This window comes from Triticum urartu, chromosome 7A (assembly GCF_056163025.1).
Source record: "Triticum urartu cultivar PI428250 chromosome 7A, HENAU_Tu73, whole genome shotgun sequence".
Taxonomy (NCBI): domain Eukaryota; kingdom Viridiplantae; phylum Streptophyta; class Magnoliopsida; order Poales; family Poaceae; genus Triticum; species Triticum urartu.
The window spans coordinates 88,467,837-88,612,015 of record NC_141879.1 but is presented as its reverse complement, the minus strand read 5'-3'; the positions used below and the strand labels follow the sequence as shown (position 1 = coordinate 88,612,015).

At 44.6% G+C, this 144,179-nt stretch overlaps 9 protein-coding genes across 9 annotated transcripts; 7 read left to right on the top strand and 2 right to left on the bottom strand.

The window, feature by feature from the left end:
* Positions 1–36,346: 36,346 nt before the first annotated feature.
* On the top strand, positions 36,347–38,022 carry LOC147958118 (uncharacterized). Its single transcript, XM_087534763.1, has 3 exons — positions 36,347–36,865; positions 37,168–37,444; positions 37,985–38,022. The coding sequence occupies exons 1-3, from the start codon at positions 36,347–36,349 to the stop codon at positions 38,020–38,022; spliced, it is 834 nt and encodes a 277-aa protein (XP_087390889.1).
* Positions 38,023–51,813: 13,791 nt separating this feature from the next.
* On the bottom strand, positions 51,814–53,287 carry LOC147958117 (uncharacterized). Its single transcript, XM_087531963.1, has 2 exons — positions 52,679–53,287; positions 51,814–52,605 (listed from the first exon to the last, which is right to left on the bottom strand). Exons 1-2 carry the CDS (start codon positions 53,285–53,287, stop codon positions 51,814–51,816), a joined length of 1,401 nt encoding a protein of 466 aa, XP_087388089.1.
* A 5,423-nt stretch (positions 53,288–58,710) lies between these two features.
* Positions 58,711–60,731, top strand: LOC147958116 (uncharacterized). Its single transcript, XM_087537262.1, has 3 exons — positions 58,711–59,205; positions 59,329–59,614; positions 60,522–60,731. Exons 1-3 carry the CDS (start codon positions 58,711–58,713, stop codon positions 60,557–60,559), a joined length of 819 nt encoding a protein of 272 aa, XP_087393388.1. The 3' UTR covers positions 60,560–60,731.
* Positions 60,732–66,601: 5,870 nt separating this feature from the next.
* LOC147958115 (uncharacterized) lies at positions 66,602–68,151 on the top strand. The gene is made up of 3 exons (XM_087536546.1): positions 66,602–67,182; positions 67,307–67,565; positions 68,111–68,151. The coding sequence occupies exons 1-3, from the start codon at positions 66,694–66,696 to the stop codon at positions 68,149–68,151; spliced, it is 789 nt and encodes a 262-aa protein (XP_087392672.1). The 5' UTR covers positions 66,602–66,693.
* Positions 68,152–76,346: 8,195 nt separating this feature from the next.
* LOC147958114 (uncharacterized) lies at positions 76,347–78,123 on the top strand. The gene is made up of 3 exons (XM_087531962.1): positions 76,347–76,949; positions 77,195–77,492; positions 78,083–78,123. Exons 1-3 carry the CDS (start codon positions 76,446–76,448, stop codon positions 78,121–78,123), a joined length of 843 nt encoding a protein of 280 aa, XP_087388088.1. The 5' UTR covers positions 76,347–76,445.
* A 2,913-nt stretch (positions 78,124–81,036) lies between these two features.
* Positions 81,037–115,708, top strand: LOC147958112 (uncharacterized). Its single transcript, XM_087531961.1, has 5 exons — positions 81,037–81,423; positions 96,504–96,509; positions 114,121–114,228; positions 114,505–114,766; positions 115,282–115,708. The coding sequence occupies exons 1-5, from the start codon at positions 81,037–81,039 to the stop codon at positions 115,320–115,322; spliced, it is 804 nt and encodes a 267-aa protein (XP_087388087.1). The 3' UTR covers positions 115,323–115,708.
* Positions 81,785–83,207, top strand: LOC147958113 (uncharacterized). The gene is made up of 3 exons (XM_087536760.1): positions 81,785–81,847; positions 81,967–82,113; positions 82,683–83,207. The coding sequence occupies exons 1-3, from the start codon at positions 81,785–81,787 to the stop codon at positions 83,205–83,207; spliced, it is 735 nt and encodes a 244-aa protein (XP_087392886.1).
* A 6,177-nt stretch (positions 115,709–121,885) lies between the features above and the next one.
* Positions 121,886–122,768, top strand: LOC147958111 (putative F-box/LRR-repeat protein 22). Its single transcript, XM_087531959.1, has 2 exons — positions 121,886–122,356; positions 122,469–122,768. The coding sequence occupies exons 1-2, from the start codon at positions 121,886–121,888 to the stop codon at positions 122,766–122,768; spliced, it is 771 nt and encodes a 256-aa protein (XP_087388085.1).
* An 18,793-nt stretch (positions 122,769–141,561) lies between these two features.
* Positions 141,562–143,956, bottom strand: LOC147958110 (uncharacterized). Its single transcript, XM_087531958.1, has 4 exons — positions 143,398–143,956; positions 142,508–143,112; positions 141,959–142,220; positions 141,562–141,602 (listed from the first exon to the last, which is right to left on the bottom strand). The coding sequence occupies exons 1-4, from the start codon at positions 143,954–143,956 to the stop codon at positions 141,562–141,564; spliced, it is 1,467 nt and encodes a 488-aa protein (XP_087388084.1).
* Between the last annotated feature and the right edge of the window lie 223 nt (positions 143,957–144,179).

Sequence of the window (144,179 nt, the reverse complement as noted above, 5' to 3'; positions counted from 1 at the left end):
GAGTGCCATGATTTCAGATCCGAACCTATTATGTTTTCATCAATATATGAGAGTTCTTGATCCTATCTTGCAAGTCTATAGTCACCTATTATGTTTTATGATCCGTTAACCCCAAAGTGACAATAATCGGGATACTTACCGGTGATGACCGTAGTTTGAGGAATTCATGTGTTCACTATGTGTAAATGCTTTGGTCCGGTACTCTATTAAAAGGAGGCCTTAATATCCCTTAGTTTCCGCTAGGACCCCGCTACCACGGGAGGGTAGGACAAAAGATGTCATGCAAGTTCTTTTCCATAAGCATGTATGACTATATTCGGAATACATGCCTACATTACATTGATGAATTGGAGCTAGTTCTGTGTCACCCTAGGTTATGACTGTTACAGGATGAACCACATCCGGCATAATTCTCTATCACCGATCCATTGCCTACGATCTTTCCATATATTGTTCTTCGCTTATTTACTTTTCCGTTGTTATTGCTATCATCACTACAAAATACCAAAAACATTACTTTTGCTATCATTACCTATTGCTACTGTTACCACTACTATCATATTACTTTGCTACTAAATACTTTGTTGCAGATACTAAGTTTCCAGGTGTGGTTGAATTGACAACTCAGCTGCTAATACTTGAGAATATTCTTTGGCTCCCCTTGTGTTGAATCAATAAATTTGGGTTGAATACTCTACCCTCGAAAACTGTTGCGATCCCCTATACTTGTGGGTCATCAAAACTATTTTCTGGCGCCGTTGCCGGGGAGCATAGCTCTATTATTTGAGTCACTTGGGATTTATATCTGCTTATCATTATGAAGAACTTGAAAGAACCAAGATTTATCCCCCAACTACGAGGGGAGGTAAGGAACTACCATCTAGCTCTGCACTTGATTCACCTTCTGTTTTGAGTAAGCTTGCGACACCTAAACCTGCTTCTGCTATTCGATCTGATATGTCGCATGTTATTGATGATGCCACTTCTGCTATGCATGACACTTATGATGAAACTACTTCTATGCTTGATAATACTGTGCCACTTAGTGAATTTCTTGATGAACAACTTTCTAGGGTTAGAGAGAATGAAAATATTGAAACTGATAATACTGATGAAAGTGATGATGAAGACTCTCCCCTTAATGAAAATGAATCACCTGTTATTCCTGAGGGTTATGTTTTTGAAAAATAAGCTGCTTTAGCTATTTTAGCTTGCAAGGATAGATACGAGCTCAAGAGGTTATTAGCTAAATGGAAGCAGCAATCTCTTAATGCTAGAATGAAACCTGACCCTGCTTTTGCTACTTCACCTATCTTTGTTACTGATAAGGATTATGAATTAAATGTTGATCCTGATATAATTACTTTGGTTGAATCTGATCCTTTTCATGGCTATGAATCTGAAACTTTTGTGGCACATCTTACTAAATTAAATGATATAGCCACCCTGTTCACTAATGATGAGAGAACTCGCTACTTTTATATCCTTAAAATATTTCCGTTCTCATTAAAGGATGATGCTAAGATATGGTTTAATTCTCTTGATCATGGTTGTGTGTGTAGTCCCCAGGATATGATTTATTACTTCTCTGCTAAATATTTCCCTGCTCATAAGAAACAAGCTGCTTTAAGGGATATATACAATTTTGTGCAAATTGAAGAAGAGAGTCTCCCACAAGCTTGGGGGAGGCTTCTCCAATTACTTAATGATTTGCCTGATCATCCTCTTAAGAAAAATGAAATACTTGATATCTTTTATAATGGAATAACCGATGCTTCCAGAGATTACCTGGATAGTTGTGATGGTTCTGTTTTCAAGGAAAGAACACCGGATGAAGCTGAAATCCTATTGCATAATATGTTGACAAATGAAAATAATTGGACAATTTTGGAGCCAGCTCCTGAGCCTATTCCTAAACCAACTCCAAAGAAAAGAGGTGTTCTATTTCTCAGTCCTGAAGATATGCAAGAGGCAAAGAAATCTATGAAAGAAAAAGGTATTAAAGCTGAATATGTTAAGAATTTACCTCCTATTGAAGAAATACATGGTCTTAATTTACCGCCTGATGAAGAAATACATGATCTTGATCCATTACCTATTGAAGAAATACATGGTCTTGATAACCCGACACAGGTAGTAAAGGTAAACTCTCTCTATAGATATGATAAAGCTGAGATCCCGTTTACTAAATTTGCTAGCCCATGCTTAGATGAGTTTGATAAATGTATGGCTAAGCAAGAAGACTTCAATGCTTATTTTGGCAGAGAATTAAAACGCAGTGCTGGTATGCTTGAACACTTGGGTGATTATATGGCTAATGTCAAAGGTGAACTTAAACTTATTAGTAAACATGCTTCTATGGTTACCACTCAAGTAGAACAAGTACTTAAAGCTCAAAATGATTTGCTCAATGAATTGAATAGTAAGAATAATGATTATGATGTTAGAGTGGCTACTAGAACTGGTAGAATGACTCAAGAACCTTTGTATCCCGAAGGCCACCCTAAGAGAATTGAGCAAGATTCTTATAGAAATAATATAGATGCACCTAGTCCTTCTAAAAGGAAGAAAAAGAAAAATGATAGGACTTTGCATGCTTCTAGTGAACCTATTGCTGAAACACCTGAGAATCCAAATGATATTTCTATTTCTGATGCTAAAACACAATCTGGTAATGAACCTGAAACTCATGAAAATGTTAATGATAATGTTCATGATGATGCTCAACCTAGTAATGATAATGATGTAGAGATTGAACCTGCTGTTGATCTTGATAACCCACAATCAAAGAATCAATGTTATGATAAGAGAGACTTTATTGCTAGGAAGCACGGTAAAGAGAGAGAACCATGGGTTCAGAAACCCATGCCTTTTCCTCCCAAACCATCCAATAAAAAGGATGGTGAGGATTTTGAGCACTTTGCTGAAATCATTAGACCTATCTTTTTGCGTATGCGATTAACTGATATGCTTAAAATGAATCCTTATGCTAAGTATATGAAAGAAATTGTTACTAATAAGAGAAAGATACCGGAAGCTGAAATTTCCACCATGCTTGCTAATTATACTTTTAAGGGTGGAATACCAAAGAAACTTGGAGATCCAGGAGTACCCACTATACCATGCTCCATTAAAAGAAACTATGTTAAAACTACTTTATGTGATCTTGGAGCCGGTGTTAGTGTTATGTCTATCTCTTTATATCATAGACTTGTTTTTAATAAGTTGACACCTACTGAAATATCTTTGCAAATGGCTGATAAATCAACTGCTATACCTGTCGGTATTTGTGAGGATGTGCCTGTTGTAGTTGCAAACGTTACTATTTTAATGGACTTTGTTATTCTTGATATTCCCGAGGACGATAGTATGTCTATTATTCTTGGAAGACCCTTTTTGAATACTGCAGGGGTTGTTATTGATTGCACTAAAAGCAATGTCACTTTTCATGTTAATGGTAATGAGCATACGGTACACTTTCCGAGGAAACAACCTCAAGTTCATAGTATCAACTCTATTGGAAAAAATTCATCGATTATATTTGGAGGTTTTGAATTTCCTATTCCTACTGTCAAGAAGAAATATGATATTCTTATTATTGGGGATGTTCATATCGCCGTTGAGGTAACATAGTGTTATTCGAAATTTCTCCAGTTTCATGTTATTCGAAATGAGTTCGTTAACAAGACTTGATCAACCTTGTTAGTGGATTCCTTTTGATGAGCATGAGATGGATGAAACTAGAATGCTACAACTCTCTGTACCCTCCTTTTACTTTCTGTTATTTATATTAAATAAAATAAAAATAAGTATTTTTCTGTCTGTTATCTGATTATCCGTGCAATATAAAAATACCCCGAAATAAAAGTTCTCCAAATGCCCTGAAATTTAAATATGATTTTTTTCTAGAATATTTGAGAATATTTGGCACTAAGAACATAGCAGGGGGGTCATCCACCTGGCCACGAGGGTGGAGGGCGCGCCCCCTGCCTCCTGGGCCCACGGTGGACCTCCTCCACTTATTCCTGCACCCACACACTCCTTCTTCCTCCCACAAACACGAATATCCAGCTCAAGCACGAGTTCTAGCTCATTTTGCTGCCATTTTCGATCTCCTTGCTCAAAGCAGCTCTCAAAAACTGCTTGGTGGATTGTTCCTTGGTATGTGACTCCTCCATTGGTCCAATTAGTTTTTGTTCTAGTGCTTTATTCATTGCAAATTTTCGCTGCTTAGGTGACCCTGTTCTTGAGCTTGCATGTCAAATTTATATGGTCAAAAGTAGTTTTGATGCATGATATAGGCTCTAGGCACTTGTAGGAGTAGTTGCTATCAATATTATTGAGTTTGGTTCACTTTTATTTGAAGTTACTAAAAATTTCAGAATTTTTCAAAAAATAATGAAGAGATTTTTGAGGGGCTCATCGAGCCGAAGCTCAAAGGAAAAGCAGAATGAAGAGGCACAGAAGCCCAAATATAATTTGCCTCGCACCGCGGAGGTTCGGCCATGTGAATGGCCCTCCGATGATTTCTTGAGAGCAACTGGGATTTATGAGGATTTTTATGATTTGGCTAAGAATGCAGGCCTCACCGACTTCCTCTGCGACCGACGCGAATAGTATCTCTTACTCACCAATACTTTTGTGCAAAACTTCTACTATTATCCTAAGGAATCACCTCCTTCAGTGGAGTTTCATTTATATGATGTGGTTAAGAAGACGTCACTTTATGAATTTTGCGGGGTTTGCAAAATACCTTTCGAGGGTAGTTTAGAGGAACCACATCGTAAGGATGTGGATGGGTTTATTGACACTATCACTATAGGGGAAACTAGGAAGGTTTCTGATGCAAGAATCACTAGCATGCATTTTTCCTGTTTTACGCTACTTTGCAATATTTGCTTGTCGTTGCTTAATTGGTCGCGAAAACTGTGGAAACCTTAGTGTTCCTGATATTTTTATTTTGTACCATGGTTTATTCCGTGATGACTCTGTTAGTATGGGCGGTATTATTGCTAAACGGTTAAGTCTGAACCGTACAAAAGGACCCATCTTTGGTGGTATCTATGCTTCACGCCTTGCTACACACTATAACATACCTATTAGGCACTATGAAAAAGAAGAAAAATTGCTGCCTACTGTTTATCTAGATTATAAGAGTATGGTAGTGCATGATTTTATTATAAAGAATAGGGAAGGGGAGCTGAAATACAAATTGTTCTTTGATAAATGTCATCCTGAGACTATCACCTTGCCTGCTCCTTCCTTGTTTGATTTATCTACAGGCCAGTACCTCGTCTCGCCGGAGGACATTCATGCTTACCGGAACCCTACATCAGCCACAGAGCCAGAACCGGAACCACAATTTGATCCTCCACGACAGTCTAATTACCTGTGGGATCCGGAGATGATTGCCAACCAGTGGCAATCAGAGTCTTCTTCATCTCAATACAACCCCAACTATTATAATGGATATCCGCCAGGCCAACCGTGGCCATAGACCAACTTAGGCCAAAAGCCTAAGCTTGGGGGAGTATGTATTTCTCACCGACATTACATTCATGTTCACACACTCATCGCTAGATGTCGGTGCTCATACTTTTTCATTGTATCATCCATGCTAGTTTATTTTCCCTTTTATGCCTTCTTCTTGTAGCGACCAGACCTCAAACAGTCTGATCTCTGTGCTTCAGTGTCATCCCTGGATTACTAATGCTGACACACACAGTACTTGAAGGATTTATAACAGAGTAGCAATCACACACTTATTACATCGAATGTCTCCAAAGAGAACTTATTGCAAATAATATGGCTTAAGGCCATCTAATAAAGATAACAGCGGAAGGCTTGGAAGATAAGTGAGTCCATCAACTCCAACGGCAACACTGAGTATAGAACCATGACCTAAGGCACCTTACTCGTCGTCTGAAAAATCTGTAACATGAACGTTGCAGCCCGAAACGGGTCAGCACATGGAATATGCTGGCAATGTAACACATAGAGAGTAATGAACAGAAATAGGCTATACTACATGCATATATGGCTGGTGGAAAGCTCTATGGTTACAGTTTTGTGTAAATCCAATTTTTCCCTACTGCAAAGGAATAAATTTTATTTAACTAACATGGTGGTTGTTAAACATTGAGAGTGTAGACACCCTCTCAATCCCAATTAAGCATCATCATTAAAACCCAACAAAATTATTTAAAGTCACATGATGAGATTCACATGATAGTCCAAGTACTAGATACTCAAAACGTCCATAACCGGGTACACAGCTAATCATGATTAGTTTATACACTCTGCAGAGGTTTGCGCAATTTTCCCCACAAGACTCGATCTCCTCCGCTGGGATTCTCGTACTACATGGTGTTTGAGAAACGGATGACCGAGATATATTCTATTAGAAGCGCTAGCACCTTACGATCTAGTAGACCGTTACACCTACTTTCCCCTACATATGCTAGTCTACCACTTTAAGAGTTCGCACGACTTAATCAACTATGCTAGAGCCCATAGTAGCTTGTGGCTGCACACGGAAGTTTCTAGCATGAATAATCTCATGATCCCTTTGAGCCTAGGTGGCGGTCCATAAAGAAAAACAGGCAATCACTGGAATACCCAGGTGCCTCAATCCACCCAGATGTGTGTTAAAGTTGCCACCTTAAGTAAACCATTAAATAACAATCACACATCTGTCATGGATACACTCACCCAATCCCCGTCTACTAGCATAGCATGGCATAAGCAAACGTAGAAGTAACTCCCAAAGGTTTGATAATAAAACAGGTAATAGGTACTACCTCATCTACTTCCCAAAACCCACATATTAATCAGATCCTATTCATGCAATTGTTTGAGGATTGATCTAATGCAATAAAACTGGGTAGTAAAGAGGTATGATCAAAGTGTTACTTGCCTTGCTGATGATCCGTGAAACCGAGGGATTCGATGAAGCAAGCGGCGCACTCCGGGTACTCTATCGCAAACAAACAAGCATATGATAAGCACTCATCTAATGCACAAGTAAAACTCAAATAAGAGATCTACCCAGAAAGTTCAACTTAAGAACTCCGGTTTGCAAAAAGAAACAAATCGAACGGAACAACGAAAGTCAAACGGCGAATGAAACAAGCTTCGTTTACTAAACGGCGAATGAAAAATTCTAGAAAATAAAATAAAATTCTAAAAATGCCAAAATAAATTTTCACCACCTAAATAAAATATCTAGAACGAGATGAACATTTTCTTGGCCCTAAAATGCAGTTTTGAAAAACGTGCAATTTTTCCTAAATTCAAAAAGAACTAGCCAAAAACTCCGAAATAAAATATTATTTGATTTTTTTTATTAAATCCTCAATATTTATTTATTTTGGGAAATTCATTTTATTCCCTCTCTCATATTTTTATAATAGAAATAATTGAAGATAAAATAAATAAAATCAAATGATCCTATTTTCAAAATTTGAGAAAAGTCAAATATGAAAATAACGAAATCCCCAACTCTCTCCATGGGTCCTTGAGTGGCGTAGAATTTCTGGATCAGGTCAAAAGCATTAAAATATGATATGCAGTGATGATCTAATGTATAACATTCCAAATTGAAAATTTGGGATGTTACAAACCTACCCCTCTTAAGATGAATCTCGCCCTCAAGATTCGGGTTGGCTAGAAAATAGGTGAGGGTGGTCCTTCAGCAGATCTTCCTCTCGCTCCCAGGTGGCTTCATCCTCGGTGTGGTGGCTCCACTGAACTTGCAAAACTTGATAACCTTGCTGCGGTGACTCGGCTGGCATACTCGAGAATCTTGACTGGTTTCTTCTCATAGGTCAAATCACTATCCAACTGAATCGCTTCCAGCGGCACTGTATCTCTCAGCGGTACATCCTCCATCTCTGTGTGGCACTTCTTCAACTGGGAAACGTGGAACAGATTGTGAACTCCTGACAATCCCTCAGGCAATTCCAATTTATAAGCAACTTCTCCCATGCGTTCCAAAACTTTGTATGGTCCCACAAAACATGGCACTAACTTTCCCTTAACTCCAAAGCGCTTAACTCCTCGAAGTGGGGATACACGAAGATAAACTCTATCTCCGGCTTCGTAAACTGTCTCCTTGCGTTTAGAATCTGCATAGCTCTTCTACCTGGACTGGGCTACCTTGAGCCTATCGCGAATCAACTTCACCTTCTGTTCAGACTCCTTAATCAAATCTGGTCCAAACAACTGGCGGTCTCCAACTTCATCCCACGACAATGGTGTTCTGCACCTTCTTCCGTACAAGGCTTCAAAAGGGGCCATCTTCAAACTGGATTGATAAATGTTGTTGTAAGAGAACTTCGCATATGGCAAGTTCTCATCCCAACTAGATCCATAATCTAGCGCACAAGCTCTCAGCATATCCTCTAAAATATGATTGAGTCTCTCAGTCTGTCCATCTGTCTGCGGATGAAAAGCTTTACTGAACTCTAATCTGGTACCCAAAGTTTCGTGCAACTGATTCCAGAACTTTGAGGTAAACTGGGTTCCTCTATCTGATACAATGCTCCTCGGAACTCCATGCAGACATACGATCCTGGTCATGTATATCTTTGCCAACTTAGCACTGGTGTAAGTGGTCTTCACTGGGATGAAATGAGCTACCTTCTCAAGCGATCGACTACAACCCATATCGAGTCATAGCCTGAACGGGTCCTGGGTAATACCGTGATAAAATCCATGCCTAGCTTATCCCACTTCCATTCGGGTATCAGCAATGGCTGTAGCAATCCTGCTGGATTTTGATGCTCTGCCTTCACTCTCTGACATACATCACAAACTGCTACATACTCCGCAATATCCTTCTTCATTCCGGTCCACCAGAAAGTGTCTTTCAAATCCAAATACATCTTGGTATTTCCTGGGTGAATCGAGTACGGCGAATCATGGGCCTCTTGCAAAATCAACTTCCTGATCTTCGGATCATTAGGCACATAAACGCGGTCCTCAAACCATAAGGTATCGTGTTCATCCTCACGAAATCCTTTAACTTTTCCCTTGCTCACCTTCTCCTTTATAGTGGTAATCTCCTTGTCAGTCTTCTGAGCTTCTCTGATCTTATCCATCAAAGTAGACTGAATCTCCAATGCTGCTACATAGCCTCTCGGAACTATCTCCAAACATAGCTCACGAAGATCCTCGGCTAACTCCTTTGGTAACTCTCCGGTCATTAGTGTGTTGACATGGCTCTTGCGACTCAATGCGTCAGCTACTACGTTAGCCTTTCCGGGATGATAATGCAATCTCATATCATAATCCTTGATGAGCTCCAACCATCTCCTTTGCCTGAGATTCAACTCCTTCTGCGTGAAGATGTATTTCAAACTCTTGTGATCCGTGTACACCTCAAAATGGTTTCCGATGAGAAAATTTCTCCACGTCTTCAATGCATGCACTACGGTTGCTAACTCCAAGTCGTGTGTAGCATAATTCAACTCATGGGGCTTAAGCTCTCGTGAGGCATATGAAACAATTCTTCCCTCCTACATAAGCACTGCTCCAAGTCCTCAACGTGAAGCGTCGCAATATACCTCATAATCCTTACGCTGATCTGGCAGAATCAACACTGGCGATGTAACCAAATGTTTCTTCAACTCCTAGAAACTGGCCTCACATTCTTCAGTCCATTTGAACTTGGTATCCTTCTTCAACAACTTCGTCATAGGTTTTGCAATCTTCGAGAAATTTTCAATGAATCTCCGATAGTATCCTGCGAGTCCAAGAAAACTCCGGATCTCTCCAACTGTTGTTGGGGCTTCCCAATTTGTCACAGTGACAACCTTGGTGGGATCTACTGCTATTCCTTCTCTGGATATAACATGTCCGAGGAATCCAACTTCCTTCAACCAAAACTCACATTTGCTGAACTTGGCGTACAACTGATGTTCTCTGAGCTTCTCCAGTACCAAACGCAAATGCTCCTTATGTTCTTCTTCATTCTTTGAGTATACCAAAATATCGTCAATGAACACCACGACGAACTTATCCAGAAACTCCATAAATACCTTGTTCATCATGTTCATGAAATAGGCAGGTGTGTTAGTCAGACCAAATGACATAACGGTATACTCATACAGCCCGTACCTGGTGGTAAAAGCCGTCTTAGGTATATCCTGCTCTCTAATCTTCAACTGATGGTATCCTGATCGCAAATCGATCTTGGAAAATACCTTAGCTCCTTGCAATTGGTCAAACAGATCATTGATCATCGGCAGTGGGCACTTGTTCTTAATTGTTACTTCATTTAATCCTCGATAATCAACAACCATCCTGAATGATCCATCCTTCTTCTCCACTAGAAGTACTGGTGATCCCCAAGGTGAAGAACTTGGGAGAATATAGCCTTTATCCAATAACTCCTTAATCTGCTTCTTAATTTCCTCCAAATCTTGTGCGGGCATCCGGTACGGTCTCTTAGCTATCGGGCCTGTGCCTGGCAAAAGCTCAATCAAAACCTCAATGTCTCTATCCGGTGGCATGCCTGGCAACTCCTCTGGAAATACATCAGGGAAATCCTTCACCATTGGTACTTCCTCCTGCACAACTCCTGATAAGGTATTTACTTGTGTCCTCTTCGGCTCATGTCTTGATACATACTTGATCCTTCTCCCTTCCGGGGTGGTAAGCAAAATGGACTTACTCGCGCAATCGATGTTTCCTCCATACATCGATACCCAATCCATACCTAGAATTACATCCAGACCTTGCGATTCCAAAATGATTAAATCCGAGGGGAACACATGCCTACCTATACTTAATGGCACTTGAAAACATCCTCGACTGGCCATATACTCCGCTCCTGGTGAGCTTACTAACATAGGTGTTCTAAGAACCTTGGTGGGCAGTTTATAATTATCCACAAATCCCCTTGAGATGTATGAATGCGATGTACCAGTATCAAAAAGAACAATTGTAGTAAATGACTTAACCAAAAACTTACCTATTACTGCATCTGGCTGGGTGATGTCTACTACACAACCTTCCTCTTGTAGACGTTGTTGGGCCTCCAAGTGCAGAGGTTTGTAGGACAGTAGCAAATTTCCCTCAAGTGGATGACCTAAGGTTTATCAATCCGTAGGAGGCGTAGGATGAAGATGGTCTCTCTCAAGCAACCCTGCAACCAAATAACAAGGAGTCTCTTGTGTCCCCAACACACCCAATACAATGGTAAATTGTATAGGTGCACTAGTTTGGCGAAGAGATGGTGATACAAGTGGTATATGGATGGTAGATAATAGTTTTTGTAATCTGAAATAATAAAAACAGCAAGGTAGCAAGTGATAAAAGTGAGCGTAAACGGTATTGCAATGCTAGGAAACAAGGCCTATGGTTCATACTTTCGCTAGTGTAAGTTCCCTCAACAATACTAACATAATTGGATCACATAACTATCCCTCAACATGCAACAAAGAGTCACTCCAAAGTCACCAATAGTGGAGAACGAACGAAGAGATTATGGTAGGGTACGAAACCACCTCAAAGTTATTCTTTCCAATCAATCCGTTGGGCTATTCCTATAAGTTTCACAAACAGCCCTAGAGTTCGTACTAGAATAACACCTTAAGACACAAATCAACCAAAACCCTAATGTCACCTAGATACTCCATTGTCACCTCAAGTATCCGTGGGCATGATTATACGATATGCATCACACAATCTCAGATTCATCTATTCAACCAACACATAGAACCTCAAAGAGTGCCCCAAAGTTTCTACCGGAGAATCACGACGAAAACGTGTGCCAACCCCTATGCATAGGTTCCCAATGTCACGAAACCCGCAAGTTGATCACCAAAACATACATCAAGTGGCACGTGATATCCCAATGTCACCACAGATACGCACGGCAAGACATACATCAAGTGTTCTCAAGTCTTTAAAGACTCAATCCGATAAGATTACTTTAAAGGGGAAACTCAATTCATTACAAGAGAGAAGAGGGGGAGGAGAAACATAAGATCCAACTATGATAGCAAAGCTCGCGATACATCAAGATCGTGCCAAATCAAGAACACCAGAGAGAGAGAGAGAGATCAAACACATAGCTACTGGTACATACCCTCAGCCCCGAGGGAGAACTACTCCCTCCTCATCATGGAGAGCGCCGGGATGATGAAGATGGGCACCGGAGAAGGATTGCTCCCTCCGGCAGGGTGCCGGAACGGGTCTAGATTGGCTTTCGGTGGCTACGGAGGCTTCTGGCGGCGGAACTCCTGATCTATTCTCTGTTCTGGAAGTTTTAGGGTACGACGGTATATATGGGTGCAGGAAGTACGTCGGAGGAGCCATGGGGGCCCCACGAGGCAGGGGGCACGCCCTAGGGGGGTGGGCGCGCCCCCCACCCTCGTGGGCAGCCTGTGTCTCCCCTGACGTGCACTCCAAGTTCCCTGGGTTGCTTTCCTTCCAAAAATAACTTCTCCAGTTGATTTCGTTCTGTTTCGACTCCATTTGATATTCCTTTTCCTCAAAACACTAAAATAGGCATGAAACAGCAAATCTGGGATGGGCCTCTGGTTAATAGGTTAGTCCCAAAAATAATATAAAAGTGGAAAATAAAGCCCAATATTGCCCAAAACAGTAGATAATATAGCATGGAGCAATCAAAAATTATAGATACGTTGGAGACGTATCACTGGGCTTCAACCTCCTCCACGTTAACGTGGTTCACCTGTCCCCTGTTGAAAGGGTTTGGCTTCTTCCCAGAGCTTCCATTGTCATTTCCATTCTGGGATTCAGGACATTCATTGGCATAATGTCCAGTCTTCTGACACTTATAACAAGTGACTTGGCTCAGGTCTCTCTTGGCTGGGGTTGATGGGTTGGTACGGTTCTGACCGTTGCTTCCCCCATTCCCATTACCGTTCTTGGGGCCATTATGATTATGCGAATTCCCTCCTCCATGGGTATGCTGAAAATGTCCTCCCGATTTCGGGGTAAAATGTGGCTTCTGCTGAGCTCCTGAATTGTACTTCCCTTGTCCATACTTCCTCTTGCGGTTCTCAATCTGCTGTTGCTTCCCTTCAATCATAAGAGCAAGATCTACCAACTCCTGGTAGTTGTTGAAAGTTGCTACCATCAACTGCATGCTTAGCTCATCATTCAGTCCTTCCAGAAACTTCTCCTGCTTAGCTGCATCCGTAGCAACGGCATCCGGGGCATAACGTGCTAACTTACTGAAGTCATCCACATATTGGCCAACTGTCCGTCCTCCTTGGCGCAAGTTGCGAAACTCACGCTTCTTCATGGCCATAGCTCCTGCTAAAACATGGGCAGTACGGAAAGCCTGCTGAAATTTATCCCATGTCACCGTGTCTATAGGGTAGGTGATAGTGTAATTCTCCCACCATGATGCTGCTAGTCCATCCAACTGATGTGCGGCAAAACACACCTTCTCAGTGTCAGTACATCCTGTAGTGGTTAACTCCCTTCCAATCTTGCGGAGCCAATCATCTGCTACTATAGGCTCGGTGCTACTGGAGAACACCGGCGGATTCAGTCTAAGGAAACGGGTTAAGTGATTAACAGGTGGTGGTGGTGGTGGGTTGTTGTTGTTGTTGCCTTGGTTCTGAACTAACAACTGCATCAGGGTATTCTACTACTGAATCAACTGAGTGAGCTCCGGTGGGAATGCAAATCCGGGGTCACGTCTCGGAGGCATCTGAGGGTTTAGAAAAGATGAGAGTATAGAATAGATTGAGGTCTAGAGAGAAAACACTACCCATATGCACATGAGACAAACACAAACATTTCACTCAATCAATCAATCAAGTCATACAATCGGTCTAACTATCGCAAAAGTGCTCGGACTACTCTATTTACATGGTGGAACACTACTACTGATATGGTGGTCTACTAAAAATATTCCTCGGTTGCAGACTCCATGATATCTGCTCCAGCTTCGTGTTCAAAGTCATCATCGCTCAGGTCAGAGTCGGTGTCGTCGATGATGATGTAGTCTTCCGGGCGAATCTCCTTGGGTTCTTCGTCTTCTTCTACTGGTGTGGGGTCTCCCATGAATATTCCGATCTTCTTAATCAAGTCGTCATTCTTCTCCATTAGTACGACGATTTCCTCCTCATAATCTTCACGTGTAGCCTTGAGTTCTTCCTCCAGTTCTGCAATCCTAGTCATTGCCTTCTTTAGATCTATCATGCCTGTGCACATCTGATTTTCCTAGCGTCGAATGTGTTGGTTTAGTTCCTGGATGAAAGCTGCAATTGATCTATCCTTCCTAGTGTTGATCATCTCCCATTGCTCATCTCGGCGCCCACAAATCTGGTAGATAGTATCCTTGAGATCATTGTGGTAAACTTCTCCAATACGTCCCATGGTGATGTGGGCTGCCATGCTCTTTCCTAGACTCCAGGTTGGTGCATCAAAGGAAAACTCTATAGGCTCAGTGACTGGCGCAAATGTCCTTCCTGGAACTTGAACTTGGATCATCCAGCGCTCCTCCTTGGGTAAAGTGGCGTTGTAGGTCCGGGTGAAGCTTGGTACTCCGATGTTCAGGTACTTAGTGACTTCCTTCAGGTGGCGTCCAAAGGGTGTATCTTCATCCGGTTGCGTGAACTCGTTCCTTGCATCCGCCATCCTAAAAGAGTAGAAAATATGAGGAGTCGGAAATGAGAAGAGAGTATTGATCTAGGGCTTTATCTAAGTGGTCGTGTCCTACATTCAGCATGTGCTCTGATACCATCTTGTAGCGACCAGACCTCAAACAATTTGATCTCTGTGCTTCAGTGTCATCCCTAGATCGGTAATGCTGACACGCATAGTACTTGAAGGATTTATAACAGAGTAGCAATCACACACTTATTACATCGAATGTGTCCGCAGAGAACTTATTGCAAATAATATGGCTTAAGGCCATCTAATAAAGATAACAGTGGAAGGTTTGGAAGATAAGTGAGTCCATCAACTCCAACGGCAACACTGAGTATAGAACCACGACCTAAGGCACCTTACTCGTCGTCTGAAAAATCTGCAACATGAACGTTGCAGCCCGAAACGGGTCAGCACATGGAATATGCTGGCAATGTAACACATAGAGAGTAATGAACAGAAATAGGCTATACTACATGCATATATGGCTGGTGGAAAGCTCTATGGTTACAGTTTTGCATAAAGCCAATTTTTCCCTACTGCAAAGGAATAAATTTTATTTAACTAACATGGTGGTTGTTAAACATTGAGAGTGTAGACACCCTCTCAATCCCAATTAAGCATCATCATTAAAACCCAATAAAATTAATTAAAGTCACATGATGAGATTCACATGATAGTCCAAGTACTAGATACTCAAAATGTCCATAACCGGGGACATGGCTGTCACATCCCTAGTTCTGGTAAGCTCTAGGCTAGCTGGTCATGTGAGCATCATGTTTAATTTTCAAATGAACTTGAAATGGGGATTGGTCAAACCCCTAGAACCAAAACAATGCAAATAGGTCCAACTTAAAATTATTTTCAATGAACCCAAATTGGTCTGCAAAAATGTTCATGATTTATGGAAAAAGGTGAAAACCATATCCAGAGATGATGCATATTTTTCCAGGAAAATTTTGGTATATGAATTAACACAATACCTATTTGAGTTGGAGCAAATAAATCCTATAAATATATTTATTGCTCTAAAATTCTGAAAACTTGAGGTGGGGCTCTGTAATAATATAGTTTGCACCCACAAATATTTTTCAGAAGCAACCAACTTGAATTGGTTTAAAAACCAAATTCAAAACACATATGAAAAATAGAAAAACAGAAACAAATAAGAAAAGGAACCTACCCAGGCCACTTACCTGGCGGCCCACTGGCCGGCCCAGCCCACCTGGCGGCTTGCCAGTCATCTTCAACCTCTGCCAGTAGGCAGAGGGAGAGACCTCGCACGCGGCCGAGCGTGCCACCTCCTGCTTCACGCTGGCTATCCTCCCCCGAGTCCACCTGCATGCCCAGGAGATGAGGACGACCCCCTCTCACTTTCCCCTCCTTCCTCTGCCTCGTCCCCTTCCTCTGGCCTCTCTCCCGAGCACCACCGAGCGGAGCTCATCGCCACTGCTCACCGTTGCCGCACCCAGAGCCTCCCCCTCGACCCCTCGACGTGCCCAGTAGCTCGCTACCTCGTCCTCGACCTCCTTGCCAAGCCAAGCGACGCCGGACGCCGGCGGACGCCCTCGCCGCCGTCTTCTTCAACCTCGGGCCACCGAGATCGTCGGCGACCATGCGCCCGCTCCGACGCTTCTCCGAGCTCGCTGAGGCCACCGAACGAACCGCTGTGAGCTCCTGCGTGGATCCCCTCTTTCCTCCCCTTCGATTTCGAGCCGTAGATGTCGCCCCCTTGACGACCGTAGCCGCCGCCGCTTGAGCTCGTCGTCGGCGCAGCTCTGGTGACCAAATGGTCACCCCGGCGAGTCCAACTTGCTCCCTGCAACGCGTAGTGCCCCGCTAGACCTTCGCCTCGCTCGTTAGCACACCGCAACGCTAACCCGCACCAGCCCCGAACTCCGGCAGCCGCCGCGGGTTCCACTCCGGCGAACTCCAGCCACCCCCGCACCTCCCGTTGGTCTCCCTAGATGCGCACGGGCACGGGCTATCCTCTGGTACCCCTGGCGCGTTGATCCGTCGCCTCTGGTGAGTTCCGAGCAAACTCCGCCGTGGTTCGAGGTCACCGCCGGCGAGACTCCGGCGACTGTTGACGTGGCCACTTAGCTAGCACTAATCACTCACTAATTGACCTCCTGACCCACTTACATGTGGGCCCAGTGCCTAAACTAATTAGTTTAACTCTCTGTTAGATTAGCACTAATTTCAGTGGGCCCCACTTGTCAACTTTGACTTGGCCACGTCAGCTTTGACCGGGTCCCACATGTCAGCCTCTGTAGCTGACTATGTGTCACTGACTAGTGGGCCACACCTGTCAGGTTTGACCTGGACGGTCCTGTAGACCAGCTGACATCAGCATGACCTAATGCTGACGCAATATTTCCTTTCTAGAATTTAAATAAATCTTAAATGATTTATTATTTTCAGAAAATGCCCAAAACTTCTAAAAATCATAGAAATTCAACCGTAACTCCAAATGAAATAAATTATATATGAAAAATTATCAGAAAAATTCAAGGAATCCATCTGTACCTTTTTCATGCATGTTAGAACAACTTAAGGCCACTGTTTAGGACAAATCAAATGAATGGTATTTAAATAACCACATGTGGAGTTTGAATTTGAACTTTGAGTTCAAACCAACTTCATTTAATTGTGTTGCTAGTTGCATTAGCTCAATCAACAACATATTGCCATGTCACTATCATGCATCATGTTGTGCATTGCATTGATTGTGTTCCTTCTCTGTTGCCGGTGGTTGTCCCCTCTCGATAGACGTTGTACCGACGATGTGATCGTTGACACTGATGAAGACCCAATGATATCTTCAGAAGTGACAGGCAAGCAAAACCCCCTTGTTCATTCCGATACAATCCCACTCTCTCGCTCCTGCTCTCTTTTACTGCATTAGGACAACAGCGATTCAACTGTTACATGTTGCGGTAGTTGAACCCCTTTCCTCTTCATGACCTGTCATTGCCACAATAAATAGATGAAACCCACTAGCATGAGTAGGATATGTTTGAGCCCTGATGTGCCTACTCATTCATGCTTGTTTGTCATGCCTGCTACTGCTTAGAGTTGAGTCAGGTCCGATTCATCGGGGATGAATTGGAATGTGGTGAACATGTCCTACTGTGTGTGAGCTAAGTGTGTGAACACTATTTGATAAAGGTAGCGGTGAGAGGCCATGTAGGAGTACATGGTGGGTTGTCTCATTGCAGCCGTCCTCAGGAACTGAGTTATGTGTTTGTGATCCATGAACAGTTACTACCACACATTGGGCTCCGGGCGCTCCAAGCTCTCTCGACTTATTAATCAACTCGATCTCTGTCCAGGAGTTGCAACTAATTTCTGGTGTTTGTAGGTAGTGTTAGTAGTCTACCAAGTGGCACCCGGTACAGGTGGGCTTGGGACAGACTAGGCACAGTGGCCCGGTGTACCAAGTGGCACCCGGATGGTGGGCTTGGGAACCCTGTACACATCGTTTGGGGCCGTGAGCGACACCCCGGCCGGATCTCCTTGCGGATGGAACCCGAATAGGCGATAAACCTGGACTAGAGACTTGTGTGGTTAGTCAGGTCGTGGCTGACTCCCTCACCAGGCTTCCGCTTTAAGGTTGCCGAGATACACGACGTGTACATGGTGGTAAGTGGCGAGAGCGTGTGTGAAGAAGTACACCCCTGCAGGGTTATCATTACCTATTCGAATAGCCGGATTCCTCAGATATGGAAACTTGGACCCCTTGCATAGTTCATAGACAAGTGAAAGTGGATACTCTAAAATGCGCAAGATAAGCGTGAGTGCTATGGATGGCGTTCTCGTAGGGAGACGGGAGCGGATCCATAGTGGTGTGTTGGTATGGTGAATATGTGGACTCGTGTGTGCCACCTCAAAAGAGTTACTTGCAGTCATAGTTTAGGTTAGCCACTGAGTCAAAGCTGGCTTGCTGCAGTCAAACTCCACCACCCCCCCTTTGTTGATACCGATGCATATGTAGATAGTTCTGATGTAAGTCTTGCTGGGTACATTTGTACTCACGTTTGCTTATTTTATGTTTTGCAGAGAGATTTCAGTCTTGCTAGTGGTTCCACGTGGACTTCGACGTTTAGCTTGTTACCTCAGCTATGATCTTGTACCCTTGGGAGGGTCTTGTAGATAGTCAGGCTTCTCAGCCTTCTTCATTTGTAGTTTGCTGTACTCAGACAAGTTAAGCTTCCGCATGTGCTTGTTGCTTGTATGCTCTGTATGTTGGGTCATGAAGCCCATGTTTGTAATATCTCGCTCCTCGGAGCCTAATGAATAAATACTCTAAGTCGTAGAGTCTTGTTATGATGCCATGTTGTATTGCACATATTGAGCATATTGTGTGTATGATTGAAATACTTGGTATGTGTGGGATCCGACAACCTAGTTGTTTGTCCTTAGTAGCCTCTCTTATGGGGAAATGTAGTCTTGTGCTTCCATGAGCCATAGTAGTCCGCTACAGCCCGGTTCACCGGAGTCCTGCTAGCCCAGCACTACTGCTCCGGAACACTTGACTGGCCGGCATGTGATTCACTTCGTTACTGTGTTTGTCCCTTCGGGGAAATGTCACGCGGTGACATCCGGAGTCCTGCCTAGCCTGCTACAGCCCGGTTCACCGGAGTCCTGTTAGCCCAGTGCTATAGCCCGGATTCGCACGCTGCTGACCGACATGCTCGATGTTGATTCATGTATGCCTGTCCCCATAAGTTAGTGCCACTTTGGGTTCACGACTAGTCATGTCGGCCCGGGTTCTTTGACATATGGATGCTAGCGACACTATCATATATGTGAGCCAAAAGGCGCAAATGGTCTCGGTCCATGGTAAGGCGACACCCGTGGGAATACCGTGCGTGAGGCCGCAAAGTGATATGAGGTGTTACCGGCTAGATCGATGTGACTTGGAATCAGAGTCCTGAAAACGGCTAATCATGATTAGTTTATACACTCTGCAGAGGTTTACGCACTATTCCCCACAAGACTCGATCTCCTCCATTGGGATTCTCGCACTACATGGTGTTTGAGAAACGGATGACCGAGACATAGTCTTTCAGAAGCACTAGCACCTTATGATCGGGTAGACCGTTACACCTACTTTCCCCTACATCTGCTAGTCTACCACTGTAAAAGTTCGCATGACTTAATAAACTATGCTAGAGCCCATACTAGCTTGTGGCTGCACACGGAAGTTTCTAGCATGAATAATCTCATGATCCCTTTGAGCCTAGGTGGCGGTCCATAAAGAAAAACAGGCAATGACTGGAATACCCAGGTGCCTCAATCCACCCAGATGTGTGTTAAAGTTGCCACCTTAAGTAAACCATTAAATAACAATCACACATCTATCATGGATACACTCACCCAATCCCCGTCTACTAGCATAGCATGGCATAAGCAAACGTAGAAGTAACTCCCAAAGGTTTGATAATAAAACAGGTAATAGGTACTACCTCATCTACTTCCCAAAACCCACATATTAATCAGATCCTATTCATGCAATTGTTTGAGGATTGATCTAATGCAATAAAACTGGGTAGTAAAGAGGTATGATCAAAGTGTTACTTGCCTTGCTGATGATCCGTGAAACCTAGGGATTCGAAGTAGCAAGCGGCGCACTCCGGGTACTCTATCGCAAACAAACAAGCATACGATAAGCACTCATCTAATGCACAGGTAAAACTCAAATAAGAGATCTACCCAGAAAGTTCAACTTAAGAACTCCGGTTTGCAAAAAGAAACAAATCGAACAGAACAACGAAAGTCAAACGGCGAAAGAAACAAGCTTCATTTACTAATCTGGACTTAAGTCAAATTTTACAGAAGCAAAAACTTGTTTGAGTTGGTTAAACGGAAAGAGGGTTTCGAGACGAAACTCTAGGCGCTTGAATCGCCTGATTCCGATGAACGAGCGAAAAGTTATACTAAAACAAAAATCGGATCAGAAATCGCGATCAGAAATAATCGCGGAAAATCCGAGAAAAAGAAAACTGACGAACAGATTAACGAACGAACGTTTGTTAACTGAAACTAAACGGTGAACTCGTCCGTTAAAATGAACGAATGGGCGAACGCTCGCTAAATAAGTGAACCGAGAAAAACAAAAAAATCGATCTAAATAAAAAACCTAGGGTTTTCAAAAAAACCGAATCGGTTTTCTTCAGAAAACCGGCGGCGGACGGCGGACGGCGCACAACGGCGGGCGGCGCGGCTGCTGCGGGAGGCGAGGCGGGTCGGGGTGGCGGGATGAGGCGGCGGCGGCGGGCGATATTTAAGAGGGGGGGCGTCGGCTTGGGGAAGGTGGCGCCGGGTCGGGGTCTGCCTCGGGTGGCGTGCCCCGGCCGGACTCGGCGGCGGCGGCGGGTCGGACTCCCGCGGGGGAAGGCGGCGGCGGCACGGGCCTGGTCTGGCTCGGCTGGGCTTTCGGCCCAGTCGGGCGCGCGATACTTTAAAAAAAATTCCGCCTAAACTAAGAAAAGTTCTAGAAAATAAAATAAAATTCTAAAAATGCCAAAATAAATTTTCACCACCTAAATAAAATATTTAGAATGAGATGAACATTTTCTGGGCCCTAAAATGCAGTTTTGAAAAACGTGTAATTTTTCCTAAATTCAAAAAGAACTAGCCAAAAACTCCGAAATAAAATCTTATTTGATTTTTTATTAAATCCTCAATATTTATTTATTTTGGGAAAGTCATTTTATTCCCTCTCTCATATTTTTATAATAGAAATAATTGAAGATAAAATAAATAAAATCAAATGATATTATTTTCAAAATTTGAGAAAACTCAAATATGAAAATAACGAAATCCCCAACTCTCTTCGTGGGTCCTTGAGTGGCGTAGAATTTCTGGATCAGGTCAAAAGCAATAAAATATGATATGCAGTGATGATCTAATGTATAACATTCCAAATTGAAAATTTGGGATGTTACACTTCTTGTGTGTTTAATAAACCTTAAGAAAAACCAAAAAAATAGTTGTAGCTTTTGGCTAGTTTTAATTTCCATGCTTGTAGTAGTAACTAAAAAGAAAACCCAAAAAGATTTCCTGTTCTTCTTTTGCTTGTTGGGAGCTTTCCCATGTAAATAGTTTTATTTCTTTTCTTTTCTTTGGGGGTCAATAGGAGAAGATCATTGCCATGTCTTCTCCTGTTTATTGAATGCTTGCAGATTCCAGCTTAGTCCAATGCACGTGCACTATTATTATTATCCACATCGTTCGGTCATGCAAGTGAAAGACAATTATGACGATATATGATAGACTGGCTGAGATGAGAAAAGTTGGTATGAACTTGACCTCTCTTGTTTTTGTAAATATGATTAGTTCATCGTTCCTGATTCAGCCTATTATGAATAAACATGTTTGCAATGACAACTAGAGATCATAGTTCTTGTGCCATACTTGATTAGCTAGGAGCTTATAATGGTTTACCTTGCGTGCCAACATGCTATTAAAATGGTTGTGATGTGGTATGATAGGGTGGTATTCTCCTCTAAATGATTTAAGTGACTTGACTTGGCACATGTTCACGCATGTAGTTGAAACAAAATCAACATAGCCTTCACGATATTTATGTTCATGGTGGATTATATCCTACTCATGCTTGCATTCAGTGTTGATTAATTTTAATGCATGTTCATGACTGTTGTCGCTGTCTAGCTGCTCGCTTCCCAGTCGTTCGCTAGCCATCACCTGTACTAAGCGGGAATACTGCTTGTGCATCCAACTCCATAAACCCCAAAGTTATTCCATATGAGTCCACCATACCTACCTATATGCGGTATCTACCTGCGGTTCCAAGTAAATTTGTATGTGCCAAACTCTAAACCTTCAAATAAATATCCTGTTTTGTATGCTCGAATAGCTCATGTATCAACTAGGGTTGTCCGTATCTTCCATGTTAGGCAGGTTATTCTCAAGAGGAGTGGACTCCGCTCCTCACTCACGAGAAAATGGCTGGTCACCGGGATGCCTAGTCCCATGCTTTATGCAAATCAAATCAAAATAATTGCAAACAAAACTCCCCCTGGGACTCTTGTTAGTTGGAGGCACTCGTTGTTTCGAGCAAGCCATGGATTGATGCTTGTTGGTGGACGAGGGAGTATAAACTTTACCATTCTATTTGGGAACCGCCTATAATGTGTGTAGCATGGAACATATAGCCATCTCTTGGTTGTTATGTTGACAATGAAAGTATACTGCTCAAAATATTATTCACCTCTATTTTAAAATCGAGCTCTGGCACCTCTACAAATCCCTGCTTCCCTCTGCGAAGAGCCTATCTATTTACTTTTATGTTGAGTCATCATCCTCTTATTAAAAAGCACCAATTGGAGAGCACCGCTATCATTCGCATTCATTTCTGTTACTTTACATTGAGTATGACTTGACTGGATCTCTTTTACCATGAATTACAATGTCTAGTCAGTCCTTAATCTTTAAAGGTGCTTTGCATTTATGTTTTGCGGTCTCAGAAAGGGCTAGCGATATACCATCTTGTTATATCATAGTATGATTGTTTTGAGAAAGTGTTGTCATTTGAGATTTATTATTATTGCTCGCTAGTTGATTATGCCATTGATATGAGTAAACATGAGACCTATGCGTTATTGTGAATATGGTTAGTTCATAGTCTTTGTTGAAAACTTGAATGTTGGCTTTACATATTTACAACAACAAGAGCAAACAGAGTTTGTAAAAAAATTTCTTTATCACTTTCAGTTTGTCAACTGAATTGCTTGAGGACAAGCAAAGGTTTAAGCTTGGGGAAGTTGATACGTCTCTATCGTATCTACTTTTCCAAACACTTTTGCCCTTGTTTTGGACTCTAACTTGCATGATTTGAATGGAACTAACCCGGACTAACGCTGTTTTCAGCAAAATTACCATGGTGTTATTTATGTGCAGAAACAAAAGTTCTATGAATGACCTGAAACTTCACAAAACATCTTTTCAGAAATAAAAAAATCCTTGCAAAAGATGAAGACCAGGGGGCCCACACCCTGTCCACGAGGGTGGGGGCGTGCCCCCTACCTTGTGGGCCCCCTGGAGCTCCTTTGACCTCAACTCCAACTCTACATATTTGGTTTCGGAGAGAGAAAAATCAAGGAGAAAGATTCATCGCGTTTTACGATACGGAGCCGCCGCCAAGCCCTAAAACCTCTCAGGAGGGCTGATCTGGAGTCCGTTCAGGGCTCCGGAGAGGGGAATCTATCGCCATTGTCATCATCAACCATCCTCCATCACTAATTTCATGATGCTCACCGCCGTGCGTGAGTAATTCCATCATAGGCTTGCTGGACGGTGATGGGTTGGATGAGATTTATCATGTAATCGAGTTAGTTTTGTTAGGGTTTGATCCCTAGTATCCACTATGTTCTGAGATTGATGTTGCTATGACTTTGCTATGCTTAATGCTTGTCACTAGGGCCTGAGTGCCATGATTTCAGATCTGAACCTATTATGTTTTCATCAATATATGAGAGTTCTTGATCCTATCTTGCAAGTCTATAGTCACCTATTATGTGTTATGATCCGTTAACCCTGAAGTGACAATAATCGGGATACTTACCGGTGATGACCGTAGTTTGAGGAGTTCATGTATTCACTATGTGTTAATGCTTTGGTCCGGTACTCTATTAAAAGGAGGCCTTAATATCCCTTAGTTTCCGCTAGGACCCCGCTGCCACGGGAGGGTAGGACAAAAGATGTCATGCAAGTTCTTTTCCATAAGCACATATGACTATATTTGGAATACATGCCTACATTACATTGATGAATTGGAGCTAGTTCTGTGTCACCCTAGGTTATGACTGTTACATGATGAACCACATCCGGCATAATTCTCTATCACCGATCCATTGCCTACGAGCTTTCCATATATTGTTCTTCGCTTATTTACTTTTCCGTTGCCATTGCTATCATCACTACAAAATACCAAAAACATTACTTTTGCTATCATTACCTATTGCTACCGTTACCACTACTATCATATTACTTTGCTACTAAATACTTTGCTGCAGATACTAAGTTTCCAGGTGTGGTTGAATTGACAACTCAGCTACTAATACTTGAGAATATTTTTTGGCTCCCCTTGTGTCTAATCAATAAATTTGGGTTGAATACTCTACCCTCGAAAACTGTTGCGATCCCCTATACTTGTGGGTTATCAATAATGACTTTGTAAACAAATCGGCAAGGTTGTCACATGATTTCGTTTGCAAAATATTTATCTCCCCAGTTTCCTGTAACTCATGGGGATAAAATAATTTAGGAGAAATATGCTTTGTAATATTGCTCTTTATATAACCTGTCTGCATCTGTGTAATACATGCAACATTATCTTCATAGATAATAGTGGGTGATTCCAATGATCCAATCCCACTTGAACATTCAATAAAGTTAATCATTCCGTGAAGCCATGCACATTCACATGATGCTTCAAACAAAGCAATTATTTTAGAATGATTCGTGGACGTAGCCACCGGATTTTTTTTGTCCACTTCCAAGAAAAGTCCGTACCTCCACTCAAGAAAACAAAACCAGTTTGAGATCTGGCATTATGGGGATCCGATAGGTATCCAGCATCACAATATCCCACCATGGTGTTATCTTGATTTTTCCGATAGAACAAACCAAGATCTTTGGTGCCTTGAAGATATCTGAAAATGTTCTTCACACCAACCCAATGCCTCTTTGTTGGTGATGCACTGAATCTAGCCAATAAATTTACTGCAAATGATATATCAGGCCCGGTGCAGTTTGCTAGATACATTAGTGCTCCAATAGCACTGAGGTAAGGAAACTCAGGTCCTAATACCTCTTCATCATCATCCTTAGGTCTAAATGGGTCTTTATCTCTATCAAGAGATCTAACAACCACTACTAGGGGAAAGCTTATAGGCAGACGCTTACTAGTAGCGAGGGTTTATACCCCTCGCTACTGCTACTTACTAGTAGCGTGGGTTTTAACCCCTCGCTACTACTAAGTTGATAGTTGTAGCGCAGGTTTTTAACCCTCGCTACTACTAAGCGGTTTCTATTGTGCCCCCCGAGACATGCCATAGTAGTAGCGAGGGTATAAACCCACGCTACTACTAAGTTGATAGTAGTAGCGCGGTTTTATACCCCTCGCTACTACAAAGTATGAGGTAGGTGAAGTCGCCATATCCTCGGACGAATCCCCATCTCCTCCCCAAATCCCTCCTCTCTTCCGCCACTCTCTCCTCTCACTTTCCATACAATCTCACATGGACCTCTTGCCCATGCGCCCCTCCTCCTCCGTGGCGCCGAAAGAGGCCGCCGCCTCGCGCCACTGGCGTCTAGGAACTCGCCGGTCTTCCACCGACGTCTAGGAGGCCGCCGCCCCGCGCCACCACACCGGAGCACCTCACCACCGGTGGCTAGCTCCGCTGCTCCCTCCATCACCTTCCTCTCTCCCTCGGTTTTCCTTTTCTCTCTTTCCCTCTGATTTGACTCACCCTCCCATGTCCATGCCCATGCAGGTCGTCGCCATGGACAACCCGGAGCTGTCTGGCATGGTCGGGAAGAGGAGCCCAACGCCGCGGCCTGGCTGTTCCATAGAAACGGGCCCTCTCCAACAGCCACCGCCCGATCTGGTCTGCCGTTGTCCGTTCATGCCTCCGGCGACGCCAACCGTCGCTAGATCAAACGAATGCTGCCATTGACAACACACACGGGATCGAGATTTTTTTTGTTTTTAAAAGTAATAGTGGTACCGTGGGGTATAAGACCCGCTACAGATAATTAGCAGTAGCGTTGTCTACAACGCACGCTACAGCTAACCATGTATAGCAGTAGCGTGTGTCAACACGCACTACTGCTACAAGTTAGTTGTGGCGCTGTATCAGTAGCGCGGGCACCCGCGCTACTAATACATCCAAAACCCGCGCTGCTGCTAGGCTTTTCCCTAGTAGTGAACCATTGGTGTTTTTGATGGATATGCTTTATCCATATTAAATTTCTCAAGAATCTTTTGGATATAAGCAGACTGGTGAACAAGTATTCCTGAAAGAAGATGTTAAAGTTGTAAGCTCAAACAAAATTTAGTCTTACCCAGATCTTTCATCTCAAACTCTGTCTTAAGATGATTACTTGCCTCATGTATTTCTTGTGTAGTCCCAATGATAATCAGATCATCCACATACACATAAATAATGCAAAATCCATTCTTAGATTTCTTAATAAACACACATGGGCAATCACTGTTGTTTGAGTTACCCTTCCGAAGAAGGAATATACTAAGTCGGTTATACCACATTCTTCCCGACTGCCTCAAGCCATACAATGACTTCTGAAGCTTTATGCAATACATGTTGCGATTAGCCTTTGGATTCGGAAGCTTCATTCCCTCAGGAACTATCATATAAATATCTGAATCCAGTGACCCATATAAATATCCAGTCACAACATCCATCAGTTGGGTAGACAAATTCATTTTCACTGCCAGTGATATTAAATATCGGAACGATGTTCCACTCATAACAGGGGAATATGTTTCATCATAATCGATGTCGGGTCTATGCGTGAACCCATGTACTACAAGCCTCGCCTTATATCTCACCACCTCATTGTTTTCATTCCTCTTATGAACGAAAACACATTTTTCTCCCACGGGGAAAACATGCTGAGGAGTGGGTATTATTGTAGTAAATACCCCTCTTTTTATGAGCGAGCGCAATTCATCCTCAATTGCCGCCTTCCATTTGGACCAGTCTAAGCGCTTCATGCACTCTGTCATGGACTTAGGTTCGCAATCCAAATCAAGGCCTTCTGCAATTCTAGAGGCGATATAAATGTCGACAACTGTAGTCTTTCTATTGTATGATTCTCCTGAATCAATATAATTAATGGATATCTCCTCAATACCTTTTGATCCTTCATGATTTCCCTCAGCAATTGAATCAAGGTCTTCCGATGTCCCAACACCAAAATTTGTGTGCACACTCGTGCTGGGTTCTGGATGTCCAACATCCTTCAAGTGTCCTTCAACCCTAGGTTGAATATCAACATCTTGTTGACTTGCATTTACTTTTTGAGGATTCCTCATTCCCCTTGGACGCTTCTGCAAAGCCTTGTCCTTTGTGTCCAGATTCCTCCCCCACTTAGGTAGCTGACTAGATCTATGGGTCACATCCACTCTCCCTGGCACATTCATAGTGGGAAATTTTGATTTTATGACACCTTTATAATCAGTAAATGCATCTGGCAGATTATTTGCAATATTTTACAAATTTATAATCTTCTGAACCTCCAGTTCAGACTCATTCATACGTGGATCTAAGGAATGGATGCCTTTCACATCCCAATCTATTTCTCGGCATTTTTTGTGGTTATTCTCTCCCCTAATGCTGGGAAATTGTCCTCATAAAAAATGCAATCGGCGTACCGGGCTGTAAACAAATCCCTTGTCAGGGGTTCCAAGTACTTAATGATTGACGGAGAATTGTACCCCACATAGATCCCCATTCGTCTACGAGGGCCCATTGATGTACGCTACGGTGGTGAGTTCTGTACATATGATATGCAGTTGGTCGAATTGCCGCAGATGGGAAATACTTGTCTGGTTTCCACGTACTAACTGCAACGGGGAGACCGTATGATATGCAGTTGGTCAAATTTGTATCAATTTTGCAGCATGTAAAACTGCATGACCCCAATATGAAGCTGGAAGATTACTATTCTGTAGGAATGGTCTTGCTATCAACTTGATCCTCTTGATAAGTGATTCCGCAAGACCATTCCGGGTATGGACATAAGGTATTGAGTGCTCCACGGAAATGCCCAAAGCTAAGTAGTAATCATTAAATGCTCGTGAACTAAATTCGGCAGCATTATCCATTCTGATGGTTTTTATCCTATGCTCAGGATGATTTTCTCTCAATTTAATGATATGAGCAATTATCTTTGCAAAAGCATGGTTCCTTGTTGACAGCAGACACACATTTGACCATCTCATTGATGCATCAATTAGGACCATGAAATATCTGAATGGTCCAGATAATGGTTGTATTGGACCACAAATATCTCCTTGAATGCATTCAAGGAAATTAAGCAGCTCATCCTTTAATTTCACATAAGATGGCCTTGTGATTAATTTCCCAGTTGCACATGTTGTGCATACAAAATTCGATTATTTTGGGAACTTTCTATCCGTTATGTTGTGTCCAACATAACCATCAATAATTTTTCTCATCATCCCAATACTAGGATGACCCAGGAGACCATGCCAAATATTGAACTTAACAAGATTCTGAAAAACTATCTTGTACACCATATGCGTCTCTAGTTTAATGTATGTATAATACAACCCAGAAGATAGAGAAGGCAAATTCTCAAGGACTTCCTTTCGAAATCCCTTTTGCTGAGTTATGAATAGGCATTCAGCCCCACTCTCTTCATTAGTTTCCACATGGAAACCATTTTTGCGGATATCCTTAAAACTCAGCAAGGTACGAGTAGAATCTGGATACAGTAGAGCATCTGGGATTATTAATTTAGTACCCATAGGGAGTGTAATTGTGGCTTGACTAGAACCAACAATTACTGTGTCTCGGCCAACAATTGTCATGACACTTCCATTACTCTTCTTGAGTGTATGGAAACACTTCATATCCCTAAGTATCGTGTTAGTAGATCCACTATCCACTAAACACATTTCCTCCTCCATTGTATTATTTCTTGAAGTTCTATAGAGTAAAAGAGCAAAGTTCAGTATATAATCAAACTCATATAGAATCAGTACATACATTACAAATTATATATGTCGTGTACTTATTACAAGCCCTATGTCACCCGACATAGCTAGCACATTATGTCTAAGGACATAACTTATTTTGCAACACATGTAATATGTCTAATAACATTATTACAATACTTAGACAAATCAGACTAAACCTGGTCTCCATATATGTCAGTACAACCGAATTCCATTAGCATGTCATCGACATCTAGTATTGGATCTTCCACTTTCTGATTCTGCTCCTGGTTGTCCATGTTCGGAGAATCATCTCGAGAAACATCAACCATAGGGGTACCATCTTCATTTCCAGTTAAGTGTGCTTCATACTAGTTCCCCTGAGCCTTCTTGCCCTTTCCAAGTGACTGCTGGTACAATTCCACCAAATGCTTCGAAGTGTCACACTTCTTTGCAATGTGTTCCTTACAACCACACCTGAAGCAACCAGTGTTGCTAGCCCTTTCATTCTTCTTGAAAGGACCTTTGCCCTTTTGGACTCCATACTTATTCTGCTTCTCATTACGCTTCCACTTTCCATTGAATTTCCTACGGTTCTTTTTGGAGCCATTGATCTTTTGAGTATTCTTAGAGTTGAAGTGTGATTCAGGCAGAGGCATCGTTCCTGTTGGACGAGCCAAATTGTTCTTCTCAAGAAGCTTATTGTGCTTCTCTACCTGAAGCAGCGAGTAAATCAACTGAGAATACTTCTTATACTTTTGCTGACGATACTGTTCAGCAAGTATCCTTATAGAACGATGGAAAGTAGAAAGCGTCTTTTTAATAAGATCAGCTTCAGAAACTGCACTATTATAGAATCTCAACTTGGAGTTGATCTTATGAACAACATAATTGTATGTAGCTACAGACTTAAAGTCTTGGAATAGGACTAGCGCCCATTCCCGTTGCGCTTCAGGCAACATCACCGCCCTTTGTTGATCATACCTCTCCTTTAAGGAGTTCCAGAATGTCAGAGGGCTCTCCTCCATCAAATACTCTGTCTTTAGGTCAGGGTGAAGATGATGTCGAATGAAGTGCAACGCTGAATACCTTATTATGTCTGTTATGGATGCAGTCCCTTGGGCAGGTGTGGTTATAGAGGAATTGAGTCCCTTGGCCGTCAAATTGATTTTGACATCCATTGCCCATGTCAAATAGTTAGAACCATCAACGGCAAGTTCATCAAACTCTTTTTTAGATATGTCAGCCATATCCTACATGCAATCATAATGCTTATTAATTTACTCTCATAGCAAATTAATTGTGTTGTAAATAAAACAATGCATGTATATAGATCAACATATAGCAATTGCCAAATTGCCGGAACATATATGTTGACATACATTGTATGTGTACAATACAGTAATATTCACTAATTACTGAACAATTAAATATATTAATTTACACAAATTACTAAATAACTAGTCACAACTTCAAACTGCTAGTTAAAGAACTAAACAGAAAAAGAAAATCGAAAAAATGGTCCTGGGTCGCATACAAGGAGACCCAAACCAGTAGCACAGCCCATTGCTACAGTAATTTTTCTTCATTTTCCCTTCTCAGAACGAGGCATGGGTCGAAGCCCATTTGGCCTTTCGGCCCAACTGGCCCGCCGCCGCTTTATTCACTGAGAACAAAAGGGGATCGACAAGTAGGGTTTCCCTACCGCCCCCAATCCTCATCCCAGGCGGCGCCACCCACACCTGTTCCTGTTACCGCGCCGGACACGAGCTCACTGGCAAGCCGCCGGTGGTGAAGGGATGATGTCCTACCTCCTCGTCCGGCGATGGGGTGTAATGAGGGGTGGCAAATCCATTCGGGAGTCCATTGGCGAGTTCGAGTGACACCGGATCCCACGCTCCTGGACGGCATCCAGGACGACGGTCGACGGCAGCAATGGAGCGGCCGAAGAGGAGATGGTGGCTCACCCCAGTGTCGAGTGGACCCGCGCTGCCACTTGTGTCGGTGACGTCTGTGGAAGCCGTCCCACCAGTGCCGAAGAGGAAGGGGCCCTGTTCGCCGCGAGGAGCAGGGGAGCGGCCAAACGCCCATGGGGCACTGCTTGTCCCCGTGGTGGCCATCTCAGGCCCTGGACCGGCACTGCCACTTGCTCCGGCAGTGGTGACCGCACCCGCAGTGGTCATGGCGCGTCCTAGAGTCAGGATGAAGACGAGGCCGTCGCCCCCGGCACTGGCGACGCGCGTCGGAGCCGGGTTGTAGCCGCGTGCAGGTACGTCATTGACGATCTCCCACTCCTCCTCCTCTGCCGGCGTTAGTGATGGTAGACGTGTGCCACTGGAGCGAGCGGGGCACGGGCCATATCCGTGCACACGGCTCCACCGGGGGCACTGGCGACGCGCGTCGGAACCGGGTTGTAGCCGCGTGCAGGTACGTCATTGACGATCTCCCACTCCTCCTCCTCTGCCGGCGTTAGTGATGGCAGACGTGTGCCACTGGAGCGAGCGGGGCACGGGCCATATCCGTGCACACGGCTCCACCGTGGTGCGGATGGAGCGGCAACTTCAGGCTCTGGCACGCCCATCCCGGCGTTCTACGGCAGTGGAGCACTTGGTCCGGCGACTAGCCCTGGGTCCAGACCATGACGGTTGTCCACCGACGTGGCCAGGCATCGGTTCACCGACGTGGCGTGACGGCGTCGTCCAGCGGCTGCGTGATGGCGGCGTCCTCCAGCGAAGTTCTGGCGGCGGTTAATGCCGAGGCCAAACACTTGTGGTGGTGCGCCCCATCGATGGCGGATGAACCGACGACGTTGCTCGGGAAGGAAGTGGAGACGACCTTCTTCCCAGAGAAGACCAAGGAGAAGGGAGGCGAGGGACGACATCCTCACCATTCTGAGTCCTTCTCCGACGAGATTCCGTGTGGCCTATCGCTCTCGCTGAGAGACGTGTGTGATAACGTGTAAAGAATGAACAGTAATCGCTGATCTCTATTGATTGCGATTATGTACAAATATATACCCCTGGAAGGGGCGCGTTGCACAGACGCGACGTTTATGAGAGATGGGATCGACGGGCGTGTCTGTTACAATAGGACGTGACCCATCGGGAAAGATAACCGCATGTCGGTTTGCTAAACAGAGATTTCCATTAATTAAACTAATTAATTAGTTCTAACAGGTACTCCCTCCGTATGAAAATACTTGTCGTCTGATACGTCTCCAACGTATTTATAATTTTTTATTGCTCCATGCTATATTATCTACTGTTTTGGACATTATTGGGCTTTATTATCCACTTTTATATTATTTTTGGGAATAACCTATTAACCGAAGGCCTAGCCCAGAATTGATGTTTTTTGCCTATTTTAGGGTTTCGAAGAAAAGGAATATCAAACGGAGTCCAAACGGAATGAAACCTTCGGGAACGTGATTTTCTCAATGAACAAGACCTGGGAGACTTGGACCCTACGTCAAGACACAAAAGAGGAGGCCACGAGGTAGGGGGCACGCCTACCCCCCCCCCCCAAGCGCGCCCTCCACCATCGTGGGCCCCCTGTTGCTCCATCAACGTACTCCTTCCTCCTATATATACCTACGTACCCCCAAACGATCAGATACGGAGCCAAAAAACTAATTCCACCGCCGCAACTTTCTATATCCATGAGATCCCATCTTGGGGCCTGTTACATAGCTCCGCCGGAGGGGGCATCGATCACGGAGGGCTTCTACATCAACACCATAGCCTCTCTGATGAAGTGTGAGTAGTTTACCTCAGACCTATGGGTCCATAGTTATTGGCTAGATGGCTTCTTCTCTCTTTTTGGATCTCAATACAATGTTCTCCCCCTCTCTTGTGGAGAACTATTCGATGTAATCTTCTTTTTGCGGTGTGTTTGTTGAGATCGATGAATTGTGGGTTTATGATCAAATCTATCTATGAATAATATTTGAATCTTCTCTGAATTATTTTATGTATGATCGGTTATCTTTGCAAGTCTCTTCGAATTATCAGTTTGGTTTGGCCTAGTAGATTGATCTTTCTTGCAATGGGAGAAGTGCTTAGCTTTGGGTTCAATCTTGCGGTGTCCTTTCCCAGTGACAGTAGGGGCAGCAAGGCACATATTGTATTGTTGCCATCGAGGATAACAAGATGGGGTTTTCATCATATTGCATGAGTCTATCCCTCTACATCATGTCATCTTGCTTAAGGCATTACTTTGTTTTTAACTTAATACTCTAGATGCATGCTGGATAGCGGTCGATGAGTGGAGTAATAGTAGTAGATGCAGGCAGGAGTCGGTCTACTTGTCTCGGACGTGATGCCTATATACATGATCATACCTAGATATTCTTATAACTATGCTCAAATATGTCAATTGCTCAACAGTAATTTGTTCACCCACCGTAGAATACTTATGCTCTCGAGAGAAGCCACTAGTGAAACCTATGGCCCCCGGGTCTATCTTCATCATATTAATCTCCTACTACTTAGTTATTTCCTTTTCTTTTTACTTTGCCTTTATTTTACTTTGCATATTTATCACAAAAATACCAAAAATATTATCTTATCATATCTATCATATCTCACTCTCATAAGTGGCCGTGTAGGGATTGACAACCCCTATTCGCGTTGGTTGCGAGGATTTATTTGTTTTGTGCAGGTACGAGGGACTCGCGCGTAGCCTCCTACTGGATTGATACCTTGGTTCTCAAAAACTGAGGGAAATACTTACGCTACTTTGCTGCATCATCTCTTCCTCTTCGGGGAAAACCAACGCAGTGCTCAAGAGGTAGCATCGTCAAAATGGATAAAAGGAGATGTATCTAGATGTATTTTAGTTCTAGATACATCCCCTTTTATCCATTTTGATGACAAGTATTTCCGGACGGAGGGAGTATGATGATGCACCAAAAGTATTGTGATTTCCGAGTGCGAAGAGGTGTGCCACGGGGTTTGCAGGGACCGGTGTACTCTCTCCTAGGACTACCCTGCGGGAAGCCAGTGATGCGGTAGGAGGGCCATGATTTAGACAGAGTTTATCGAACTTTTAGTTCATGGCGTGGGTAAAGTGTACAACCTATCCAGAGTCTTAGAATCCATTCGAATAGCCGCATTCTCAATATTGGACACAGTTCGTATTTAGTCACATAGATTGGCTCTGTCAATTTGAAGGCATAAACACGACACATTAAAGCTCACCAAGATTGAAACCGGGCAAGATGAGAATTGTGAGATCAATGGTACAAGCAGCCGGGCATAGGAGTGTGCCAGGAGCTTGGGGTTTAGCCAGTGGATGGCTATGAGGATTATGATGGCTTTGATAGTATTTTTAATTGTTGGTTATGCTTTTCGTTGTCTTAAGGCAGTTTACTTCGGTTGTTTATCTAGTTCAGTAACGATATCTTTGTTGGACTGACGTTAGTATTAGCAATGGTATCTTTGGTGGACAGGCTTTAGTAGTAGACATGGTCATATTTGAGGAATGACTTTAGCTTAGTACTATAATGATGAACGATCATATTATTTGAGGAATGTCTTTACTTAAGGTTATGAGTATGCTATGATAAAGTTAGTAGGCTTCGTGCCGTTTGTACTACCGTTATTTGTCCTGATAGATGTTCAGGATAATGTAGTTCATACTGCTTTTACTTCAGTACTTCCCCGCAAGAGGTTTATGCCATGGTATTTACCTTACTCGAAGTTTATGATATGGTTTGATGACCAGTATGGTTGAGATAGTTGATACAAGCTTGAATGCCATGGAATGTTTACTTGGGTGGGATATGATTGATTTTCTTGCGAATACATTCAAAGTACTAAATTGGATATTAATGAGGCCAGGTGTAAGGCTGGCCACCAGTTAGGAGTCGGAGCAGTCGCACACTAGGAGGGTGACACAGTTAGATCCTTGTGGATTGAACCCGCGTTAGGGTCGTGCTACCATTGATAGAGTTTTCGTTGCAGTCATCTCTGAAGTAGTCACCAAGACTACTACAGATAGCTCCGACCTCAATGCATCTTTGAGACTTGGAGCTTTGTAAGTTGACGATGTAAAGTTATGGTATCAAATAAAGCATATGTTTTTTTCGAAAGGTTTGTATCTTGTTACCCAGAGATTGTTAAAGCATACGCCAGTGCTGGTGAGTGCGGCGATCCTTCCGAATACAGTGGTAATCTACTGTACTCAAATGGGGTGCCACAAATGCAACTATCTAATGGACAACCTTTTTTTTAAGATAGGGGTTTCCCTCCTGCCCCAACTTTTATTAAAAAGCAAAGGCGAATGGACAACCTCTTCTAAGCGTAAACAACAAAGAAGGCCCATACTATGTCAAATTATTTATATTTTGATGGAAATGTACAAAGGAAGAGAGACAAATCATAGATGATCTAGCATGTACTGCAATCCCTCCCCGTTAAGACTAGGCTTATCCTTCTCCGTGATCAAGGACAAATGCTCCATGAAAACAAAGAGACACAGATCCATGTATTTTGTTTTAATGTATATATACAACATGTATACCTGATACACATTCCTTTTTAATATATAAAACGTGATACAAGTGCGAGCTTTTTTCTCGAGTGTCTTTTTTAGGAACAGAGCAGTGTTTTGTATTTATTTTTTGACCAAAGAAAGCGAGCAGCGTTGGGTTTTTTTTTCTGAGAAATGCGAGCAGCGTTGTTTTGTTTTTTTTTTGAGAATCGCGAGCAGTGTTGTTGTTTTTTTTTGAGGAAAGAAGATGTTGCGGAGGACGTATTTCCTAGGATACGGCCCATAAGCCCACAAGCCTAGGCGACGGCTTCTCAGGCACCTTGAAATACTCCGGCTTGGCGCCCGAAGATAACCGTCTCAACCAACAGCTTTCGCTTCTCATCTTCTTCCCGTCGCCGGAGCCCCAAGAAACCAAGAACCCCCGCCTCCCTCACTCTCCACCCCGCAGCGACCCCCGCCTCTCCCCGTCGCCGGCGACAGATGGAGCAGTTCCATCACGGCCACCACGTGCGGCTGCGCAGCCGCGTGCACGGCTTGTACCTGCATGCCGACGAGGACGGCCATGGCGTCTCCCTCCGCCACCGCCGGGATTCGACGAACGTTGTGTGGGCGGTGCACGTGTACGATCCCTACGTCGAGGAGGGGCGCGTACTCCTCCAAAGCGCCGCCTACGGCCGCTACCTCGCCGCCACGGCCACGGTCGCGCCGGCGCCCCGCAGCCACCGCATCATTCAGCGCAACCACTACCATCCGGGGTTAGTGGAGATTATTTGGGAGGTCCACAGGTCCGGGTTCGAGGGCGACGTCGAACTCCGCCTCCGCCACGCCGGCGCCGGCGCCGGCTACCTCTGCGCCGCCAACGGGAGGTACCTCCGCTGGAAGGCCAATGGCGTCAGCGTCGACAGCATCGACAACCTCAGCGTGATGATGCACTGGGTCGTGGAGCCCATCTCTGCCGCTTCCGAGGGGAGCATTCCTCGCCTTCCACGTCAGACTGGGGTGAGTCCGCCATGGCCATGCCCGCTTCTTGATATATTTTCACGAATTAGTTTCCGCCTCGCCTTCCGATTCTTGATGACTGGGCGAATTGAGTTCTTCGATTTCGTTAATTTGCTTACGAATTCAACCGCAGGGATTGCAGTTGTAGACCTTGTTAATTTCATTCTTTCTTGGCTCTGTTCCTGGCATCTTGCGTTTCTCGGGGACAGTTCATGGTTAAATCCTTTGTTTCTTGGTTGCCGCACTTCCGATTCATGATCTACTGGCTGGCATCATGATGGTTCTTTGCGACTCACTTGCAGCTCCCCCTCCCCGGAAGCCTGACTAGACTGTTGCGATCGCGGGCGATCGAATGCCCGGAGGTGAGCGCCGACGGGACCCGCATCAGCCACGGCGCGTTCGAATTCAGGGGGAGGTCCGTATTCCGCCTGAGGAAGAAGCTGGTCAGGCGGCTGCGTGTCGCCAACCTCGTCATGTGCTTCCCCACACGTGATGGTCGGCTTTTTCCACTCCTCGTCGACCTCCTGCCCACCAGCGGCCCGCTCTTCCACATCGTCGTCGTCACGCCCGGGACTCCTGGTAAGATCGAGGCCCCCAACTTCCTACTCTTCTCCTCATATTTGCAGTTGCTCGGAAAACAGTGTTCGAAACTACTAGTCTGAACTCTGAAGAACAGTTTGCTGAAACTTTCGCTAAATAACTTTCAGTTAGGACTTGGAAATAGTCTAAACTATTGTAGGATTATTATAAAGATCATCAGTAAGAGTTGTTGTACATATCAGTCTCTGCACAGATGCTAGAAGGTTTTCCTGAACCTAGTTGTTTTTTGGGGGAAAATCATTTCATAAGTAAAAAAATCCACACTGAACCTTGACATGGAAAGTATTGCTTTTGATGCTGCTGTTCTTCAGTTTAATGCTATGTGTCGCTAGTGGTAAAATTTGGAACCTCAAAACCAAAATCAGTTCACCTTAACAGAGAATACATTTTTTTTCCTATTTCTTAGCCTACTGTAATTGTTTCGAATACACTGTTTTGAACCTCTTCTCATTAACCCGTTTCTGTTTCTGTCTGTGACACATGATGCCTAACTGCTTAACTATTTTTGTGCTAATTCAGCCCACGCGGCGCTGCGGTACCCGGATGTCGATGCCTAGTACAGAGATGCCAGAGACAGGACCCCTACAAGTCATCTTGCTGTTCACATCTTCAGAAGTGTCGCCGCCTCAGACACAACGACAAGAGATATGGGTTCAGGAAAACCCAGCAGTTATTGTGTTTCTGCTAGTTAAACTTGGATTGTTCTCCTGACAGTAGGAAACCTATTTGCTTTGCCATCACGGTTCTAAAATTCTGAAACTGTTTGAACAATGGTGCAGTGACATTGGTCTGTAATACGTTGGCAATGGCCACTACTTCAACGTTGTTAGCCGCATTTCTCTTAGATCGAGCATCTGGTGTCAACACAGATGTGGTGGTTCTTTCTGTGAGTTGAACATGGTTCCTGCTGTGTTTGTTGTTCTTGCTGCATTTCTCTTAGTCTGTAATGAGTTTAGTTATTCCGATTAATGTTTCAGTCCATCAGCAGAAAAATGAATTTGTGTTTTCTGTGAGATCAAAGTTCTGAACAAGGTGTGGTTAATGTGTCGGGACACGACTTGCTGCATTTTGCTGCCCGCGTGGTACATTAGATTATTTTTTTACTGGCACCTTGTTAGCCTATGGTAGTTTTCGAGTGATTTACAAAAAACTACCAGTTTAGGGGTTTGCGTCCCACAGAACTACCACTTTTTTAAAAGTGGCCGAAAACTACCAAAAAACGTAAAAACGTGATTAAAAACTATCAGGTTGACTGAATGGTGGTTTTGACCATTTTAACCGCGATTCTGACGTGAGTGGCCCACATGCCAGGCTGGCGGCCCGCCTAACGGCTAACGGCGCGCGCTCGGGGCCGTTAGAGCCGCTCGTCGGTCGCACCTGGTCGGGACCAGGTCATAACCTGGCCGACCGGGCCGCTCGTCGCCACCAGCTCTCTCACTCTCCCCCGAGCTCACTCAACTCCTCTCTGCTTTCCTCTGCTTCTGTTTCCTCTTCTCGCGCTCCGGCGACGCCGCGACCATGCCGTCGTGGCCGAACAGCAACGAGACGTCGAACGATGATGACGAGTACATGAGCGAGTTCAGCAGCATGCAGATGGAGTACTTTGTAAGTCATCTCAGTCTATCCTCTCCCTCTCCTTTCTGTTCTGTTCTAGGGTTAGGGTAGGGTTAGGGTTTGAAGATATTTGAGATTTTTCCATTTAAGTTGATATATGTGAATTGTTCTTGATATAGATATGCTTTTGCTTTTGCAGCAAACTCCTGACACTGTGATAGACCCTAGTTTCTGTGGGCTTGTGACTGAATTTGACAGAAGGTGCATCCTGCACAGGCAGAGGGCGGGCAAGTTTGTGGCATTTGAAGGCACTGACACTGGCAGGAGATTCATAGGATGTGCTACTGAGGTAATGGACCAAGTTGGTGTGGATTTGATGAAGGAAATATGCCCTAGAGGCAATAATAAAGTTATTATTTATTTCCTTATATCATGATAAATGTTTATTATTCATGCTAGAATTGTATTAACTGGAAACATAATACATGTGTGAATACATAGACAAACAAAGTGTCACTAGTATGCCTCTACTTGACTAGCTCGTTAATCAAAGATGGTTGTGTTTCCTAACCATAGACAAAGAGTTGTTATTTGATTAACGGGATCACATCATTAGTTGAATGATCTGATTGACATGACATATTCCATTAGCTTAGCACCCGATCGTTTAGTATGTTGCTATTGCTTTCTTCATGACTTATACATGTTCCTATGACTATGAGATTATGCAACTCCCGTTTACCGGAGGAACACTTTGTGTGCTACCAAACGTCACAACGTAACTGGGTGATTATAAAGGAGCTCTACAGGTGTCTCCAAAGGTACATGTTGGGTTGGCGTATTTCGAGATTAGGATTTGTCACTCCGTTTGACGGAGAGGTATCTCTGGGCCCTCTCGGTAATACACATCACATAAGCCTTGCAAGCATTGCAACTAATGTGTTAGTTGTGAGATGATGTATTACGGAATGAGTAAAGAGACTTGCCGGTAACGAGATTGAACTAGGTATTGGATACCGACGATCGAATCTCGGGCAAGTAACATACCGATGACAAAGGGAACAACGTATGTAGTTATGCGGTCTGACCGATAAAGATCTTTGTAGAATATGTAGGAGCCAATATGGGCATCCAGGTCCCGCTATTGGTTATTGACCAGAGACGTGTCTCGGTCATGTCTACATTGTTCTCGAACCGTAGGGTCCGCACGCTTAAAGTTACGATGACAGTTTCATTATGAGTTTATGTATTTTGATGTACCGAAGGTTGTTCGGAGTCCCGGATGTGATCACGGACATGACGAGGAGTCTCGAAATGGTCGAGACATAAAGATCGATATATTGGAAGCCTATATTTGGACATCGGAATCGTTCCGGGTGAAATCGGCATTTTACCGGAGTACCGGGGGGTTACCGGAACCCCCCGGGGGGTTATTGGGCCTACATGGGCCTTGAGGGAGAAGAGAGAAGGAGGCAGGAGGTGGCCGCGCGCCCCTCCCCTTTCTAGTCCGAATAGGACAAGGGAAGGGGGGCGGCGCCCCCCCCTTTCCTTCCCCTCTTCCTCCTCTTTCCCCGCTTCTCCTTCTCCAACTAGGAAAGAAGGGAGTCCTACTCCCGGTGGGAGTAGGACTCCCCCCTGGCGCGCCCCTCCTTGGCCGGCCGCCCCCTCCCCTTGGCTCCTTTATATACGGGGGCAGGGGGCACCCTAGGACACACAAGTTGATCTTTGTGATCGTTCCATAGCCGTGTGTGGTGCCCCCCTCCACCATATTCCACCTCGGTCATATTGTAGCAGTGCTTAGGCGAAGCCCTGCGGCGGTTGAACATCAATATCGTCACCACACCATCGTGCTGACGGAACTCCTCCCCGAAACTTTGCTGGATCGGAGCCCGGGGTGTGTCATCGAGCTGTACGTTTGTCAAGAACTCGGAGGTGCCGGAGTAACGGTGCTTGGATCGGTTGGACCGGGAAGACGTACGACTACTTCCTCTACGTTGCGTCAACGCTTCCGCTTCGGTCTACGAGGGTACGTAGACAACACTCTCCACTCTCGTTGCTATGCATCACCATGATCTTGCGTGTGCGTAGGAAAAATTTTGAAATTACTACGTTCCCCAACAATGGCATCCGAGCCTAGGTTTAATGGTTTGATGTTATATGCACGAGTAGAACACAAGTGAGTTGTGGGCGATATAAGTCATACTGCCTACCAGCATGTCATACTTTGGTTCGGCGGTATTGTTGGATGAAGCGGCCCGGACCGACATTACGCGTACGCTTACGCGAGACTGGTTCTACCGCCGTGCTTTGCACACAGGTGGCTGGCGGGTGTCAGTTTCTCCAACTTTAGTTGAACCGAGTGTGGCTACGCCCGGTCCTTGCGAAGGTTAAAACAGCATCAACTTGACAAACTATCGTTGTGGTTTTGATGCGTAGGTAAGATTGGTTCTTGCTTAAGCCCGTAGCAGCCACGTAAAACTTGCAACAAACAAAGTAGAGGACGTCTAACTTGTTTTTGCAGGGCATGTTGTGATGTGATATGGTCAAGACATGATGCTAAATTTTATTGTATGAGATGATCATGTTTTGTAACTGAGTTATCGGCAACTGGCAGGAGCCATATGGTTGTCGCTTTATTGTATGCAATGCAATCGCCCTGTAATGCTTTACTTTATCACTAAGCGGTACCGATAGTCATAGAAGCATAAGATTGGCGAGACGACAACGATGCTACGATGGAGATCAAGGTGTCGCGCCGGTGACGATGGTGATCATGACGGTGCTTCGGAGATGGAGATCACAAGCACAAGATGATGATGGCCATATCATATCACTTATATTGATTGCATGTGATGTTTATCTTTTATGCATCTTATCTTGCTTTGATTGACAGTAGCATTATAAGATGATCTCTCACTAAATTATCAAGAAGTGTTCTCCCGTAGTATGCACCGTTGCCAAAGTTCGTCGTGCCCAGACACCACGTGATGATCGGGTGTGATAGGCTCTACGTCCATCTACAACGGGTGCAAGCCAGTTTTGCACACGCAGAATACTCAGGTTAAACTTGACGAGCCTAGCATATGCAGATATGGCCTCGGAACACGGAGACCGAAAGGTCGAGCGTGAATCATATAGTAGATATGATCAACATAATGATGTTCACCATTGAAAACTAATCCATTTCACGTGATGATCGGTTATGGTTTAGTTGATTTGGATCACGTGATCACTTAGAGGATTAGAGGGATGTCTATCTAAGTGGGAGTTCTTAAGTAATATGATTAATTGAACTTTAATTTATCATGAACTTAGTCCTGGTAGTATTAGCATATCTATGTTGTAGATCAATAGCTCGCGTTGTTGCTTTCATATGTTTATTTTGATATGTTCCTAGAGAAAAATTGTGTTGAAAGATGTTAGTAGCAATGATGCGGATTGGATCCGTGATCTGAGGTTTATCCTCATTGCTGCACAGAAGAATTATGTCCTTGATGCACCGCTAGGTGACAGACCTATTGCAGGAGCAGATGCAGACGTTATGAACGTTTGGCTAGCTCAATATGATGACTACTTGATAGTTTAGTGCACCATGCTTAATGGCTTAGAATCGGGACTTCAAAGACGTTTTGAACGTCATGGACCATATAAGATGTTCCAGGAGTTGAAGTTAATATTTCAAGCAAATACCCGAGTTGAGAAATATGAAGTCTCCAACAAGTTCTATAGCTAAAAGATGGAGGAGAATAGCTCAAGCAGTGAGCATGTCCTCAGATTGTCTGGGTACTACAATCACTTGAATCAAGTGGGAGTTAATCTTCCAGATAAAATAGTGATTGACAGAATTCTCTAGTCACCATCACCAAGTTAGTAGAACTTCGTGATGAACTATAATATGCAAGGGATAACGGAAACAATTCCCAAGCTCTTTGTGATGCTGAAATCGACGAAGGTAGAAATCAAGAAAAACATCAAGTGTTGATGGTTAACAAGACCACTAGTTTCAAGAAAAGGGCAAAGGGAAGAAGGGGAACTTCAAGAAGAACAGCAAGCAAGTTGCTGCTCAAGTGAAGAAGCCCAGGTCTGGTCCTAAGCCTGAGACTAAGTGCTTCTACTGTAAAGGGACTGGTCACTGGAAGCAGAACTGCCCCAAGTATTTGGTGGATAAGAAGGATGGCAAAGTGAACAAAAGTATATTTGATATACATGTTATTGATGTGTACTTTACTAGTGTTTATAGCAACCCTCAGTATTTGATACTGGATCAGTTGCTAAGAGTAGTAACTCGAAACAGGAGTTGCAGAATAAACAGAGACTAGTTAAGGGTGAAGTGATGATGTGTGTTGGAAGTAGTTCCAAGATTGATATGATCATCATCGCACACTCCCCTATACTTTCGGGATTAGTGTTGAACCTAAATAAGTGTTATTTGGTTTTTGCGTTGAGCATGAATATGATTTGATCATGTTTATTGCAATACGGTTATTCATTAAAGTCAGAGAATAATTGTTGTTCTGTTTACATGAATAAAACCTTTGATGGTCATACACCCAATGAAACAAGTTTGTTGGATCTCGATCGTAGTGATACACATATTCATAATATTGAAACCAAAAGATGCAAAGTTAATAATGATAGTGCAACTTATTTGTGGCACTGCCGTTTAAGTCATATTGGTGTAAAGCGCATGAAGAAACTCCATGCTGATGGGCTTTTGGATTCACTTGATTATGAATCACTTGATGCTTGCGAACCATGCCTTATGGGCAAGATGACTAAAACGCCGTTCTCCGGAACAATGAAGCAAGCAACAGATTTGTTGGAAATCATACATACTGATGTATGTGGTCCGATGAATATTAAGGCTTGCAGCAGGTATCATTATTTTCTGACCTTCACAGATGATTTGAGCAGATGTGGGGATATCTACTTGATGAAACATAAGTCTAAAACATTTGAATAGTTCAAAGAATTTCAGAGTGAAGTGGAAAATCATCGTGACAAGAAAATAAAAGTTTCTACGATATGATCGCAGAGGTAAAATATTTGAGTTACAAGTTTGGCCTTCAATTAAAACAATGTGAAATAGTTTCACTACTCACGCCACCTGGAACACCATAGTGTAATGGTGTGTCCGAACGTCATAACCGTACTTTATTAGATATAGTGCGATCTATGATGTCTCTTACCGATCTACCACTATCGTTTTGGGGTTATGCATTAGAGACAGCTGCATTCACGTTAAATAGGGCACCATCTAAATCCATTGAGACGACACCGTGTGAACTATGGTTTGGCAAAAAACCTAAGCTGTCGTTTCTTAAAGTTTGGAGTTGCGATGCTTATGTGAAAAAGTTTCATCTCGATAAGCTCAAACTCAAATCGGAGAAATATGTCTTCATAGGATACCCAAAGGAGACAGTTGGGTACACCTTCTATCACAGATCCGAAGGCAAGACATTCGTTGCTAAGAATGGATCCTTTCTAGAGAAGGAGTTTCTCTCGAAAGAAGTGAGTGGGAGGAAAGTAGAAAACTTGATAAGGTAATTGTACCTTCTCCCTTATTGGAAAATAGTTCATCACAGAAATCTGTTCCTGTGACTACTACACCAATTAGTGAGGAAGCTAATGATGATGATCATGTAACTTCAGATCAAGTTACTACCGAATCTCGTAGGTAAACCAGAGTGAGATCCGCACCAGAGTGGTACGGTAATCCTATTCTGGAGGTCATGTTACTTGACCATGACGAACCTACGAACTATGAGGAAGCGATGATGAGCCCAGATTCCGATAAATGGCTTGAGGCCATGAAATCTGAGATAGGATCCATGTATGAGAACAAAGTGTGGACTTTGGTGGACTTGCCCGAGGATCGGCAAGCCATTGATAATAAATGGATCTTCAAGAGGAAGACGGACACGGATAGTAGTGTTACTATCTACAAAGCTAGAATTGTCGCAAAAGGTTTTTGACAAGTTCAAGGTGTTGACTACGATGAGAGTTTCTCACTCGTATCTATGCTTACGTCTGTCCGAATCATGTTAGCAATTGCCGCATTTTATGAAATCTGGCAAATGGATAAACAAAACTGCATTCCTTAATGGATTTATTAAAGAAGAGTTGTATGTGATGCAACAAGATGGTTTTGTCAATCCTAAAGGTGCTAACAAAATATGCAAGCTCCAGCGATCCATTTATGGACTGGTGCAAGCATCTCGGAGTTGGAATATACGCTTTGATAAGTTGATCAAAGCACATAGTTTTATACAGACTTGCGGTGAAGCCTGTATTTACAAGAAAGTGAGTGGGAGCACTACAACATTTCTGATAAGTATATGTGAATGACATATTGTTGATCGGAAATAATGTAGAATTATTCTGCAAAGCATAAAGGAGTGTTTGAAAGGAGTTTTTCAAAGAAAGACCTCGGTGAAGCTGCTTACATATTGAGTATCAAGATCTATAGAGATAGATCAAGACGCTTGATAAGTTTTTTCAATGAGTACATACCTTGACAAGATTTTGAAGTAGTTCAAAATGGAACAGTCAAAGAAAAAGTTTCTTGCCTGTGTTACAAGGTGTGAAGTTGAGTAAGACTCAAAGCCCGACCACGGCAGAAGATAGAAAGAGAATGAAAGTCATTCCCTATGCCTCAGTCATAGGTTCTATAAAGTATGCCATGCTGTGTACCAGATCTATTGTATACCATACACTGTGTTAAGAGAGGGAGTACAATAGTGATCTAGGAGTAGATCAATGGACATCGGTCAAAATTATCCTTACTGGAATAAGGATATGTTTCTCGATTACGGAGGTGACAAAAGGTTCGTCGTAAAGGGTTACGTCAATGCAAGTTTTGACACTGATCTAGATGACTCTAAGTCTCAATCTGGATACATATTGAAAGTGGGAGCAATTAGCTAGAGTAGCTCCATGCAGAGCATTGTTGACATAGAAATTTGCAAAATACATGCGGATCTGAATGTGGCAGACCCGTTGACTAAACTTCTCTCGCAAGCAAAACATGATCACTTTTTGGGTCTTAATCACATAGCGATGTGAACTACTCCCTCCATTCCTAAATACTTGTCTTTCTAGGCATTTCAACAAGTGACTACATACGGAGCAAAATGAGTGAATCTACACTCTAAAATATGTCTACATACATCCGTATGTAGTAGTCATTTGAAATGTCTAGAAAGACAAATATTTAGGAACGAAGGGAGTAGATTATTGAATCTAGTAAACCCTTTGGGTGTTAGTCACATGGAGATGTGAACCAATCACATAAAGATGTGAACTATTGATGTTAAATCACATGGCGATGAGATCTAGATTATTGACTCTAGTGCAAGTGGGAGACTGAAGGAAATATGCCCTAGAGGCAATAATAAAGTTATTATTTATTTCCTTATATCATGATAAATGTTTATTATTCATGCTAGAATTGTATTAACCGGAAACATAATACATGTGTGAATACATAGACAAACAAAGTGTCACTAGTATGCCTCTACTTGACTAGCTCATTAATCAAAGATGGTTGTGTTTCCTAACCATAGACAAAGAGTTGTTATTTGATTAACGGGATCACATCATTAGTTGAATGATCTGATTGACATGACCCATTCCATTAGCTTAGCACCCGATCGTTTAGTATGTTGCTATTGCTTTCTTCATGACTTATACATGTTCCTATGGCTATGAGATTATGCAACTCCCGTTTACCGGAGGAACACTTTGTGTGCTACCAAACGTCACAACATAACTGGGTGATTATAAAGGAGCTCTACAGGTGTCTCCAAAGGTACATGTTGGGTTGGCGTATTTCGAGATTAGGATTTGTCACTCCGTTTGACGGAGAGGTATCTCTGGGCCCTCTCGGTAATACACATCACATAAGCCTTGCAAGCATTGCAACTAATGTGTTAGTTGTGAGATGATGTATTACGGAACGAGTAAAGAGACTTGCCGGTAACGAGATTGAACTAGGTATTGGATACCGACGATCGAATCTCGGGCAAGTAACATACCGATGACAAAGGGAACAACGTATGTAGTTATGCGGTCTGGCCGATAAAGATCTTCGTAGAATATGTAGGAGCCAATATGGGCATCCAGGTCCCGCTATTTTTTATTGACCGGAGACGTGTCTCGGTCATGTCTACATTGTTCTCGAACCGTAGGGTCCGCACGCTTAAAGTTACGATGATAGTTTCATTATGAGTTTATGTATTTTGATGTACCGAAGGTTGTTCGGAGTCCCGGATGTGATCACGGACATGATGAGGAGTCTCGAAATGGTCGTGGCATAAAGATCTATATATTGGAAGCCTATATTTGGACATCGGAATCGTTCCGGGTGAAATCGGCATTTTACCGGAGTACCTGGGGGTTACCGGAACCCCCAGGGGGTTATTGGGCCTACATGGGCCTTGAGGGAGAAGAGAGAAGGAGGCAGGAGGTGGCCGCGCGCCCCTCCCCTTCCTAGTCCGAATAGGACAAGGGAAGGGGGGCGACGCCCCCCCCCCTTTCCTTCCCCTCTTCCTCCTCTTTCCCCCCTTCTCCTTCTCCAACTAGGAAAGAAGGGAGTCCTACTCCCGGTGGGAGTAGGACTCCCCCCTGGCGCGCCCCTCCTTGGCCGGCCTCCCCCTCCCCTTGGCTCCTTTATATACGGGGGCAGGGGGGCACCCTAGGACACACAAGTTGATCTTCGTGATCGTTCCTTAGCCGTGTGCGGTGCCCCTCTCCGCCATATTCCACCTCGGTCATATTGTAGCAGTGCTTAAGCGAAGCCCTGCGACGGTTGAACATCAAGATCGTCACCACGCCGTCGTGCTAACGGAACTCCTCCCCGAAGCTTTGCTGGATCGGAGCCCGGGGTGCGTCATCGAGCTGTAGGTGTGTCAAGAACTCGGAGGTGCCGGAGTAACGGTGCTTGGATCAGTTGGACCGGGAAGACGTACGACTACTTCCTCTATGTTGCGTCAACGCTTCCGCTTTGGTCTACGAGGGTACGTAGACAACACTCTCCCCTCTCGTTGCTATGCATCACCATGATCTTGCGTGTGCGTAGGAAAAATTTTGAAATTACTACGTTCCCCAACATTTGATTAGTTTGAATTTCTGCTATGTAGTGGAAACAGAGTGTTTAGTTGCTGTTATTCTGAATTTTCCTTAAGTCTGAAAACATTGGTATGTCTGAATACTTTACTTGTAGTAAAGAGCACTGGAAACATGTCTGAATACTGTACTTGTAGCATAGAACTAACTAGCTAGTGTAGCTTATATCATTATTGTTTATGATTTGTTATTCTGAATTTGCTTGTTCACTATAAAATTAAATTGATTTTCAGGATGGTGTGAACTGTGGTGTTCTGGAGTGGGTAGATGCTCCCTGGCTTGTAGTTCTGCAAAGGTGCTTAAGCAAGCTCTGGGATATGTATCATGAGCAGAACCTTGGTAGAGCCCAGGATAATGAGGCTCATGGGATAGAGGTTGCAAAACTGCAGAAGGAGCTTGGTTCTCTGGCCAATCAGTATAGCCAGCTGGTGGATGATGTGTCCAAGTTGTTTGATTATCAGGATGGAATCAAATCTCATGACATGGATTGCACAAGCTAGGCAATCAATGAACTGAAGGAGAAGAAGAAGCAACTTGAGGAGCAGGCAAAGATTGAGCTTCAAATGGAGAAGCTTAAGCTCAAGAAAGAACAAAGGTGCATTCTTCAGAGTCAAGATGATATAATCCAAAACACAAGGAAGGCCATGAAGGAGCTAGAGGTGGAGAAAGATCTCCTTAAAGAAGAGAAGAAGAAGCTGTAGAATGTCATTGCTGAGCTCCTTAAGGTTGGTCATGGGTGCAAGGAAAAGCTGGACAAGATAAAGGAAGTTGTGATGGAGGAGTGAAGTGGCAGCTCTCTGGATGGTAAGTATATATGAGGCCTATATATATAATTGGCCTAGGAATGATCAGTCTGATGCAAATATGCCCTGATCTACTTATGAACTACCTTTGAACTACCTAAGAACTGTAATGGGTTCAGATCATTTTGGTTGGTGTGGGGGTGGTGTTTGCCCTGATCTGTACTGCCCAAATATTATCCTGATGCTGAGAACTGGTGCTAAGTTAAGTTAAGAACTAAATTATCTAAGTCTGATGTAGTTTATTTGTGTGTGTTGTATCATAAGTTCTTGCTAAGATCTGTTTACTTCATAAACTGCTTCATCACAGGTTCAGACAAATTCAGAGAAGTTTGGAAGACATCTAGTCTCCCATAGATAGCATTTAGTCTTACATAGATAGGACATGGACACTGAAATTGTTCAAAGACACTTAAACTGACAGAACTAAATCTCACTGAGATTGCAAACACCCTGATAAAACTGACAGAACTAAACTGACATAACTGAATCTCACATAGATCTGGCGATAACTGAATCTGAAACTTACTGTTTCAGATAGTTAGGCCCCTGCCCTGCTATGCGACCTGACCGTCGCACCTCTTGCTTGATTTGAGTGGTAGGTGGCAGCTCTGGCACCTCCTATTCATCTCCATCGATGACGATGATGGGAGGAGGACGTCGGCGAGCCAGCAGTGCTGGTGGGGCAATGATCTGCAGGTCCTCGTCGACGTTGCCCATAGTAGTTGGAGTTGTAGCTTGTGTTGGAGGGATATAGCGGTGGGCTGCCCACCGTTCCCTCTACCCAGCATCGCCGGAGTCCGCCTCCTTCATTGCCCACAGCAACATGTCGATGGGCATGATACCCTTACCTGGGGTTGCATAGCGCTGGTCCATGCGTTGCTTCTCCTCAGTCGCCGCCTTCTTCCTCACCTCTTCTGATGCATCCACGAGCCCTTGTGCGCTGCTGTATCTCATGGCAATCTTCATGTAGTCGAGGAAGAGGTCTTCGTCGCCGCGAGCCGACCCAAAAAGCATGGCAACCCAGCCCTTGCCGGTGGGGAAGGGGTTCAGCCATGGGTCTGGCGTAGAGGAAGAACCAGCCATGGATGTAGGTGGAGTGAGGTTTTCGAGAGAGAGGTAGAGTGAGCAGAGATAGAGTGAGTTGTTGGGCTACTTAAATGTTGGAGTGGAGGAAGTGCGGTGGAGTGTGAAAGTGAGGTTTTCAAGATTGAGTGATGAGAAATGGTGGTAGTTGTGTTGCAATTAAAGTCTTTGTTGAAACCCAGCAACTTGGAACTTGTGTGCTCAAACAGTGGAGTAGTTGATGGTCAAACAGTGGAGTATTTCAAAAATTAGAGTGACCAAAAAATCACATTTCAGAAAAGCCCAAGTATAGAAACATTCAGATAAATGCAGATAGATGGATTCAGGCATAAGTTCAGACTTAAAAATACTGTGCCATGGATACATTTCTTAGAAAATAAGCATAGTCTTTATCATAGATTTTCCAACAACCCAAACATAGATAGTTCAGAAAATAAGCATAGTCTTTAACATGAGTACTCTCTTTAACATAGATTCAGGCAGCCACATTGCATCGTCTTCATCACGGTTGGTGCATCTCCTGAACTGCATCCTTCACTGCAATCATAAAGTTCAGAAAGTTCAGAAGAAGACAAGATTCAAAGCAAGACTAAGAACAAGATTCAGGGAAATATTGAGCACAAGACAAGCAGATTCAGAAACACCACAATTTAGTCAGAAACTACCGCGTAGAACTAATCCCAATCCTGTCTTCCTTCTGCTGCAGCCAGGATCTGAGTCCATCTCTTCCTTGTTGCTTGGAATCGATGGAAAGAAGCCCTGTCTCTGGCCCACCAGATGATTAGTTCATCTGTGATGTTGGTTCCTTCTGGGAACACCTCCTTGAACTACTTCACGTCATTCTGATTGCGTTCCGCCATAATCATGGCAGCAATCCTCTGGCGTCGCTCCTGTGCCTGTGCTCGACGGTTGGCCCTCCTTTCAGCCCTCCTTTCAGCCCTAGCAACCTCGTCTTGTTCATCAACTACCTCTCCTAACTGTGGATCCATCAGTGGCGGCTAGGTTTTGGTCAAGGGGAATGAGGCGCAGGGATCCAGTGGTTTCTGGTGGCCTCTCTTATGTACACAGTGTGGCAGGCTTGGTGGGTTAGTTAGGTCCAACACGGAAGCCCACCATCAGGCCCATGGTACACCACAAATTTGATACAAGTACAGTGAGGTTCGGTCAAGTTCACCCAAATTCAGATATACTCATGCAGAAAAGTACAGACAGGTTCAAAACAAAGAGAAACAGGTTCTAAACTAATTCAAACAGGTTCAAAGAGAGAAGTTCTACCTTTTTATAGTGTCAGTTACCACTGGCATAGAAATAACCCCTCAATCTGCTTCTTGCAAACCTCTTCCTTTTGTTACCAGCCAAAACCTCTGAAGTTGCAGCAACAGATCTTGGTGCACTGAATTCCTTGCCTCTCCCTCCACCTGTAGGCCTACCCCTTTTGCAGCAGGAGCTGGTGCTGATGCAGCAGCAGCTGGTGCTCTTGCACTAGGGGCTGGTGCTCTTGGAGTTTATATTGGAGCAGATGGAGCAGGTGCATAGACTCTCCTATTTTCCTACATTAAAGGTCCAACTTAACTTAGATTAGACTATGTAAAAGGAAACATTGCTCTAATGCTTGATAATTACCTGGTGTTTGTTTTTCCTCATTTGCAGTTTAGGCCTAAGAGTCTTATTGCAACTTGTATACTTGTGTCCTTCCAACCCATAATTTCCACAGGTAATTGTTCCCATCCTACTGGTGTCTCTTGGGGCAGGAACTTCAAACTCTCCTTTCCTCCTTGCAGTCTATTTTCTGCCTGCCTTTTCTTTGAACACAGGAGGTTCAATGTCTGGAGTGTTTGTGTGAGGCCAGAAATCTGGACCAGGAACAGGGTATATAATTTCTTTGTATGTCTCCAAATAAAGTGGCTTCTTGAAAAAGTCATTGACATAGTCCTCAGGATGCAGCTTTTGCTTTGTCAGTACAGATATGCCATGACTGCAAGGTACACCAGTCATGTTCCATCTCTTGCAGTCACATGTATACCCTTCCATGTCCACACAATACTGTTTTTCTTTGCTAGTAACTTGCCAAATTGTTGGACCTGCTCTGTCAGCCTGACAATACTTGGCATACTGCTTGTTCTCTTCTAAAATCTCTGAGTAGGTTGGTGTGATTGTCCACCTGCTAATCTGTAACTTCTCCCTAATTTGTTGTCTCTTGATCATTTGCTTGGTCCTAATCCCTTCAAACATTGTCCTTATTGGTTTGGCCCTGACATCCAGTATCATCTTGTTGAAGACTTCACTTAGATTGTTCACAACTAAATCTGTTTTGCAAGTATGATCCATAGAAAACCTAGCCCAAGTAGAGACCTCAATTTTTTTGAGCCATTTCCAAGCATCCTCAGACTGTGCTTTCAGCTCTGCCATGCCTAGTTCATGCTCATGTTTAGTGTAGGAGTAGCTAACCTTGTCAATACACTTCTTTAGTTCCTGGCCTCTAAATCCAACAGATTGAAAATTTGCATATATGTGCCTAAGGCAATACCTTTGAGGTGAATCGGGGAATACCTCATTTATTGCCTTAAGCAAGCCCTGCACATTCACAAATTATTAATACAATTGAAAAAAGTAATAACATAAATTGCTCAATGAAATTCTTCCCAACCTTTTGCCTGTCAGGCATGATAGTGTATGTTCCAAATTTGTTGCCACTGCCAATGCAACATCTCAATTGAGTTAAAAACCAATTCCAACTTTCACCATCTTCCTTGTCAACCACACCAAAAGCTATAGGATAAATATTGTTGTTTCCATCCCTTCCTGTGGCTGCAAGAATTTGTTGTCTAGTGGTTAACTTGATGAAGCATCCATCAAGACCTATAAATGGTCTGCAACCATTAAGGAAACCTTCCTTTGAAGCTGCTAAACAATAGAACATATACTTGAATCTAGGAGTAGGTGCTGGGTTCTCTGGATCTTCAAATGTTGTTACTATACACCTGCTACCTGGGTTTGTGTCAAGAACTGCTTGAAGATAATCCCTGAGCCTCAAGTACTGCTGCTTGTGGTCACATTGAACTACATCAACAGCCTTCCTCCTTGCCCTATATGCCACACTTCTTGATACATCCACTGAAAACTTACTCTTGGTCTTCTTAATTAATGCATCCATAGGAGATCTAATGTCTTCTCTCAATGCTGCCTCCACTGACCTTGACATCCACTTAGTAGTAACCTTTGTGGACTCTGCACATGCTCCACAAGTGTGCAACATATCACACTTCTTGATGCAGAATGTTTTTTCATGAGCTAACTTAGAGGCACATATATAAAAATCACATCCCTGGGTGGCTCTCTCTGAGCACCAAACAATAATCCTATCTGGGGCATTTCTGTGGTATTGAAAATTTCTCAAAGTCCTAATGTGAAAATTCCTAAGTGCATCTCTGAACTCATACACAGTGGTGAAGCACAAGCCCTTACAAAACTGTTCTACTGGTCCTTGAAGTTTGTGATCATACCATATCATGTCTTTCAACTTCTTATTCCTTCTCTTCCTACCACTTGGTAGTTTATAGGATCCTTCAGGCTCATCTTCTTCATCACTGATGCCATAGTCACCAGGGAAACATTTTTCATCTGCTTCAGGGAACCAATCTACTTTCTCCATTTTCTCAATCTCATGGTGGGATCTACTAGTTGGACCAGGTTTTCTCACTACCTTCAGTTTTTGTACCACTGTTGTATCTTGTTTTGCAGCTTCATCTTCAGAGGAATACTCTGACTGAAAATCCACATTGTTCCCATCTGAACCTGAATTTGCAGCTTCATCATCAGAAACAAATTCAGACACATCAGTATCACCTTCAAAATGGTTAAGGTCAGCCTCTCTCTGCACCATGCTTTTCTTTAGCTCTTCCTTTCTGTCCATGCTTATATCCACCACCTTAGTGCAACTTTGTTGAGTGTTAATGCAATGTTCAGCAAAATAACTATCTCTGTTCTCATCTGCATTACATTCCTCAAGAGCTCCCACTACTCTTATGTTCAGAAACTTTTCATTATGAGAGTGTGCCAACATCTGCTGCACATCATCTTCACAGCATATTTTATCTAAACCTTCTAATCCTTTCTCCTCATCAAATACATAGTACATATAATCATCAGCCACAAAGCCCTCACTCCCAATAAGAGAAAGCATTGTCAAATATGATATGTCTGACTGGTATAAATTTCGAACCACAGATTCTCTGGCATTGAAATGGAACCAAATTGACCACTTTGGGTCATCAATTCTGAAAATTATAAAATGAAATACCTTTATTAACTGAATACAGGATTACTGAACCTAAGTAGGCACAATATTGAGTTTTTGTCAAACTGCTTTTTTCAGTTTCTTACACAACAAAGTATGCACAATACTAACAATTTCCAAGATGACCATAACTGAATCTAACCATGCAAAAAACTAGCCTAAATTACCGATTCTTTGAATCTCTGAATCTCTGAATCTCACAACCATGCAAAAAACTAGGCCGTACCTGCCGCCGCCAGCAGAACGAGGAAGCTTCCGCCGACCTTGAGCTCTGCTTCTTGTCGTCGACGGTGGTCGCGCCGGCGCCGACCAATCCAACCTCTGCTGCGCGCCGCCAGCGGAAGGATTAGATTCGGACTGAGAAGGCTGCTGCGCCGCGCTGCCGCCAGGAGGTATGCCTGAATCGCTGCCAGAGTTTGCATCCACAGACGCCATGGCTGTCGACGGCTAGGGCTAGGAGCTCGGGGGAGAGTGAGAGAGCTGGTGGGGACGAGCGGCCCGGTCGGCCAGGTTATGACCTGGTCCCGACCAGGTGCGACCGACGAGCGGCTCTAACGGCCCCGCGCGCGCCGTTAGGCGGGCCGCCAGCCTGGCACGTGGGCCACTCACGTCAGAATCGCGGTTAAAACGGTCTAAACCACCATTCAGTCAACCTGGTAGTTTTTTAGTCACGTTTTTACGTTTTTTGGTAGTTTTCGGTCACTTTTAAAAAAGTGGTAGTTCTGTGGGACGCGAACCCCTAAAGTGGTACTCCCTCCGTTCCGAATTACTTGTCTTGAATTTGTCTAGATACGGATGTATCTAGACTCATTTTAGTGCTAGATACCTCCGTATCTAGACAAATATAAGACAAGTAATTCGGAACGGAGGGAGTAGTTTTTTGTCAATCACTCGTAGTTTTCTTAACAAAAATTCAGGTGGTAATGTTTTATTGTTTCAGTATGGACGAATACTGAAAACGTTTCAAGGTCATTAAAATGTATGTTTTGCTTTTTCTTTCTTTCTTTATTGATAGATTGTACTCCCTCCGTTTCTAAATATTTGTCTTTCTATAGATTACAAATGGACTACCACATACGGATGTATATAGACATATTTTAGAGTGTAGATTCACTCATTTTGCTCCGTATATAGTCACAAGTCACTTGTTGAAATCTCTAGAAAGACAAATATTTAGGAACGGAGGAAGTAGTAGGTAGAGTACGATGATTCCAGTCTTGTGGCCTGGGCTACTCATGGCATGTAAAATTGTCCCAAATACTTCAACTCCGTATTTTAGGTAGAGTGCAATAAGGCTCTGTCATCTTACTGGAGTAGATAATAAAACTCTTTAACTGCTAGATTCACATAATCTTCTATGTCGTCCATATATCCACCCAATCTTGTAGTTCATGTGAATTCACGGATCAATATCACTAAACTACTCACTTCTGTTCGACAATTTCTTCTGGTCGAACACTATCTCAGAATGTGTGAAGCGGAGGACAACAAAATCATTATCAAGAAGGAAAAATAAAGAAAATGAAATCATAAAAGGGTACTTTAGATGGAACAGTTATCAGCATCAAAATGTCTGAAGAACAGTTTACTAAGACTTTCGCTAGATCATTTCCAGTTAGGACTTGGAAATAGTCTGAGCTATTTTCAGTTATCAGTAAGAGCGGCTGTATATATCAGTCTCTGAACGCATGCAAGAAGGTTTTCCACACTTGCCTAAGTTAAAAAATCATTCCATAACTTAAAAAATCCACAAGGAACCTTGATACAGAAATTATTAGTTTTGATGCTGTTGTGCTTTGATTCAGATCATTCAGTTCTTCAGGTTAATGCTATATGCCGCTAGTGGTAAATTCTGGAACCTCAAAACCCAAATCAGTTCTGAACTTCTGGTAACAGTTAAAAAATTCGGGCAGTATTACAGTGTTTTGAGGTTTTCTACATCAACTTTCTTCTTGATCTTCTCATTAACCGCAATATCTGTGCATGACACATGATGCCTAACTGCTTAATTATTTTTCTGCTAATTCAGCCCATGCGGAGCTGTGGTACCCCGGATGTCGATGCATAGTAGAGAGATGCCAGAGCCAGGAGTACTGCTCACCTTTTCAGAAGTATCGCCGCCTCGGACAGGACGACATTAAAACCTGGCTCCTTTCGTTTAGATATGGGTTCCTGCTAGCTAAGCTTGGTTTGTTCTCCTTACAGTAGAACACCTATTTGCTTAGACATCATAGTTCTAAAATGCTGAAGCTGTTTGAACAATGGTGCGGTGACATTAGTCTGTAATGCGTTGACAATGGCCAGTACTTCAACGTTGCTAGCTAGCTGCATTTTTCTTAGATGAAGCATCTGGTGTCAGCACAATTGTGGTGGTTCTTGCAGTGAGTAGGGCATTTGAGTTTTGTTATTATGCTTATAGTTTCAGTCCATCAGCAGAAAATGGAATTTGTGTTTTCACTGAGATCGAACTCTGAACGTGGCGATGCTAATGTGCCTGGACACCAGATGTCGGTGAATTGCTGCATTTTGCTGTGTGCGTGGTGTTCCGTGCATTGTACTCCCTCCATTCCCAAATATAAATCTTTCTAGAGATTTCAATAAATGACTACGTACGGAGTAAAATGAATGAATCTACATTTCAAAATATGTCTACATACATCCGTATGTTGTTGTCCATTTGAAATGTTTAAAAAGACTTATATTTAGAAACGAAGGGAGTATATAAATATATTTGGCCTAGCCTACTGCAAATCTTCTGAATAAATGGTGAATAAAATTCAGGTTTTATCCCATAACACTATAAGAATACTAGTTTCTGCAAATTACATTGATCTGACTTTTGTTTAACAAAATTATGAGATTTTTTATCTGCTGCAATAATTGTATAACAACTTCTGGTAAGAACTTGGGGAGCATCTTTTGCTTGGTCTTGTTTTCCCTCGCATGTTTTGCTTTGCATGGAACATATTGACTACAGTTTGGTAGAAGTTAATTAGGGCATCTTCATCGCGAACCCTTAAACCACCCACAACCATCCAGACCGAGCGCCTGGATGCAATTGGCATCCAACGCGATACCCTATCGATACACATGTCCGACAACCCTATCCCACCCAAAAACCCCCTTGCTCGAAAAACGCATGCCACACGAAATGATCGCCACGCTTTCATGCCGGTCAACGCTGCTCTAGAGCGGACGTGACTCCACGGCTTTAATTTCAGCCAAAGCGACGTGGCCAGACGAATAGGCATCGCCGCTACAATGCCGACGCGACAACCGATAAGCCTATTCCGGTTGTTGCGCCGCATTGAAACCGGCTTCTCGTTCGTTCATCTAGCCACGCCTATTTAAGCAGGCCGCTAGCGTCGTCCACATCGCACCTCGCCTCTTCCCTCTCCACTCCTAAACTCTCCCACCCTCTCCGTGTTGGCGTCGTCCAGACCACCGTGTCCACACCATGCCGAAGTCATGGTTCTCGCATCCGAAAGTCAATGGAGCTCACACGCTTGCCAAGCATAGATAACTACTAGTGGCGTCTGGCCACTGCAGGGACGCTGCCAATAGTTTGATCATTAGTGGCGTGAGGTATATCGCAAGCAACACTAGTATTTTCTATAAGAGATTCGTGCACTAGTGTGTGTAAGAGCAATGCTATGACTAATATTGTTTGGCTTTCTCAAGAGGGTGTGTTTATGCAAAACAAAAAAAAAATTGATCGATGCGCTCGAAAGGGGACAATCTTGATCCATAGTACTTCCTCTGTCTGGAAATACTTGTCGTTAAAATGGATAAAATGAGATGTATTTAGATGTATTTTAGTTCTAAATATATCTCGTTTTATCCATTTTAATGACAAGTATTTTTGAACGGAGGTAGTATTCGGCAACCACAGCAATACCCCCCTATTGGATACGTCACTTTTTGGCATGGTCTCGTCACCTTAAGAAGAAAGCTTCAGCAAGCAACGCTGGTCAATGAACGCAAAAAAAACGCTGGTCAAAGTGCGTGCGAGCCTTGGAAAGGAGATACTCGTGGGTGTTCGTGAGTTACTTTAGCTACCTACCTTCGACTTAAATGGGTTTTTTTTTTAACTACAGTGTTGTTTTTTTAGAATCTACATTGTTGTTTTCTGGACGACTAGACGTGCGGACCTCACTTGCCACGGCCCACAAGCCCACCTAGTGACGGAAGTTGAGCACGGCGACGGCCTCTCAGCCGAACTTGAAATACTCTGCCTTGGCGCCCCAACATAACCGCCTCAACCAACAGCTTTCGCTTCTCCTCTTCTCCGCCTCGCCGGAGCGCCAAGAAACCAAGAACTCGTCCTCCCCGGCGCCCCCTGCACCCCTCTCCACCGCGCAGAACCCCCGCCTCTGCTGTCGATGGACCAGTTCCATCACGGCCACCACGTGCGGCTGCGCAGCCGCGTGCACGGCATGTACCTGCACGCCGACGACGACGGCCGTGGCGTCTCCCTCCACCACCGCCGGGATTCGGTGAACGTGGCGTGGGCGGTGCACGTGTACAACGTCCAGGCGCGTTACGTGCTCCTCCAGAACGCCGCCTACGGCCGCTACCTCGCCGCCTCGGTCGCGCCGGCGCCCCGTGGCCACCGCGGGCTCCGCGTCGTTCAGCGCAACCACTACCATCCAGAGGTCGGGGAGATGGCCTGGCAAGCCTACAGGACCGGATTCGGGGACGACGTCCTACTCTGCCACGCCGCCGGCGGCCGCTACCTCCGCGCCAACGGGAAGTACCTCCCCTGGAACAATGGCGTCAGCGTCGACGGCATCGACAACTTAAGCACGATGATGCACTGGGTCGTGGAGCACATCCCTGCCGGGGAGAACATTCCTCGTTTTCCACGTCAGACTGGGGTGAGTCCGCCATGCCCGCTTCTTGATACTTCTTCTCCAATTAGTTTCGGCTGGGAGCGATTCTTGCCTCTGTTTCTTGGTTGCCGCACTTCCGATTCTTGACGGCATTTTGTGACTGTGCAGCTCCCCCTCCCTGAAAGCCTGATCAGGCGGTTGCCTTCGCGGGTGATCCTGTGCGCGCGGGCTGCCGCCGACGGGACCCGCTTCAGTCTTCCGTTCGTGTTCTGGGGGAGGTCCGTATTCCGTCTGAGGAACGAGGTGGCCAGGCGGCTGGCTGCCGTCGTGGACGTCCCAAACCTCGTCATTTGCTTCCGCACACGTGATGGTCGGCTGTTTCCACTCCTCGTCGACCTCCTGCCCACCAGCGGCCCGGTCTTCCACATCGTCGTCGTCACGGCCGGGACGCCAGGTAAGATCGAGGCCCTCAACTTCCTACTCTTCTCCTCATATTTGCAGTTGAGTCAGTGCTAATCTGCTTGTGCTTGGAAAACAGTGTTCGAACCTACTGTCCTAGTCTGAAGAACAGTTTACTGAAACTTTCGCTGAATCATTTTCAGTTAGGACATGGAAATAGTCTGAACTATTATAGGATTATAGACATCAGTAAGGGTTGCTGCATATATCAGTCTCTGCACATATGCTAGAAGGTTTTCCTGAACCTAGTTGTTTGTTGGGGGAAATCATTTCATAAGTCAAAAAATCCGCACTGAACCTTGATACATTCAGATGATTTAGTTCTTCAGTTTAATGCTCTATGCCGCTAGTGGACCTCAAAACGCAAATCAGTTCAGTTTAACAGAGATTACACTATTTAAACCATACAAGTGCTAATCTGCTTGTGCTTGGAAAACAGTGTTCGAGACTACTAGTCTGAAGAGCAGTTTACTGAAACTCTCGATAAATCATTTTCGGTTAGGACTTGGAAACAGTCTGAACTATTGTAGGATTATACTTTCAGAAGGTTTTTGATGCTATTAGGTTTTCCTGAACCTAAATGTTTTCTCCTGAGGGAAAATCTTTTCATAAGTCTAAAAATTCGGATGAACCTAGAAGGTTTTGATGCTACTGTGCTTTGATTCAGATGATTCAGTTCTTCAGTTTAATGCTATATGCCGCTAGTGGTAAAATTCGGAACCTCAAAAGTTTCTTAGCCTACTGTAGTTGTTCCGGATAAATAATTTGTGGACAAAATTCGGGCTGTACTATTCTTCTTGTTTTGAGGTTTTGTACATCAGCTTTCTTCTTGATCATCTCATTAACCCGTTGCAGTTTGACACATGATGCCTAATTGCTTAACTATTTTTCTGCTAATTCAGCCCATGCCGAGCTGCGGTACCCGGATGTCGATGCATAGCAGATACATACCAGAGCCAGGACCCCTAGAAGTCGCCTTACTGCTCACATCTTCAGAAATGTTGCTGCCTCAGACACGACGACATGAGAACCCAGTTTGTTTCGTTGAGATATGGGTACAGGAAAACCCAGCAGTTGTTGTGTTTCTGCTAGCTTAAATTGGTCCGTTCTCCTGGAAATATATGAACCTATTTGCGTTGGCATCATCGTTCTGAAATTCCAAAACTGTTCGTACAATGGTGCGGTGAAATTAGTCTGTAAATGCCTTGACAATGTTGCTAGCTACATTTCTCTTAGATGGAGCATGTTGTGTGGACACAGATGTGGTGGTTCCTGCAGTGAGTTTTGTTATTCTGCTGAAAGTTTCAGTCTATCAGCAGAAGATGAATTTTGTTCTTTCACTGAGACCAGAGTTCTGAAAGTTTCAGTCTATCAGCAGAAGATGAATTTTGTGTTCTCAAAAACAACTCCGGGACACGACTTGCTGCATTTTGTTACACGCTAGGTATATTTGATTGAGCCTACGGTAAAAAAAAGATTAGTAAAAGCATCCCACAATGCATGACAACTTCAGAAATTTTGCCCCTCTCTCTCTCTCTCTCACTCCCTCTCTCTCTCTTCCTCTCTCTCTCTCTTGGGATACTGAAAACAAACGTTTCAAGGTCATTACAAAAAGTAAAAGCAATGAAGCTTTAGATTCAGGGCATATCGAATATCGATTGATCGATCTTGTTTGAAACCAATTCGATCGGACGTCCCTATTGTGGCCAACTTTCTGCCCTCTATATATAGTGGGGGGGGGGGGGGGTCTGTCCCGCAGATCGATTCATCGATGCCTTTTTTTTGTTCTCTGATTTAAGACCGGTTTGTGTCGTCCACCGTATGTCAACCCTATGCGCATCCACTCCGACATTGACATCGACTACACGTGTCTCTTCTCCAACAATACGACCTAAGGGAGGCCCATCGTTCCCAGCCGGCCGTCGCTGCCATGCTCTGATCGGGTTTGCTCCGCCCACCGCGCCTTCATTCGGCTCGGCTGCATGATGGTGCTTCATGCAGGTCGACGCGCTCATGCGTTGGTGCAACGTGCTGGTCCTTTTGTTTGAAAAGGGGAATATACTAATATCGTGAAGATATCAATTACACCTGGCTCTGCACCAACAAGATATCAAAAGACATCCGGGATACACACAACCAAGAACAAAATAAAAAAGAGAGAATTGAAAAAACAAAGACCATGTCGCAGTGTGAAATACTCGCAACAGTAACACTCTAACCACCACCAAAGACAACACTCGGACCGCAAAAGAGGTTCTTCAACGGCGACGCCTCCAAGAAAGAAATAATGCACAAGCATGGCCCCAAAGCGGAATTGACCAGTGGTAGTTGGTCGAAACTCCAGTGGGTAGCCACTCCCTTCTCAGGGAACCGTACGTGGGACTTCCGCATCTCCGTCCCGAGCTTCCGTCGTCGGCCCTTGTTGTCGCCTGATCAAGGATCTTGAGTTTTCACCCTGAAGAAAGACCGAGATCCCAAAAACAATGCCTTCAGCAAGGCCATTGCCAGGTACAACCAATGAAGGCCAGACCTTGGGCTTTCACCCGGAAATCACAGCTCGGTACTCCAGTGCTTTCCACCTATGTTGCCGCTCTCTTCTGTCAAGGCCGCTGCTGCAAGTACTCAACACCCGACACACCAGCGTCACGAACGACCTTCGTTGGCTGTTGATCAGTGCGGTGTGACCCCAGGCCACTTCAACACCCTGTTTGGGTGTGGGCTGTTCGTGGTCCGTACACGATCTCGTGGTAAATCAACCTGCAACTTGTACTTCCTCGAAATCAATACAATCAAGCAGGACCTAGGGTATTAGATCTTCGAGAGAGCCCGAACCAGGAAAATTCTCTCTCTCTTATGGGATACTGAAAATGTTTCAAGGTCATTACAAAAAGAAGAGGCAAGGAAGCTTTAGATTCAAGGTGTTCGAATATTGATCTTGTTTCAAACCAATTTGATCGGACATCGATGTCGTTGCCAACTTGCTGCTCTTTATAGAGCAGTACTGTGAAACAAATTCGATCAATTGATTTGGGGGGGGGGGGGGGGTGTTCTCTCTCATCGATCGATTGATCGACGCCTTTTTTGGTTCTTTGATTTAAGATCAGTTTGTGTCATCCACCATCTGTCAACCCTATGTGCCTCTAATCCTATCTCTTCTTCGACAATGCAGCCTAACGGATGCCCATCGTCCACATGTTGTTCCCTGTCTGCCGTCGCCACATGCTCCAATCGAGTTTCCTCCGCCCTCCCCGCCTTCATTCCACTTGGCTGCATCATGATGCTTCATGCAGGTCGACGAGCTCATGGCGCTAGTGCAACGTACTAGTCCTTGCCTCACGAGGGGCGTGCTGGCCTATCGATCTGCGCAGTGTGGCCCCAGGACACTTCAACATCATGCTCGGGCGTTGGCTGTTCGCGGGCACGTACACGATCTCATGGTAAATCAACATGTAACATGCAGTCCCTCGAAATCAATACAATCAAGCAGGACATAGGGTATTATCTCTTCTCTTCAAGATAGTCCGAACCAGGGTAAATCCCTGTGTCTCGTCTCTCATGTTATCATCACACCAAGGCTACCAGCTCGGGACTCTGTACCTGAGATCTGCTGGATTTGGCTCCATCACCATTAGTGGAATACCAAGGTACTTGATTAACTCGTTCTCGTTCTCCCATACATAAGACTTGCACCACGAAGAAATATTCCCTGACCTCTCTGAATCTTACAGTCTGGGTGAGGTTCTATGCCACCCGCATCTCACGGTAGAATTCCTCTTGGTTAAAGCTCTTTGATGTTCGAACCCCATCCAGCGCGAGCCAGCGAACTCGATTCTAAAGTTCCTACACTTCCTCATACACAATTACGTCGTCGAACTCTTCCTCCTAAAGATGCAGTGGCCATCAAAGCCCGAACTCAACCAGGAGATAGGCCCAACGAGGACTGGCTGAGGACTGATGGGGCGATCGTAAGATCAGAAACACTACGACGAGAAAGGATCACCGGTTGGTCGACATTCAGCTACGAGGGAAATCGTTGTGAGGAGAAAAACCCTAGCCGCCTCTATGAGAACTAGCACAAGAATTCTCTTGAAAGGGAATTAGCCGAACGACATCCATATGTATCATTCAACCAAGTGGCTTTATGATATAACGCGAGACGGAAGCCTATTTGGAGAGATACATGAGAACTAATCCGTGGTTGGGTGATTAGGCGAGTGGTTTTACCCTCAGTCTACCAGGATCAAACCTCGGGTTTGATACCCTATGTGTTTCATTAAGGCGGAATATTATTCCAATGGGAGACGATGTTCTCGTCGACAATGAGGTTCATATGGTGTCTTCGTCAGTCTCAACATCCGCTGACTCAGTCTCGGAAGTACTCATATATATGTGTAGGGTTTGCATGCGTTCATAGAAGAGGCCCGTGTGCTGCGGATGGCGAAGACGACATCGGGGGATTTCCCGGTGGTAGCTAGGTGCAAAACCCGCGTTGAGGTCCTGAAAGGGGGCCGCTAGCTCGTCGCGCTTGGCCCGCTCTCGTTGTGCCGGCCAAAGCTAGCCTCGTCACTCAAATCTGACCTTGATGGGTCGTCAAAGCTCTAAGTGACCTCTCGTGCCGCGCATCAGCTGGGAGGCGAGGGACTGGAGATGGGCTCTGGCTCTCCTACCTTCAAGACAGAGCAGCGTGGATGATTAGGCAGGCAGTCCCCATATAACGCTCTATGCGTCAAGATGTCAGGCAATCACATAGGGGTGCATCTGACCGGGCCGACATTCTGCAGCGAGCTGTTTTCCTATAGCAAACTGGATCACTGCAATGGAGAGTGTATCCTGTGCACACATAGTTTTTGTGCTACTGGTGCATCAAACATCAAAATCTTGTACTATGAGTTCTAAAACTTTCAGAAATATTTGAGTGTAAAGTAATAGCATACATCTAACATGTTGCAAAATTTCAGCCATAAATTAAACTCACAGCAAGAGAAACAAAATTAACAAATTCTGTTGTGCTGTGTTAGTGCAAATGGACCCAATTCACGGCCAGTTTAAAGGAACAACATTCAAGTCACGATTTGTCTTTTTTGTTTCTCAAGGTGCGAGTTAATTTGTAGCTAAAATTATGTGACATGATACATATATATTATGTTCCTGTAGTCAATTATTTTAAAGATTTTTTGGGAAGTTTTTGCATGAGTTTCTTTGGGTGCATTTGTAGCACGTTAACCTCCATGACTGCAACGACTGGTGTTGTAGCATAGCAGATAACTTTAGCGACCGGCTACCATAGCGAAACAGGATTTGCTCTAGCAAAACGGGCTTTGAAAAGATGTTTGTGTTTTTCAAAAATTGTTCACAAATTTTATTTTATTTTGTTTTTCCAAAAAAATTAAAAAATTGTATTTCAGAAAAATGTTCAGAACTTGATTTTTTTGTATTTTTAAAAGTATTCATGTTTTCAAAATATGTTCATATGTAAAAAAATGCATATCTGGAACACATCCATGTTTACCAAAAATGTTCAATTTTTTTAAAAAAATCAAGTTTTCGAAAAGTACTCGCTCTATTTTTAGAAAACTATTTTTTACATGAAAATTTTATCAAAATTTTGAACTTTATTTAGACGTGAAATATTTTTAAAATTTCCTAACATTCATTGAAATTTGCACAGAGTTTATATTTTTTTTTGAAACATGATATTTTTTTAATTTGTCAACACTTTTTTAAACGAATCTGTTTTTTCAAATTTATGATTTTTGAAATTAAGAACATTTTTGAAACTGTTAAGTTTCTTTATAAAATCATGATTTTTTTTCTTCTAAAATGTGAATTTTCAAAAAAAAAAGACAAAAAGGAAAAAAATCTGAATAAGAAAACTGGCGTATGAACCATCTATAAGGTTTCCTAAACAGGTTGGTGTGTCATATGATGAAACTAGATCGGGCCATGTCTGGTAGCTTTGGTCATTATCATGTGCGATGCGCAAACATTTTTAATGCAATAAAGCGTCAAATAGGGTTTGACCGATTAGGCGTGCTCGGTACCTCTTAGAGCGCCTTCTCATGTGTTGCATGAGGATTGTCGCCTCGAAGAGCCAGCCCAAAGCTTAGAATTTCTCCGAGAGTCCATGTCGCAGAGGAGTCACACTACTATAGACCCTCATCGCCGCCAAGTGGAGCCATGCCCATGTGGAGGGGTTTTAGTATTAGAGGGGAGACGATAGTGACATGAAAAAATGGGCGAAGAGGAAGGCTGGCCAGAGAGAAAGACCTAGAGACTTGGGCAGCGACCGTCTAATGCTGAGAGCCCACATAGTAGTCAGACACACCAACGGGCCAGAGACTTACCAGTGGGGTCCCGAGCAATACCCACAGTCCCAGCGCACCATGAGCCTTCGTTTCATGGGAGCTTAGTAACCTAAGGTCGTTTCTCCTAATATGGTAAGATTTGATGTCAGGTGCTTGAGATCTATGCAAGGGTTCAATGATAACGACTGCAGCACTAGGGCGCTGATCCTTAAAGACATGTGCACGAAGACTTTTCGGCTGTCGTCGACAAGGACAAGCCGGCTCCAGGGAGCGGCGACAAAGTGCGTTGACGGTTTGTTTTGGCGGCATTAGTGGTCGTTTGGTGGTGTTCGAATCCCGATGTAATTTTATTATGTTTAATATACTTTATACTTTCGATGAATTTTTATAATAGATCTGGTCCCTAAAAAAATGTTTCCTGGAGAAAGAAAAACACGATATTTTCCCCCTTCCGAGACATCACGTGGATTTTGTTTTTTTCAGCGCCGACAGCAAGTTGATTTTTCTTTTGAGACAAGACAGCAAGTTGATGATTAGGCGTGCTGGATCTAGCTTCTACGGGCCGATGGATGGATTTTCTAGGCCCATAAGCCCGCAAACCCAGCTGGCGCCGAAAGGCGACGGCAGCTTGAAATACTCCGGCTTGGCGCCCAAAGGTAACCGTCTCAACCAACAGCTTTGGCTTCCCATCTTCTCCCCGTCGCCGGAGCGCCAAGAAACCAAGAACCCATCTTCTCTCCATCTCCACCGCGCAGAGCCCAAGCGACCGATGGAGCAGTTCCATGACGGCCACCACGTGCGGCTGCGCAGCAGCCAGCTTGGCACGTACCTGCACGCCGACGACAACGGGGTTGGCGTCTCACTCCACCACCGCCGGGCGTCGATGAACGCCGCGTGGGCGGTGCACTTGCACCATGACGAGACGTGGGAGGATGACTATCTTCTCCTCTACAGCGCCGCCTACGGGCGCTACCTCGCCGCCACGGACACGCCGGCGCCGGGAGGCGGCCGCCGCGTCGTGCAGCGCAAGTACGACCATCCGGAGTTCGAGGCAATGTTTTGGTATGCCGCCCTGTCAGAATCCGGGGACGAAGTCTGCCTCCACCACTTCCACGGCGGCAGCCTCCGCGCCAACACGAGGTACTCGTACCCACGCTGGAACATCGGCGTCAGCGTCCACGACACCGGAAACGTCACCACGACGGTGCACTGGGTCGTGGAGCACATCCCCGCCAGGGAGGGCATGCCTCCCCTTCCAGTGAGTCCGCCATGCCCGCTTCTTGATTTCTCCCGAATTTGCACAAATTAGGTTCTTCTTGGATGTGCGTCGGAAGACCGCAAAGATTGCAAAATCGTGTTAATTTCATTCGTCTCAACTGCAGGTTCCCTTCGCCGCCGCCATGTGGGAGTGGCGGCTGATCCACTACGTGTGGCCGAACGTCGTCGACCGCGGCTCATTCTGGTTTAGGGGGAGGTCCGTGTTCGACCTGAGGGACGAGCTGGCCAGGCGGCTGGCCATCGACGCCTCCGACCTCGTCATGTGCTTCCAGACATATGCTGCCTGGCTTACCCCACTCCTCGTTGACCTGCCGAGAAACCACCAGCCCCTCGCCATCGTCGTCGTCATCGCGGGGACGCCTGGTGAGATCGAGGCCCTCAACTTCCTACTCTTCTTCCTAGTCTTGAAATTGTCCAGATGTTTTGGGTTTCAGTGCTAATCTGTCTTGTGCTTTGAAAAGCGTTCGAGCCTGTTGCAAATCTCAAAACAGTTTACTGAAACTGGTGCAGTCTGAAACTTTTGCTTATCTGTTTCAGTTAGGAGTTAGGAGTTAGGACTTGGAAATATTGTGAACTGCATGCTGTAGGATTACAGGCATCACTAAAAGACTAAAAATTGCTGAATCAAATCCACAATGAACGTGTCGTAATAAAAGTTGCTGAACACTGATATAGAAAGAAACTATTGGCTTTGATTCAGATGATTCAGTCTGGCGAGTTCAGCTTCACAGAGAAGATATTGATTTCTATCTTTTAGGCTTTTAGCCTACTGTAATTTCTTTCGAATAACGTGTCGTAAAATTCAGGTTTTATCCTACAGCACATACATTGTTTTGATGTTTTGTACAGCAGCTTTCCTTTTGATATTCTTATTTAAACTTGTTTAACTATTTTTCTGCTAATTTCAGTCCATGCGACGCTGCGGTACCCGGATGTCGATGCAGAGTAGATACCGGAGCCAGGGCTCCTAGGAGTACTGTTGCCTCTTCGGAAGTGTCAGCCGCCTGCTGTTGAGATACGGGTTCAGGAGAACCTAGCAGTTCTTGTTTTTCTGCTAGCTAAACTTGATTTGTTGTCCCTGGCAGTATAGGAAACATATTTGCGCTGGCATCACGGTTCTAAAATTCTGAAATTGTTTGAACAACGGTCCAGTGACATTAGTCTGTAATGCATTTGACAATGGCTACTACTTCAACGTTACTAGCTGCATTTCTCTTAGGTGTTGTATTGACACAGATGTGGTGGTTCTTGTTGAACACTAGACTTTTGTTATTCTGCTGAAAGTTTCAGTCCATCAGCAGAAAATAAATTTCTGATTCGACAACGATCGAATTCTGAACATGGCGACCCTAATGCGCTGGGACACTCTTCCTATAAGTTTCAGTCCATTTTCATTAGCACCTATAATTCTGAACATGGCGATGCTAATGTACCTATGCTTACTCAACTGAAAGCAGAAAACTGAAACCGAAGATGCTAATGCACCTATCATGTGAATAACATGTGAACAAAATTCAGGTTTTATACCTGGCCATAACACTATAAGAATACTAGTTTCTGCAGATTATATTGTTCTCATGCTTTGTGCATCAACTGTCCTGTTGCTCTGACTGTTGTTTAGCAAAATTATGAGACTTTTTTATATGCAGCAATAGTTGAATAGCAACTTCTTTTAATCATAGATTTTTTTTTCAAATTTGTGTTTTTATAAACAAAAATCTTTTTTAAAATTGTGAACTCGTTTTATAAAATCATGACTCTTTTGTGAATTTTTAGAAAAAAGTAAAAAAGTAAAATAAAACCGGTTCATGAACCTTCTAGAAGGTTACCACAATTGGTTGGCTCGCACAAACTGGGTCGGCCTGTCTCTGGTTGCTTGGATCGTCCTCATGTGCAATGTGCCAACAATTTAATGCAATAAGCGTAAAATAGGATTTGACCGATTAGGTGTGCTCAGAGGCGCCTCCTCATGTGTTGTCTGAGGGCTTTCGCCTCAAGGAGCCAGCCCAAATCTGCGGACTGCTCCGGGAGGCCACATCGTTGAGGAGTCGCAGACTCGCAGTAGGGCATCACTGCCACCAAGCAGTTGGGTCATGCACCTGCAGACGGGTTTCGGGATTTGAGGGAAGATGATGTTTACGTGAAATCACGAGCAAAGAGGAAGGCTAGCCGCAGTGAGAGACTGAAACTCTGGGGGACTTGGGCAGCGACCCACTAATGTTGAGAGCCCACATAGTAGGCAGACACACTAGCAGGCCAGCGACACCCACAACCCCGAAATGTATCTGGTGCACCGGGGCAATTTGTGCTACCAGTGTCGTCTCGTGGGACACCTAGTAATCGGGATCACCCCACTATCTCTAGTTATTCCGCTCTAGCTACACCACCTTTTGCACCGGTATCTTCGTGAGCTACCGGAACCGATTTGTTGCCGTGGCATCATTTTCGGATTCGTTGCCGTGGCACCCCTTTCGTTTTTGCCACGGTGACAAATGCTTCGTAATGCTCTTGACAACTTTTAATAAAAATTGCATAAACTTGCACATGTCATCCGCATCATGATAACAACAATTAAAATGTTTAAAATTGTTGTTTGCATTAAATTGCTAAATGCTTATGGGGATTTACCGGAATTATTGTTTGTTCCGGCCTCATTTAAACTTGTTTAGATAGAGGTTTTACTTTTGCTTCTTCTCTTGCCATGTTTAACAACATTTAATATTGTTGGGTACCTAAACGGGAGAGAACTAAATAATTGTTGTGGTGTTCCGTCAATATGCAACTTGTTGCATATTGAGTTCCACTTAATTTGTAGGTTTGTTTGTGCACTTTGCCATGCCATGCTTCATTAAACCGGACATGCATCATACTTGGTTGTGCATCATGCCATGTTGATGTGATGGTTGTTTACCATGGTGTTTGCTTATTTCCGGTGTTTCTTCTTCGGATTGGATCCGATAACGTCGCGTTTGTGAGGATCCGTTCGTCGACGTCGGTTTGTCTTCTTCATGAACTCACTTGTAACGCCCTCGATGCGGCTATATCTCTCACGTGTCGAAGCACGACTTAGAGGCATAACCGCATTGAAAGCAATGTCGCAACGGAGGTAATCTTCACAACAACCCATGTAATACATAAGGGAAAGAGATACATAGTTGGCTTACAATCGCCACGTCACACAATGCATAAATAAGTCATTACATTCATCCAGATACACTCAAGGTCCGACTACGGAACCAAAATAAAGATAAACCCCAAATGCGACAAAGTCCCCGATCGCCCCAACTGGGCACCACTACTGATCATCTGGAAAAGACACGTAGTATCGTCCTGAGTCCTCATCGAACTCTCACTTGAGCTCAGTCGAATCTCCTGGAATGGCATCATCGGTCCCTGCATCTGGTTTTGGAAGGAATCTATGAGTCATGGGGACTCAGCAATCTCACACCCTCGCGATCAAGACTATTTAAGCTTATAGGAAGGGTAAAAGTATGATGTGGAGCTGCAGCAAGCAACTAGCATGTATGATGGCTATCATACGCAAAAGAGAGCGAGAAGAGGAGGCAAAGGCACGGTCGATGAACTATGATCAAGAAGTGATCCTAGAACAACCTACGATCAAGCATAACTCAAGACCGTGTTCTCTTTCCGGACTCCGCCGAAAAGAGACCATCACGGCCACACACTCAGTTGATTCATTTTAATTAAGTTAAGGTTAAGGTTTTATACAACCGGATATTAACATATTCCCATCTGCCCATAACCGTGGGCAGGGCTTTTGAAAATTCAAATCCCTGCAGGGGTGTCCCAACTTAGCCCATCACAAGCTCTCACGGTCAACGAAGGATATTCCTTCTCCCAAGACAATCCGATCAGACTCGGCATCCCGGTTACAAGACATCTCGACAATGGTAAAACAAGTCCAGCAAAGCCGCCCGAATGTGCCGACAAATCCCGATAGGAGCTGCACATATCTCGTTCTCAGGGCACACTCAGATGAGACTAACTACGAGTAAAACCAACCCTCAAGTTTCCCCGAGGTGGCCCCGCAGACAGCTCAGTTTGGACCAACACTCGGAGGAGCACTGGCCCAGGGGGGGGGTTAAATAAAGATGACCCTCGGGCTCCGGAAACCCAAGAAAAAAGAGGCTAGGTGGCAAATGGTAAAACCAAGGTTGGGCATTGCTGGAGGAGTTTTATTCAAGGCGAACTGTCAAGGGGTTCCCATTATAACCCAACCGTGTAAGGAACGCAAAATCAAGGAACATAACACCGGTATGACGGAAACTAGGGCTGCAAGAGTGGAACAAAACACCAGGCATAAGGCCGAGCCTTCCACCATTTACCAAGTATATAGATGCATTAAGATAGATAAGATATAATAATGATATCCCAACAATAAACATGTTCCAACAAGGAACAAACTCCAATCTTCACCTGCAACTAACAACGCTATAAGAGGGGCTGAGCAAAGCGGTAACATAGCCAAACAACGGTTTGCTAGGACAAGGTGGGTTAGAGGTTTGACATGGCAACATAGGAGGCATGATAAGCAAGTGGTAGGTATCGTAGCATAGGCATAGCAAAAGAGCGAGCATCTAGCAAGCAAAGATAGAAGTGATTTCGAGGATATGGTCATCTTGCCTACAAAGTTCTCCGAGGTAACGTTAGCTTGATCCTCGTAAGCGTACTCAACGGGCTCCTCGATCACGTACTCGTCTCCCGGCTCTACCCAAAGCAAGAACATAAGCAAAGGGAGACACAATCAACCACGTGCAATGCACAAACAACATGATGCAAAAACATGTCATGATATGCGGGATGCGGTATGAGATGCATATGCATGATTTGGAAAGGAATGATTGAACCTGGCCTCAACTTGGAAATCCAAGAGTGCCACTGGAAAGAGGGGTTGATGTCGGTCGAAATCGATATAAAGATCACCGGAAACGGATGCACGGTTTGGAAATGGCAAGCAAAAACAATTATGGCACCGGTCTGCGATTAACAGCATGAGACCATCTAAATGCATCAAGAACAACATGCTACAGCACTCCAATATGACAATAAAATACATGGCAGGGATCCACTCAAGATGCTTGACAAAAGATGAACACTGAGCTACGGCTAATTCACTCAATAACAGGTTCAAACAAGCATGGCAAAAGTGCAAAAGATATCAGGTTTCAGACTTGGTGAAAATAACAACATGCCAGGAATTTAATATCAGGAAGCAATCTTTAGAGCAAGATACAACATGCTACAGGAACATATCAAGGCAAAGCAAGGCATGGTATGAAGCTACTCAAAGCATACAACAAAAGTCCCATTGCACATTAAAAAATATTCGAAAAAATCCAAAAAAGATCTAGTGCATTGACACTAAGTGATCGGACTAACACAGAGTGCATTTCTCCCGGGTAAGCTTATGTTCCTGATATCTGATACCTATGTTTGCTCCTTATTTTTTTAATAATTGATCCAATTTATACGAAAAATACGTAACAATGTATGTTGTCACAAAATTTTAATTCAATATTTGAAACATTGCTCCAGATACAAAAATAACAAATTTGACACTCAATAGTACGTAACACAAGTTGGGCTTTAGTTTTGGCCCATTAGCACATTGAGGTCAAATTTATCATTTTTGTATCTTGAGCATTGTTTTGAATTTTGATTTGAATTTTTTGACAACATACATTGATGTTGTGTCGATACACTAAATTATTTTCGAATTTTTTTAAATATTTTTGAATGCACCGGTAACACCAATTATCTTGATGCACTAGATACGTTGTACGACAGTGTGGCACCACCACTTTTTGCTGCAGGGGGTCCTCGCCGGCTAACAAGCCGAGCCACGCGGTGCCGCGAGCAGCGACCGCTGGGTGGACACCACCAGTGCTGCAAGCGGTGGTCACCGCCTCTTCTGCAAGGAGTAGTCGCCGACTTACATGCCCGAGTCACAACTTACCTGACGGACACCAGCAGTTGGCGATCTTCAGTTCCCCGCGCCGGCCCCGCTGCTGCTACTGAACAGCGCGGCGATTCGACAGGTGATCGCCCCGTATTTGCAGAATGTGCCGATGCAGCGTCGGCGGCGCCATGCGGTGTGCCAGGTGTTGCAGAGGATTGACAATGTTGTTGTTAGCTGGCCATGCTTGGTTGCGGCGAGCTTGCCGGCGCAACTGTTTCATGCGGGTGCTATGTCCGGCGACCACGTCGACGGTCGCAACAATGCTTCTATGACCACGACGACGAGGCATGCCATGACATGGTCGACGAGGCATGGTGTGTCGTAATCGACGACCACGACAGTTCTACGAGGTGTGCTTCAGTGATTGGGGCAATGCTAGCACGACCACGGCTACGTCGACGACCGCGGCAATGCTTCAACGACGTGACGTCGTTAACGACCGCGGCCATGCTGTGAGGCATGCTACAGTGATCGTTGCAATGCTTTAACGACCATAGCGATAAGGCGTGGCATGACGTCGACGACGACCGCGACCATGACGCGAGGCGTGCTTCCATGATTGTGGCCATGCTTTGACGACTATGGTGATAAGGCGTGGCATGACGTCGGTGACGATCGTGGACATGTCGTGAGGCGTGCTTCCTTGATCGTGGCAATGCTTCGACGACCATGATGATGTTGACAGTCACGACAATGCTTGATTACCACGGCCATAATACGAGGCGTCCTTCAATGGTCGTGGCAATGCTTCGACGACCACTGCCATACTACGAGGCGTCCTTCAATGGTCGTGGCAATGCTTCGATGACCACAACAACGTCGATGGCCGTGGCAATGCTTCGACGATCACGACGACTAGACGTTGTCGACGACTGCGGCCATGCTGCAAGGCGTGCTTCAGTGACCGTGACAATGTTTTGACGGCTAGATGACGTTGACGGGCCGCAACAATGCTTCGACGTTGACGATCGTGGCGATGCTTCGATGACCAAGACGACGTTGGCAAAGTGTTGTGGCCAGGCAGACCCTATAGGGTGCTTCTGCAATGAAAATGTTGTTGTTGCCACAACGTACGATAGGACCTTTGCAATGGTGGGCTACTGTAACAAGTCGACGACGGTGTTCCGCAACAATGGCGTTATTACAATGACGACGACCCTACAACTACGGTGGTGCTGCGGGGGCATTGACAAGCGTCACGGCAATCCAGTGATGAGTGCGTTGCGAGCCAACATGCTGGCCTTTGGATCGTGACGCGAGTAGAAACATGAGCGTGCGGTGCCTAAACTTGTCATCGATGTTCACTTTGATGCCTAAACTTGAAAATACACCGAACTGGTTCTACAATTTGATGGTATGATTCAAATATGGTTTAAATACGTATGTATTGTTAACTAGACATGCCAGCTGGCACGGGTCAGTGCCGAGACAGACCGGCATGGAAAGAGTGTGTGTAAATGACCATCGGGTCCCACATGTCAGTGGACAACTGAAATAAATAAAAATGAAGAACAGCTAAGATTTGAACCGGCGATCTGTGCACTGTAAAGAACCTACACAAACCACATGACCAGGGCAAGTAAGTTAACTGTAATGCATCGCTAACCTTTATCTAGCGAACTAGACTGCAATCAGTGCGACCAATTTTCCACATGCTAGTTATTTTTCATTTTTTAAAAAATATTAAAACTATAGTCACAATATTAAATAAATAGTAAATGACCCCTCAATTTTTTAAAATATTCATAAATTTTAAATAATACAAAATAATTAAAAAATGTTTCATAATATTTGTAAGGTTTCACACATTTAATAAAATAATTTTGCAACTTTTAATAGTTATACATTTTTGAAATGTTAATAAATTTTCAAAATATTCATGTTTTAAAAACATATCATGTGGTCCTTTTTTAAAATATTGGTGATTTTTCCTTTTTTACATGACCCTTCGACGTGTGGGTTTCTTTTTTGCTTTTATTAATTCTAAAACTTATGCAAATTATTCTAATGGTAATAAAAATAAATCTAGAATCTTCTTGTCTCAGAACTAATATGCATAAAAAATTTATTTTCAAACACGTTAATGTAATAAAAATATTTACATATTATTATAAACTCAGTTATTTAAAAGTTTTTTTAACTAGAAAAATGTATGTATAGTTTAAAAATTGCAAATATAAATATAAGAATGTATAAAATCCTGGAGGAACACTAGGCCATTGTTTATTTTCTGACACATATTTTAATATTTAGTTTTGTTAAAAAAATATCTTTTGACAAACACATATACTTTTTTAAACAAGTGAACACTTTTTAGAACTAGAAATACATTTCCTAAAAAGCATGGACACTTCATATACTACCTGAATATTTTGCAATTTCTAAAAAATAAAAAGCTAACATGTGGAAAATGGGTGCACTAACTGCAACACATTTAACTCCACGGCTTTATCGGATATATAAACCGTTGTAGTGCGTAAAAGACTGCAAAATTATATGGGTGTATTCGTTGGTGCATGTCCTTCGCGGCTCACAGGTCGTCGGTTCGAATCTTGGCTTTTCAATTTTTTAGTTTATTTCAACTTTGCACTGACAGGTGGGACCCGATAGTCATTGAGACGCACTCTTCATGGCAGTATGTCCCTGCACTGCAAGTGGGTCCTGCGCCACGCTCGCATGTCTAGTCAGAAATACATATATATCTAGACCTGACTCGAACCGTATTTGAACCATACTGTCAAGTTTTTTTTTTGCGGGGAGAAAGGATATTTTATTCCACAATGCCAAGTTATAGAACCAGTTCGGTGTATTTTTCAAATTTAGGCATTAAAGTGAACGTCGATGGCAAGTTTAGGCACCACTAGTGTTATTACCTCGACGAAAAACGATTTAATCCAACATTCAAGCACAGCCCAATCGAGCGGTCGGCGAGCGGCTTAATTAATTATTTTTCATTCAGTGGCGTCAGCCGGAGGATTTGTAGCAGCAGTCAAAAAAAAAAAACAGCGTGGACGATCTGGATCTAACTTATGCGGGCTGATGGATGGATTTTGTAGGCCCATAAGCCTGCAAATCCAGGTGGTGCCGAAAGGCGACGGCTTCTCAGGCAGCTTGAAATACAGCCTTGGCGCCCGAAGGTAACCGTCTCAACCAACAGCTTTCACTTCCCATCTTCTCCCCGTCGCCGGAGCGTCAAGAAACCAAGAACTCATCCTCCCCGGCGCCCCCCTCTCCACCGCGCAGAGCCCCCGCCTCTGCTGTCGATGGACCAGTTCCATCACGGCCACCACGTGCGGCTGCGCAGCCGCCAGCTCGGCACGTACCTGAGCGCCGACGAAGACGGGCATGGCGTCTCCCTCCACCCCCGCCGGGCGTCGATGAACACGGCTTGGGCGGTGCACTTGCACCAGGGACAGAACGTGCAGTGTCTGCTCCTCCTCAGCGCCGCCTACGGCGGCTACCTTGCCGCCACGGACGCGCCGGCGCCGTTCGGCCACCGCGGGCTCCGCGTCGAGCAGCGCAACTACGACCATCCGGAGGTGATTGCAATCCTTTGGTTTGCCATCCCTTCAGAATCTGAGGACGAAGTCCTGCTTCGCCACATCAACCGTGGCTGCCTCCGTGCCAACGGGAGGTACCTCCGCTGGAACAACGGCGTCAGCGTCCAGGCCATCAACAACATCGCAAACGTCACCACGATGATGCACTGGGTCGTGGAGCACACCCCCGCCAGGGAGGGCATGCCTCCCCTTCCAGCTCCGACTGTGGTGAGTCCGCCATGCCCGCTTCTTGATTCTTCCCGAATTTGCACGAATTGGGTTCTTGGATGTTGTTAACATGCGTCGGAAATTGACCGCAAACATTGCAAATCGTGTTAATTTCATTCGCCCGGGAGCAATTCTTGGCTCTGTTATTGCCAGATTTGAGCTTCTTGCATGATTTGAGATTTCTTTGGCTTCTTGCGCCTCCGCATCTCAAATTCGCATTTGATCTCAAGTTCTTTGCGACTCAGTTGCAGCTTCACTTCCCCGCCGCCATGTTGCTGAACGTGGCCACGCGGCTGATCCACTACGTGTGGCTGAACGACGACGTCGACGGGCCCCTCATCGAGCACGGCGAGTTCTTCTTCGTTGGGAGGTCCGTGTTCCGCCTGAGGAACGAGCTGGCCATGCAGCTGGGCGCCATCATGGACGTCTCCGACCTCGTCATGTGCCTCCGCACAGGTGTTGACCGGCTTACCCCACTCCTCGTCAACCTGCCGAGGAACCAGGAGACCCTCCGCATCGTCGTCGTCATCGCGGGGACGCCTGGTGAGAGGCCCTCAACTTCCTAGTTCCTACTCGTCTTCTGTGGCAAGAAACTTATATTTACAGTAGTCTTGAACTTGTCCAGATATTTGCAGTAGCCTAGTGCTTGAAAAGCGTTCGAACCTGTTGCTAATCTGAAAACAGTTTACTGGAACTGGTTTAGTCTGAAACTTTTGCATATCTCTGTTTCACTGAGGAGTTAGGAGTTGGAAATATTCTGCACTACTGTAGGATCATAGACATCAGTAAGAGTTCCTGAATCAAATCCACACCGAACCTGTTTGATTTATGGACAGATGCTAGTTTTCAATTTTCATATGTCAAAAATCCACGCTGAAGAAACTATTGGATTTGATTCAGATGATTCAGTCTGGCGAGTTCAGCTTCACAGAGAATATACTGATTTCTATCTTTTATCCTACTGTAGTTTGTTTCAAATAAAGTGTGGAGAAAAGTCAGGTTGTATCCCACAGCACATTACATTGTTTTGAGGTTTTGTACGGCAGCTTTCCTTTTCATCTTCTTATTTAAACTTGTTGCAGTACCTGACACACATGATGCCTAGCTGCTTAACTATTTTTCTTCTAATTCAGCCCACGCGGAGCTGCGGTACCCGGATGTCCATGCAGAGTAGAGATATGCCAGAGCAAGGACTCCTAGGACTGCTGCTCAGTGTTCACCTCTTCAGAAGTGTCAGATGCCTCGGACACGATGACATTAGAACCCAGGTCCTTTTGTTGAGATATGCGTTCAGGAAGCGTTCGCATCACGGTTTAAAAATTCCGAAACTGTTTGAACAACGGTGCGGTGAGCCGGTGACATTAGTCTGTAATGTGTTTGACAATGGCCACTACTTCAATGTTGCTAGCTGCATTTCTCTTAGGTGTTGAGACAGATGTTGTGGTTCTTGCAGTGAGTTGAGTACTTGAGTTTTGTTATTCTGCTGAAAGTTTCAGTCCATTAGAGGAGAGAATAAATTTCTGATTCGACAACGATCGAATTCTGAACATGGCGACCCTAATGCGCTCGGACACTCTGCCTATAAGTTTCAGCCCGTTTTCATTAACACCTATAATTCTGAACATGGTGATGATAATGCACCTATGCTTACTCAACTGAAAGAAGAAAACTGAAACTGAAGATGCTAATGCACCTATCATTTGAATAACATGTGAAGAAAATTCAGGTTTTATACCTGGCCATAACACTATAAGAATACTAGTTTCTGCAGATTATATTGTTCTCATGCTTTGTGCATCAACTGTCCTGTTGATCTGACTGCTGTTTATCAAAATTATAAGACTTTTTTATATGCAGCAATAGTTGAATAACAACTTCTTTTAATCATAGAAACTTTTTTAAATTTGTGTTTTTCTAAACAAAAATATTTTTTTGAAATTGTGAACTCGTTTTATAAAATCATGATTCTTTTGTGAATTTTCAGGAAAAAGTGAAAAAGTAAAAAAAACGGTTCATGAACCTTCTAGAAGGTTACCATAACGGAAATGTTAACGCCCACACGTGTGGGCGTTTGCATCTCGCCCACACGCGTGGATCCGCGTCCGTTCGTGAGCGCACGAATCTTGGCATGTTTCTAGTGCCACGTAGGACTGGCTTGGTGTGTGGGCGTTCAGCCGGTCGCCCACACGGCCATTTCACCACAGAGGAGGAGCTGGTGTGTGGGCGTTCAGCAGTTCGCCCACACGCCACTTTGCACGCACACACAAGGGCTAGTGTGTGGGCATTTGGCATCTTGCCCACACGCCCTTCTCCTCTCCCATACCCAAGCTGCTAGTTGCCATGTGTTTTTGCACTGCACATGGCAACTGCCCCTAGTGTGCTTTTATAAGCAGGTGGCAACTCTCTTTTTTTACTCGAGTTTGCCATGTGTTTTGCAGGGTACACGGCAACTGCCTAGTGTGCACGTAAGTAGATGACAACTCTCTTTTACCGAGTTACCATATGTTTTTGCATGGTACATGGCAACTGCCCTAACGTGCATGCAGATGGCAACTGCCCTAACATGCACGTAAGCAGATGGCAACTCTTCCTTTTTACATGGCAACTACCCTAGCATGCTTGTGAGCACATGGCAACTCTCTCAACTGCCTAGTGTTAGTATGTGGCAACTCCTAAAGTTATGAAATCATGGCAACTACATTAGATCAGACCATACATGGCAACTGCAGTTGAGCAACCATGGCAACTGCAGTTGTCCGACATGGCAACCGTAGTTCAGCGACATGGCAATTGCAATTAAACGAACATGGACGAGGGTCTGGACCATGGCAACTACGGGCGCACGGTGACCGTCACGCGTGGCGTGCAGGACCAGGAGGTACGAGACCTGACATACGGGCGTGTGGGCGTTATCAACTTCACCCACACGCACGCGTGTGAGAGGGGTCGGGAGGGAAAAAAGAGACGTGTGGGCGCTAATTGTTTTGCCCACACGTAGGTGTGTGGGCTGTTCCTCTTATACACCACACAAAATGTGTGGGCGGACTCCCTAACGCCCACACGTGTGGCACTTATCGGCGTCCTACCATAATTAGTTGGCTCGCAGCCTCGCACAATGTAATATGCTCTCAAACTGGGTCGGCCTGTCTCTGGTCACTTGGATCGTTCTCATGTGCAACGTGCCAGCAATTTAACGCAATAAGCGTTAAATAAGATTATATTTGACCTATTAGGCGTGCTCAGAGGCGCCTCCCCATGTGTTGTCTGAGGGCTATTGCCTCAAGGAGCAGGCCCACTAATGTTGAGAGCCCACATAGTAGACAGACACACTAGCAGGCAAACGACACCCACAACCCAGCGCACCAGGAGCCTTCATTTCGAGAAACAATGGTAACCTAAGGGCATCTCCATTGCATAGCTGCTTATGTAGGCGCTTAAGGACTAAAAATAGAAAATATATTGTCTAGTGTTTGTATAAGAGCCTCGGCCTCCAACGTCTAAAGCTCTGAGTCGCTAAACATCCCACATCAAACCAACTGTTGGTGCACTGGAGCACCCGCTGCCAACTCTGGCAGTGCTGGCTGGAAGGCGCCAGGAAATATTGACCAGATTAGCAAAACGGACAGGATTTAGATCCTTAGCGCCTGCCCTTAGCACCGCATTGTAGATGCCCTAAGGATGCAAGGAGAGCCTTTTTCTCAAAAAAAAATTCCATTCAACCACTTGATATCATGATATTGTAACGATTACCTTGAACTTGTGTTTGAATAAACTATCGTTATATACCCCTAAAAAAAGCAGCGTGCACGATCTGGATCTAACTTGCACGGGCCGATGGATGGATTTTCTAGGCCCATAAGCCCGCAAACCCCAGGTAGTGCCGAAAGGCGACGGCTTCTCATCAGGCACTTGAAATACTCCGGCTTGGCGCCCGAAGGCAACCCTCTCAACCAACCGAACAGCTTTGGCTTCCCGTCTTCTCCCCCTCACCGGAGCGCCAAGAAACCAAGAACCCATCCTCCCTCATTGTCCACCCCGTAGCGACCGCCCCGCCTTCTGCTCTCCGGTGGTCCAGGCTCGGCGACCGATGGAGCAGTTCCATGACGGCCACCTCGTGCGGCTGCGCAGCAGCGAGCTCGGCACGTACCTGCACGCCGACGAAAACGGGCTTGGCATCTCCCTCCACCACCGCCGGGCATCGATAAACATGGCGTGGGCGGTGCACTTGCACCAGGGCGAAGACGATGTCTATCTGCTTCTCCACAGCGCCGCCTACGGGCGCTACCTCGCCGCCATGGCGCCGCGGGGCCATCGTGTGCGCCGCGTCGTGCAGCGCAACTTCGACCATCCGGAGGAGGAGGAAATGGTTTGGTCTGCCACCCTGTCAAAATCCGGGAACGAAGTCCTCCTCCACAACTTCCAGGGCGGCTGCCTCCGCGCCAACGCGAGGGCCCCGTACCTCGACCGGAACAGAGTTATTTACTCAAAACCACCACATTATGGGCTAGGGTAACAGATCGATACCACATTTGAGGCAGTTCACAAAAAACCACCAACAATGGGGCTAATCTGTAATGCGGAGCACTGACGCTGCGTTTTAGCCCAGAAAACAGCGAATCCGACAGGTGGGTCCCGCCTATCAGGCTGACGTGGCGCGTGTTGACGGACGCCGTTAGACGGCGAGAGACGGCCGTTTCGGCGCGCCCGTCTAAGTGGCCCGCACCGGTCGGTGTTCGAACCAGACCAGCCAGTTCATCACTCTCGCTCTCCTCTCTCTAGACCCCGACCACCACCGGCGCCGCCACTGTCGACTCACCGCCTTTCGCCGCTCCGCCATGGTTTCTTGGAGTGACCAGTCCTCGAGCTCTTCTTCGGACGGCGAAGAAGTCACTAGCCAGGTATGCATGTTCGCCTCTCGCCTCCCCCACGGATTAGGGTTCATCCCGCTAGGGTTAGGGTTCATCATTTGGGGATTTTTAACCAGGTCGCTGATTTGTGCAATTTGTGTGCTGGTTAGCTTCCTAGGACTATCTCTTGCTATGAATGGAGTGGCATTGCTCACGATCTGTCGTCTCGTTGTCTACATCAAGAACCGTGCGTCAGGCTTGTTGCATTTGAATCTGTGGACACAGGCAGACGTTTTCTTGCGTGTGCTCAGGAGAAGGTATGTTGGTTAGTAGTGTAAGTAGATTAGCTTAGTTAGTTTATGCTCCATTCACTTGTCAGTACTCCAATTTTGTGTATCAAAGATTTGTTCCTGGATAGATGTAGCTTCAGTTGATGTAATAGTTGTTTCTGCCCATAATCTATATAATCTATGCATATACAATCTTATAGATGGATATAATGTAGCCCATGAAGATGTAATAGTTGTTGCCCATAATCTATGCATATAATCTATGCATATACAATCTTATAGATGGAAAAAAAATTATATATGTTGTTATAATTGTTTCTGCCCAGAATTTGTGCATACAATTTTGAGATTATATCTATTAATTAATGATGTAATATTTGATTTAGGCACCAATTGATGCATATAATATAATTCAGTGGATAGAAGTAAACTAAAATTCAGTGGATAGAATTAAACTAAATTTCAGTGGATAGAACAAAAACTACAGATTGTGCACATTTGGGTGGAAAGAACTAAACTACAATTTCATACAGTATTATATAATTTGTGCACATTTCATATAAATACTTATTGAGAACATATTTATTTAATTGTAGGCAGAACTAAAGTGCAACTATCTCGAGTGGATAGACCCAGAGTGGTCAGTGGCTATGCAGTTCACCCTCACTGAATTGTGGAGCATGTATAACAAAGAAATCGATGACAGGCTGAAACAAAATGTTGAGCTTGGTGAAAGAAATTTCAAACTAGTTGGAGAAAAGAGGAAGATGGAGGAAGATCTGAGGTTTTTCAAACTGGACTTTGCTAAAATGGTTGCTGACAAGGAGGATGCTATCACAGAGTTGGGCAATGCTAGGTTGGCTCTAAGTGATCTCAAAGAGGAGATGGAGAAGAAGAAGTTGGCAGACCATGGTTGTACCAATCTTCATCAGGTACTTAGGGCAAAGGCAGAGAAAGAGAGGGACCAGCTAGTGGTAGAGAGAGACCAAGTTGTGACAGAGAGGGACCAACTGAAACAAGAGAAGAAAAAACTAGAGTACATGATTGCAGATCTGCTCAAACAGAAACATGGGTACAAGGACAAGATCAAGAAGTTGAAGGACATATGTGATGATTTTTAAGTATGTATTGTGGTGTGGTTTAGGGTAGCACTGCAGTTGATATGAATGTGCTCTTATGCACTTCCAAAGCTGTAATGCTTTATGTATCTTTATGTCCAAGACTTGTGTTGTGTACTCTGAAGACTTGTGTTGTGTACTCCCAAGAACTAATTAATGTCCTACTTATTATCAATGTATCTTTGGATCAATGCATCTTTGGATCAATGTCCTACTTATTAATGTATTTTGTTTGTATGAAATGAAATGTTTGTAGTTGTTTTGCCATAATATTTGCACAAAACATATATTCTAAATGTTTGTGGTTGTTTTGCCATAATATTTGCACAGAATATATATTCTAAATGTTTGTGGTTGTTTTGCCATAATATTTGCACAGAACATATATTCTAAATGTTTGCACAGAATTTGAACAGCAGGAGATAAACATAGATAACTTCAAAGTGCCATACATAGGTTTAACAAACTTAGGTTCTGAGTGCCATACATAGGTTCATAATGTTATAAATAAAGTGATGTAATGCCTGATTTAGCACACATGCACTTGCATACAGACTTCAAATTTGAGCATTTAATAGTTCCCACTGGCATAAAAGTACCCCTCCATCCTCTTGCTCATGTACTTTGTCCTCTTTGGCCTACTGCCTGCAGGCTGGCTAGTAGAAGCTTCTGCAGAACTTCTTGGAGGCTTGAACCTTTTTGCACCCCTTCCAGCAGCAGTGGAAGATCTTGCACCTCTCCCAGCAGTAGGAGAAGAACTAGCACCCCTTCCAGGAGTAGTAGCAGACTTTGCTCCTCTTCCAGCAGCAGCAGATGAACTAGCACCCCTTCCAGCAGCAGGAGATGAGGCTGCACCCCTTCCAGCCGCACTAGTAGTCTTTGCACCTCTTGCAGCAGCAGGAGAGGAGTTTGTAGTAGATGATGATGGTGCACCCCTAGCACTTCCAGTAGCTGATGAAGCTGCACCATGGTGCCATTCAGGTACAGTCCTGTTTTCCTGTAATTAAAAAATTAAACAACTTTATAATGATGGGTTAATTTGATAAATGCCACTCCAATTATGGCGATTCTGAGAAATGCCACCACAATTTCCAAACTTTGAAAAATGCCATTTCATGCCACTTCCAGTGGCATTTTTCGAAGTCTGCAGTGGTGTTCTTCAAAGATTGCAAAATTTGCAGTGGCATTTTTCAAAGTTTGGAAATTGCAATGGCATTTTTATGAATCGCCATAATTGGAGTGGCATTTATCTAATTAACCCTATAATGATCGGTCAATAGAAATGAACACTCAACTAATTTCAAAATGAAAATACCATGTGCTTGTTCCTCCTGATTTGCAGATCAAGCCACAATGGCTTTGGACAACTTGTGTACTTGTGTCCTTGCAGCTTGCAGTTCCCACATGTTATAGTAGCCATCCTAGATGTCTGCTTTGCTTGAGGTGGCTCAAACTTTCCTTTTTTCCTCTTCTGCTGGCCCCTTCTTGTCATCTTTGAATTGTGGTGGTTCAATGTCAGGTGTTGGATGTTGGGGAACGTTGCAGAAAACAAAAAATTTCCTACGGTTTCACCAAGATCCATCTATGAGTTCATCTAGAAATGAGTGATCGGATTGCATCTACATACCTTTGTAGATCACGCGCGGAAGCGTTCAAAGAACAGGGATGAGGAAGTTGTACTCGACGTGATCCAAATCACCGGAGATCCTAGCGCCGAACGGACGACACCTCCGCGTTCAACACACGTACGGTCAGTGTGACGTCTCCTCCTTCTTGATCCAGTAAGGGGGAAGGAGAGGTTGCTGAAGATCCAGCAGCACGACGGCGTGGTGGTGGATGCAGCAGTCACCGCAGCAGGGCTTCGCCGTTCTCTACGGAGGAGGAGGAGGTGTTGGAGGGGAGAGGGAGGCGCCAGGGGCATGGGTGCGGCTGCCCTCCCTCCCCCCTCTATATATATAGGGTCCCCAGGGGGGGCGCCGGCCCTGGAGATCCAATCTCCCAAGGGGCGGCTGCCAAGGGGGGTGGAGTGCCCCTCAAGACAAGTGGGGCGCCCCCCCCCCCACCCTAGGGTTCCCAACCCTAGGCGCAGGGGGAAGGCCCAAGGGGGGCGCACCAGCCCACTAGGGGCTGGCTCCCCTCCCACTTCAGCCCATGGGGCCCTCCGGGATAGGTGGCCCCACCCGGTGGACCCCCAGGACCCTTCCGGTGGTCCCGGTACAATACCGGTAACCCCAAAACTTGTCCCGATGGTCGAAATAGCACTTCCTATATATAATTCTTTACCTCCGGACCATTCCGGAACTCCTCGTGACGTCCGGGATCTCATCCGGGACTCCGAACAACTTTCGGGTTACTGCATATACATATCTCTACAACCCTAGCATCACCGAACCTTAAGTGTGTAGACCCTACGGGTTCGGGAGACATGTAGACATGACCGAGATGGCTCTTCGTCAATAACCAATAGCGGGATCTGGATACCCATGTTGGCTCCCACATGCTCCTCGATGATCTCATCGGATGAACCACGATGTCGAGGATTCACGCAACCCCGTATGCAATTCCCTTTGTCAATCGGTACGTTACTTGCCCGAGATTCGATCGTCGGTATCCCAATACCTCGTTCAATATCGTTACCGGCAAGTCACTTTACTCGTACCGTAATGCATGATCCCGTGACCAGACACTTGGTCACTTTGAGCTCATTATGATGATGCATTACCGAGTGGGCCCAGAGATACCTCTTCGTCATACGGAGTGACAAATCCCAGTCTTGATCCGTGTCAACCCAACAGACACTTTCGGAGATACCCGTAGTATACCTTTATAGTCACCCAGTTACGTTGTGACGTTTGGTACACCCAAAGTACTCCTACGGTATCCGGGAGTTACATGATCTCATGGTCTAAGGAAAAGATACTTGACATTGGAAAAACTCTAGCAAACGAACTATACGATCTTGTGCTATGTTTAAGATTGGGTCTTGTCCATCACATCATTCTCCTAATGATGTGATCTCATTATCAATGACATCCAATGTCCATAGCCAGGAAACCATGACTATCTGTTGATCAACGAGCTAGTCAACTAGAGGCTTACTAGGGACATGTTGGTGTCTATGTATTCACACATGTATTACGATTTCCGGATAACACAATTATAGCATGAATAAAAGACAATTATCATGAACAAGGAAATATAATAACAATCCTTTTATTATTGCCTCTAGGGCATATTTCCAACAGTCTCCCACTTGCACTAGAGTCAATAATCTAGTTACATTGTGATGAATCAAACACCCATGGAATTCTGGTGTTGATCATGTTTTGCTCTAGGGAGAGGTTTAGTCAACGGATCTGCTACATTCAGGTCTGTATGTACTTTACAAATATCTATGTCTCCATCTTGAACATTTTCACGAATGGAGTTGAAGCGACGCTTGATGTGCCTTGTCTTCTTGTGAAACCTGGGCTCCTTGGCAAGTGCAATAGCTCCAGTGTTGTCACAGAAGAGTTTGATCGGCCCCGACGCATTGGGTATGACTCCTAGGTCGGTGATGAACTCCTTCACCCATATTGCTTCATGTGCTGCCTCTGAGGCTGCCATGTACTCCGCTTCACATGTAGATCCCGCCACGATGCTCTGCTTGCAACTGCACCAGCTTACTGCCCCACCATTCAAAATATACACGTATCCGGTTTGTGACTTAGAGTCATCCAGATCTGTGTCGAAGCTAGCGTCGACGTAACCCTTTACGACGAGCTCTTCGTCACCTCCATAAACGAGAAACATTTCCTTAGTCCTTTTCAGGTACTTCAGGATATTCTTGACCGCTGTCCAGTGTTCCTTGCCGGGATTACTTTGGTACCTTCCTACCAAACTTACGGCAAGGTTTACATCAGGTCTGGTACACAGCATGGCATACATAATAGAACCTATGGCTGATGCATAGGGGATGACGCTCATCTCTTCTATATCTTCTACCGTGGTCGGACATTGAGCTGAGCTCAATTTCATACCTTGTAACACAGGCAAGAACCCCTTCTTAGATTGATCCATATTGAACTTCTTCAATATCTTATCAAGGTATGTGCTTTGTGAAAGACCTATGAGGCGTCTCGATCTATCTCTATAGATTTTGATGCCTAATATATAAGCAGCTTCTCCAAGGTCCTTCATTGAAAAACTCTTATTCAAGTAGGCCTTAATGCTGTCCAAAAGCTCTATATCATTTCCCATCAAAAGTATGTCATCTACATATAATATGAGAAATGCTACAGAGCTCCCACTCACTTTCTTGTAAACGCAGGCTTCTCCATAAGTCTGCATAAACCCAAACGCTTTGATCATCTCATCAAAGCAAATGTTCCAACTCCGAGATGCTTGCACCAGCCCATAAATCGAGCGTTGGAGCTTGCACACCTTGTCAGCATTCTTAGGATCGACAAAACCTTCCGGCTGCATCATATACAATTCTTCCTTAAGGAAACCATTAAGGAATGCCGTTTTGACGTCCATTTGACATATCTCATAATCATAGAATGCGGCAATTGCTAACATGATTAGGACGGACTTCAGCTTCACTACCGGTGAGAAAGTCTCATCGTAGTCAACCCCTTGAACTTTTTGATAACCCTTAGCGACAAGCCGAGCTTTATAGATGGTCACATTACCATCCGCGTCTGTCTTCTTCTTAAAGATCCATTTATTTTCTATGGCTCGCCGTTCAACGGGCAAGTCAGTCAAAGTCCATACTTTGTTTTCATACATGGATCCTATCTCGGATTTCATGGCTTCCTGCCATTTGTCGGAATCCGGGCCCGCCATCACTTCTTCATAGTTCGAAGGTTCACCGTTGTCCAACAACATGATTTCAAGACAGGGTTGCCGTACCACTCTGGTGCGGAACGTGTCCTTGTGGACCTACGAAGTTCAGTAGCAACTTGATTTGAAGTTTTATGATCATCATCATTAACTTCCTCTCTAGTCGGGGTAGGCACCTCAGGAACATTTTCTTGAGTTGCGCCATTTTCCGGTTCAAGAGGTAATACTTCATCAAGTTCTACTTTCCTCCCACTTACTTCTTTCGAGAGAAACTCCTTCTCTAGAAAGGATCCATTCTTGGCAACAAAGATCTTGCCTTCGGATCTGAGGTAGAAGGTATACCCAATAGTTTCTTTAGGGTATCCTATGAAGACGCATTTTTCCGACTTGGGTTCGAGCTTTTCAGGTTGAAGTTTCTTGACATAAGCATCGCATCCCCAAACTTTTAGAAACGACAGCTTAGGTTTCTTCCCAAACCATAACTCAAACGGTGTCGTCTCAACGGATTTTGACGGAGCCCTATTTAAAGTGAATGCGGCAGTCTCTAAAGCATAGCCCCAAAAAGATAGCGATAAATCGGTAAGAGACATCATAGATCGCACCATATCTAATAGAGTGCGATTACGACGTTCGGACACACCATTACGCTGAGGTGTTCCAGGCGGTGTGAGTTGTGAAACTATTCCACATTTTCTTAAGTGTGTGCCAAATTCATGACTCAAGTATTCTCCTCCACAATCTGATCGTAGGAACTTGATTTTCCTGTCACGTTGATTCTCAACCTCACTCTGAAATTCCTTGAACCTTTCAAAGGTCTCAGACTTGTGTTTCATTAAGTAGACATACCCATATCTACTCAAGTTATCAGTGAGGGTGAGAACATAACGATAGCCACCACGAGCCTCAACACTCATTGGACCGCACACATCAGTATGTATGATTTCCAATAAGTTGGTTGCTCGCTCCATTGTTCCTGAGAATGGAGTCTTGGTCATTTTACCCATGAGGCATGGTTCGCATGTGTCAAATGATTCGTAATCAAGAGACTCTAAAAGTCCATCTGCATGGAGCTTCTTCATGTGTTTGACACCTATGTGACCAAGGCGGCAGTGCCACAAGTATGTGGGACTATCATTATCAACCTTACATCTTTTGGTATTCACACTATGAATATGTGTAGTATTACGCTCGAGATTCATTAAGAATAAACCATTCACCATCGGAGCATGACCATAAAACATATCTCTCATATAAATAGAACAACCATTATTCTCGGATTTAAATGAGTAGCCATCTCGTATTAAACGAGATCCTGATACAATGTTCATGCTCAAACTTGGCACTAAATAACAATTATTGAGGTTCAAAACTAATCCCGTAGGTAAATGTAGAGGTAGCGTGCCGACGGCGATCACATCGACCTTGGAACCATTCCCGACGCGCATCGTCACCTCGTCCTTCGCCAGTCTCCGCTTATTCCGCAGCTCCTGCTTTGAGTTACAAATGTGAGCAACCGCACCGGTATCAAATACCCAGGAGCTACTACGAGTACTGGTAAGGTACACATCAATTACATGTATATCACATATAACTTTCGTGATGCCGGCCTTCTTGTCTGCTAAGTATTTGGGGCAGTTCCGCTTCCAGTGACCACTTCCCTTGCAATAAAAACACTCAGTCTCGGTCTTGGGTCCATTCTTTGGCTTCTTCCCGGCAGCTTGCTTGCCGGGCGCGGCAACTCCCTTGCCGTCCTTCTTGAAGTTCTTCTTACCCTTTCCTTTCTTGAACTTAGTGGTTTTATTCACCATCAACACTTGATGTTCCTTTTTGACTTCTACCTCTGCTGATTTCAGCATTGCAAATACTTCAGGAATGGTCTTTTCCATCCCCTGCATATTGAAGTTCATCACAAAGCTCTTGTAGCTCGGTGGAAGCGACTGAAGGATTCTGTCAATGACTGCGTCATCTGGGAGATTAACTCCCAGCTGAGTTAAGCAGTTATGTAACCCAGACATAGTGAGTATGTGCTCACTGACAGAACTATTTTCCTCCATCTTACAACTGAAGAACTTGTCGGAGACTTCATATCTCTCGACCCGGGCATGAGCTTGAAAAACCATTTTCAGCTCTTCGAACATCTCATATGCTCCGTGTCTCTCAAAACGCTTTTGGAGCCCCGGTTCTAAACTGTAAAGCATGCCGCACTGAACAAGGGAGTAATCATCGGTACGTGTCTGCCAAGCGTTCATAACGTCTTGTTCTGCAAGGAGAACAGGTGCGTCACCTAGCGGTGCTTGTAGGACATAATCTTTCTTGGCAGCTATGAGGATGATCCTCAGGTTCCGGACCTAGTCCGTATAGTTGCTGCCATCATCTTTCAGCTTGGTTTTCTCTAGGAACGCGTTGAAGTTGAGGACAACGTTGGCCATTTGATCTACAATACACGTTGTAAAGATTTTAGACTAAGTTCATGATAATTAAGTTCATCTAAAACAAATTGTTCAATGAACTCCCACTCAGATAGACATCCCTCCAGTCATCTAAGTATAACATGATCCGAGTTAACTAGGCTGTGTCCGATCATCATGTGAGACGGACTAGCCAACATCGGTGAACATTTTCATGTTGATCGTATCTTCTATACGACTCATGCTCGACCTTTCGGTCTTCTGTGTTCCGAGGCCATGTCTGTACATGCTAGGCTTGTCAAGTCAACCTAAGTGTTTGCATGTGTAAATCTGTCTTACACCCGTTGTATGTGAACGTTGAAATCTATCACACCCGATCATCACGTGGTGCTTCGAAACAACGAACTGTCGCAACGGTGCACAGTTAGGGGGAACACTTTCTTGAAATTATTATGAGGGATCATCTTATTTACTACCGTCGTTTTAAGTAAACAAGATGCAAAAACATGATAAACATCACATGCAATCAAATAATAATAGTGACATGATATGGCCAATATCACATAGCTCCTTTGATCTTCATCTTGGGGCTCCATGATCATCTTGTCACCGGCATGACACCATGATCTCCATCATCGTGTCTCCATGAAGTTTCTCGCCAACTATTACTTCTACTACTATGGCTAACACGTTTAGCAATAAAGTAAAGTAATTTACATGGCGTTTCTCAATGACACGTAGGTCATACAAAAAATAAAGACAACTCCTATGGCTCCTGCCGGTTGTCATACTCATCGACATGCAAGTCGTGATTCCTATTACAATAGCATGAACATCTCATACATCACATATATATCATTCATCATTCATCACAACTTTGGCCATATCACATCACAAAACACTTGCTGCAAAAACAAGTTAGACGTCCTCTAATTGTTGTTGCAAGTTTTACGTGGCTGCAATAGGGTTCTAGCAAGAACGTTTTCTTACCTACGTGAAAGCCACAACGTGATTTGTAACTTATATTTACCCTTCATAAGGACCCTTTTCATCGAATTCGCTCCAACTAAAGTGGGAGAGACAGACACCCGCCAGCCACCTTATGCAACTAGTGCATGTCAGTCGGTGGAACCGGTCTCACGTAAGCGTACGTGTAAGGTTGGTCCGGGCCGCTTCATCCCACAATACCGTTGAAGCAAAATAAGACTAGTAGCGGCAAGAAAGTTGACAACATCTACGCCCACAACAAATTGTGTTCTACTTGTGCAAAAAAGAACTACGCATAGACTTAGCTCATGATGCCACTGTTGGGGAACGTTGCAGAAAACAAAAAATTTCCTACGGTTTCACCAAGATCCATCTATGAGTTCATCTAGCAACAAGTGATCGGATTGCATCTACATACCTTTGTAGATCACGCGCGGAAGCGTTCAAAGAACGGGGATGAGGAAGTTGTACTCGACGTGATCCAAATCACTGGAGATCCTAGCGCCGAACGGACGGCACCTCCGCGTTCAACACACGTACGGTCAGCGTGACGTCTCCTCCTTCTTGATCCAGCAAGGGGGAAGGAGAGGTTGATGAAGATCCAGCAGCACGACGGTGTGGTGGTGGATGCAGCAGTCACCGCAGCAGGGCTTCGCCGTTCTCTACGGAGGAGGAGGAGGTGTTGGAGGGGAGAGGGAGGCGCCAGGGGCATGGGTGCGGCTGCCCTCCCTCCCCCCTCTATCTATAGGGTCCCCAGGGGGGGCGGCCCTGGAGATCCAATCTCTCAAGGGGGCGGCGGCCAAGGGGGGTGGAGTGCCCCCCAAGACAAGTGGGGCGCCCCCCCCCCCCACCCTAGGGTTCCCAACCCTAGGCGCAGGGGGAAGGCCCAAGTGAAGGAAATATGCCCTAGAGGCAATAATAAAGTTATTATTTATTTCCTTATAATCATGATAAATGTTTATTATTCATGCTAGAATTGTATTAACCGGAAACATAATACATGTGTGAATACATAGACAAACAAAGTGTCACTAGTATGCCTCTACTTGACTAGCTCGTTAATCAAAGATGGTTATGTTTCCTAACCATGAACAATGAGTTGTTATTTGATTAACGAGGTCACATCATTAGTTGAATGATCTGATTGACATGACCCATTCCATTAGCTTAGCACCCGATCGTTTAGTATGTTGCTATTGCTTTCTTCATGACTTATACATGTTCCTATAACTATGAGATTATGCAACTCCCGTTTACCGGAGGAACACTTTGGGTACTACCAAACGTCACAACGTAACTGGGTGATTATAAAGGAGTACTACAGGTGTCTCCAATGGTACATGTTGGGTTGGCGTATTTCGAGATTAGGTTTTGTCACTCCGATTGTCGGAGAGGTATCTCTGGGCCCTCTCGGTAATGCACATCACATAAGCCTTGCAAGCATTACAACTAATATGTTAGTTGTGAGATGATGTATTACGGAACGAGTAAAGAGACTTACCGGTAACGAGATTGAACTAGGTATTGGATACCGACGATCGAATCTCGGGCAAGTAACATACCGATGACAAAGGGAACAACGTATGTTGTTATGCGGTCTGACCGATAAAGATCTTCGTAGAATATGTAGGAGCCAATATGGGCATCCAGGTCCCGCTATTGGTTATTGACCGGAGACGTGTCTCGGTCATGTCTACATTGTTCTCGAACCCGTAGGGTCCGCACGCTTAAGGTTACGATGATAGTTATATTATGAGTTTATGCATTTTGATGTACCGAAGGTTGTTCGGAGTCCCGGATGTGATCACGGACATGACGAGGAGTCTCAAAATGGTCGAGACGTAAAGATTGATATATTGGAAGCCTATGTTTGGATATCGGAAGTGTTCCGGGTGAAATCGGGATTTTTACCGGAGTACCGGGAGGTTACCGGAACCCCCCGGGAGCCATATGGGCCTTAATGGGCTTTAGTGGAAAGGAGAAAGGGGCAGCCCAAGGTGGCTGCGCACCTCCCCCCTCCCCTAGTCCTATTAGGACTAGGAGAAGGTGGCCGGCCCCCCTCTCCCTCTTTCCCCTCCGAGGAATCCTAGTTGGACTAGGATTGGGGGGGGGGAATCCTACTCCCAGAGGGAGTAGGACTCTCCTGCACCCTCCTCCTTGGCCGGCCAGCCCTCCCCCTTGGATCATTTATATACGGGGGCAGGGGGCACCTCTAGACACACAAGTTGATCCACGTGATCTATTCCCTAGCCGTGTGCGGTGCCCCCTGCCACCATATTCCTCGATAATACTGTAGCGGAGTTTAGGCGAAGCCCTGCTGCTGTAGTTCATCAAGATCATCACCACACCGTCGTGCTGACGAAACTCTTCCCCGACACTTTGCTGGATCGGAGTCCGGGGATCGTCATCGAGCTGAACGTGTGCTCGAACTCGGAGGTGCCGTAGTTTCGGTGCTTGATCGGTTGGATCGTGAAGACGTACGACTACTTCCTCTACGTCGTGTTAGCGCTTCCGTAGTCGGTCTGCGTTGGGTACGTAGACAACACTCTCCCCTCTCATTGCTATGCATCACATGATCTTGCGTGTGCGTAGGAATTTTTTTGAAATTACTACGTTCCCCAACAGTGGCATCCGAGCCTAGGTTATTTATGTTGATGTTATATGCACGAGTAGAACACAAGTGAGTTGTGGACGATACAAGTGATACTGCCTACCAGCATGTCATACTTTGGTTCGGCGGTATTGTTGGACGAGACGACCCGAACCAACCTTACGCGTACGCTAACGCGAGACCGGTTCCCTCGACGTGCTTTGCACATAGATGGCTTGCGGGCGACTGTCTCTCCAACTTTAGTTGAACCAAGTATGGCTACGCCCGGTCCTTGCGAAGGTTAAAACGGAGTCTATTTGACAAACTATCATTGTGGTTTTGATGCGTAGGTGAGATTGGTTCTTACTTAAGCCCGTAGCAGCCACGTAAAACTTGCAACAACAAAGTAGAGGACGTCTAACTTGTTTTTGCAGGGCATGTTGTGATGTGATATGGTCAAGGCATGATGCTGAATTTTATTGTATGAGATGATCATGTTTTGTAACCGAGTTATCGGCAACTGGCAGGAGCCATATGGTTGTCGCTTTATTGTATGCAATACAATCGCGATGTAATGCTTTACTTTATTACTAAACGGTAGTGATAGTCGTGGAAGCATAAGATTGGCGAGACGACAACGATGCTACGATGGAGATCAAGGTGTCGCGCCGGTGATGATGGTGATCATGACGGTGCTTCGGAGATGGAGATCACAAGCACAAGATGATGATGGCCATATCATATCACTTATATTGATTGCATGTGATGTTTATCTTTTTATGCATCTTATCTTGCTTTGATTGACGGTAGCATTATAAGATGATCTCTCACTAAATTATCAAGAAGTGTTCTCCCTGAGTATGCACCGTTGCCAAAGTTCGTCGTGCCCAGACACCACGTGATGATCGGGTGTGATAAGCTCTACGTCCATCTACAACAGGTGTAAGCCAGTTTTGCACACGCAGAATACTCAGGTTAAACTTGACGAGCCTAGCATATGCAGATATGGCCTCGGAACACGGAGACCGAAAGGTCGAGCGTGAATCATATAGTAGATATGATCAACATAACGATGTTCACCATTGAAAACTACTCCATCTCACGTGATGATCGGTTATGGTTTAGTTGATTTGGATCACGTAATCACTAAGAAGATTAGAGGGATGTCTATCTAAGTGGGAGTTCTTAAGTAATTTGATTAATTGAACTTAAACTTATCATGAACTTAGTACCTGATAGTATCTTGCTTGTTTATGTTGATTGTAGATAGATGGCTCGTGCTGTTGTTCCGTTGAATTTTAATGCGTTCCTTGAGAAAGCAAAGTTGAAAGATGATGGTAGCAATTATACGGACTGGGTCCGTAACTTGAGGATTATCCTCATTGCTGCTCAGAAGAATTACGTCCTGGAAGCACCGCTGGGTGCCAGGCCTGCTGCTGGAGCAACACCAGATGTTATGAACGTCTGGCAGAGCAAAGCTGATGACTACTCGATAGTTCAGTGTGCCATCCTTTACGGCTTAGAATCGGGACTTCAACGACGTTTTGAACGTCATGGAGCATATGAGATGTTCCAGGAGTTGAAGTTAATATTTCAAGCAAATGCCCGGATTGAGAGATATGAAGTCTCCAATAAGTTCTATAGCTGCAAGATGGAGGAGAACAGTTCTGTCAGTGAGCATATACTCAAAATGTCTGGGTATAATAATCACTTGATTCAATTGGGAGTTAATCTTCCAGATGATTGCGTCATTGACAGAATTCTCCAATCACTGCCACCAAGCTACAAGAGCTTCGTGATGAACTATAATATGCACGGGATGAACAAGACTATTCCCGAGCTCTTCGCAATGCTGAAAGCTGCGGAGGTAGAAATCAAGAAGGAGCATCAAGTGTTGATGGTTAACAAGACCACTAGTTTCAAGAAAAAGGGCAAAGGGAAGAAGAAGGGGAACTTCAAGAAGAACAGCAAACAAGTTGCTGCTCAAGAGAAGAAACCCAAGTCTGGACCTAAACCTGAAACTGAGTGCTTCTACAGCAAGCAGACTGGTCACTGGAAGCGGAACTGCCCCAAGTATTTGGCGGATAAGAAGGATGGCAAGGTGAACAAAGGTATATGTGATATACATGTTATTGATGTGTACCTTACTAGAGCTCGCAGTAGCACCTGGGTATTTGATACTGGTTCTGTTGCTAATATTTGCAACTCGAAACAGGGACTACGGAATAAGCGGGCACTGGCAAAGGACGAGGTGACGATGCGCGTGGGAAACGGTTCCAAAGTCGATGTGATCGCGGTCGGCACGCTACCTCTACATCTACCTTCGGGATTAATATTAGACCTAAATAATTGTTATTTGGTGCCAGCGTTGAGCATGAACATTATATCTGGATCTTGTTTAATGCGAGACGGTTATTCATTTAAATCAGAGAATAATGGTTGTTCTATTTATATGAGTAATATCTTTTATGGTCATGCACCCTTGAAGAGTGGTCTATTCTTATTGAATCTCGATAGTAGTAATACACATATTCATAATGTTGAAGCCAAAAGATGCAGAGTTGATAATAAAAGTGCAACTTATTTGTGGCACTGTCGTTTAGGTCATATCGGTGTAAAGCGCATGAAGAAACTCCATACTGATGGACTTTTGGAACCACTTGATTATGAATCACTTGGTACTTGCGAACCGTGCCTCATGGGCAAGATGACTAAAACACCGTTCTCCGGTACTATGGAGAGAGCAACAGATTTGTTGGAAATCATACATACCGATGTATGTGGTCCGATGAATATTGAGGCTCGTGGCGGATATCATTATTTTCTTACCTTCACAGATGATTTAAGAAGATATGGGTATATCTACTTAATGAAACATAAATCTGAAACATTTGAAAAGTTCAAAGAATTTCAGAGTGAAGTTGAAAATCATCGTAACAAGAAAATAAAGTTTCTACGATCTGATCGTGGAGGAGAATATTTGAGTTACGAGTTTGGTATACATTTGAAAAACTGTGGAATAGTTTCGCAACTCACGCCACCCGGAACACCACAGTGTAATGGTGTGTCCGAACGTCGTAATCGTACTTTACTAGATATGGTGCGATCTATGATGTCTCTTACAGATTTACCGCTATCATTTTGGGGTTATGCTTTAGAGACGGCCGCATTCACGTTAAATAGGGCACCATCAAAATCCGTTGAGACGACGCCTTATGAACTATGGTTTGGCAAGAAACCAAAGTTGTCGTTTCTTAAAGTTTGGGGCTGCGATTCTTATGTGAAAAAGCTTCAACCTGATAAGCTCGAACCCAAATCGGAGAAATGTGTCTTCATAGGATACCCAAAGGAGACTGTTGGGTACACCTTCTATCACAGATCCGAAGGCAAAACATTCGTTGCTAAAAATGGATCCTTTCTAGAGAAGGAGTTTCTCTCGAAAGAAGTGAGTGGGAGGAAAGTAGAACTTGATGAGGTAACTGTACCTGCTCCCTTACTGGAAAGTAGTACATCACAGAAAACTGTTTCAGTGACACCTACACCAGTTAGTGAGGAAGCTAATGATAATGATCATGAAACTTCAGATCAAGATACTACTGAACCTCGTAGATCAACCAGAGTAAGATCCGCACCAGAGTGGTACGGTAATCCTGTTCTGGAAGTCATGCTACTAGATCATGATGAACCTACGAACTATGAAGAAGCGATGGTGAGCCCAGATTCCGCAAAGTGGCTTGAAGCCATGAAATCTGAGATGGGATCCATGTATGAGAACAAAGTATGGGCTTTGGTTGACTTGCCCGATGATCGGCAAGCAATTGAGAATAAATGGATTTTCAAGAAGAAGACTGACGCTGATGGTAATGTTACTGTCTACAAAGCTCGACTTGTCGCGAAAGGTTTTCGACAAGTTTAAGGGGTTGACTACGATGAGACTTTCTCACCCGTAGCGATGCTTAAGTCTGTCCGAATCATGTTAGCGATTGCCGCATTTTATGATTATGAAATTTGGCAGATGGATGTCAAAACTGCATTCCTGAATGGATTTCTGGAAGAAGAGTTGTATATGATGCAACCGGAAGGTTTTGTCGATCCAAAGGGAGCTAACAAAGTGTGCAAGCTCCAGCGATCCATTTATGGACTGGTGCAAGCCTCTCGGAGTTGGAATAAACGCTTTGATAGTATAATCAAAGCATTTGGTTTTATACAGACTTTCGGAGAAGCCTGTATTTACAAGAAAGTGAGTGGGAGCTCTGTAGCATTTCTGATATTATATGTGGATGACATATTACTAATTGGAAATGATATAGAATTTTTGGATAGCATAAAGGGATACTTGAATAAGAGTTTTTCAATGAAAGACCTCGGTGAAGCTGCTTACATATTATGCATTAAGATCTATAGAGATAGATCAAGACGCTTAATTGGACTTTCACAAAGCACATACCTTGACAAAATTTTGAAGAAGTTCAAAATGGATCAAGCAAAGAAAGGGTTCTTGCCTGTGTTACAAGGTGTGAAATTGAGTAAGACTCAATGCCCAACCACTGCAGAAGATAGAGAGAAAATGAAAGATGTTCCCTATGCTTCAGCCATAGGCTCTATCATGTATGCAATGCTGTGTACCAGACCTGATGTGTGCCTTGCTATAAGTTTAGCAGGGAGGTACCAAAGTAATCCAGGAGTGGATCTTTGGATAGCGGTCAAGAACATCCTGAAATACCTGAAAAGGACTAGGGATATGTTTCTCGTATATGGAGGTGACAAAGAGCTCACCATAAAAGGTTACATTGATGCAAGCTTTGACACTGATCCGGACGATTCTAAATCGCAAACCGGATACGTGTTTACATTAAACGGTGGAGCTGTCAGTTGGTGCAGTTCTAAACAAAGCGTCGTAGTGGGATCTACATGTGAAGCGGAGTACATAGCTGCTTCGGAAGCAGCAAATGAAGGAGTCTGGATGAAGGAGTTCATATCCGATCTAGGTGTCATACCTAGTGCATCGGGTCCAATGAAAATCTTTTGTGACAATACTGGTGCAATTGCCTTGGCAAAGGAATCCAGATTTCACAAAAGGACCAAACACATCAAGAGACGCTTCAATTCCATCCGGGATCTAGTCCAGGTGGGAGACATAGAGATTTGCAAGATACATACGGATCTGAATGTTGCAGACCCGTTGACTAAGCCTCTCCCACGAGCAAAACATGATCAGCACCAAGGCTCCATGGGTGTTAGAATCATTACAGTGTAATCTAGATTATTGACTCTAGTGCAAGTGGGAGACTGAAGGAAATATGCCCTAGAGGCAATAATAAAGTTATTATTTATTTCCTTATAATCATGATAAATGTTTATTATTCATGCTAGAATTGTATTAACCGGAAACATAATACATGTGTGAATACATAGACAAACAAAGTGTCACTAGTATGCCTCTACTTGACTAGCTCGTTAATCAAAGATGGTTATGTTTCCTAACCATGAACAATGAGTTGTTATTTGATTAACGAGGTCACATCATTAGTTGAATGATCTGATTGACATGACCCATTCCATTAGCTTAGCACCCGATCGTTTAGTATGTTGCTATTGCTTTCTTCATGACTTATACATGTTCCTATAACTATGAGATTATGCAACTCCCGTTTACCGGAGGAACACTTTGGGTACTACCAAACGTCACAACGTAACTGGGTGATTATAAAGGAGTACTACAGGTGTCTCCAATGGTACATGTTGGGTTGGCGTATTTCGAGATTAGGTTTTGTCACTCCGATTGTCGGAGAGGTATCTCTGGGCCCTCTCGGTAATGCACATCACATAAGCCTTGCAAGCATTACAACTAATATGTTAGTTGTGAGATGATGTATTACGGAACGAGTAAAGAGACTTACCGGTAACGAGATTGAACTAGGTATTGGATACCGACGATCGAATCTCGGGCAAGTAACATACCGATGACAAAGGGAACAACGTATGTTGTTATGCGGTCTGACCGATAAAGATCTTCGTAGAATATGTAGGAGCCAATATGGGCATCCAGGTCCCGCTATTGGTTATTGACCGGAGACGTGTCTCGGTCATGTCTACATTGTTCTCGAACCCGTAGGGTCCGCACGCTTAAGGTTACGATGATAGTTATATTATGAGTTTATGCATTTTGATGTACCGAAGGTTGTTCGGAGTCCCGGATGTGATCACGGACATGACGAGGAGTCTCAAAATGGTCGAGACGTAAAGATTGATATATTGGAAGCCTATGTTTGGATATCGGAAGTGTTCCGGGTGAAATCGGGATTTTTACCGGAGTACCGGGAGGTTACCGGAACCCCCCGGGAGCCATATGGGCCTTAATGGGCTTTAGTGGAAAGTAGAAAGGGGCAGCCCAAGGTGGCTGCGCACCTCCCCCCTCCCCTAGTCCTATTAGGACTAGGAGAAGGTGGCCGGCCCCCCTCTCCCTCTTTCCCCTCCGAGGAATCCTAGTTGGACTACGATTGGGGGGGGGGGAATCCTACTCCCAGAGGGAGTAGGACTCTCCTGCGCCCTCCTCCTTGGCTGGCCAGCCCTCCCCCTTGGATCATTTATATACGGGGGCAGGGGGCACCTCTAGACACACAAGTTGATCCACGTGATCTATTCCCTAGCCGTGTGCGGTGCCCCCTGCCACCATATTCCTCGATAATACTGTAGCGGAGTTTAGGCGAAGCCCTGCTGCTGTAGTTCATCAAGATCATCACCACACCGTCGTGCTGACGAAACTCTTCCCCGACACTTTGCTGGATCGGAGTCCGGGGATCGTCATCGAGCTGAACGTGTGCTCGAACTCGGAGGTGCCGTAGTTTCGGTGCTTGATCGGTTGGATCGTGAAGACGTACGACTACTTCCTCTACGTCGTGTTAGCGCTTCCGTAGTCGGTCTGCGTTGGGTACGTAGACAACACTCTCCCCTCTCATTGCTATGCATCACATGATCTTGCGTGTGCGTAGGAAATTTTTTGAAATTACTACGTTCCCCAACAGTGGCATCCGAGCCTAGGTTATTTATGTTGATGTTATATGCACGAGTAGAACACAAGTGAGTTGTGGACGATACAAGTGATACTGCCTACCAGCATGTCATACTTTGGTTCGGCGGTATTGTTGGACGAGACGACCCGAACCAACCTTACGCGTACGCTAACGCGAGACCGGTTCCCTCGACGTGCTTTGCACATAGATGGCTTGCGGGCGACTGTCTCTCCAACTTTAGTTGAACCAAGTATGGCTACGCCCGGTCCTTGCGAAGGTTAAAACGGAGTCTATTTGACAAACTATCATTGTGGTTTTGATGCGTAGGTGAGATTGGTTCTTACTTAAGCCCGTAGCAGCCACGTAAAACTTGCAACAACAAAGTAGAGGACGTCTAACTTGTTTTTGCAGGGCATGTTGTGATGTGATATGGTCAAGGCATGATGCTGAATTTTATTGTATGAGATGATCATGTTTTGTAACCGAGTTATCGGCAACTGGCAGGAGCCATATGGTTGTCGCTTTATTGTATGCAATACAATCGCGATGTAATGCTTTACTTTATTACTAAACGGTAGTGATAGTCGTGGAAGCATAAGATTGGCAAGACGACAACGATGCTACGATGGAGATCAAGGTGTCGCGCCGGTGATGATGGTGATCATGACGGTGCTTCGGAGATGGAGATCACAAGCACAAGATGATGATGGCCATATCATATCACTTATATTGATTGCATGTGATGTTTATCTTTTTATGCATCTTATCTTGCTTTGATTGACGGTAGCATTATAAGATGATCTCTCACTAAATTATCAAGAAGTGTTCTCCCTGAGTATGCACCGTTGCCAAAGTTCGTCGTGCCCAGACACCACGTGATGATCGGGTGTGATAAGCTCTACGTCCATCTACAACAGGTGTAAGCCAGTTTTGCACACGCAGAATACTCAGGTTAAACTTGAGGAGCCTAGCATATGCAGATATGGCCTCGGAACACGGAGACCGAAAGGTCGAGCGTGAATCATATAGTAGATATGATCAACATAACGATGTTCACCATTGAAAACTACTCCATCTCACGTGATGATCGGTTATGGTTTAGTTGATTTGGATCACGTAATCACTAAGAAGATTAGAGGGATGTCTATCTAAGTGGGAGTTCTTAAGTAATTTGATTAATTGAACTTAAACTTATCATGAACTTAGTACCTGATAGTATCTTGCTTGTTTATGTTGATTGTAGATAGATGGCTCGTGCTGTTGTTCCGTTGAATTTTAATGCGTTCCTTGAGAAAGCAAAGTTGAAAGATGATGGTAGCAATTATACGGACTGGGTCCGTAACTTGAGGATTATCCTCATTGCTGCTCAGAAGAATTACGTCCTGGAAGCACCGCTGGGTGCCAGGCCTGCTGCTGGAGCAACACCAGATGTTATGAACGTCTGGCAGAGCAAAGCTGATGACTACTCGATAGTTCAGTGTGCCATCCTTTACGGCTTAGAATCGGGACTTCAACGACGTTTTGAACGTCATGGAGCATATGAGATGTTCCAGGAGTTGAAGTTAATATTTCAAGCAAATGCCCGGATTGAGAGATATGAAGTCTCCAATAAGTTCTATAGCTGCAAGATGGAGGAGAACAGTTCTGTCAGTGAGCATATACTCAAAATGTCTGGGTATAATAATCACTTGATTCAATTGGGAGTTAATCTTCCAGATGATTGCGTCATTGACAGAATTCTCCAATCACTGCCACCAAGCTACAAGAGCTTCGTGATGAACTATAATATGCACGGGATGAACAAGACTATTCCCGAGCTCTTCGCAATGCTGAAAGCTGCGGAGGTAGAAATCAAGAAGGAGCATCAAGTGTTGATGGTTAACAAGACCACTAGTTTCAAGAAAAAGGGCAAAGGGAAGAAGAAGGGGAACTTCAAGAAGAACAGCAAACAAGTTGCTGCTCAAGAGAAGAAACCCAAGTCTGGACCTAAACCTGAAACTGAGTGCTTCTACAGCAAGCAGACTGGTCACTGGAAGCGGAACTGCCCCAAGTATTTGGCGGATAAGAAGGATGGCAAGGTGAACAAAGGTATATGTGATATACATGTTATTGATGTGTACCTTACTAGAGCTCGCAGTAGCACCTGGGTATTTGATACTGGTTCTGTTGCTAATATTTGCAACTCGAAACAGGGACTACGGAATAAGCGGGCACTGGCAAAGGACGAGGTGACGATGCGCGTGGGAAACGGTTCCAAAGTCGATGTGATCGCGGTCGGCACGCTACCTCTACATCTACCTTCGGGATTAATATTAGACCTAAATAATTGTTATTTGGTGCCAGCGTTGAGCATGAACATTATATCTGGATCTTGTTTAATGCGAGACGGTTATTCATTTAAATCAGAGAATAATGGTTGTTCTATTTATATGAGTAATATCTTTTATGGTCATGCACCCTTGAAGAGTGGTCTATTCTTATTGAATCTCGATAGTAGTAATACACATATTCATAATGTTGAAGCCAAAAGATGCAGAGTTGATAATAAAAGTGCAACTTATTTGTGGCACTGTCGTTTAGGTCATATCGGTGTAAAGCGCATGAAGAAACTCCATACTGATGGACTTTTGGAACCACTTGATTATGAATCACTTGGTACTTGCGAACCGTGCCTCATGGGCAAGATGACTAAAACACCGTTCTCCGGTACTATGGAGAGAGCAACAGATTTGTTGGAAATCATACATACCGATGTATGTGGTCCGATGAATATTGAGGCTCGTGGCGGATATCATTATTTTCTCACCTTCACAGATGATTTAAGAAGATATGGGTATATCTACTTAATGAAACATAAATCTGAAACATTTGAAAAGTTCAAAGAATTTCAGAGTGAAGTTGAAAATCATCGTAACAAGAAAATAAAGTTTCTACGATCTGATCGTGGAGGAGAATATTTGAGTTACGAGTTTGGTATACATTTGAAAAACTGTGGAATAGTTTCGCAACTCACGCCACCCGGAACACCACAGTGTAATGGTGTGTCCGAACGTCGTAATCGTACTTTACTAGATATGGTGCGATCTATGATGTCTCTTACAGATTTACCGCTATCATTTTGGGGTTATGCTTTAGAGACGGCCGCATTCACGTTAAATAGGGCACCATCAAAATCCGTTGAGACGACGCCTTATGAACTGTGGTTTGGCAAGAAACCAAAGTTGTCGTTTCTTAAAGTTTGGGGCTGCGATTCTTATGTGAAAAAGCTTCAACCTGATAAGCTCGAACCCAAATCGGAGAAATGTGTCTTCATAGGATACCCAAAGGAGACTGTTGGGTACACCTTCTATCACAGATCCGAAGGCAAAACATTCGTTGCTAAAAATGGATCCTTTCTAGAGAAGGAGTTTCTCTCGAAAGAAGTGAGTGGGAGGAAAGTAGAACTTGATGAGGTAACTGTACCTGCTCCCTTACTGGAAAGTAGTACATCACAGAAAACTGTTTCAGTGACACCTACACCAGTTAGTGAGGAAGCTAATGATAATGATCATGAAACTTCAGATCAAGATACTACTGAACCTCGTAGATCAACCAGAGTAAGATCCGCACCAGAGTGGTACGGTAATCCTGTTCTGGAAGTCATGCTACTAGATCATGATGAACCTACGAACTATGAAGAAGCGATGGTGAGCCCAGATTCCGCAAAGTGGCTTGAAGCCATGAAATCTGAGATGGGATCCATGTATGAGAACAAAGTATGGGCTTTGGTTGACTTGCCCGATGATCGGCAAGCAATTGAGAATAAATGGATTTTCAAGAAGAAGACTGACGCTGATGATAATGTTACTGTCTACAAAGCTCGACTTGTCGCGAAAGGTTTTCGACAAGTTTAAGGGGTTGACTACGATGAGACTTTCTCACCCGTAGCGATGCTTAAGTCTGTCCGAATCATGTTAGCGATTGCCGCATTTTATGATTATGAAATTTGGCAGATGGATGTCAAAACTGCATTCCTGAATGGATTTCTGGAAGAAGAGTTGTATATGATGCAACCGGAAGGTTTTGTCGATCCAAAGGGAGCTAACAAAGTGTGCAAGCTCCAGCGATCCATTTATGGACTGGTGCAAGCCTCTCGGAGTTGGAATAAACGCTTTGATAGTATAATCAAAGCATTTGGTTTTATACAGACTTTCGGAGAAGCCTGTATTTACAAGAAAGTGAGTGGGAGCTCTGTAGCATTTCTGATATTATATGTGGATGACATATTACTAATTGGAAATGATATAGAATTTTTGGATAGCATAAAGGGATACTTGAATAAGAGTTTTTCAATGAAAGACCTCGGTGAAGCTGCTTACATATTATGCATTAAGATCTATAGAGATAGATCAAGACGCTTAATTGGACTTTCACAAAGCACATACCTTGACAAAATTTTGAAGAAGTTCAAAATGGATCAAGCAAAGAAAGGGTTCTTGCCTGTGTTACAAGGTGTGAAATTGAGTAAGACTCAATGCCCAACCACTGCAGAAGATAGAGAGAAAATGAAAGATGTTCCCTATGCTTCAGCCATAGGCTCTATCATGTATGCAATGCTGTGTACCAGACCTGATGTGTGCCTTGCTATAAGTTTAGCAGGGAGGTACCAAAGTAATCCAGGAGTGGATCATTGGACAGCGGTCAAGAACATCCTGAAATACCTGAAAAGGACTAGGGATATGTTTCTCGTATATGGAGGTGACAAAGAGCTCACCATAAAAGGTTACATTGATGCAAGCTTTGACACTGATCCGGACGATTCTAAATCGCAAACCGGATACGTGTTTACATTAAACGGTGGAGCTGTCAGTTGGTGCAGTTCTAAACAAAGCGTCGTAGTGGGATCTACATGTGAAGCGGAGTACATAGCTGCTTCGGAAGCAGCAAATGAAGGAGTCTGGATGAAGGAGTTCATATCCGATCTAGGTGTCATACCTAGTGCATCGGGTCCAATGAAAATCTTTTGTGACAATACTGGTGCAATTGCCTTGGCAAAGGAATCCAGATTTCACAAAAGGACCAAACACATCAAGAGACGCTTCAATTCCATCCGGGATCTAGTCCAGGTGGGAGACATAGAGATTTGCAAGATACATACGGATCTGAATGTTGCAGACCCGTTGACTAAGCCTCTCCCACGAGCAAAACATGATCAGCACCAAGGCTCCATGGGTGTTAGAATCATTACAGTGTAATCTAGATTATTGACTCTAGTGCAAGTGGGAGACTGAAGGAAATATGCCCTAGAGGCAATAATAAAGTTATTATTTATTTCCTTATAATCATGATAAATGTTTATTATTCATGCTAGAATTGTATTAACCGGAAACATAATACATGTGTGAATACATAGACAAACAAAGTGTCACTAGTATGCCTCTACTTGACTAGCTCGTTAATCAAAGATGGTTATGTTTCCTAACCATGAACAATGAGTTGTTATTTGATTAACGAGGTCACATCATTAGTTGAATGATCTGATTGACATGACCCATTCCATTAGCTTAGCACCCGATCGTTTAGTATGTTGCTATTGCTTTCTTCATGACTTATACATGTTCCTATAACTATGAGATTATGCAACTCCCGTTTACCGGAGGAACACTTTGGGTACTACCAAACGTCACAACGTAACTGGGTGATTATAAAGGAGTACTACAGGTGTCTCCAATGGTACATGTTGGGTTGGCGTATTTCGAGATTAGGTTTTGTCACTCCGATTGTCGGAGAGGTATCTCTGGGCCCTCTCGGTAATGCACATCACATAAGCCTTGCAAGCATTACAACTAATATGTTAGTTGTGAGATGATGTATTACGGAACGAGTAAAGAGACTTACCGGTAACGAGATTGAACTAGGTATTGGATACCGACGATCGAATCTCGGGCAAGTAACATACCGATGACAAAGGGAACAACGTATGTTGTTATGCGGTCTGACCGATAAAGATCTTCGTAGAATATGTAGGAGCCAATATGGGCATCCAGGTCCCGCTATTGGTTATTGACCGGAGACGTGTCTCGGTCATGTCTACATTGTTCTCGAACCCGTAGGGTCCGCACGCTTAAGGTTATGATGACAGTTATATTATGAGTTTATGCATTTTGATGTACCGAAGGTTGTTCGGAGTCCCGGATGTGATCACGGACATGACGAGGAGTCTCAAAATGGTCGAGACGTAAAGATTGATATATTGGAAGCCTATGTTTGGATATCGGAAGTGTTCCGGGTGAAATCGGGATTTTTACCGGAGTACCGGGAGGTTACCGGAACCCCCCGGGAGCCATATGGGCCTTAATGGGCTTTAGTGGAAAGTAGAAAGGGGCAGCCCAAGGTGGCTGCGCACCTCCCCCCTTCCCCCCTCCCCTAGTCCTATTAGGACTAGGAGAAGGTGGCCGGCCCCCCTCTCCCTCTTTCCCCTCCGAGGAATCCTAGTTGGACTAGGATTGGGGGGGGGAATCCTACTCCCAGAGGGAGTAGGACTCTCCTGCGCCCTCCTCCTTGGCCGGCCAGCCCTCCCCCTTGGATCCTTTATATACGGGGGCAGGGGGCACATCTAGACACACAAGTTGATCCACGTGATCTATTCCCTAGCCGTGTGCGGTGCCCCCTGCCACCATATTCCTCGATAATACTGTAGCGGAGTTTAGGCGAAGCCCTGCTGCTGTAGTTCATCAAGATCGTCACCACGCCGTCGTGCTGACGAAACTCTTCCCCGACACTTTGCTGGATCGGAGTCCGGGGATCGTCATCGAGCTGAACGTGTGCTCGAACTCGGAGGTGCCGTAGTTTCGGTGCTTGATCGGTTGGATCATGAAGACGTACGACTACTTCCTCTACGTCGTGTTAGCGCTTCCGCAGTCGGTCTGCGTTGGGTACGTAGACAACACTCTCCCCTCTCGTTGCTATGCATCACATGATCTTGCGTGTGCGTAGGAATTTTTTTGAAATTACTACGTTCCCCAACACCAAGGGGGGCGCACCAGCCCACTAGGGGCTGGTTCCCCTCCCACTTCAGCCCATGGGGCCCTCCGGGATAGGTGGCCCCACCCGGTGGACCCCCGGGACCCTTCCAGTGGTCCCGGTACAATACCGGTAACCCCGAAACTTGTCCCGATGGCCGAAATAGCACTTCCTATATATAATTCTTTACCTCCGGACCATTCCGGAACTCCTCGTGATGTCCGGGATCTCATCTGGGACTCCGAAAAACTTTCGGGTTACTGCATATACATATCTCTACAACCCTAGCGTCACCGAACCTTAAGTGTGTAGACCCTACGGGTTCGGGAGACATGTAGACATGACCGAGACGGCTCTTCGGTCAATAACCAACAGCGGGATCTGGATACCCATGTTGGCTCCCACATGCTCCTCGATGATCTCATCGGATGAACCACGATGTCGAGGATTCACGCAACCCCGTATGAAATTCCCTTTGTCAATCGGTACGTTATTTGCCCGAGATTCGATCGTCGGCATCCCAATACCTCGTTCAATCTCGTTACCGGCAAGTCACTTTACTTGTACTGTAATGCATGATCCCGTGACCAGACACTTGGTCACTTTGAGCTCATTATGATGATGCATTACCGAGTGGGCCCAGAGATACCTCTCCGTCATACGGAGTGACAAATCCCAGTCTTGATCCGTGTCAACCCAACAGACACTTTCGGAGATACCCGTAGTATACCTTTATAGTCACCCAGTTACGTTGTGACGTTTGGTACACCCAAAGTACTCCTACGGTATCCGGGAGTTACACGATCTCATGGTCTAAGGAAAAGATACTTGACATTGGAAAAACTCTAGCAAATGAACTATACGATCTTGTGCTATGTTTAAGATTGGGTCTTGTCCATCACATCATTCTCCTAATGATGTGACCTCGTTATCAATGACATCCAATGTCCATAGCCAGGAAACCATGACTATCTGTTGATCAACGAGCTAGTCAACTAGAGGCTTACTAGGGACATGTTGGTGTCTATGTATTCACACATGTATTACGATTTCCGGATAACACAATTATAGCATGAATAAAAGACAATTATCATGAACAAGGAAATATAATAATAATCCTTTTATTATTGCCTCTAGGGCATATTTCCAACATTGGAGTTTTCACCCAGCTATCTGGACCAGGAACAGGGTAAATTACTGGCTTATAAGCCTCCAAGTACATAGATTTCTTGAAAAACACATTGATATGATCCTCTGGCAGCTGTTTAGACCTATAGATGGCAGAACAAGCATGGTTGCAAGGAACTCCAGTGATGTCCCATTTCTTGCATCCACATGTCTGTAGGTTTGTGTCAACACCATAGGTCTTGTCTCCACTAGTGACTTGGAAAAGTCCTTGGCCAGCTATCAGTGCTTTGCAATCCCTTGCATACTTCTTGTTCATCTCCAACCTCTCTGCATAGGTTGGTGCAATCTCCCATCTAGCACATTTTCCAACCTCTCTTTTCTGGTGGAACCTCACTAGAAACTTGTTCTTGATCCCATTGATCATTGTGACAATTGGCTTGTTCCTTACATCTAGAATGTACTTATTAAAAACTTCACTTAAGTTATTCACCACCAAATCAGTTTTGCAATTAGTGTCCATTGCATGCCTAGACCAAACTTTAGGAGGAATTCTTGACATCCACTCCCAAGCAGCAGTGCACTCAGCCTTCATGCTTTCCATAGCCAAATTAAAGTCATGTTCAGTGTAAGCATAGGCAGCTGCATCCATGCATCTCTTCAAATCCTCTCCTCCAAATCCTGCTCTCTGGAAGTTTGCATAGATGTGCCTCAAACAGTACCTATGATGGCAGTTTGGGAATACTACTGTCACTGCATTGAGTAGACCCTGCATGAAAGTGAATTGAAATGATTTTAAATGATTTTACATGATTTAATATGATTTTAAATGATTTTTATTGATTTAATATGATTGAAATGATTTTAAATGATTTAATATGATTTTAATTGATTTAATATGATTTTAAATGATTTAATATGATTTTAAATGATTTAATATGATTTTAAATAATTTAAAATCATTTAAAATCACTAAACATGATGGTTTCACTTTGATGATCAACTAGTCTTGATTGGTCACCCTAGGCCATCATGGGTCACCCTAGGCTATCTAGACCTAAGTGTCGACAAGAAGCGTTACGACTCGACACCTACCAACTAGTCTTGATGGCATCACTTTGATGATGCCTATGTTTCTTGATCCTCACCCTAGGCTATCTAGACCTAAGTGTCGACAAGAAGTGTTACAACTCGACACCTACCAACTAGTCTTGATGGCATCACTATGATGATGCCTATGTTTCTTGATCCTACATGGGTCACCCTAGGCCATCTAGACCTAAGTGTCGACAAGAAGCGTTACGACTCGACACCTACCAACTAGTCTTGATGGCATCACTTTGATGATGCCTATGTTTCTTGATCCTACATGGGTCACCCTAGGCCATCTAGACCTAAGTGTCGACAAGAAGCGTTACGACTCGACACCTACCAACTAATCTTGATGGCATCACTATGATGCTGCCTATGTTTCTTGATCCTACATGGGTCACCCTAGGCCATCTAGACCTAAGTGTCTACAAGGAGCATTACGACTCGACACCTACCAACTAGTCTTGATGGCATCACTTTGATGATGCCTATGTTTCTTGATCCTACATGGGTCACCCTAGGCCATCTAGACCTAAGTGTCGACAAGAAGCGTTACGACTCGACACCTACCAACTAGTCTTGATGGCATCACTATGATGATGCCTATGTTTCTTGATCCTACATGGGTCACCCTAGGCCATCTAGACCTAAGTGTCGATAAGAAGCGTTACGACTCGACACCTACCAACTAGTCTTGATGGCATCACTTTGATGATGCCTATGTTTCTTGATCCTACATGGGTCACCCTAGGCCATCTAGACCTATGTGTCGACAAGAAGCGTTACGACTCGACACCTACCAACTAGTCTTGATGGCATCACTTTGATGATGGCATCAACTAAATAAACAAGCTAATGAACTAAATGAACAAGTAAATGAACTAAATGAACAAGTAAATGAACTAAATGAACAAGCAAATGAACTAAATGAACTAACCTTCTGTCTATCAGACATGAATGTGTACTTTCCAAATTTGCCCTCTTCACTTCCTCCTAGAGCATACTTGAGTTGTGTCAAGAACCAGGACCAGTTCACTGTATCTTCAACTCCAACCACTCCAAATGCAATGGGGTACATATTGTTGTTTGCATCCCTTCCAGTAGCTGCTAGTATCTGTGCACCACTTGTCAATTTGATGAAGCAGCCATCTAGACCTATGAATGGCCTACATCCATTCAAGAAGCCCTCACAACATGCATTCAAACTGAAAAATAGACCATGGAACCTTGGTCTAGCAGTAGGATTTTCTCTGGTTTTGCCACTAACAGTAGTGACAATGCACCTAGATCCAGGATTTGTAAGCTTCACAGTCTCCAAATAGTCTCTCAGCCTCTTGTGATCACCAAGCACAATCTCCTTTGCTTTCTTCTTAGCCCTCCATGTCATCATCCTAGGAATCTCAAGCCCAAATTGCCTCTTTGCCTTGTCAACAATAGCAGGTACAATAGTGTTGGGATCTGATTTGATAGTTTCAAGCATTTTGTTGCCAAGCCACCTTGAACTAATCCTAGTTTTCTCAGACTGGGTGGGACATGTGTGCTCCAACCTCATCTTCTTAATGCAGAAAGTGGGCTCATTTCTTATCTGTGTTGCTACCATGTAGAACTGACATCCATCTCCATCACAGCAAACTATTATCCTATCACTGCAGTTTCTGTGATATTTGTATCTTCTAAGTTGTTTCACATGCAAGTTGACAAGGGCCTCTCTGAATTGGTAAACATCTTTGAAACAGAGCTTCAGCTGAAATTGTTGTTCTGGATGCATCCTGTCCTCATCATACCAGACCCTAGGTGGTCTTTTCTTAGCTCTACTCCTTCTGCCAGAGCTGATAACAAAGGACATTGGTTCATTGCCATCATCATCGGCTTCAAAGCCTGTATCTTCCTATTCTGAAGATGGAAACCAATCAGGATTAATGGTTGGCCCAGCACTTGAGTGGGACCTACTTGTAGGACCTGGCCTCTTTGCCTTCTTCTTAACAGGCTCAGGAACTGGGATCTCTTGGGCCTCCTCATCATCTTCTTCCTGGTCCATGTCATATATATCTTCAGGATCTGTGTCCCCCTCACAGTGTGTACTAGCCATGTATTCAGCTCTCTTCCTCTTTATGTCAGCAATAGTTTCATCTAGCTCATGTTCCTCTTTCCTCCTCTTTGCACTCTGTTCTTCCACATACTTCACTGAATCTGAGTCTTCTTCTTCTTCTCCTGCACCTAAGAGGTCCACATCAACTACAAATTCTTCATCACTGCTTGAATCCGAGTCATCTTCTTCTTCTCCTACAGGAATTTCTTCCTCACTAACTGCATTGTCCTCCTCATCTGAATCAAACTGAAAATCAGCATAATTGACACTTACTTCAGTGTTAAGCTGTGTCCCAAGATGTAACTGACAGTTAGGAGGAACTGATTTGAGTGGCAAAAAATTTACACTTTCCTGTGTCCCAAGATGTAACTGACAGTTAGGAGGAACTGATTTGTGCACAACACCTGATTCAGCAACAGCAAAGACAACATCTGGCTCTGCATCTATTTGTTGTGCATCTTGATCTTCTCCAATTGGTGGTTCAATAACTAACTTTCCCTTTACAACTGTCAGTGACAATGTCTGGGTGCTCTCAAATTCTCTCAGCATTCGAACTACTTCATTGTTGCCTTTAATGACACAAACACCTTGCAGCCCTATATCTTCCTCTTTCAAGTAGCAAAGACTGTCATCCTTACAGTATCCATTGGTGACCATTACATTGACCAAACTACCATAAGTGATTTCTCTTTCAGACATCTTAACAAGAGCATACTTCTTCCCAGGAAACTGGAAATAGATTGACCATAAATCTTCAGGCCTAAAATGGACATACAAATGAATATTAATAAGTCAATTGTATCAACATAACTGACCATTATATCTGACCATTAGAATGCACTATTCAAAAAATTTAGAACCATCAAATTAGTACTAACATTACTAGCATAGACAAATGAATATCTTCAGGCCTAATATAGCTCACCATTACAGTGCAGTGTAAGCAAAATTACCAAGTCAATTATAGTAACATGACAATAACATAAATGAACACTGCAGTGTGATTTTCTCCAAAAATTCAGAACCCTACAGTACTACTAACATAACTGAACCCTGACTGAAGATGTGAATTCGATAAATATTCAGGAAGTCACTTCTAAATGACTAACAAAACAATATTCAGAACTAGAATCTTTGTTCAATGTATAAAACAGATCCAGTAGTAAGGAAAGATTGAAAGAACATATTTTGAAAGATTCAGATTACCTAGCTGAAGATGGGGCGAACGGGAGCACATCCTCGGGACCAATCTGCGAAGCTGCTTCCTCGGTACCAGGCTCCGGCGACAGGCCCACCGCCGCGGCCGACTCTGGATCTAGGTCGCAGCCGTCATCGGTGTGGGGGCCGATGACTCCGCATTGCGAGCGCAGCCGCTTCTGCCCTGAAGTAGTACCACCGCCCTCGCCGCTGAGTGCGTCGTCGCCGCTTCCGTCGACTCCGTGTGCGCCGTCACCGCCGGAGCTGGTCGCCATCGGAGCGGAGCGGGGAAGGACTGAATCAAGGGGTGGACTGAATCGATGGGGGGAACGACTTGACCTAGTAGACGGGCGCGCCGAAACGGCCGTCTCTCGCCGTCTAACGGTGTCCGTCAACACGCGCCACGTCAGCCCGACCGACGGGACCCACATATCGGATTCGCTGTTTTCTGGGCTAAAACGCAGTGTCAGTGCTCCGCGTTATAGATTAGCCCCATTGTTGATAGTTTTTTGTGAACTGCCTCAAATGTGGTATCGATCTGTTATCCTAGCCCATAATGTGATGGTTTTGAGTAATAACTCACCGGAACAACATCGTCAGCGTCCTCGACATGGGAATCCTCACCACGATGATGCTCTGGGTCGTGGAGCCCATCCCCGAGAGGGAGGGCATGCCTCCCCTTCCACCTCCGACTGAGGTGAGTCCGCCATGCCCGCTTCTTGATTTCTCCCGAATTTGCACGAATTGGGTTCTTGGATGTTGTTAACATGCGTCGGAAGATTGCAAATCGTGTTAATTCCATTCATCTCGGAGCCAAATCCTGTTAATTTCTTGGCTCTCTTCTTGCCAGATTTGAGCTTCTTGGTTGCCAATTGCCGCCCCTGTTTCTTTGGCTTCTTGAGGCTCCGCGTCTCAAATTGATTCGCATTTGATATCTCCTGACAAGAGATGGTTCTTTGCGACTCAACTGCAGGTTGCCTTCCCCGCCGCCATTTTGGATTGGCGGCTGATCGAGTACGTGGGGCCGAACCCGGACGTCGACCGCCGCTCCTTCTGGTTTTTGGGGAGGTCCGTGTTCCGCCTGAGGAACGAGCTGGCCGGGCGGCTGGCCATCGACGTCGCCAACTTCGTCATGTACCTCCGCACAGAAATTGACTGGGTTACCCCACTCCTCGTCGACCTACCGAGAAACTACGAGACCCTCCTCATCGTCGTCGTCGCCGCGGGGACGCCTGGTGAGATCGAGGCCCTCAACTTCCCACTCTTCTTCTTTGGCAACAAGGGAAACTCGTATATGTACACTAGTCTTGAAGTTGTCCAGATGCTAATCTGCATTGTGCTTTGGAAAGCGTTTGAACCTGTTGCAAATCTCAAAACACTTTACTGAAACTTTTGCTTATCTGTTTCAGTTAGGAGTTAGGACTTGGAAATATTCTGAACTGCATGCTGTAGGATTACAGGCATCATTAAAAGTTGCTGAATCAAATCCACAATGATCCACAATGAACAACTTCAAGTCCACACTGAACATTGATATAGAAAGAAACTATGGGCTTTGATTCGGATGATTCAGTCTGACGAGTTCAGCTTCACAGACACTGAACATTGATATAGTGTAATTTGTTTCGAATAACGTGTGGAAAAAATAAGGTTTTATCCCACAGCACACATTGTTTTGAGGTTTTGTACAGCAGCTTACCTTTTGATATTCTTATTTAAACTTGTTTAACTATTTTTCTGCTAATTTCAGCCCATGCGGCGCTGCAGTACCCGGATGTCGATGCAGAGTAGAGAGGGGAGATACCGGAGCCAGGACTCCTAGGAGTACTGTTCGCCTCTTCGGAAGTGTCAGCCGCCTGCTGTTGAGATATGGGTTCAGGAGAACCTAGCAGTTCTTGTTTTTCTGCTACCTAAACTTGATTTGTTCTGCCTGACAGTATATAGGAAACCTATTTGCGCTGGCATCACGGTTCGAAAATTCTGAAACTGTTTGAACAACGGTGCGGTGATATTAGTCTGTAATGCGTTTGACAATGGCCACTACTTCAACGTTGCCAGCTGCATTTCTCTTAGGTGTTGTGTTGACACAGATGTGGTGGTTCTTGCAGTGAGTTGAACACTAGAGTTTTGTTATTCTGCTGAAAGTTTCAGTCCACCAGCAGAAAATAAATTTCTGATTCGACAACGATCGAATTCTGAATATGGCGACCCTAATGCGCTCGGACACTCTGCCTATAAGTTTCAGTCCGTTTTCACTAGCAACTATAATTCTGAACATGGTGATGCTAATGCACCTACGCTTACTCAACTGAAAGCAGAAATTGAAACTGAAGATGCTAATGTGCACCTATCATCCGAATAACATGTGAAAAAAATTCAGGTTTTATACCTGGCCATAACACTATAAGAATACTAGTTTCTGCAGATTATATTGTTCTCATGCTTTGTGCATCAACTGTCCTGTTGATCTGACTTTTGTTTAGCAAAATTATGACACTTTTTTATATGCAGCTATAGTTGAATAACAACTTTCGGTAAGAACTCCCGGAGCATCTTTTGCTTGCTTCTTGTTTCTCTCACAACTTTTGGGAAGAACACCAAACAGTCACAGGGGCTGTAAAAGCCAGACGGATTTCATCGTCATATTTTATGTTCTATTTTCAACAGATTGACTACAGTTTGGTAGAAATTTAGGACAGTTGAAGGATAGTGTAAATTTTTCTAGAGTTCAAGGGATGACATATCGGATCGAGCCCCCCATCATCCTCCGCCACTAGCCAACCGCCCCGCCCCTTTCACCGGGGATCGCCACTACTGCTAACTTTGGGACTTCAAAACCCAAAAACAGTCAGGTTATGTGTTTTTAGCCTGAAATTTTCCAATTTGGTACTATTTGCTGCTAGGAGAAACTTTGTAACTCAGAAACCCAACTCAGTCAAGTTATATGTTTTCAGCCTTAAAAGAGAAGATACCGATTTCTGATTGATTTAGCATATAGTAAATGTTTTGAATAACGAAGCAGTCGACGTAGTGCTGCCGCCACCGTGCCCGTTCCGGTGAGCAGAGGTATACTAAACTATTTTTTTCCTTAAACAAGCGATGTTTCGCTAATTCAAAACAGTGCACATGCTCATCTATACTTGATGAACAGTAAATTAGAAGGAAAAAATTGAAACTTTTAGATATCCAAGATGCTCATGTGCGCAAGCTGCGTGCACAATTTCAAATAGTTTGGACATCTGAGGAGCACGCGCCCAAAAAAAATTTGGCTCCAAATACTGTTATTTTTCAAAGTTTCATCTTTTTTGGCACGAGCTCCTCATATGTCGACACACCATGAATTTTTGCATGCACTTTGCGCACATTGGCATCTTGGATGCCTAAATTTTTTATACCTTTCTTAAAAATTGTACTACTATTTTTAAATTTATTGTTCATGTCCGGGTGTAGATGAGGCTGGATGCAGCAGAATAGCCGCTCTCACGAGGTGTACAAACAATGAGATGATGCACATAACCCATACTACATGCATACGCAAGGTGGGACGATCCAGAGTGTGTGCTCACTAGGCTACCCTTCTCCGAAAGCTCCGCGGGACCACCTATCACTAGTCTTCGGCCGGATCCACGATAACCTCAATTCATGGATTCACTAGTATTCCACAATTGTGGAGCTAGGATTTTGAATGAGGGTGGCCCAACTTCGGAGTTTATTTTCTCACAAATACATCAAATCAACATACTGGTGTAGTTTCAATCTATTCAACAAAAACTCAATTTATCATCTTTCGTTGTAGCGACTCATTAAGTACAACTATTGGAATTTTAGCAAACCTTGAAAAAGAAAAACTTTTAAATTTGCACCATCAATTAAGATTGTTCAAACCTTGAAACCAAAATAATAAAAGTATACTTTGAAGGAGGTACATGTGTTGCCTCAGCGGCTCAGCCTGCCGCCGGCCTGTTACGTGCCCCCGTCTCCACTGTTGGCTGCCTCACAACATCGGACACCTTGCCTCTGGTGCAGGAAAATCCTATTCCACGCACCTTGCGTCAAATTGTCGAGGAAACGCACAGACGAGCTGACCTACCGAGCGACTTGGGCCAGCCCATCTGTACCGTACGTACAGTTTTCAGGTTCCAGTTATGGGAACCTTCTAGAGGTTTCCCAGCCGGTTTTTACCAGTTTTGTGAACCTTCTGGAAGGTTCCTGAACCAGTTTTTCAATTTCTCCTTTTTATTTTTATTTTTATAATTTCTGTTTTTTTTTCCTTTTTCTGTCCTTTTTCCCTTTTCTGTCTTTTCTGTCTTTTCTTTCCTTTTATTTCTTTCATTTTCATTTTTAAGTTAATTTCTTTTCATAAATTTTTTTATGCAATTTAAAATGTTTGTATTTCTTAAAACAGAATACATATTTTGTTCGTGTTTTCAAATTTTGTTCAGAAACTCCAAAAAATAGTATTTTAAAATTTGTTCACTTAATTTCCAAAATGTACATAAATTCATAAAAGATTACAATTTCTGAAAATGTTCGTGTTTCTAATTTTTTAAACAATCAAAAAGTGTTTACAGATATCCGAAAATGTTTCCGTTTCAAAAATTGTTCACAAATTTAGAAAATGTTAATGTTTCCACAATTTGTTTGCAAAATCATAAAATGTTCGTATTCTTAAATAATTGTTCATCTTATGAAAAATGTTCACATTTTTATAAAAAATGTTCAAGTTTTCAAAACTTATTCACAAAACATTTCACAAAATACTCGCAGTTTCAAAAATTATTATTAATTTCAGAACATGTCAGCGTTTTACCAATTTTGTTCCTGTTTTTAAGAAATGTTCACATTTTGAAAAAGTTGTTCGTAATTTCAAAAAATGTTCTCGCTTTCAATCTTGTTCCTTCTTTCTCCAAAAAGTTTCAGATTCTCAAAAAAAGTTTGTTTCTTTAAAATTCGTTTAGCAAATTTTGAAAATGTTCGGCTTTCTAAATATATATACTTTTGTGAAAAGTAAACCATGTTTGAAATTTCAAAAGAACTTCAATTTCTTTTGCCGCGTATAGTTTATATTAACTGAGCTAGCATTTTTAGACAAGCAAGTAAATGAACAGATTGGCTAGAGACGTGGTTCACTAGGTTGAGGTCGTCTGCTCAATCCCCCACACGCATGTTTTTGCGAATGTTTTGCGGGCTGTTCTTTTGGTTTTGGCGTATAAGTTCGTTCTTTAAATCTCACGTTGCGGATTTGTGCACTATGGTTAGCTTGGCGCACTGGCTAGCTGCGCGGTCGTGGGCATTGACTTGAATAAAAAAACAATCAATTTTGAGAAAAAAAATCATCCATTTTAAGAAAAGTTCACGAATTGGAAAGAAATCATCAAACCGGGAATAAGAAAAAGGAAAAAATAGAAACAGAAAAAAAGGAAAAAAGGAAAAAGGAAGAAATAAGAAATAAGAAATAAGAAAAGTTTGAAGAGGGCGTTATCATGTCGGGCATGTAGGTGCGGTGTCGAGTTCGATTCTTTGCACTCGCGTAGTTTTTTGCGTTTCAAAAGAAAAAAAAAACAGAAAACGGGAGCGAGATGGGCCGGCCCGTGAGTAGCTGCTGCAGGAACCGGCGCCAGCGCCAAATAAGAATTGCCGTTTGCCGCAGTAAGCGGCACATAGGAGGTCCCTCTCTGGTGCAGCCCCCAGCGGCGCATCCTATTTGCCGCCCGTCTGCTAGCAACAGACGCGACCTACGGCTGGCCCACTTTGAGGAGCTACCGGTTTATCCGGTTTTTTTTTGATTTAGCATTTTTCCAGTTTTCTTCATGCTTTTTGATATATTTTTTCTTTCTGCCTAATTATTTATTTATTTTCTTTTTTTACTTTCTTTGCAATTTTCTAATTATAATAAACTCAAAATTTTCAAACAAAATTAGATTTTTAAAAAAATAATTCGAAAAATGTTTGAAATTTCAAATTTTATTCATCATTTAAAAAATCGTGAAATTTTCCAAAATTTATCCGCAATTTCAAAAACTATTCATATTTTAAGAAATTGTTCTTATTTTCAGAAATTGTTCATGTTTTAAAAAAATTGTTCACAATTCAAAATATTTATTCAGAGTTTGAACCTCTGAGCGAAGCATGTTGAATTTAGCTGTTAATGGATGCATTTAGATCTAAATAAATAAAGGTAATATTTCCAACTCCGTTACAGCTTTTGCCCATTTTCCATTGATGTCCCTTGAAAACCATCTCAAATCTCTTCGTAACAAATAAATTCAAGTTTTGTTTGGTTAGTAATAAATACAAATTCGGTTGGCAGCTAAAGTCCTTTATTAATATGTACCCAGTTTAACAACAAAAGAAAGTAAATAACGGCAATTCTACAAAATATTTATGCATGAACACACGAACAATTACTCTTGTGAATTATGAAAACAACAACATACTGTCACCTATTACGCAAAATTGGTCACCGAGTAAACCAAAGGACACATACAACACTGGCACAGAACCCGCTAACCCGACTAAGGTGCATCCGTCGCACGATCCGGACCAGCAGCAGGACCCAGACCGGCTGCAGGGCTCGAAGCAGGACCAGCCTCAGGACTCGGACCCTCTGCAGGGGTTGGACCCGGACCCTTGGCAGGGCTCGGGCCTGGACTAGCCGCAGGACCCGGGCCTGCCGTAGGGCTAGAAACCGGGCATTTCCTATTTAGCGCGACAGGCGCCCATTACAGGTGTTTTTGCAAACGGACGCCTGCCGCGCACTCCCTCTGTCGCTTGATGGGCTGGCCCATGTTAGCGTTTTGCTTTATATCTTTAAAGTGCAAAAAAATGGTGCACAACAACGAACCGAACAAAAGACCTCTACAATCCCAGCGCACAACGCCAACCACATGGACAACCGCAAGCTTATGCTTACAAAGTTCTTGCGTTCATTTTACTCTTTCTCTAGTTTGTATTTATTTTTCTTTTTTCACTTTTTCTTTTGTTTTTTTTCTATTTATTTCTTTTTATTAAATGCACGATTGTAAATCAATGAATTTTTTCTTCAAAATCAACGAACATTTTTTTTCAAAAAATACATGAACTTTTTCCCAAATCAATGAACTTGTCTCAAAATTTGTGAACTTTTTTAAACATTCAATGAACTTTTTTCAAAAATCCATGAACTTAGTTTTTAAATTCTATTTCTTTCGAATTTAATGAACGTTTTTGAAAATCCGTGAACTTTTTCCAATTTTGATGAACTTTTTAAAAAATTGATGAACTTTTTTCTAATTCAATGAACTTTTTTCAATACACGAACAATTTAAAAATTTGATGAACCTTTTTTAAGTTGGTGAACTTTTCTTGAAAATTGACGAACTTTTTCGAAATATATGAACCTTTTCTAATTCACGATTTTTTGGGTCAAATAATTCAAAAAATATACACCAGTATAGTTCTGTGCAATAAAATAGCACGGCGACATTGTTATTATGTAATTGGCGCTATTATCTATCACTAATGGCAGGTAGTTCAAGTCGTCAGTGAACACGTACGTTATTGCATCTTTATTTGTTCGGGTTTTTTACGATATATGTTTTCTGATGTTGTGTGCGTTTTGTGGGCCGGCCCAACTGGGCGCTGTAGTGGCGCCAGGGAGGAATTCTGGCGCCTGTAGCGCCCAATAGGAGCTCCCTGGAAACCGGGCCCGTTGCAGGGCATGGACCCTCCATAGGGCTTGGACCCGGACCAGCTGCAGGACCTGGACCCTCAGCAGCGCTCGGACCCGGACTAGCCACAGGACCCAGGCCTGCCGGGCCAGCCGCAGGGCTCTGGGCCGCTAGCTCTCTTTTTTCGACGGCGGCCCACGATAGCTGGCAAGTGGCCTCTTCGTGGATACACGGGAAGATCTCTGCCATTGGCCGCCTCCTACCCGGGAGCAGATCCTGGAGCTCGCACTGCAGCGAGTTGCCCTCGTCGTGGGACAAAGCCTCGCAGCACTATGCATTGTTGTCTGCGAGGTATGCGTTCTCCGCCACCATCAGACAGACGAGCAACGCCTTCGGGTCGACGGAGACCCAGTCCGCCGTCGCCGTCGCCCTTGGCGGAGACCACGTCGCCGCTACCAGCACACAGCCAGCGTTGCACCGATCCCCATCTCCGGATTCCTCGTGGCAGTGGCTTGGCCTGCGTACGTGTGGTGTGGTCTGCTACTTCTTGATCACGCTCCATCGTGTCCTTTACATTTGTTTGATCACGTGATCACATTTTGTCAGGGTGAGATCGATCGGTGCGTAAATGCCAATGTACGTTGCGGGTGTGTGTTGCGGTATATAAATCGTTCCCCTTACGTACGGAAACAGTTGGCCTAGAGGATGGATTCTAAGAAGCGGAAAAGCAAAATCCTAACCTACCCGACCACACCTTCGTCTTCACGACGCCGCCGCCGCCGTCGCGTGGACCATGTTGCCTTAGACGAGTGGAGGGACTGGGCGTCTTTGCCCGGCGACGTGCTAGGCATCGTCCTCGGCAAACTCCCTCAGATCGACATCCTCCGCGGCGCGGGGCTCTCGTGCTCGCCCTGGCGGAGGAAAGCCAGGGACGAGCCCCTCCTGTGGCGGCACATCGACCTACGTCCTCGTCTGCGGGAGGAACGACCCACGGCAAGACGGAAGGCCATGGCGCGCGCCGCGGTGTGGCAGGGACGATGTGTGTGGAACGAACCGATCCCGCCGGCAGGATGGAAGGCCACGGCTGGCGCCGCGGTGGAGCGCAGCGCCGGCTGGTGCGAGATGTTCTGCCGCCACGTCGACGCCGATGTCCTAGTCTACCTCGCCAACAGGCACGTACTCCCTGGTCCTGACCAACTTTCATCTAGCTAGGACATTGCATCCATTGGTCTAGTAGCTAATTGACATGCATGCATCCGTCTTATATCCTAACTATCTCTCCTAACAGATCGCCTGCAGGGCGCCATTGCTGAGGAACCTCTATGTCACGGGCTGGCCTTATATCCCTGACGGAGAACTTATCACAGAGATCATCAAGAAGCTTCCTTTGCTGGAGTGCCTCGTGATGCGGGGCGGCTATTTCCAGGAAGAGCTACTCGTCGCCCTCCTCGACCACTGCCCGCGCCTTGAGCTGCTCGATGTCCGCCATTGTAGTCCCATGTTTAGGGTCTACGAAAAGCCTATTAGCACGAGGATACGGAGCTGCACCATCAAAGACCTCCGGCTGCCGCACACGGTCTTGTACTAGTGCGTCGCATCAACAAACAGCGCTTGACATGCTCACAGTGTTGGCACTGTATGCTTTTCTAGCATTGACTTATTAAATCCTAAATTCAAGTTTTGATCCATATTGATTACTCCCTCCGATCCAAAGAAAATGTCATACAGTATTAAACTGAGGTTAGTTCAACCTTAGTTCGAAACTGTGACACCACCTACTATGGATCGAAGGAGGTGGTAGTTTTTAGTACTTTCATGGCAATTCGTGACCGGTTACCGAAGCCCTGCTGCCACATGGCAAATCGTGATCGGAGAGGGCCGGGAAAGATGGGGCCACTCGTGCGCTCCATGCCGTGCTCGAGCTGGAGCTGCAAGAAGTACTTTGCGCACGTCGAGGGACTCGAGCACGAACAAGTGTGGGGTGGGTCTTGCTAGCCGCTCGAAGATGGTCGCCACCTAGGACTTGCAGAGGATGGCGAAGTGCACCGACTCGAGCAGGCTGATGCAGCCGAGGATCCTCTCTGTGAGGTGGAAAAGGAGGCCACCGATCGTCCCTCTAGACGCATAGCCGCCGGCGGGTTCGACTAGACTTGGACGCAGATCTTGCATGTTCGGGTTGCTGTGGGTTTGTTCGGCTCCATGTGGGCGGAGAGAGGAACGTGGGGAGCGTAGGCGCGGAGACTATGAAAGCAGTAATGCTACATCGACGGACCTTTATGGGGTTTTACGAAGGGGTTTTGATTTGTGGAACTATTATTGGATTAAGGGGTGTGAGGGGCCCCACCCACCTGAAAATCAGGGAGCTTTGTAACAACCCTGCATCTTTTATAGTGGGGAGTAACTTATACTAGTGTCATGCATATAACACTAGTCTAAGTTATTATCTTCATAGTGCAAAGTAACATACTAGTAGTGTCATATGTGGCTTCATTTAATGGTTTGTAGACTCATCTTGTCTTGGGAAGTGCTATGTTACAGTAACATATTATGTTACCACCTCTCATTAACTACACGCCACATAAGCAAAAATTTCTGAAAGTGCGCTATATTACTACCTAAGTTAGTTCTACTATGACTAGCCTGACTAGTCTTAGCATTTTCGCTATGAAAGCTAGTGCTTCCCACTGTGTTTTGAGGGACGCACAACATACCAGACCAGTTTGTTCTGGATATTGGCGAAGGGCATGACCACAAGTCCTACAGTCGAGCGAGCCTACTCTTGTTTTACGTTTTTTAATCTAAACACACTTTACTTTATTGAATAATGTTCATAGGGATACAATTCAAATCTGGGGGGTTTAAAAGCCACAGGTGGCGCCCCGGATCCAGACCAAAAGCATGCTTAGCAAGGCTATGTGCCTCTTGATTGGTTTCCCGTCCTTCAAAGATGACGGAACATTGATGAAAAAGTTCCATCGTCTCTCTAATTTCCCTCACAATAGTTGCATACATCCCACCAGTGCCTAGCTTGATATCCTGCACCACCCCTTTGGAGTCAGAAGCAACTATAAGATGGGATAGCGAGAGATCTTGAGCGAGCGCAAGAGCTTCCCAGCAAGCTAACGATTCAAGCGTAGCAGGGTCAGTGAGGCCGGCACATCTGATGGCCGACGCGCCCAAAAAGTTGCCTTCTCCGTCCCTACATACTGCACTGTAAGAACCTTCATCATTAGCTTTATTGACGGCCCCATCAACGCGGATTTTTGCAAAGTTCTCCGAAGACTTTATCCATCTGGGATTCCTCGCACTGGATCGGGTTGCTGGAGTTTGCTTCACCTGAATTGGCTTGCAATCATTGAGCTCTCGTATATACTTCATGATAAATTGGTGGGTTGATAACGGGCTTTGAAAAATATGCTCGTGTAAAGCTTGTCGTCGAGAAAACCAGAGAGCCCAGAGAGTAACCAGGACTTGTGTAAACCCCGCCGCCGGGAGCGTGTCCAGGAGGGAGAAGATCCACCTCTTTGCATCTGGTTCAGTTGTTTCAGTTGAAGGAAATATGCCCTAGAGGCAATAATAAAGTTATTATTTATTTCCTTATTTCATGATAAATGTTTATTATTCATGCTATAATTGTATTAACCGGAAACATAATACATGTGTGAATACATAGACAAACAGAGTGACACTAGTATGCCTCTACTTGACTAGCTCGTTAATCAAAGATTGTTATGTTTCCTAACCATAGACAAAGAGTTGTTATTTGATTAACGGGATCACATCATTAGGTGAATGATCTGATTGACATGACCCATTCCATTAGCTTAACACCCGATCGTTTAGTATGTTGCTATTGCTTTCTTTATGACTTATACATGTTCCTATAACTATGAGATTATGCAACTCCCGTTTACCGGAGGAACACTTTGGGTACTACCAAACGTCACAACGTAACTGGGTGATTATAAAGGAGTACTACATGTGTCTCCAAAGGTACATGTTGGGTTGGTGTATTTCGAGATTAGGTTTTGTCACTCCGATTGTCGGAGAGGTATCTCTGGGCCCTCTCGGTAATGCACATCACTTAAGCCTTGCAAGCATTGCAACTAATGAGTTAGTTGCAGGATGATGTATTACAGAACGAGTAAAGAGACTTGCCGGCAACGAGATTGAACTAGGTATTGGAATACCGACGATCGAATCTCGGGCAAGTAACATACCAATGACAAAGGGAACGACGTATGTTGTTATGCGGTCTGACCGATAAAGATCTTCGTAGAATATGTAGGAGCCAATATGGGCATCCAGGTCCTGCTATTGGTTATTGACTGGAGACATGTCTCGGTCATGTCTACATTGTTCTCGAACCCGTAGGGTCCGCACGCTTAAGGTTACGATGACAATTATATTATGAGTTTATGCATTTTGATGTACCGAAGGTTGTTCGGAGTCCCGGATGTGATCACGGACATGACGAGGAGTCTCGAAATGGTCGAGACATAAAGATTGATATATTGGAAGCCTATGTTTGGATATCGAAAGTGTTCCGGGTGAAATCAGGATTTTACCGGAGTACCGGGAGGTTACCGGAACCCCCCCGGGAGCTGAATGGGCCATGATGGGCCTTAGTGGAAAAGAGAAGAGGCAGCCCTACATGGGCCGCGTGCCCCTCCCCTCCCTTGGTCCGAATTGGACAAGGAGAGGGGGCCGGCCCCTCTCTCTCTTTTCCCCCCTCCACAAGTCCTATTCCAACTAGGATTGGGGGGGGGGGGGGATCCTACTCCCAGAGGGAGTAGGACTCTCCTGGCGCGCCCTATGTGGCCGGCCAGCCTCCCCCCTTTGGTCCTTTATATACTGAGGCAGAGGCACCCTAGAACACACAAGTTGATCCACGTGATCTATTCCTTAGCCGTGTGCGGCGCCCCCAGCCACCATAGTCCTCGATAATATTGTAGCGGTGCTTAGGCGAAGCCCTGCAGCAGTAGCACATCAAGATTGTCACCACGCCGTCGTGCTGACGGAACTCTTCCTCGACACTTTGCTGGATCGGAGTCCGTGGATCGTCATCGAGCTGAACGTGTGCTAGAACTCGGAGGTGCCGTAGTTTCGATGCTTGATCGGTCGGATCGTGAAGACGTACGACTACATCAACCAAACGCTTCCGTTGTCGATCTACTAGGTATGTAGATCATACTCCCCCTTCTCGTTTCTATGCATCACATGATCTTGCGTGTGCGTAGGAAAATTTTGAAATTACTACGATACCCAACAGTGGCATCCGAGCCTAGGTTTTATATGTTGATGTTATATGCACGAGTAGAACACAAGTGAGTTGTGGGCGATATAAGTCATACTGCCTATCAGCATGTCATACTTTGGTTCGGCGGTATTGTTGGATGAAGCGGCCCAGACCGACGTTACGCGTACGCTTACGCGAGACCGGTTCTCCCGACGTGCTTTGCACATAGGTGGCTTGTGGGTGACAGTTTCTCCAACTTTAGTTGAACCAAGTATGGCTACGCCCGGTCCTTGCGAAGGTTAAAACGGAGTCAAATTGACAAACTATCGTTGTGGTTTTGATGCGTAGGTGAGATTGGTTCTTACTTAAGCCCGTAGCAGCCACGTAAAACTTGCAACAACAAAGTAGAGGACGTCTAACTTGTTTTTGCAGGGCATGTTGTGATGTGATATGGTCAAGACATGATGTTGGATTTTATTGTATGAGATGATCATGTTTTGTAACCGAGTTATCGGCAACCGGCAGGAGCCATATGGTTGTCGCTTTATTGTATGCAATGCAATCGCGATGTAATGCGTTACTTTATCACTAAACGGTAGCGATAGTCGTGGAAGCACAAGCTTGGCGAGATGACAACGATGCTATGATGGAGATCAAGGTGTCACGCCGATGACGATGGTGATCACGACGGTGCTTCGGAGATGGAGATCACAAGCACAAGATGATGATGGCCATATCATATCACTTATATTGATTGCATGTGATGTTTATCTTTTATGCATCTTATCTTGCTTTGATTGACGGTAGCATTATAAGATGATCTCTCACTAAATTATCAAGAAGTGTTCTCCCTGAGTATGCACTGTTGCGAAAGTTCTTCGTGCTGAGACACCACGTGATGATCGGGTGTGATAGGTTCTACGTTCAAATACAACGGGTGCAAAACAGTTGCACACGCGGAATACTCAGGTTATACTTGACGAGCCAAGCATATACAGATATGGCCTCGGAACACGGAGACCGAAAGGTCGAGCGTGAATCATATAGTAGATATGATCAACATAGTGATGTTCACCAATGAAACTACTCCATCTCACGTGATGATCGGACATGGTTTAGTTGATTTGGATCACGTGATCACTTAGAGGATTAGAGGGATGTCTATCTAAGTGGGAGTTCTTAAGTAATATGATTAAATTGAACTTAAATTTATCATGAACTTAGTCCTGGTAGTTTTTTGCAAATTATGTTGTAGATCAATAGCTCGCGTTGTTGCTTCCCTGTGTTTATTTTGATATGTTCCTAGAGAAAATTGTGTTGAAAGATGTTAGTAGCAATGATGCGGATTGGATCCGTAATCTAAGGTTTATCCTCATTGCTACACAGAAGAATTATGTCCTTGATGCACCGCTAGGTGACAGACCTATTGCAGGAGTAGATGCAGACGTTATGAACGTTTGGCTAGCTCAATATGATGACTACTAGATAGTTTAGTGCACCATGCTTAATGGCTTAGAATCGGGACTTCAAAGACGTTTTGAACGTCATGGAGCATATGAGATGTTCCAGGAGTTGAAGTTAATATTTCAAGCAAATACCTGAGTTGAGAGATATGAAGTCTCCAACAAGTTCTATAGCTAAAAGATGGAGGAGAATCGCTCAACTAGTGAGCATGTGCCCAGATTGTCTAAGTACTACAATCGCTTGAATCAAGTGGGAGTTAATCTTCCAGATAAGATAGTGATTGACAGAATTCTCTAGTCACCATCACCAAGTTAGTAGAACTTCGTGATGAACTATAATATGCAAGGGATGACAAAAATAATTCCCAAACTCTTCGTGATGCTGAAATCGACGAAGGTAGAAATCAAGAAAAACATCAAGTGTTGATGGTTAACAAGACTACTAGTTTCAAGAAAAGGGCAAAGAGAAGAAGGGGAACTTCAAGAAGAACGGCAAGCAAGTTGCTGCTCAAGTGAAGAAGCCCAAGTCTGGTCCTAAGCCTGAGACTAAGTGCTTCTACTGCAAAGGGACTGGTCACTAGAAGCGGAACTACCCCAAGTGATTGGCGGATAAGAAGGATGGCAAAGTGAACATAAGTATATTTGATATACATCTTATTGATGTGTACTTTACTAGTGTTTATAGCAACCCCTCAGTATTTGATACTAGTTCAGTTGCTAAGATTAGTAACTCGAAACGGGAGTTGCAGAATAAACAGAGACTAGTTAAGGGTGAAGTGACGATGTGTGTTGGAAGTGGTTCCAAGATTGATATGATCATCATCGCATACTCCCTATAATTTCGGGATTAGTGTTGAACCTAAATAAGTGTTATTTGGTGTTTGCGTTCAGCATGAATATGATTTGATCATGTTTATTGTAATACGGTTATTCATTTAAGTAAGAGAATAAATTGTTGTTCTGTTTACATGAATAAAACCTTATATGGTTACACACCCAATGCAAATAGTTCGTTGGATCTCGATCGTAGTGATACACATAATCATAATATTGAAACCAAAAGATGCAAAGTTAATAATGATAGTGCAACTTATTTGTGGCACTTCCGTTTAGGTCATATTGGTGTAAAGCGCATGAAGAAACTCCATGCTGATGGGCTTTTGGAATCACTTGATTATGAATCAGTTGATGCTTGCGAACCATGTCTCATGGGCAAGATGACTAAGACTCCATTCTTCGGAACAATGGAGCGAGCAACAGATTTGTTGGAAATCATACATACTGATGTATGTGGTCCGATGAATATTGAGGCACGCGACAGGTATCATTATTTTCTGATCTTCACAGATGATTTGAGCAGATATGAGTATGTCTACTTGATGAAACATAAGTCTGAAACATTTGAAAAGTTCAAAGAATTTCAGAGTGAAGTGAAAAATCATCGTAGCAAGAAAATAAAGTTTCTACGATCTGATCGTAGAGAAGAGTATTTGAGTTACGAGTTTGGCTTTCAGTTAAAAACAATGTGAAATAGTTTTCACTACTCACGCCACCTGGAACACCACAATGTAATGGTGTGTCCGAATGTCATAACCGTACTTTATTAGATATGGTGCGATCTATGATGTCTCTTACCAATCTACCACTATCGTTTTGGGGTTATGCATTAGAGACAGCTGCATTCACGTTAAATAGGGCACCATCTAAATCCGTTGAGACGACACCGTATGAACTATGGTTTGGCAAGAAACCTAAGCTGTTGTTTCCTAAAGTTTGAGGTTGCAATGCTTATGTAAAAAAGTTTCAACCTGATAAGCTCAAACCCAAATCGAAGAAATGTGTCTTCATAGGATATCCAAAGGAAACTATTGGATACACCTTCTATCACAGATCCGAAGGCAAGACTTTTGTTGCTAAATTTGGAAACTTTCTGGAGAAGGAGTTTCTCTCGAAAGAAGTGAGTGGGAGGAAAGTAGAAAACTTGATAAGGTAACTGTACCTGCTCCCTTATTGGAAAGTAGTTCATCACAGAAATCTGTTCTTGTGACTACTACACCAATTAGTGAGGAAGATAATGATGATGATCATGTAACTTCAGATCAAGTTACTACCGAATCTCGTAGGTAAACCAGAGTAAGATCCGCACCAGAGTGGTACGGTAATCCTGTTCTGGAAGTCATGTTACTAGACCATGACGAACTTGCGAACTATGAGGAAGCGATGATGAGCCCAGATTCCGCGAAATGGTTTGAGGCCATGAAATCTGAGATATGATCCATGTATGAGAACAAAGTATGGACTCTGATGGATTTGCCCGATGATCGGCAAGCCATAAAAATAAATGGATCTTCAAGAGGAAGACGGACGCTGATAGTAGTGTTATTATCTACAAAGCTAGAATTGTCGCAAAAGGTTTTTCGACAAGTTCAAGGTGTTGACTACGATGAGAGATTCTCACTCGTATCTATGCTTAAGTCTGTCCGAATCATGTTAGCAATTGCCGCATTTTATGAAATCTGGCAAATGGATAAACAAAACTGAATTCCTTAATGGATTTATTGAAGAAGAGTTGTATACGATGCAACTGGAAGGTTTTGTCAATCCGAAAGGTACTAACAAAATGTGCAAGCTCCAGCGATCCATCTGTGAACTGGTGCAAGCATCTCGGAGTTGGAATACGCTTTGATGAGTTGATCAAAGCATATAGTTCTATACAGACTTACGGTGAAGCCTGTATTTGCAAGAAAGTGAGTGGGAGCACTACGGCATTTCTGATAAGTATATGTGAATGACATATTGTTGATCGGAAATAATGTAGAATTATTCTGTAAAGCATAAAGGAGTGTTTGAAAGGAGTTTTTCAAAGAAAGACTTCGGTGAAGCTACTTACATATTGAGCTTCAAGATCTATAGAGATAGATCAAGACGCTTGATAAGTTTTTCCAATGAGTACATACCTTGACAAGATTTTGAAGTAATTCAAAATGGAGCAGTCAAAGAAAGAGTTCTTGCCTGTATTACAAGGTGTGAAGTTGAGTAAGACTCAAAGCCCGACCACGGCAGAAGATAGAAAGAGAATGAAAGTCATTCCCTATGCCTTGGCCATAGGTTCTATAAAGTATGTCATGCTGTGTACCAGATCTATTGTATACCCTGCACTGATTTGGCAAGGGAGTACAATAGTGATCTAGGAGTAGATCACTGGACAGCGGTCAGAATTATCCTTAGTGAAATAAGGATATGTTTCTCGATTATGGACGTGAAAAAAAGGGTTCGTCGTAAAGGGTTACGTCGATGCAAGTTTTTGACACTGATCTAGAAGACTCTAAGTCTCGGTCTAGATACATATTGAAAGTGGGAGCAATTAGTTAGAGTAGCTCCAAGCAGAGCATTGTTGACATAGAAATTTGCAAAATACATGCGGATCTGAATGTGGCAGACCCGTTGACTAAGATTCTCTCACAAGCAAAACATGATCACACCTTAGTACTCTTTGGGTGTTAATCACATAGCAATGTGAACTAGATTACTGAATCTAGTAAACCCTTTGGGTATTGGTCACATGGCGATGTGAACTATGGGTGTTAATCACATGATGATGTGAACTATCGAAGTTAATCACATGGTGATGTGATCTAGATTATTGACTCTAGTGCAAGTGGGAGACTGAAGGAAATATGCCCTAGAGGCAATAATAAAGTTATTATTTATTTCCTTATTTCATGATAAATGTTTATTATTCATGCTATAATTGTATTAACCGGAAACATAATACATGTGTGAATACATAGACAAACAGAGTGTCACTAGTATGCCTCTACTTGACTAGCTCGTTAATCAAAGATGGTTATGTTTCCTAACCATAGACAAAGAGTTGTTATTTGATTAACGGTATCACATCATTAGGTGAATGATCTGATTGACATGACCCATTCCATTAGCTTAACACCCGATCGTTTAGTATGTTGCTATTGCTTTCTTCATGACTTATACATGTTCCTATAACTATGAGATTATGCAACTCCCGTTTACCGGAGGAACACTTTGGGTACTACCAAACGTCACAACGTAACTGGGTGATTATAAAGGAGTACTACATGTGTCTCCAAAGGTACATGTTGGGTTGGTGTATTTCGAGATTAGGTTTTGTCACTCCGATTGTCGGAGAGGTATCTCTGGGCCCTCTCGGTAATGCACATCACTTAAGCCTTGCAAGCATTGCAACTAATGAGTTAGTTGCAGGATGATGTATTACAGAACGAGTAAAGAGACTTGCCGGCAACGAGATTGAACTAGGTATTGGAATACCGACGATCGAATCTCGGGCAAGTAACATACCGATGACAAAGGGAACGACGTATGTTGTTATGCGGTCTGACCGATAAAGATCTTCGTAGAATATGTAGGAGCCAATATGGGCATCCAGGTCCCGCTATTGGTTATTGACTGGAGACATGTCTCGGTCATGTCTACATTGTTCTCGAACCCGTAGGGTCCGCACGCTTAAGGTTACGATGACAGTTATATTATGAGTTTATGCATTTTGATGTACCGAAGGTTGTTCGGAGTCCCGGATGTGATCACGGACATGACGAGGAGTCTCAAAATGGTCAAGACATAAATATTGATATATTGGAAGCCTATGTTTGGATATCGGAAGTGTTCCGGGTGAAATCGGGATTTTACCGGAGTACCGGGAGGTTACCGGAACCCCCCCGGGAGCTGAATGGGCCATGATGGGCCTTAGTGGAAAAGAGAAGAGGCAGCCCTACATGGGCCGCGCGCCCCTCCCTTCCCTTGGTCCGAATTGGACAAGGAAAGGGGGCCGGCCCCTCTCTCTCTTTTCCCCCTCCACAAGTCCTATTCCAACTAGGATTGGGGGGGGGGATCCTACTCCCAGAGGGAGTAGGACTCTCCTGGCGCGCCCTATGTGGCCGGCCAGCCTCCCCCCTTTGGTCCTTTATATACTGAGGCAGAGGCACCCTAGAACACACAAGTTGATCCACGTGATCTATTCCTTAGCCGTGTGCGGCGCCCCCAGCCACCATAGTCCTCGATAATATTGTAGCGGTGCTTAGGCGAAGCCCTGCAGCAGTAGCACATCAAGATTGTCACCACGCCGTCGTGCTGACGAAACTCTTCCCCGACACTTTGCTGGATCGGAGTCCGGGGATCGTCATCGAGCTGAACGTGTGCTAGAACTCGGAGGTGCCGTAGTTTGGGTGCTTGATCGGTCGGATCGTGAAGACGTACGACTATATCAACCAAACGCTTCCGTTGTCGATCTACTAGGTATGTAGATCATACTCCCCCTTCTCGTTGCTATGCATCACATGATCTTGCGTGTGCGTAGGAAAAATTTGAAATTACTACGATAGCCAACATCAGTTAGTACCTGGAAAATCTCCAGCTGTTGCAAAGCCCAAACAGAACGAGCAACATGGCAATGAAGAAGGGAGTGCTGCCAGGAATCTGTTGCACCGCACAGCCCGCAAGTGTCCACTGTCGACATGTTCCGATGATGTAACACGTCCGCTGTCGGAATCGACTGTTGGGCTAATCTCCAGAGGAAAATTTTGACCTTTGAAGGCACATCTACTTTCCATAACTTGGACCATGACTTTTGTTCACCTTCAGAGTTGGAAGAATCTGAGCGCCCCTCCAGCCAAGCTTCGCGGCTGTGTTTTGTGGTGACTAGCATGCGATACGCCGAACGGACTAAAAAAAATCCGTTTTTCTCATGAGCCCAAGACCAGAAATCATCAATATGCTTGGTGCACAGTGGGATTGAGAAGATGGCTGCTGCATCAGTTGGCAGGAAAACTTGAGTGATAGTCTGTCTATCCCATGACGCATCCGGCAAAATCAATTCACCAACTAGCTGCGGTGGATTAGGGATCCTGCTCGTGATCGGCCTCATATTGTGGGCACGCGGCAACCAGTTGTGGTGCCATATCTTCGTAGTCTCGCCGTCTCCGATCCGTTGTATAAGACCTTGTGACAATGTGTCCCTCCCTTCCAATATGGCTCTCCACACTTGCGATGGAGAAGATCCAAGTTCAGCATGAAGAAATTCTGTTGTTGGGAAATATTTGGCCTTTAGAATCCTCACGCTTAGGGTGTGTGGTTCCGATAAGATGCGCCACGCCTGTCTCGCGAGAAGGGCGAGGTTAAACAGTTCGATATCTCGGAAGCCAAGACCCCCGCACTGCTTAGGCCTAGTCATGGTACTCCAGGACACCCAGTGTGCCTTTCTCTTGCCGTCCTTGCTGCCCCACCAAAATTTCCTTATGAGAGAATTCAAATGCTCGCAAAGTCCCCGAGGGAGTTTGAAGCATGACATTGAGTAAACCGGAACGGCCTGAGCCACTGATTTGATCAGGAATTCTTTCCCCCCTACGGAAAGAATTTTTTCAAGCCAACCTTTAACTTTGTTCCACACTCTATCCTTCAGAAACTTGAAAGTACCATTCTTGTTATTGCCTACATCAGAGGGCATACCCAAATATCTTTCTGATAGGGATTCGTTGGTTATATTGAGTACCTGTTTTACTTCGGTTCTGATATTGTTTGGGCATCCCTTACTGAAGAATACCGAAGATTTTGAAAGATTGACTCTCTGACCCGAGGCATGACAATAAGAGTCTAACAAGGAGGACAACTCATTTGCTCCGTCAACACTGGCCTTGACAAACAGCAGGCTATCATCTGCGAAAAGCAAGTGGCTTACCGGCGGTGCCGATGGAGCTACTCGAATACCACTGAGGTGCGATGATTCATTTGTATTTTTTAATAGGCACGAAAGGCCCTCCGCTGCAATCAAGAATAGGTATGGAGAAATTGGGTCCCCCTATCGGATCCCTCTGGATGGCAAGAATTCTTCGAGTTTGCTGCCATTGAATAAAACTGAGAATTTTACCGAACTCACCATTCTCATGATCAGAGCCACCCAAGAGGGAGCAAACCCCATCTTTAACATTATAGCCTCCAGGTAGCTCCACTCGACTCTACCGTAGGCTTTCATCATGTCCAGCTTAACTGCACAAAACCGGTTTCTTTGTGCCTTGTTCCTTTTCATGAAGTGCAAACATTCATATGCCGTTATGATATTGTCGGTGATCAATCTTCCTGGAACAAAAGCAGATTGCTCCTTGGAGATAATATCAGAAAGAATGATTTTAAGTCTATTGGACAAAACCTTTGAAGCAATCTTGTAAAGAACGTTACAAAGACTTATGGGGCGGAATTGCGTGAGCTGTGTAGGGTCCTTTACCTTTGGGATGAGAACTAAAATAGTTTCATTAATAACCTCCGGGCTCTCCTCTCCCTGAAGAATCCGAAGAACCACATCGGTCACCTCATTACCGCATAAAGCCCAATGCCTTTGAAAAAAGTGAGCAGGATATCCATCTGGTCCTGGTGCCTTCGTAGGATACATTTGAAACAGGGCCGTCTTGACCTCCTCCGATGTGTACGGAGCGGTCAGGTTTTCATTCATCTCGCTTGTTACCTTATACGGGACAGTATCCAGAACCTCATTCATCCCCGACGTGCCCTCAGAGGTGAAAAGGTTTTTGTAGAAAGAGTTCACCAAGTTCGACATCTCGGGCACATCCTGCGTCGTCGAACCATCGTCACGTTGGAGATTTTTTATTTGGTTCTTCCGTCGCCGCATGCTAGCTCGGCGTTGGAAGTACTTTGTGTTCTTGTCGCTGTCCGTAAGCCAGTCCACCCGGGATCTCTGACGGAGCATGATTTCTTCCATGTGAAAAAGCTCGACGAGCCTATCCACCGTCTTGACCTCTGCATGCGACGGCGAGATTCTCTGGGGGTCATTCTGGAAATTTGCAAGGGCTTTCTTCAGTTTCTTAATTTCTCTGGACACTTGCCCAATCGTGGCACCACTCCATTGGGTCAGAGAAACAGACAAGTTTGTAAGCTTCTTATTCAAATCGGCCACAGTATTCGCTCCTGGTTCCTGCGCCCATAGGCTGTCAAGAGCGGCTTTATAATCAGCGTGCCTCTCCCAATACAGTTCGTACCGGAAGATCTTTCTCCCCTGGCTAGGAACAGGGCGTGGTTCTAGCTGCAGCCGGATGGGATAGTGGTCAGAAGTGGCTGCATGTTCATGAAATAACATGACATGAGGATACATAGCAATCCAGTCGCTGTTTGCCATAGCACGATCAAGCCGTACTCGGCAATATGTGCCGCCTGCTGTCTTCTTCTCAAAGGTCCAGGGTCGCCCTTGGTAACCCAAATCATCTAGAGCGCAGACGTCCATCGCATCCCGAAAGCCAGCTATCTGGGTGGCACGCCTTTGCTCTGATCCGACATGTTCATGGGCATGTAATACCTCATTGAAGTCACCTAAGCACAGCCAGGGCAGAGGGATAGCCGAGACCAAAGATTTTAGCGTATCCCAAGTTTTATACCGCTCTCCGACCTGGGCCTCCCCATAAACGCAAGTGAGGCGCCAGTCCATGCTGTTCGGGGAGCTAACAGTGGCATCTATATGATACTCTTGTTTTACGTACGTTTTGTGCCGTGTTCCAGGAAACTGGGCCATAGTTCGGAGCTTTGCAGAAATCCAGTCGTTTCTCGCAGAGACTAGGCCAACATCATCTACACGTTCAGTAGTAGTAATACTGTACCTGTCAAAAACAAAAGGATATACGGAGTATAATTTTGCCCCATGCTGCCTTCCACCGGCGGAGCTATGTGTTGTGCTGCAGGTGCCATGGCCCCCCAGCCCATGAATATTTTGTGAAGAAACACTGTTTAGGATGACATAAAGTAAGATAAATATAGTATTTGGCCTCTCCAGACAGTTATATTTGGCTATTTGCCCCCTCAGTAATATCTCGCTAGCTCTGCCACTGCTACCTTCGGACTCAATTAGTCGATTATCTGTCGGATACAAATTAGAGCAGCGGCGCCTGCGCATTATATATAATACAGTAGGACATAAATAAGGAGCTCTGCTGTTCACCCTGCACGAGCCGATCTGATCGATGGCGGAACCAAACTCTGCCGAGGGCAACCGGGAGATCCCTGCTGAGATCCTACGTGATATTCTACTAAGGCTGCCCACCAGGGACGTCACGCGGTGTTCCTCTGTCTCATGGCAATGGTTCTTCGTCGTCAAAAACCCCACCTTCTGGAGTAAATTGTAAAAAACCACCAGTTTGAAGGTTAGGTTTGCGAAAAACACTACAATACTTATTTTTTTTTTGCAAAAAACACTATGTCTTCAGTAATCTTTTTGCAAAACCACTGATCGGCGGATCTGGCTCTGTTAAGAGTGTTTATGACAGATGGGGCCCATTTTCTGTTAGATGGGTAACTTTTTGTGTTAGATGGGTTTTAATCTAAAATTACAAACTAGACCCTCAAATTTTACACAAACACCCTCAAATAAAAAAAATGAAAAACGCAATTGACCACCACTGGAGCTCGTGCAAATTAGCCTCATCCCGCCCTCGACCTCACGTTGACCATGGCCGACCGGCGATTCCCCACCACCACATGTCGTCCTTCTCCTCCCCAATGCTCCTCTGTGGTGAAGCTTCTCCTCCCCGACGAGGATCTGGATCGGGGGGTCCTCGTCCTCCTCCGTGGTGGAACCGCTCCTCCCCGACGAGATCTGGATCGGGGGTCCTCGTCCTCCTTCATGGTCAAACTGCTCCTCCCCGACGAGATCTGGCGTGGTGGGCACCGTCGTCCTGCCGTCATGGTGGGCGTCGCCGCCCTGCCGTCGTGCTACAGTACGCCGTGGTGCATCAGTGGTGGAACTGCTCCTCCGTGGTAGACGTCGCCGGCCTGCCGGCCGCCAGCTAGATGCACACGCCGTCCTGGTGCATCGGTGACCGCCCCTGCTGCTCCAGTCTTTGCCCTCCCGCTCTCTTCTTTCCCAGGTCGTCTCCCTTGCCCTCCCGCCCTCTTCTTCCCCAGGATGCCCCTGCTCCTCCGCTCACTGACCCGACTGCCTCAGTCACAGCGTCCTTGTGGAGGAACGACAATCGACAACGACGACTCCCAATGGCGGCCGTCCTGCCGGTGTCGGGCTCTGGCGCTGACCCTGGCCTTTTCTTCTTCATCCCGGCGCCGTCCCATGGTCAACGGGGATGGAGGGGCGGCACTGAGCTCGTGTGCACGCTTGCCGGCTGCGGAGGGAGAGAGGTTGGGAGCGAGGGGAAGGGCTGTGGCGTGATTGGAGGGCCTAGGAAGCAGGGGGAGAAAGTTGGAGGGTGTTTTTGCATTAAACCTAAACCGTTATGCCACGTAAGCAGGAAATGGGCCCCATCTATCATAAACACGCTTAACAGAGCTAGATCCGCCGATCAGTGGTTTTTGCAAAAAGATTATCGAAGACGTAGTGTTTTCTGCCAAAAAAATGTATTATAGTGTTTTCTGCAAAGCTAGCTTTCAAAGTGGTGGTTTCATGCAATTTACTCCACCTTCCGCAAACTCCATGCTGCCAGCCATGCCGTCGTGGCCGCGCCGTGGGAGGTGCTGCTCGTGTCGGAGCGTCAGGAGAAGCGTTGCTGCTTGGTCGAGGCCATCATCTTCAACGTCTCGCTGGCAAAGCCTATGTGCCGCCCATACTCACCCTCCCGCCGGAGTACCGCCTTACCAACGTCTGCGGGGCCTTCCTCTGCTTTGCGCCGGCGACGATCAACAGGGAGGTGCCGCCGGTGTTTGTCTGCAACCCCGCCACCGGCGAGAGGCTGGCACTCCCCATGCCGCCTGGGTACGGCTTGGACGATCTCGTCGCCTTGGGATTCAGTCCGACCACCAAGGAGCTCAAACTGTTCCGGTGTACGGGCTCAAGGACGCTTGATAATAAATACCTGGACGTATACACCTTGGGTGAGTCCAGCGGGTGGCGTCGACGCCCGTACCTCTCCCAGCTCAGCCCCGTGCACGGCAGCCATCTGCCGGTGCTCGTCAACGGCGAGCTATATGTGTTGATTGACAAGAACAATGGAAACGGCAGACGGACTCACAGGATACTGGCAATTGACGTGGCGAGCGAGATGCATTGCACGTACCATCTCCCACGCATCGAGGCCAACACGCCTGTGAACGCCTTCGAACTACGTGGCCGGTTGTGCTTGGCCGTGAACACCGGCGAATGGGAGCACCACCCCAAGGTCCAGCTCCGGGTCATGCCGCCGCTAGATTGGCTCGACGCCACCACCAATGACGATAACACCAAGCTAAACTGGGATCTGCTCTACAACTTCGACCTTGATTCTGAAAAAGTTTCCCGTGGCATTCGGAGCAATGCACCCCGGGGCGCTTGGCTTGAAGACGGTGAGATCTTGTGCTACATGTTAGGCGACATGTTGTACAAGTACGACATATGCGGCCACTCGCTAATTGCCAACAAGGAGCCTATGAAATGGAGTCAGAAACTCATACTCCCGCCAACTCCACAAAAGATCTGCCGTCGATGGGCAATTTATAGTGGCTACCGTTCCAATCTACTCTCGCCTCTCATCTTTCTACCGCCTCCATCCGAAGATGAGGAGACGGTCACACAATTTGAGAATGTCTTGTTAGAGACGATACGGACCCAGAAACATCTCTCCACAGCCGATACCACCAACGAGCGAGCAGCCAAGAGGATTTGCAGCTGAATAGACACTACAGATGATACCACATACGATATTTACTTCACTTCTTTTTATTCCCAACGGATGAAATTTTAGGTGATAGCAGGTGCACCATGAAATTACAGAAAAATATAGAATGAATTTTTTATTTTTGACTTTGATAATTATTGCGTGTGTGTGTGTCTGTATGTGTGTCTGTGTGTGATAATGAAAGATTGCGAAATGGAAATATTTTTCATTAGGAAGAAGCTCTTTCATCTACAAGTCTAAAAGATTTTGCATACGTGCCAAGATTTGGAATGTGAGACCGATGGATCAAAAAGCTACGGTGGTCATCACCATCTGACTCTACTCCCCGGCGGCTGCTAGCTAGGCTCCACGGATGTAGGAAATCAAAACAACATCCACCTTCTAGACCATGCGATCCAGACTTTCTCGCCTGCGTACCAAACTCCGATGGCATCGAAGAAAGCCGGCAGCACCAGCTCGCAGCACTCCGCAGTCCTAGCAACTCCGGCGGCCTGACTGGTTTTGCTTTTAAAGTCCCAAAGTTAGCAGTAGTGGCGATCCCCGGTGGAAGGCGCGGGGCGGTTGGCTAGTGGCGGAGGATGATGGGGGCTCGATCCGATATGTCATCCCTTGAACTCTAGAAAAATTTACACTATCCTTCAACTGTCCTAAATTTCTACCAAACTGTAGTCAATCTGTTGAAAATAGAACTTAAAATATGACGACAAAATCCGTGTGGCTTTTACAACCCCTGTGACTGTTCGGTGTTCTTACTGAAAGTTGTGAGAGAAACAAGAAGCAAGCAAAAGATGCTCCGCGAGTTCTTACCAAAAGTTGTCATTCAACTATTGCTGCATATAAAAAAAATCTCATAATTTTGCTAAACAAAAGTGTCAGATCAACAGGACAGTTGATGCACAAAGCATGAGAACAATATAATCTGCAGAAATTAGTATTCTTATAGTGTTAGGGCCAGGTATAAAACCTGAACTTTGTTCACGTGTTATTCAGATGATAGGTGCAGTAGCATTTTCAGTTTCGGTTTTCTGCTTTCAATTGAGTAATCGCAGGTGCATCAGCATCACCATGTTCAGAATTGTAGGTGCTAGTGAAAATAGACTGAAACTTATAGGCAGAGTGTCCAAGCGCATTAGGGTCGCCATGTTCAGAATTCGGATAGTTGTCGAATCAGAAATTTATTTTATGCTGATGGACTGTAACTTTCAGCAGAATAACAAAACTCAAGTGCTCAACTCACTGCAAGCATAGTTTAAAAAACCGAACCGGAAATTGAACCGAAAGGTTGTCGGTTCAGGTTTTTATCGGTCGGATCGCCGGTTCACCGGTTCGTTTATCGGTTTTTTAAGCAATAAAATAATATATGTTGAGTAATATGTGCGCTAATATAGTGTGAAACATGGTCAAATAAAAGTATTTCCATGTACTGGACAACAAAGTATCACAACTGAGTTGTTTATTGGGCCGTGGGCAGGCCCCGCGTACTGCTCACACGACCTGGGATCAAATTCCACTTCTCCCAATTTCTACTAAAACATTTTCCTGTTTTTTCCCGGTTTAATGGCCCGGTATTTTTGCCGGTTTTCCATAAAACCGGCCGGTTCGACTGGTTTTCTCCGGTCTGATTGCACAACGGTCTTATTTGCTTAAAAAATCGTTGAGCCTCCCGGTTTCTGTTTTTTCCAGTTCGACCGCCGGTCCGGTCCGGTTTTTTAAGCTATGACTGCAAGAACCACCACATCTGTGTCAACACCTAAGAGAAATGCAGCTAGCAACGTTGAAGTAGTGGCCATTGTCAAATGCATTACAGACTAATATCACCGCACCGTTGTTCAAACAGTTTCAGAATTTTCGAACCGTGATGCCTGCCAGCGCAAATAGGTTTCCTATACTGCAGGGAGAACAAGTCAAGTTTAGCTAGCAGAAAAACAAGAACTGCTAGGTTCTCCTGAACCCATATCTCAACAGTAGGCGGCTGACACTTCCGAAGAGGCAAACCGTACTCCTAGGAGTCCTGGCTCCGGTATCTCTCTACTCTGCATCGACATCCGGGTACCGCAGCGCCGCATGGACTGAAATTAGCAGAAAAATAGTCAAACAAGTTTAAATACGAATATCAAAAGGAAAGCTGCTGTACAAAACATCAAAACAATGTAATGTGCTGTGGTTCTTTCTATATCAATGTTCAGTGTGGTTCAGTGTGGATTTGATTCAGCAACTTTTACTGATACCTGTAATCCTACATCATGCTGCTCAGAATATTTCCGAATGGTTCTAACTCCTAACTGAAACAGATAAGCAGAAGTTTCAGTAAACTGTTTTGAGATTTGCAACAGGTTGGAACGCTTTCCAAAGCACAATGCAGATTAGCACTGAAACCCAAAACATGTGGACAACTTCAAGACTAGTGTGCATATACGAGTCTCACCAGGTGTGCCCGCGACGACGACGACGATGAGGAGGGTCTGGTGGTTTCTCGGCAGGTCGACGAGGAGTGGGGTAACCCAGGCAATATCTGTGCGGAGGCACATGACGAGGTTGGCGACGTCGATGGCCAGCCGGCTGGCCAGCTCGTTCCTCAGGTGGAACACGGACCTCCCCCAAAACCAGAACGAGCCGCGGTCGACGTTCGGCCACACGTACTGGATCGCCCGCCAATGATGCAACATGGCGGCGGCCGGGAAGGCAACCTGCAGTTGAGTCGCAAAGAACCATCTCTTGCCAGGAGATATCAAATCCGAATCTGAGATGCGGAGGCGCAAGAAGCCAAAGAAACAGTGGCGGCAACTGGCAACCAAGAATCTCAAATCTGGCAAGAAGAGAGCCAAGAAATTAACAGGATTTGGCTCCGAGATGAATGAAATTAACACGATTTGCAAAATTGCAATCTTCCGACGCATCACGCATGTTAACAACATCCAAGAGACCAATTCGTGCAAATTCGGGAGAAATCAAGAAGCGAGCATGGCGGACTCACCTCAGTCGGAGGTGGAAGGGGAGGCATGCCCTCCCTGGCGGGGATGGGCTCCACGACCCAGTGCATCATCGTGGTGACGTTTCCGATGTCGAGGACGCTGACGCTGTTGTTCCGGTCGAGGTACGGCGCCGTCGCGTTGGCGCGGAGGCAGCCGCCCTCGAAGTTGTTGAGGAGGACTTCGTTCCCGGATTCTGACAGGGTGGCAGACCAAACCTTTGCCTCCAACTCCGGATGGTTGTAGTTGTGCTGCACGACGCGGCGCGCACGGCGGCCGCGCGGCGCCGTGGCGGCGAGGTAGAGCCCGTAGGCGGCGCTGCAGAGAAACAGATAGACCTCGTGTTCGCCATGGTGCAAGCGCACCTCCCACGCCGCGTTCACCGACGCCGGCGGTGGTGGAGGGAGACGCCAAGCCCGTTGTCGTCGGCGTACAGGTACGTGACGAGCTGGCTGCTGCGCAGCCGAACGTGGTGGCCTTCGTGGAACTGCTCCATCGGTCGCTTGGGCTCTGCGCGTTGGAGACGGGGAGTGGGTTCTTGGTTTCTTGGCGCTCCGGCGACGGGGAGAAGATGGGAAGCCAAAGCTGTTCGGTTGGTTGAGACGGTTACCTTCGGGCGCCAAGCCGGAGTATTTCAAGTTTTTTTTTAAGACAATCAAGCGAAGCTTTTATTAGACCGTCACAATGTTTATAGGAACGAAAGTAAGATCATCGGGGTGGCCTAACCAGATATGGCGACCAAACCCCAGTCCCAAAGCATGCTTCGCTAGATTGTAAGCCTCGACATTCAAGCTCCTAAACTCAGGAACAAAAGTGCAAGAATTAAAGCTACTAAAGTACTCTATGATCTCATGTATAATGGCCCCATAGATCGGGTTACTCCTCTGCTTGATACCGTTCACCACGTCCATGCAATCCGTTGCCACATGAATCGCTTGTAAGTGGAGATCCTCTGCTAGTGCCATCGATTCCCTGACTCCCATTGCTTCCAGTGTCGTAGGGTCAGAGATGCCCTTGAACACGACAGTGGACGCACCGAGAAAGATACCCTCCCTGCTTCTGCACACCGCTGCTACCTCACCAACACTTGAACTCTCCATGCAGGCTGCATCAACATTAATTTTGGATGTGCCCAACGGCGGCTGCAGCCAATGAGTTGGTCGCGCCGTTCTGGCCTGCACAACAGTATTGGTCACGTTCTTGATCACTTGAAGATCGCTCAAGAACGAGTTAATGAATATGTGTGTTGCATGCGGACTCTGGAATATATCCTCATATATAGCTTTCCTTCTAGCTGCCCACACTGCCCACAAGGTAACCGTCATGCATACAAAACGTTCATGCGAGAGAGCATCCTTCAGAGCAAAAATCCATTCCCTTGCATTCTCACCATCATGCTGACTCATCTGTTCAACAAGAGAATCGTCAGATAGCGCCCACACACTGCTTGCCATCGCGCACTCAAGCAAAGCATGTCTCCATGAATCCCTGGCACCGCAAAACACACATGTAGAAGTAGTCGACATGTTTCTATGGTGGAGTAGTTCCGCTTTTGGGATAGAGCTGCGTGCTAAACGCCATAAAAACAGCTTCACCTTCGATGGCACATCCGTCTTCCATAACTTAGTCCATTCACTACCCGTTGCCCGATGCTGATGCGTTATCACCACTTCCATG

Excerpts from the sequence above, each read along its gene's own strand:
- LOC147958118 (XM_087534763.1), top strand. The coding sequence starts at position 36,347 with ATGGAGCAGTTCCATCACGGCCACCACGTGCGGCTGCGCAGCCGCGTG. Across the intron at positions 36,866-37,167 it reads GCCTTCCACGTCAGACTGGG|CTCCCCCTCCCCGGAAGCCT; the intron begins GTGAGTCCGCCA and ends ACTCACTTGCAG. Across the intron at positions 37,445-37,984 it reads CGTCACGCCCGGGACTCCTG|CCCACGCGGCGCTGCGGTAC; the intron begins GTAAGATCGAGG and ends GTGCTAATTCAG.
- LOC147958110 (XM_087531958.1), bottom strand. The coding sequence starts at position 143,956 with ATGGCAAGCAGTGTGTGGGCGCTATCTGACGATTCTCTTGTTGAACAG. Across the intron at positions 143,113-143,397 it reads TTGCATGGACGTGGTGAACG|GTAACCGTCTCAACCAACCG; the intron begins GTATCAAGCAGA and ends TGGCGCCCGAAG. Across the intron at positions 141,603-141,958 it reads CGTCGTCGCGGGCACACCTG|TCCATGCGGCGCTGCGGTAC; the intron begins GTGAGACTCGTA and ends TGCTAATTTCAG.
- LOC147958116 (XM_087537262.1), top strand. The coding sequence starts at position 58,711 with ATGGACCAGTTCCATCACGGCCACCACGTGCGGCTGCGCAGCCGCGTG. Across the intron at positions 59,206-59,328 it reads GTTTTCCACGTCAGACTGGG|CTCCCCCTCCCTGAAAGCCT; the intron begins GTGAGTCCGCCA and ends GTGACTGTGCAG. Across the intron at positions 59,615-60,521 it reads CGTCACGGCCGGGACGCCAG|CCCATGCCGAGCTGCGGTAC; the intron begins GTAAGATCGAGG and ends CTGCTAATTCAG.
- LOC147958114 (XM_087531962.1), top strand. The coding sequence starts at position 76,446 with ATGGACCAGTTCCATCACGGCCACCACGTGCGGCTGCGCAGCCGCCAG. Across the intron at positions 76,950-77,194 it reads CCCTTCCAGCTCCGACTGTG|TTGCAGCTTCACTTCCCCGC; the intron begins GTGAGTCCGCCA and ends TTTGCGACTCAG. Across the intron at positions 77,493-78,082 it reads CGTCATCGCGGGGACGCCTG|CCCACGCGGAGCTGCGGTAC; the intron begins GTGAGAGGCCCT and ends CTTCTAATTCAG.
- LOC147958117 (XM_087531963.1), bottom strand. The coding sequence starts at position 53,287 with ATGTTGCACACTTGTGGAGCATGTGCAGAGTCCACAAAGGTTACTACT. Across the intron at positions 52,606-52,678 it reads TCATGCCTGACAGGCAAAAG|GGCTTGCTTAAGGCAATAAA; the intron begins GTTGGGAAGAAT and ends GTGAATGTGCAG.
- LOC147958111 (XM_087531959.1), top strand. The coding sequence starts at position 121,886 with ATGGATTCTAAGAAGCGGAAAAGCAAAATCCTAACCTACCCGACCACA. Across the intron at positions 122,357-122,468 it reads TCTACCTCGCCAACAGGCAC|ATCGCCTGCAGGGCGCCATT; the intron begins GTACTCCCTGGT and ends CTCTCCTAACAG.
- LOC147958112 (XM_087531961.1), top strand. The coding sequence starts at position 81,037 with ATGGAGCAGTTCCATGACGGCCACCTCGTGCGGCTGCGCAGCAGCGAG. Across the intron at positions 114,229-114,504 it reads CCCTTCCACCTCCGACTGAG|GTTGCCTTCCCCGCCGCCAT; the intron begins GTGAGTCCGCCA and ends ACTCAACTGCAG. Across the intron at positions 114,767-115,281 it reads CGTCGCCGCGGGGACGCCTG|CCCATGCGGCGCTGCAGTAC; the intron begins GTGAGATCGAGG and ends TGCTAATTTCAG.
- LOC147958115 (XM_087536546.1), top strand. The coding sequence starts at position 66,694 with ATGGAGCAGTTCCATGACGGCCACCACGTGCGGCTGCGCAGCAGCCAG. Across the intron at positions 67,183-67,306 it reads AGGGCATGCCTCCCCTTCCA|GTTCCCTTCGCCGCCGCCAT; the intron begins GTGAGTCCGCCA and ends TCTCAACTGCAG. Across the intron at positions 67,566-68,110 it reads CGTCATCGCGGGGACGCCTG|TCCATGCGACGCTGCGGTAC; the intron begins GTGAGATCGAGG and ends TGCTAATTTCAG.
- LOC147958113 (XM_087536760.1), top strand. The coding sequence starts at position 81,785 with ATGGTTTCTTGGAGTGACCAGTCCTCGAGCTCTTCTTCGGACGGCGAA. Across the intron at positions 81,848-81,966 it reads GCGAAGAAGTCACTAGCCAG|CTTCCTAGGACTATCTCTTG; the intron begins GTATGCATGTTC and ends TGTGCTGGTTAG. Across the intron at positions 82,114-82,682 it reads TTGCGTGTGCTCAGGAGAAG|GCAGAACTAAAGTGCAACTA; the intron begins GTATGTTGGTTA and ends ATTTAATTGTAG.